The sequence below is a fragment of the Ananas comosus genome, linkage group 18 (assembly GCF_001540865.1).
Source record: "Ananas comosus cultivar F153 linkage group 18, ASM154086v1, whole genome shotgun sequence".
Lineage (NCBI taxonomy): Eukaryota > Viridiplantae > Streptophyta > Magnoliopsida > Poales > Bromeliaceae > Ananas > Ananas comosus.
Window position 1 is genome coordinate 5,016,562 of NC_033638.1, and position 124,956 is coordinate 5,141,517.

Genomic DNA, 124,956 nt, shown 5'->3' on the forward strand with positions numbered 1-124,956 from the left:
TTGGGTAGGTCCCTAATTGGAAATGGAAATCGACACGGTTTGAGAATGAACAATCACTACTAGACAGGTTTAGTAGTTGGATTACATTTACATGCATATAGCCTAGGGTTGAGACATGTAGTATACTTGACCGTTACCTATTTCATCACAGTATACTTGGTTGCCATGATAGAGCTTATACAACATGTATGAATAAAGGGTTGTAACAGTAAACTATTGCCATTGGTTATTTTTCCTTAAGATAGAATAGATGTACAACATTTTTGACATCGTGCTTATGAGGGATATAGTAGTATAGCATTTTACTTATGCTCTCTCTTTCAGCAGTTTATTACATGCTCCTTTTTATTGCTTATTGCTATTACGTTACTTACCCTTGTTTTTGGGGCCTAGTGGAGCGGGAGCTGAGGTCAGTAATTGCCCACTGGGAACTATAAATTATAGTTCTCACACCCTCTTTTTCTCGATGTTTTTCAGAGCCTTCCGCGCAGGGTGAGGCCAGGGATCGCGGGAAGGGAGTTGCTTCGAGCTAGCTTCCTTCGAGGACGAGTTGCTAGGTGGTCCACCTCTCGATTTATATTTCTTTTTGCGAGAGGTTGAGGAGTTTACCAGTGTACTAGAGACCACCATTTTTGTATTAGAGACAGATATTGTACTACTTATGGATTCTTTTGTTGTCTAGCTTTACTTCTTTACCTTGGTGTAGATATTAGAACTTTACTCGCTCTGATATCATTAGCTGCTAGTTATTTCACTTCTTCTATATGTTCTATTACTTGCTTTTACTTCCGCTTTTGTTGTAGACGCCTTATATGTGTTGACATATAGCGGGTCTGGGCACGCTACCGGGAAGGCCTCCGCCGGTCCCGGGGCGTGACAGCCGTAGTGATGCCTTACTGATAGGATTATTTTTTACTTTCAGCTTCTTTCTTTGTCGGCATTCGTCATGCTCCGACGGAGGGATTGTTGGCCTTGAAGGTCATGATTGTGTCTAAGTTTAGGAGGAGATACCTCAAACATTGATGGATTAGTTAAGTCAGTATATTCTTCTTCACTTTCATTTTCCCAATCAAAGTGGCGAGTAGAATCTCCAGGGGCAGGAATACTTGGATTTGGAGATGTTGGTTGTGATGGTAAGTCCATTTGGGAGATAAGAGAATCATTTGGAGGTATTTCAATATAAGAGTTGCTTTCACAAGCACACTTTTCTTCAGCATATTTACCTATCTATAAAATAATATTAAAGGGTGAAGCCTTAACCATTTTGCACCTTTCTCCTTAATTTGGGTTGCGGGCCCCTGCATCAACTTTTTTTTTCCCCCTCTCTCACCCTCCTCCATCATCTCCGACGACAACGTCTCTCTCGCCCTCTCTCGTCCTTTCTCGCCCTTCTCGCCCTGTCCCTCTCCCTCTCTCCTCCTTCGCCACCGACGCCGACGCCGAGGAGGTCGCTGCGGCGCCGCAGTCTCGGAGCGGAGGCGTCCTTAGCAACGTCGTCGCCGGCGCCGTGACCGTTGACGGAAAGGCGTGACAAAAAAAAATTATAGAAGAAAGAAAAAGAAAAAAATAAAGACAAAAAATTATAGCANGGTCCCCTTAGGAGGCATGAGGGACCCCAAGGCAGTGGACCTCCTCTCTTTCTCTCTCACATCTCCTTCTCTTCTCTCTCTTTCTCACACGTCTCATTCACTTCCGCTAGCCTCGATTTCTCCGTACGCCACTGCATCCTTCGCGCCGCTGAACACGTACTTGCTCTCGTCGTTCTCTGTCTCTCTCTATCACCTCCCGTTCTCTCCTTTCTCACCTTCCATACGGGTTCACCTCTTCCGCACCGCGCGGAGCGTACTTGCTCCTTTCCTAGCCCCACCCTAGGGTTGCCGTCATAGATCCATGCATTAAATGCCGCCGCGGATCTGTCCCTTCGCCGGAAATGCTCCTTCTCTCTCTTCCGATTTGCACTGTACGGGCCAATTTGCCGTTCACCTAGCCATTAAATGCCACCGTGGATTTGTACACCTTCTCGGGACGCCGCCGTAGTAGCTTCATGCAGAGCGCCACCATCCCCATCGCTACCTTCTCCACAAGCATCATCACCGACATTACCAGGCACGCCACAACCAGCTCCCTCATCGCCGGCACCGTTGCCACCCCGCTGATACGGTCCTACCGTATCGATAGGGATAAACGATCACTTCGAGGGGATCGAACCTTCTAAAGAATTGAGAAGTAGAGAGAAGAGGTAGAAAGAAGACAAGATATGAGGGAAAAGAGACAATATTGCTTGATTATTTCTTGTAATCCCGGATTACATTATATAGAGCCCATATGCTCAAATTACTCCTAATCATACTAACTTAACATAAATAAACCCATTCCCAAACATATTCCTAAATAACAAGATAATTGCCTATTCCTAACATATTCCTAATATAATAATATTTATTTCCATAATTAAAAATCCTAATCTAGAAGCGCATCACCCGCTCACCTTCCATAATTAAATATCCTAATCCATTTGTTGCTAAATTCTGTTTGCTTCTTCTCTACGGGTATTTTTAGGAAAGTAGCCTACAGTTGTAAAATAAGAAATTTCATTTCCATATATATGAATTGTGTGATCTGATGGGCCATAACAAAAGACACAGCAAGTCTTTTAGCAGCTCTTTTTTGATATCTTTGATGCTTTATATAGAAAATTCTATATTGAGTAATTAGAAAAACTTATTTTCCATCCACATTGAAGGAAAAATTGTAGATTTAAAAATTAATTAAACATTTTATAAAATATTATATATATATATATATATATATATATATATATATATATATATATATAGAGAGAGAGAGAGAGAGAGAGAGAGAGAAAGAGAGAGAGAGAGAGAGAGAGTTGGACTGGGCTACTATTAGTAGCAAAATCCCATTGTTGCTACCAGTTTTTTAGCCTTTGGATCAACTCTTTTCATTATTTCTAACCATTGGATTAAATACTATAACCCAGTGGGGACCACTCAACCCTAGGGGGGACCACTCAACTCTAACCGACTAATATCATCTTGACCCTACAATTTTTCATCCAAGGGTTAAAAACTTGATAGCAAAAAGAGCGTTTTACTATTAATAGTATTACAGCCTAATTATATATATATATATATATATATATATATATACATAGCTCAAATTAGCATCTATAGTTTTCAAAAGTAGAGACCCATTTAAAACAAAACAATTCATATAAGCAACACAATTCATATAAGCAACAGATAACTGGTCTCCATCATAATGCTAATTAACTATAGGAAGCCGGTGCATGATACTCTTATAAATGTCTGTGGATATTAGAAGAAGATTTGCATAAACTTCCTTTTTGTCATTGTTGTTGTTTGCGATAATTGGTTCTATATGGGATTTGGTTTTTGTATAAATAATGGGTATCATTTAGATGGTTTCTGGCATATGTACATTTGATGTCAAATAGCATATTTGAAGTTATGGATAGCTTTTTCTTTTTCTATTTTTTAATTTTTAATTGTAATTCACATGGCAACTTTGAAAGTAAATTGATAGCTTGGTATTATAGGTGAAGCAAATTAACATCATGTTAAAATGGTCTCAAAATTTTAATAATTTCTGCATGCTCTGCTTGCTTAGATACAATACATACACTCTTTTCGCATGTGTGCAGCTTTCTTCTTAGATGGCACATAAATTGGGTATATACCTAATGGTTGTGTATACTAATGTTGTTTGCTATATCTGTAGTAAAGAACATGGCCTCCATTTCTTAAATGCGATTTCTATGGGGTTTACATTCCCTATAGTTATATGCTTCTAGGATTTAATGCTTTTGGACATAAGCTGTTTTCATTAGTTGAATGGTGTTTGCCTAGAAAGAGGTTGAGGCTCCATCTGCTGAAGGTATGTTTTTGTGATATATACTATACTATGTTGATTTATTTGGTATTTGAGTTAGGACAATAAAAATGATATTGAAATTTTTTTTCAGATAATTGTTGTAAATTAAATTCATTACTTATTATTTTTCTTTGTTTGATGCTTTCAGTATGAGCTATTTGCAATAATTTAGAAAAAAGTTAAGGTTAGTTCTCTGAAAGGTATATATATGTTTCTGTGATAGGTCTGCATACCTTGCTATTTTATACTTACTTTATAATGCTATTGATTTTTCCCGCACTATTTTTCCCAATCCATTTACTGCCAACCTCTGATTTTTCCCACACTATTTTTCCCAATCCATTTACTGACAACCTCTGTATTAATAGGTCTTATATATCACAAGAACTATTATTTGGTGTTAGCGATCAACAAGATGTGGAAATAGTAGGGCATGGATAGATTGATGTGGAAATAAGAGGTACGTGGAATATTATAGAAACTATTATTTTCTCTCCAAATGGATAGATTGATGTGGAAATTATTCGCATGTTATAATCTTTTTTCAACTCTTGGCTTTGCAGACTTATAGAAAATCATGAACCAACTAGCAGCAACAAATAATTAGGCTACTCTACATATTAATCATGTATTTTTTGGGATCTCAACTTGAACTAATGTGATTGACTTATGGACAATTAATATATGTGTTAATCATGCATATTTTTTGGATTTGGTCTCAATAATGAGACCGCTTTGTTAAGTCTTTTCATTTGCGCTACAAAACACTATTTGGCATTTGATAATTTTAAGAAACTCTAATATATGGAATACATTTATCTCTGCAGATAATTATTTTACTGTTATTTACTAATTACTAACGTATATTTAATGTAAATCTATCGATCTGCCGCGACAGGAGCGAAGCTAGAATTTTAGTTCAGGGGGGCCAAAAATACATTAAGCAAAATATATTGATCTTCAAAAAAAATATTAATAAAGCAAACTATATATAATAAATATTCGAAATACAATAATATAAAAGAAAATTTTAAAAATTTTGCTTACCATACAAAAGTTAGAATAGTACTCGGCTCTCCTTCAATTCAGAAGATAAAAAGTTCTTATTCATATAGAAAGAATTCATAAAAATTCTAAATTTGGGATCTCTTATTGTACCTTATATTCTTAAATACTAAAAATCTAAAATCCAATAGGTTGTCATTGGAAGGCCCCAAAATATTTTAAAAAGTTTTAAAATTAGAATTTAAACATGAATAAATTATCATTATTATCATCCATATTGATTATAATCTAACAATATATGGACAACTCACAACTCAATAATTAATAATATTATAATCAAGAAGCAATTAAACAATTAACAACTCAATACTAAGCACAATTATACAAAAAAAATTAGATTGCTAAAATGCTCTTATTGAAATGAAGTACGAAGCAATCCAAAGGGGAGAGAGAGATTACGAGTCTAATTAGATTTTGTTATTTTGGGGCACTGCAGTTGAATTTGAACCGCCGTTACCGGAGGCGGACGAGGCGAGCACCAGCGACGGTCGGCACTCAGCAGTCCGGCGAGGCAGTGAGCCAGAGGAGTAGAGGCGTGGGCCGAGGAGAGAGATTGAGAGAAGAGAGCGATTGGGAGAGAGAGAGGGAGAGAGAGAGAGATGTGAGATTTACTGTTTACGTGTGGTTTGGGCGGTGGGCGTGTCAGCATGAGGAAACGCGCGGGCGGCGGGCGGCGGGTCATGAATGCTGTGGGCCTGTGCGTGGAGACATGGAGTCTTGGCCCACAAGCCAACAGGTTTTCTTAAAAAAATTTCATTTTGGTCCCCTAAGTTTGCAATATTTTTATTTTCTCAATAGCTTAATAATGGACTTTGTTGTAATTTTAAGAATGCAGGGGGCCATGGCCATTGTCGGTCCCCACATAGCTCCATCCCTGGCCGCGAAGCGCGGGTCTTAACTAGTAATACATTATGTACAAACTAGTAAATATTAGTATCAACTTTATATTCAATATTCTTTTCATATGTATCAACTTATCATAAAAACTAACCTACATAGATCTCGAAAAGAGTGTCGAAATGTGGAAAAGGCTTATTATACCATTTTTTTGCTTCATTGTTAGACTTCAATAAGAAAAATAAAATATAATTATTTTGTAGAATGATAAAAAAAATATTATATATTAATCAAAGAATATTTAACAAACCTCTAGAATAGGTTCCCAAATATCTTGCGGAGCAGAAACCATATTTGTAATGGCATTCTATCCAAAATAATTATATTTTAGAATGATAAAAAAATTATTATATATTAATCAAAGAATATTTAACAAACCTCTAGAATAGGTTCCCAAATATCTTGCGGAGCAGAAACCATATTTGTAATGGCTTTCTATCCAAAATTACTAAGCTTAATCAATGATTTCACTAATTAAAAAGCTCTTTTTAATTGTTGTTCTTGATCTTTAATTTGATCCATTTGTATTTGAGCGGTAGAAAATGTTGCATTCATTGCTTTTGAAATATTGAACCAAGCTTCTTTGGTCCAACCATTTTGGGCACAAAATCTAGGATTATTATGCTCTTTCAATAATGTTACTAAATAAATTTTTTTGCATTTCAATCCATTTTGCTCTCCTTTTATTTTTGGATCATTACTCGTATGACACTATCAAATATGTATGAAAGAAGTCAAACACACAATTTAAAAAATATAATTATGTTAAAAATGACATCAATATTTGTAGTAAATATAACAATATGAAATAAAACATATATGAAGCTAAATATCTCAAATTTATCATAAGAAAACAATTCAATATCTTAAACTGAATCAATGTATCATAACAAAAAAAATTAAACAAAAATATCACCAGTAACTACTAGAAATCGCCTAACCCTCATCAAATTTTTCTTCAAAATATGAGATTGCATCGTAGATAAATGGATATCAATAGAAAGATAATCAAAAGATAATCAAAAATTCTTTCCTATTTCAACTATAGATGCTAAGATCATAGTCATGCTTTTGTTCTTTTCTTTTATTTATGCATTATAAAATTTTTAATAAAAAACAATGGAAAAGTAGTTTAAGCCAACAATAAATTATCCAATTGCCTATCCTTTATTTAATCTTATGGTCCCCGCAATCTTTAGCTTCCTACATAGGTGGAGCCCACTTCTTCTTTTGAAACATACCCTCAATAATCCTCTTTTATACTAAGTGGGTTACATGTTTTTTTTTTTTTTGTCTCATTACTTTCTTCTTTTTTATTAATTTCATGGATGAGAGGGCATATAAAATCAAGGTATAAAAGAGGATTTTGTAAGGAAAACTAGGGCACATCCATATATGTGTAGAGAAAGAGGAGGAGAAGGAGAAGGAGGTGGAGGAGAGAGAACATACCTGCAGACATTATATAGGAATAAGGTCTACTGGGAGGGCAGTGGCGATAAGGCGACAAGGCGAAGAGGATGGGTATGGAGCGAAAACTAGAGTAGGACGTGCGAGAGGAGGAACGCGATAAGTGAGGAATTATTTTACACCACTCTAACATCTTTCTTTAATTTTCCTAATATTACTCTAAAAAATCCACATTACACAGTAATAAATTTGCCTCGTTGGGCTATCCAAACGGGTTAACTTAAAAAAAAAAACTTTCTAAAAAACAGAGTAAAGTGGCCCAAAACAAAGTATTGAGGGTTTTCCAAAAGGACCCTTAGTTTGGATTTTTTTTGCCTTTAATCCCCTTAAAAAAAAGTATTTTATAAATAGTCCTACCAAAAATATATAAGTACAAAAATAATCCTTTGCTTGTCCATGTAAATACCACGACTGACAAAAAAGGATCAGTGGATAATTTTAAATTAATACAGTAATTCATTTCTCGCATCCTGAAAAGCATTAGGTCATCTATTTTAAACTAGACATGATAATTTAATTACCTTTTTTGGATTATATCAATCACAAACTCTAACTCTGTCACGCCCCGAACCCGGTCCTATTTGGCCGGTTTGGATCCGTCGAACAGACGCTGAACGGACAGAGTCTCCCCTGTCCGCCCAAGGCTCAACAACAAGTATCAACAGAGTGTAAAATTTGCATAAGCGGAAGCATACACAATGGCTTGCACGAGGGCAAGCAATGGCCAAAGTGAAAGTACCAACTAATCAACATACAAGTAATATGATTTCTTTAAACCACACACATGCATACAACTTAAATATAATTTCTTTATATTCTTTGCATCATTTCTTTTATACATCTCATAATGTAAGGAAATGAATTCTCGAAATACGAGGATTGTACTTCATCCAGGATCGACTGTTTGTCGAGAGAATACCCATTGTGGGAATAAAAAATGTCCAAAACACAAAGAGTGCTTTGGAGTTGAGTCCGCGAGAGCAAACGGTGCAAACTGCATTTTTGGGCTGATGTTGCTCTCGGGGACCGGTCTCTGGAGGTGAGAGACCGGTTCCCTCGGCTGGGTGTAGCGAGGTTGCTTGGTGCAACCGGTCCCTGGCAGGGAGGGACCGGTTCCCGAACGTGGTCCCAGCGAGAAATGCCAAAAATTGGCTAAGTCCTGAAAATCGAGCTCTCGGGGACCGGTCTCTCAGGTGAGGACCGGTCTCCCGAGGGCCGGTCTCCTAGGGAGAGACCGGTTCCCGAACGCGTGCGCCCGAGGGAGACCCTCGGGGACCGGTCCCAAGTCGGGGAGACCAGTCCCTCCGCGCGAACTCTGCCCAGTAGGGATGTGCAGTGGATGGAAAGTTGAGGGGTTTTTATGCAAAATGGCCTTTATTAGAGTGGGCTGAGCCCTCTCTCTCTCTCACACTCTCTCATTTCACTCTCTCTCACTCTCTTTCTCTCTTGCTCTCTCTCTTTAGAAAAGAAAGGAGAAGAAGAAGAAGAGGAAGGAGAGGAAGGAAAAGAAGGAGAAGAACAAGAATGAGAAGAAGAAGGAGATCAAGAGGAAGGCCTTTGACACCTTCATCTCCCTCCCATCTTCTCTTTGGTGTAGCACAAGAGGTAGGCTCTTGAACCCTAGCTTCTAAATTTTGGAGTTTTGGGTTTTTATGCTTTGGAATAGGTCAAATGAACCCTAAGCATGCTTCTAAGTAGATCAATCCCATGAATCTAGGGATTTATTGGGTGGTTTGCTATAGGTGCAAACCTAGGGCTCCAAAATGGGGTTTTTGTGAAAGTATGAGATTAGTCTCATTTGAAGCCTTGGAAACCCTATTGTTAGGTCACGAATCGCGGGGGCGAAGTCGGTTTTGGCATTCGGCGAGCCGACGTGAAGTTCTCGGCAGAATAGGGCCGGGTTAGTGTTGATTTGGGCAAAGAAGACTAAAGCCTTTTCGCAAAGTTCGCTGAGGAGAATATCCCAAGCCTCTACATCGATTAAAGGTGGGGGGTGCCATCCCGAAGCTTTCGAACTCCTTTCTATGTCTTAGATTGCATTTAATCTCATCTCTTCATGTTGCATTGTAGGATTGCATAGTAGCTCCATTCCTTATGCTTTCTAAATGATAACCTAGTGTACTTGGAATGCTTGGTAACTTAGATAGGTGAGGATTGGGTCGGAATGTGGATCCTATGATGCGAAAGAAAAGAGATGAACCTGATCGGGGTATTGATGACATAGAAAGTAGTGTAAAGTGTTAAAGAACAAACGAGTGGCATCCAAATGTTAAATGATGACGAGTGGCATTAATGTAGTATAATGACACTAGTGGTCGATGGACCCAGGGATAGGTGGATCCCTTAGAAAATGCCTTGTGAACAATGAATTTAGAAAAACTAAATAGCATTGCATGAATGTCGGGAACAAATGATCGCGCGAGAAATGTTGACTCTAGTTGTAGAGCATCCTCACTTGGAGAGGATTTGATTGGGTTGTGGACCCTAGTGATAGTGCTCCCTCACTTGGAAAGGATTCGATTGGGTATTGACTTTAGTTGTAGAGTATCCTCACTTAGAGAGGACTTGATTGAATTATTGACCCTAGATGTAGGGCATCCTCACTTGGAGAGGATAGATCTAGCTCACAGTCTGCGTTTGGGATGGTATAGCCATCCAATCCCCACATGGAGGGGATTGTCATCGAGTACTCCGGAGTGTCGCACGACTAGGACCACTTGGAGGTCCGAACCACATGGAGGTCCGCAGACGGTCCCGGGCTTGGGTGCACATGGAGCTCCCTCCCCACTTTGGGATTGAAAGGTGAGTTATAGGTGAGCCCTAGGGCCTCGCCACAGATTGGGTAAATAAAAAGTTAAAGGTTTAAAAATGTCATTGAACATTACTATTCGAACATGGATCGAATTTGTTAGCATGGTAGCAAACCTTTATTATATGATGCATGCATTCATATTCATGATTATGGGCATAGTAGCATAGTTTTCCTACTATTGCATTTACAGCTTTCAGATACATATCTATCTATCTATCTATCTGTTGTTGCTTGTGCCCACTTGGACCTAGTGGGGAGATCGGCAGAGTCGGCGGCCGAGCCCACTGGGAACTATGGAAGATAGTTCTTACCCCACTCTATTTCCAGTGGTAGGTACAGGGTTGCCGAGAGAGGACCACGGCAAGGGCATTGCGCCCGACCAGTGAGACCGTAGTAGTATAGTAGCTTTCCTTTTTGCATTAGTTCACCTATGTATTGAGAGAGATTCATTGTAGGTGAGGATTTGGGAGAGCTATGTATTTTGAAATGAAAAATGTATTCATTTAAAGAAAAATGTTGAAACTATTGTAATAGTTTAGTACTCTCTTTATTTCACGTGTTTATCTTGTGGATCTGCTTGCTCTTTGTATTGTTGGCACTGGTTGTGCCCTTGTGAATGTGTATGTTTAGAATTTAATTTTCTGGGTAAATTCTTATACACATTCCTGTTGTTGAGCCTTGGACGGACAGGGGAGCTGCTGTCCGTTCGGTGGCCCGCCGCTGCAGCCGAACCGTGCCAAATCGGTAGTGGATTCGGGGCGGGGCGTGACACATAATATCCCAAAATGAACATAAATGCATTCTTCTCCAAAAGATAAGCTTTTACATTAAACCATAAACTCTTTTACAACCTTCATGTTTTATATTTAAGCATCTATAATCATCAAAATCCAAAAGATGATATATAAGGGTATGCAAGTAAACCAAAATGTGAAACCAACATGGGTGGTCTCTAGCTATAGCGCGATACCTTTACCGCGATCGTCCGCCGGCTCGCTCGGTCCCGGCTCTATGAAAAATGGGGTGTGAGAACTACAACAAAGTTTCCAGTGGGTTCGGCAACCGACCACGCCGACTTTCCCACTAGGTCTAAATCAGGCATAATAGAAGAATAGATAGATAGTAACCAACTAAACAAATACAGCTAATATACCTGAACAATATATAATGCTATGCTCGATAGAATACTCATGGTGAATGTAAGATCACATTTTCATTGCCCAATCTCTTGGCTAACCCGTAGGTTTCGCCCTCAACAAACTCACCAACCCAAATCCCTACTATCGGGGAGATACCCGCTACAACCCGACGGGACCGTCCTCTGGGGAGATACTCGTTACGACCCAGTGATGACTACTCCGGAGCTCATCGCCTGAGGGAGAGCTACCACCCTCGAGCAAGGACTTACAGGTGAGTATGATCCAATCCTTAACTATAAAGATGTCAAGTTCAATCCATTCCTTAACTATAAGGAAATAATGCACATATGACCCTTAACTCTAAGGTTATTATGTCATAATGCCACAATCACTTTTTTACTTGCACTCTTTATTTTCACTAGTGTCATATACACTACTTTGTTCTTGTACTCATTCACTAATGCCACACTTATTTTCTAAGTGTCAACTCTAGCATTCTTGACTCGACGATGCCACTCTCTACATTCATGTCCACACGTCACATTTGTTCTCTAAGAAAACTAAGTTCTTGTCATTTGTCATACATACATAGGATTATCAAATCTCACTTTCTTACTGGTATTTCACATACCTTCGAACTCCAATATGCAATAGAAGCTCACAAGTAATCCTATTATGCAATTATGCTCAAAACATACATATGCTCAAATATGACACTTTAGACATAAAAGGAATTTCGAGATCTTTGGTATGCACCACCCACCTTAGATAGTTGTAGGGATGCTACAATTCAATTCTCGAAATTTTTGGACTCCTAGTCTCCCGCCTGCGGCAAAACGAAGCCAAATTAGGCTTTTTACCCAATAACTTTACGCAGACCCGTCGAATCACCGAACCGAGTTCATATTCTAGTCGGAAATACCCCTAATTAGATTTCTATAAGGTCAATTTGCCTTAGAAACTTCCTAGGACAAAAGCCCCAAATTTCGTGCCCTAACAATGTCATTTGCTCAATCCTAGGTTTTGATCTCTAGAACAAACAAAAGAGAGCTTGTCCAACAACTAGAAGCTCATTTAGAACCATCTAAATCATTTCCAGGGCATATAAAGCAAACCCTAGAAATCTACCATTAGAGCACATGGAGGAAACTAGGGTTTCCATGTGTTCTAAGCTCCAACTAGGTTTCTATGCTTGAGAGAAGATCAAAACTTAGTTTTCTAGGGCATAAAACCAAACCCTAGGCCTATTCTCGCATAAACACCTCACCTTAGCCCAAAGCTCTCCAATGTCTACCTTGTAGGAGAGGTCCCAAGCCTTCAAATCCACCAAAATCTCCTCCAAAGTCTTCTTCTCCTCCTCCTCCTCCTCCTTGCTCTAGGGTGTGCTTTCTAGAGAGAGAATGAGAGAAATAAGAGGGAGAGGTGTATTTGGCTGTGGGAGAGGGAGAGAGGAGTGTTGGGGGTATTTATAAGGTGCTACAATTACCAAAAAACCCTCCACTTATCCATATTTGCAGCAGACATAAATTTGCTGTCAGGCCCAAAGTGTACCGGTACACGGTATTTTGTACCGGTATAGGGCTGCGCAAAGACCAAACCTGAGAGCAGCTCTCTCGGGTTCGTGGCATTTGTACCGGTACAAATCCATTTTGTACCGATACACTTCCAGATTTTCTCAAACCCGAGAACTACCCCCCGCTCGGCCTGCTGGTTGTACCGGTATAGCCTTGATGGTTGTACCGGTACACTTTGCCCAGACTGCAGTTTTTGTATCGTTTCGATTCTATTTCATGCCGGTCGATGCTAAAACCCTTCTAACCCTTCTTAAACTCACTTTTAACCCTTCCAACATTGTTGGAATGCTAAATGGAACTTGCCCAACTATTTATTTCGCACACTTTAGTCAATTTGGCTAAAGTTCGATATTTTCTACCGAGTTTCGATTTGTTACAAACTCCCTATCCAACGGCATGCTAATCAACTCAGGAAAAAATTATATTCATAAATTCTCATATTATAAGAATGTCCTCGCATCTTGGCGTTGTTGTAGGCATCTCCACTACAGACGCCAAATAGGCTACACTTTCTCTATTCATCAATTGTTTTGCCTTTGATGTAGAAATCGTCATGGCAAACAAGATACTCCTATAATCCCTATAAATAAACTTCTCCAAATTTGGCTCGCAAAAAATTATCGTCCTATCCTCACAGTATATAGTCGCATAATAGCAAGGGAGCCAATCCATCTCCAACACAACATCAAAGCCTACAACTCTCTTGAGACTAACAAATATGTAGGGATAATCTATGGTCCGAACTACACTGGACATAACATACAACACTCATCCACGTACAATATATGATCAGGAATCTGAACCTCCTGTGTATATGGCAATACCTCTAACTCTAGTCCATATAGTAATACAAATGCCCGACACACAAAAGAATGTGATACACCAGTATCAGATAAAAGTTAAACTCGAATGTTTTTAATCAAACTAACATACGCGACCACATAGTCGGCGGCTGATACATTCTCCACCTATGCCACATATACTTGACACTGTGCGATACTTGCTTGCTGTGCCAAAAGCTCGCACACCCTTTGCGTTTGCTACTCCTGGCACTAGGAAGACTCAGCTTGCCTCCCCATGGCACCTACCATCCTAGCCATTTGCTTCCATAGCTTCCGTATCTTACTAAAGCTAGCCTAATCTTGTTCCTGAGGCTGTGTTGGGATAGCTCTCATCGGTGCTCATGCTCACTACGCCATCTTAATCACCTGAAACAAATACACATCAATCACACTAAAAAATCGTAGTTCGACCTAATTTAGTAGAAGGGTAGAAGGATAGTGTAGAAAGATATTCCTTTTTTCCCACGACATTATGTTGTCAGCAGCACACATAATTATCAAGAAGGAAAAGACACCTCTCCTTCACACTCTTCAATCCACTCTTGAAGAGTTCACATAATCTAATTTGCTGACTTTCGATACAAATCATGTCTCTCACATCTTATGTAACATACCGAAACATCGGTAGAATATATTTGACCTTAGCCAAATTGGCCAAAGAGCCCGAAAGAAATAGTTGGACAAGTTCTATTTAATATTCCAACAATGTTGGAAGGGCTAAAGTTTAGTTCCAAGGGAGTTGAAAAGGTTTTAGCATTGCTCGGCGCGAATTGGAGTCGAAACAATGTGAGATTGAGGCTCGGGAGCATTCGGGTGTTCGGTGCGCGTTGGGCGCGAAAACAGAACCCGAAAGGCTATGTTGGACTATGGGTTAAATCCGGCATAAGCGGGGATGAAAAGATGCTTGAGACACGCTCGAAAACATGTTTTGGGAGTCTCGGTGCGATTTGAGATGAATCGGAGGCCTAACGAGCGAAAACAAGCGAAAACGGAAAAAAGCTGAAAAAAATTGGCTAAGTCCTAAAAAGGCTATATACCAGTGACAGACTAAAAGTGAACCGGTACACAGTGTAAAACCCGAAGCAGCAGCTCTCGGGTTTGGCTGTTGCGCGATTGTGTAACCGGTGACACCCCTGATGTGTACCGGTACACATTGGGTCTGACAGCAAAATAAAGACTGCTGCAAATATGGAAAAAAGGAGGGTCTAAATGCAATTGTAGCATCTTATAAAACACCCCAAACACCCTCTCTCTCTATCCCACAGCCAAATACCCCCTCCAACACATTTTTCTTCATCTCTCTCTCTAGAATCTCTCTCCCAAGGTGGGATAGAGGTGGATTTGGAGGAGAACTTGTGGATTTTGGAGCTTGGAAGGGTTTAGGTCACTCCTACAAGGTGGACATTGGAGAGCAAGTAGGCTAAGGTAAGGTTTTATGCAAGAATGATGCTAGGGCTTGGTTTTATACCCTAAATCTTTTGGGATTTGATCTTCTTGCAAGCTTAGAAATCTTGTAGAGGTCATGAACACCATGAAATCCATGGTTGCTTTAAGAGCTCTCATAGTGAAATTATAGGGTTTGTGTTAGAAGCCCTAAGAATAGGTTAGATGGTTCTAGATGAGCTTCTAGATATTGGCCAAGCTTGTTATTGCTTGCCTTAGAGATCAAAACGAGGTATTGAGCATATGGCATTGTTAGGGCACTAAAATTGGGGCTTTTGTCATAGATGAGTTTAAATGTAAGTTGACCCTATGTAAACCTAATTAAAGGTATTTCCGACGCGTTGGCAAAGTCGGTTCGGCGATTCGTCGAACCTACGCAAACATATTAAAGAAATGGACATGTTGGCTTCGTTTCCGCCTGGAGGGCCGAGACGACGTCCGAAAATCACGAGAACGGATCCGGAGCATCTTGGCATCAAGTTATAGACCTTTAATTTCCGGATTATGGATTGGTGGCCGTTTGGGTGGTCGCGCACAAGTTCGGGCCGAACCGGGCAACGAGTGCCGCGGGAGGCTGATTGCAAGTGACTACAAGCAATCGGAAAGCGATTTGAGGTGGGTTGTACTCACCGAAGCGACTAGGGCGCCTTCATGTCGAAGAAAATTTATGGTTTCATATTGATGCATATAATGGTAGCTAGTTGTAAAACCTATGAATGCATGAGTTGAATGCTATGTTAGGCTACCAAAGAATGCATATTGACATAATGTAGAATGTTAAAAGAAATACTAAATGAATGCATATAGGCATGATATAGAAATGCTAGATGAATGCATATAATTGATGCTAGTTGAATGCATAAGGAATATGGCATGTGAATGTTAGCATTATGAGATATATGCTAGATGAGGAATGCATGTCGGCAAGTTGTAGAATATGCATGTTAACATATTGTGGCTTATGTTAAGGGTAAAATGCATGTTGGCAAATTATGGAATATGCTTGATTCATAAGAGTTGAAATTAGGTCGATATCTCTAGGTGGATTAGAGAATTCGATAATGGAAAATAGAAACATGGAATACTCGATTTGGACAACTAGGATGTCAAATAGATCGAGTGGCATTGAACCTACTGTTAATAAACATAGGTTGGACATGAATGGCATTGAACCTAGTGTTAGTAAACATAGGTTGGAATCATGAGTGGCATTAAAGCTAGTGTTAGAGAACATAGGTTAGGAAATTGAACCTAGAGTCAAGCAAACCTAGGTTATGTGATAAGGGCATCGAACCTAGAGTCAATTGAATCTAGGATGGAAAGGACATTGGACCTAGATAGGTCGACACTATAGGGTTAAGACCAACCCTTGAGCTATATGAAATGGATTCCGGAATCCCAGAACTTATGGATCACACCGAGAGGGGTGTGGGGCGTGTGAGACGATTTCGCCACCTGGGGTTAAACCATTGTCGAGGCGTGTGCGACGATTTCGCCGCCGGATGGTTAAGCAGGTATGTGAATTATACCGCCGGTTGACTTGAGCCATTATCGAGGCGTGTGCGATGATTTCGCTGCCGGGTGGCTAAGTCATGGAGTGCGGTAGGCTGTGGTTGGCTGAGGTGCATGTGAGAGTTCCTTCACCTCGAGCCGGACAGAGAGCGCGGATTATCCGCATTTGATTGACTCAAGACTGAGTCGAGTGGCATAGTGTGACTAAGGTAAGAGTAACCTTAGGAAAGAATAGCTAAGAGTAAAGAATGGCTAAGAATAAATGGTGGTTAATAAGAAAGAATTGCAAGTAGTAAAGAATGGCTAACGATAAAGAATGGTAAATAATAGAGAGTAAAATCATTTAATCTACTTGCATAGTTGCATGAATTTCATATTGCATATTGTGAGGCACATTCATGTATTTAAATATTGCATAAAATACTTGTGGATATCTGTTGGACTAACATGATTGCAGTGTCTCCTTGAACCTGGTGGGTCGAGCTTTTTTCTTGGGTGGCCATACCCACTGAAAACTATGGACAATAGTTCTCTCCCCCGTATTATTTTTGGGGGTACAGGTTCACACGTGAGCGGCGCGGCGATGCGAGGAAAGGGCGTAGCTCCGTAGATAGCACCCTATCCCGAGACCAGAGATAGCAGTACCCCGAGGTGGTCTAGTTTAGGGGTTTAAAGACAAAGAACAAACTTGTATTAAGTGTTGTAATAACTAGATTGTAATTTGAAAGTTGAATGTAAAAGAGAATTGTGATGTAAAATGCATATAATGGGAATGCTTGTAATAGCATTAGCTGTTTTATATTTTTAATACTTCCTTATGCAATCTATGCTTGAATTCTGTTCCTAGTTGGAACTTCGTGAATTGTATTGATTGCGACACCTAGGACGTATAAGGGAAGCTCTGTCCGTTCGGCGGTCTGTTGGCTTGACCGAATCCGACCAAATAGGCGGGGCACGGGGCATGACAGATAAAGTGGTATCAGAGCATAAAATAGAGAATGGAAATGGTTTAGGTGAACCTAGGAGACCCTAGGATAGTGAATCATAGAGGTTAAGGCTCGTGAGAGACGAGGACTTGTGACTTGTGGCGAAAGGTTAATAGATTGGGTTGTGTCGAAACTTCTAAAATAGATGTTAGAGGTAGACTCAAGGTGTGGTTTATTCTCAACCGAGGGTGTTCATGTTGGGTGCACACAACATGAAGCCGAGTGATGAGAATGGACGCCCTTTTGTGACTTTCGCCAGATTGACTTTTGAGTCAGTATTAATTGTTTCGTGTTCGACCCAGGGTCGAGGATTAACGGAGTTGTCGTGTTTCAGGTAACGATGGCACCGCGTAGGCGATCTTCGTTCGGATTGGCGCGGGAGGGGACAAGTTGTGTCCCTGAGCAAACCGATGCGAGCAAAGACTCAGAGCTTCGTGATCAATTAGCCACACTCGTGGGAGTGATGAAGCATCAAGCTGATGTGGTGCAGCGATAGCAGGAGGTTGCCATGCGCCAGGAGGAGTGAGTAAAGAGACTCCAAGAGACGGTGGATCGACTGGTGATTCCACCAGTCACGGCTCGTCAAGTGTGGCCGGGAGTCACAGCGGAGGTATTTCTGTCGGGGTCGGGCAATCTGACTTCTAGTACTTCAGAGGTGGAGGCGGAGAAGGAGCGAGCTTTGGCAGCCCTCATGACCTTCAAAAAATTTGACCCGCCTACCTTTGATGGAGAGGACGCAGATCCGTGGATCGTGGAGATGTGGATCGACTCCATGGAGACCTTGTTTGAGGATTTGTACACTGTGGAGCGGGACAAAGTACACCTAGCCGTGCATTGTCTGAAACAGTCGGCGAAGGTGTGGTTGAAAGGTATCAAGCAGAACCGATCGCCTAGTCTCCCTCCTATGACGTGGGAGGAGTTTCAGGGATTGATATTCTCTGTCTATTTCCCCGACAGTGAAAAGCGAAGGCTTCAGGAAGGGTTCCGGAAGCTGCGGCAAGGCGACCGCTCGGTTAGGCAATACGAGCGGGAGTTCTCTCGTATTGTGAATTGTGTCCCGAACGTGGTGCGGGATGACAAGGACCAAGCTGAGTGCTTTGTGCGGGGACTTCAGCCGGATATTTTCAAGGCTGTACACAACCTTAAGTTGCTGACTTTTGCCGAAGTCTTGGATCAGGCCTTGTGGATAGAACAAGGCGAAGCATCGGTGCGAGAGGAGCGCGAGACATATTACAAGGAGAAAGGAAAAGGATGACCAATGAGTGGATCCGGTGGTCAGTCAAGTTCCCAGCAGACTTCGGTGAGTTCGCGCTCTCGATCCCGAGCTCCGGGGACCTACCGCATTCGATCCTCGGCGAGATGTGTTATATGTGGGGGTCCTCACTACCCACAGCAGTGTGAGCAGCGAGAGGGCAAGTACTTCAGGTGTGGGCAGCCGGGCCATGCGCGGGACGAGTGTCCGCGGGGTGACAGCCGGGGCCTGACACTGGCGACGGCCTTGTCTTCTCCAGGACAGCTTGCAGGTATGAATTAATTAAGCAAGCATATGCTTTTGCGTAATCTCAAGTTGATGCATTACATGCATTATCATATGGTCAGTTGCTACTATTTATACATTGTATAGTAGGGACCGAGTGGACGGGTAGAGGTAGATACCCAGGCATGCTTATGTGGTGAGTGTAGTGCCTGCTAGAGCAGGTAGAGAGCCGGATAGCACTAGCAAATTGCTAGTAGTGATTCTTGGACGAGAAATGAGACTCGTGGTAAAGAGGAAATGGTGAAGCGACTCCCAAGGCAATAATTAGTATATTGCGAGAGTTGAGCCATGATACTTGTGGATACCCGAGTAATCCGAATGTTTCGGATGTTGTTCCGGTAGATCGAATGGTGAAAGTAAAATCACGGTTGAGAGAGAGTAGCCAGTTAGTTACCGTACACAAGCACGTAGGCCTAGTAGTACCTCAGCTTGAGGTTGGAAGTTGCGCTTGTTTGATCAGCGCGCATAGGCAAGATTGCCTAATGCTGGACTTAGTGTGAAATAATATAGAGACGTACGACGCTCGAGTGTAGGTACTCGTGGAGTGTGGATCTGACTCAGCCGAGTGAGTGTGTTGGCAGTAGCACTTCAGCATTGCTAAGTGTGAAGCGGGCCAGAGATCACTCGTAGGGCTGGTGGCTCGTACTAGGTGCATAGGAGCCGATAGTGGTACATGTGGCTCGGTAGAGCATGTCGTGTAGGACGACGACGGTGGGTATTGCTTGGGGACGACCCGTGCCTGGACCATTTGTGGACTGTGGAGCCTGGGCCCTTTGGACAGGCGCAGTCAGCTGTGAGTGACAGCGGCCCGGTACCTACGTGTAGGGCAGAGTTTTGGTCGGGGCGGTAGTCCGAGCTGAGACCCGGGAGCGTGAAATGCCATATATTAGAGCATGAGATCGATGATGCACTAAGAGTGCGGTTGTGACCCAACCCGAGGATGTGACATGGTTTGGGGTCCTGGTTGCTCCTGGTTGGAGTGTATGCGAATTCCCAAATGAGAATTTCGCCCGATGAAGATTGGGTCTACGCCGGTGAGCAAGAGACGTTGTGCGTCGTTGAGACAGGTTTAGGCGGTAGGCAGGTTTAGATAGGTTTTTAGGACGTTGGATATCCAGGTAGGATACACTATCAACCTGCAATCCCCTTACCTTGATCAAACGCTAGTACTGAGGGCTTTGAAATCGAAAAACAATAAAAGACCATGTGAGAACACTAGACAATAGTCCCCAATTGGTAAAGTCGATGACAACGACGACCTACACCACTAAGTCTACTAGAGGCAATAATAGTAACTAAACTATATGAATAATAGAATATAACAAATAACTGTGCTAGGAATAACTACTACTATCATGCCTCTATGTTATTACTAAAAACTATAACTAAAATAGTACACGCATCAAATCAAGATAACTGGATAAAATAATATTTTACAACCCAATCGCTCTAACCGACTCATAAGTCCAGTGAAGTCTGCACCTGCCTTATGTCTAGCATACACCTATAGTGGTTCACTATCATGCAAGTTATTGTTTCATCATATCACTAAGCCACCCTCCAGAGTGGCACTCGAAGGGCGCGACCCCAATTGAGTATCATAGCGCATGTCACTATCAAGCTCAAATGGCTAGTAGGCTGTAACACACTGGACCTTTGCCAATTGAGGGGTTCGAGTGTTTGATCAGTGTTCCGAGTTTTTCTAGATATTCTGGAGGGTCGTTGACAGTGTTCCGACCTATGGCTCGTATCTAGGGCTGGCAAATGAGCAAGCCGGCTCGCGTTCGACTCGATATTTGGCTCGCTCGAGCTCGACTCGAAATTAAATGAGCCGAGCTTGAACAAAAAAAAGGCTCGAAATTCATTTCAAGCGGAGCTTGAGTATTACTCGGCTCGTTCGAATTAGGCTCGAAAAGGTCGAAAAGTTCGAATATATATATATATATATATATATATATGTATATATTATATATATATATATATTATATATAATAGTAGAGCTACTATGCTATCGATAAGTAGGGATATGGTGCTTTCGATTTTTGATTCTTAGATCAACCCTTTAATCATTTTTTTGAATTAATACTATTATTATCTTGTAGGGACACTCAATCTAGGGATATTATTTATATCCTAGGGGGACCGCAATCATCCCAACAATACAATTCTTAATCAAAGGGTCAAAAATTCGAAAGCATCAAATCCTCTATATTTTCGATAGCATAGTAGTTCACACTATATATATATATTATATATATATATATATATATATATATATATAAATATATATATATATATATATATATATATATATATTAATTAATATAGGCTGAGTGAATAATCTGAGTTTAGTTAAAATTGGGCCAATGTTGTTGCCCATAAAAACAAACCCAATAACAAATAAAATACAAAATTTTACTAAATTTATACATTTTTTTCTTTCTTTCTTCTTTCCAGAAGAACTCTAAATTTTCAATATGTTTCTCCTTTCTCTCTTTTTCTGTCTCTCACCCTAAGCGCCAAGCCGGAGCCCCTCCAAGTTACCAAGTAACAGCATATGTCTGTCGTTGCCTACCTTGCTATTAATTGTATCTTGAGAAAATAACAGAATATTTTTAATGTAAAAAATTATTATTCATATAAAATTTTAATTTTTGTTATATATGATTGGATAGTTTAATCAAATATTTATCTATTAAATTTATTTATTTAGACGCCGGCATAAATGAAAATGAATAATATGGAGATTGAAGGCGGAAAAAAAGACATGTGAGGCTGAAAAGATTAGATATTCAACTCATAAATTATTTTTTCATATTATAATACTATATTTTATATAATTATTTTGTACTTTGAGCTATTAGATATATTTTTGTATCAAATTATAGATAATGTTCTATACAAATTAAACTATTGATCGTATGATGTTGAGAATTTCAAGCAGCTCGTTTAGGGCTCGAGCTCGCTCGACTCGAAATTAGGCTCGCTCGAGTTCGGCTCGAATTAATTTCAATCCAAGCTTGAGCTTAAATTTAAGCTCGAAATTAATTTCAAGCCGAATTTGAGCCGAGGTCAGCTCGCTCGAGCTCGGCTCGTTTCCACCCCTACTCGTATCCCGAGAATTGAGGTATTTAAAGTAGCGCTAAGTCACCAAAGTGGAGGACTTAGGCTGCTCTCGGGTTGCACCTTGCAGGGCTATGTACTGGTACAGCCTTGATGGTTGTACCGGAACAGGTTTTGTACCGGTACACCTTGATGATTGTACCGGTACAAATGTGATTTTCAGGCAACCCGAGCCTTGGGTTTGTGTGTTCGGGGGTTTTGTACCGGTACACTTTCCCATGTACCGGTACACTTTGCCAGACTGCAATCTGGATGTTTTTGAGGGGTGATTTTGGAATTATAGCATTACTACAAATTGTAAGTTTTGGGGTGCCCAAAGATCTATCTAGATTGTATCCAATACCTAGAGAGGGGGTGAATAGGTGTAGCGGCCAAAAACCACAAATCTCGATGCAATAAAAGTAAATGCGGAAAATAAAAATCACACCGAGATTTACGTGGGAAAACTCCAACTTGGAGTAAAAAATCCACGGGACCAACACGCGAAAAAATAATTTACTAAGAGAAAAGATTACAATGTGATTACTGACTCCACGGACTCGACTTCTCTTAACCTCCTATGAATCTCGCGCAATCCTCCGGGTTGTCCACGCCCTCACGTTCGAATCCACGAACGCCTCGCACACGTCCGAATCCACGAACGCCTCGTTCCGAATCCACAAAACCACTTCGAACCCACGAAGCTTTCGATCAGAATCCACGAACCGCCTTCGATCACGCCGAATCCACGACACTGCACATGAAGAACATCATGATTATGGTGATCCTTCGCTTAGAGTATCGTAGAAAACCAGAGAAGAAAACTCCAAGCGAAGTGTAGATCAAATCGACATACTGATATCAAATTACAATCTCTCGATTTAACCTAAAAGAGGCTATTATGAAGAAAATAGGTTTTTGATGAATTCCAAGCCTCTAGGGTTTCTCAAACATGTATTTTCGTGATGCTTCATCTTTTAGAGAACCCCAATAGCTTTTTTATAGACTTTAGAATCAATTGAAGTCGGATTAGAAAGTTTTTCGGATTTTTACATAGTGTACCGGTACACTTTTAAGCTGTTACCGGTTACACGATGACGGAACAGAAAACCTGTGAAACACTGTAACCGGTGACATGTCGCTGGTTGTACCGGAATAAAATTTGTACCGGTACAGTTTCAATGCTGTACTGGTACACTTTGCAATTTCCTGAATTTTCACCGTTTCGGGTTTCGCAAAGTTCCGACGTACTTTCTAATCTAGTAAACTTTGATTTTATGATTCTAATGTCTACAACTAAGTATAAATCACCATAACATGAATTAAAACTTTACCTGAGCATCGTGATTCACGTCGTGAGTTTTTTTTCGATTTCTTCGAAGTCTTGGATTCTTCGATCTTCGATGATACGCACCTATCCTTCAAGACTCCGACTCACTTCACGAAACTTGCCAACACATAAGACTTAACACAAATAACCCCACGCCCCACTCTGTGTTCTCTGAGCTGGGAAGTAGGGAAGAGAAGGTAAGGGAGTCCTCTATCCCTCCTCTTTGATTTCCTTTGATTTATGAGGGGATTTTGAGGTTTAAACCTTCCTTTTTGCTCTCTTTTACTTCTTGGTGCAATCTACACCATTGGAGAAGCCTTGAGCTCGTGGTTGGAGCTCGTGGAAGGAGAGAACATCAACCCTAGCTGGTCTCTTGGGTCTTTGGGAGCTCTAAAGAGGTTGGTTGCTTACTCCCCCTCTCTTGATCTTGTGTTTCATGAGTTTTTGCTTGGAAACCCTAGAAATGTGAGATTAGGGTTTGATTTGGGGATTTTTGATCTAGGGTTTTTGGAGCTCAATTGATTGTATTAGAACCTTACCCTAGATGGGATTAGAAGGGTTCTAACTCCCATTTAGAGCTTGAGAGGGATTTTCTACACTATAAGTGAGTTTTGGCCCTTTTGTTGAGTTGGTTAATGTTTAACTTATGTGTTGTTCGTAACGTTCGTGTAACACTCATAGTTTAACCTATAGGGAGCTAGGAGGCTTGTGGGCACCTTCCTTTGACGAAACGAAGGGTTTCGAGAGGATTTGGTAGGTTTGGCCTCACCAAAATGGGATAAATCTCCCCTATGATAGTTTTTACTTGTCGTAAAATAAAAATGCATGCATATTCTTGTTAGATAGAATATTTTGAGAATTTTGGAATGCTTAAAATGCACATGTTATATACAATGCATATTGGACCTCTATGTAGTAGAGAGTTTTCATATTGGGCTTGGGGCCTATGGTTAGCATTCTTATATTTGGTTTGGGATCATGTTTTATTTAGTAAAAATGATGAGTACATTGCACTCTTGGGCTTAGAACTCATGCTTGGCATAGGAATGAGCTCATGTCATAAAGAGGCATTGGGCTCGACATATGTATGGACTTAGTAAGCTAATGTCATAAAGCGGCATTGAGCTTGGAATATGAATGGACTTGGCAAACCTGTTGTCATGAAGTGGCATTAGTGTTGGAACATGATTTGGACATAGTGAGGTATAATGTCATATAGAGACATCGAACTTAATGAACGGTTAAGCCTTCACTTGTGCAATTGGACATTGGACTAGACCCTTGGGGTTGCTAGTGAGTATTTCCATGTTAGAGACATGATGACGAGATCCATGAGACGATGACTATGCTTGCTTGCCATTTGTACTCATTCGCACATGCTTGTGAGGGTCGCTCCCTACAAGCCGGCACTCCGGAGTTAGCCTTTGCGATGCAGTTCGAGCGTGTGGGATTGAGACGCCTGTAGGGTCGCGTGGGACAACCTCATTCGAGCGTGGGATGATGAGCTACCATGGGCAGCTAGGTGGCGAGACGCCGGTAGGGTCGTGTGGGACAGACTCATTCTTAACGTGGAATGATAGGCTACCACAGGCAGCTAGGCAGCACAAGCTGGACTATACATGTGTAGGTCCTAAATGAGATTGAACGAGAACATTAATCAATATTATGACAATCACTACTTGATAGCATAGAGTAGTTGGACTATTGGACTTTGGGACATGTAGTATACTTCATAGTATTACTTGTTACATCATAGTATACTTGGTAGCCATGATAGAGCATAATTGTTATGTATTGGCATATTGGAATCATGTTAGAATAGATGTATACCATATTGACATCATATATACTTGTGGCATAGTAGAATAGCACTGCATTATATGCTTTCATTACCGCAGTTATTTTCAGCTATTCATATCTGCTCCCTTTTTGGGCCTAGTGGCGCACTTTGCTCAGATCAGTAATTGCCCACTGGGAACTATAAATTATAGTTCTCACGCTCCCTGTTTTATATTTTCTTTAAGAGCCTTCCACTCTGGGTGAGGCTCGGGATCGCGGGAAAGGAATCGCCTCGAGCTAGCTAGCGAGGGATTCGTCAATAGGTGGTGCACCTCTCTTTTGTTTCTTTTTGGGAGAGGTTGAGAGATTTGTATCTTTTTGTAGAGACCACCCCTTGTATGTATCTTGAGATTTATGATGTATTAACCTATGTTTTACTTTAGTGGTTTAGTTACCTTTGATTCTACTTGTTGATAGAACTTAGCTGTACACTTGCTCTGATATCTCTAGATACTCTCTATTTCTTATTCACTTATCGCTATTGTGTAGACGCCATATATGTGCTGACATATGGCGGGTCTGGGCACGCACCGGGCGGGCCTATGCCGGGTCCCGGGGCGTGACATAGGCTATAATCAAATGCGATGATCAAAAAGATCATAATAGTGTTGTCCGGGTGCCCTCTATCACTATAATCTCATGTCACACTATCTACCACTGTCCAATGGCCCCTTGGCCTTTTCTCAATTTTCAGCATAATAGTACATAGTCAACACCCACAAGCTAATCACAGATAGTGAAAAAATAACCAGGCATCTACATGTTTATAGTTCATCTCACTAATAATGCTAACTACAGGGTCTTCTCAACATGATCACCAAGTATCCAGATATGATATTTCTACAACAATACTAAAGCTATCACAAGTATATTGATCATGCAAGAAATAGACATAATAGTTAGTTCGCTTTTCTCAACAACATAGAACCCAGCCGCATAAGCTCCGAGGAAGGTAGGCAGCAGACACACTCAGCACCTCCCTCAACACAACACCAAAACTTAACAAAACCTCCAAAACCTAGCTTGTAACATACAACATCCCTCGTAAATCGTGCTGAGTTCCGTCGAAACGAGCGGAACGCGGAGTGGAACGAGTGGGTATAGGCCCTAAGTGCATTGGAGCCTATATATGGTGCAAAGGTACCCGAGAGAGTAAGATTTCAAAATCTGGCTAAATCCCAGATTTTGTGCTCTCGGGGACCAGTCCCTGAAGGAGAGACCGGTCCCCGTACGCGTAGCCTGCCAGGAAATCCTGAGGCATCCGGTCCCTGGTGGTGAGACCGGTCCTCGGGAGACCGGTCCCTGTGGGAGAGACCGGTCCCTTGCTGCGCAGCAGCTGAAAAAGCCCGAAAATCGGCTAAGTCCTGGAAAACCCCCGTTCGGGAATCGGTCCCTGGTCGGGGAGACCAGTCCCTGAAAGTGAAAAATGCCCAGTCTGGGCAGATCGATGGGAAACAAGTGGAGGGGCTTAAGTGCAATTGTTACAACACTATATATGGCCCATCCCCTCTCTCCCACAGCCATTTCTCTCATCCTCTCTCAATTTCTCTCTTTCTCTCTCTAGAACCCTTCTAGAGCTTGGAGAAGAAGAAGAAGAACTTGGAGAAGAAGGTGGATTTGGTGCTTTGGAGGTTCTAGGAGCTCTCCAACAAGAAGAACCTTGGTGGAGCTTGGACTAGAGGTAAGTTTTATAAGGTTTTTCTCTAGGGTTTGGGTTTTGGTTTGGAGAATTGGAGCTTTGTGCTCCTTAGGGGCTTTAGAGGCTCTTTTGAGCCATGAATGCCATGGTACCCGTGAGAGCTCAAGGTGCTCTCATGGTGAACCCTTGGAAGTTGTGTTAGGAGCCCTAGGGATGGTTCTAAAGGTTTAAAAATCTTAGTAGGATGCTTCTTAGATGATTCTAAGCTATTATTTGCCTAAGGTTAAGATCAATCCATAAGGGAACCCTAGATGACATTGTTAGGGCTCAAATTTGGGACTTTTGTCCTAGGATTTTTCGGGGGCAAATTGACCTCGTAGAAACCTAATTGGGGGTCAAATAAACACGTTGGACAACTCCATTTAACGTTACGAAAATATTTAAGTATAGTTCATGTATAATCGGCCTAATAGGGCACTAATTTGGTTATAGGACGTGGAGTCGGCGTTCGTAGCGTTCGGGAGTTTCGTATTCTACACCCACACGATTACTAGAGGGGGGGGTGCACGCCGGAATTGTTGGATTCCCTTCTATGTCTATTTCTCTATTCTTGAGCATATGGTTGTTTATTCCTTCTGCATATTAGGTTTAATACACATGTGAACTTTGGTTGTTTTCATTATGTTTATCTCAAGGATATTTGAAAATAGAGAGAAATGGAACCATGATGGACATGTGATGTTGAACCCTAGGAATTGCATGATAGTGGGACTTGGACTTGGCATAAGTAAACAAATGGTGACATTGACAATAGAGAGATAGATTGGCTTGGACAATTAGATGTTAAACATAGATTTAACTATAGTGACATTGTGACGAGATCGACTAGAAAGTGGCATGAAAACATAGGTAGAAAACCTATCACAAAAGTGGCAACGTGACATGTGGCTTAATATCCTCAACGTGGGGATTTGATCGATACTCATGATAAGTCTTGGCTTGAGGGAGGACGCTCCCCCTCAAGCGGTGTGTTTTCGAAAATCGACACCACAGGGAGCGAGGTCCCTGAAGACGGTCCCTCGGGTCGGTAGTGCTTGGAGCCTCCCCGGTAAAGAAAGGGATTTTGGGTTATGAGTTATTCGGGTTAACAAGTTTAACCGGTAAGATTGGGTAAGAGCCAAAGCTTAATTATGATTTGAGCATGCATGCATATTTCATTATTGCATCGAGTATATGTATCCACTGATATTCTTCTGCAGGCATGGTATTAGATGCATTAGTAATGGTTACTTTCTTTCCTTAAAATACTCATGCCTGGATAGACCTAGTGGGTAAGTCGGCGAGGTCGGATGCCGAGCCCACTGGGAACTTCGTTGCAGTTCTCACACCACTAACCCTACAGGTCCTAGTACGAGCGGGGGGGCGGAGGACCGAGGCAAGGGTATAGCGCCGTAGATAGCGGCCACCGGGTCTTTGTACATTTTGTAGTCATTCCCCTTTCTGTTATACATGTATCAACTTCTTTTGTTGACTTAGGAATGTAAAGTTGTAAACAATCACGTATTTGGTGGATGACTATATGTAAAAAGTTATGATGAATGAATGGATATGTAATAGTTTTAATTACTTGTATTTGGTTTAAATATAATCAAATATCATGTATGTTGATTACTTAGCTTAGAGCTTTCGATTCCGTTATTGCTTGCCCTCGTGCAAGCCTTGTATTATATATGCAAATCTCTTGTTGATTGCTTATTTATACATATTGTTAGTGCCTTGGGCGGACAGGGGAGGCTCTGTCCGTTCGGCGTCTGTTGACGTGACCCAAACCCGACCAAATTGGCGGGGATTGGGGCGTGACATAGCTCCTCTACAATCAAGAGTAAAAATCACTGCCATCACCAAAAATCTCAATATAACCTCAAGTTCTATTTCTATATAGTATTAAGCACTTCTCTACAGTTAGGTGATGGAAGGACTAGCTCAAATCCTCTCCTCCTCACTCTACAAGAACCTCTACTTAGCAACGTGTACCACCCAGACCATCAATAAGCTCGCAACAAGAAGAGAGGTCACCTTCTAGGCTTTTTTTTTCTTAACCGAGCTCTAATCCAAGCCAAGAAGGAAAAGAGGAAAAAAAAGAAGAAGAAAGAAACTCGAAACAACTAGGGTGAGAAAGAAAATCAGTTGGGCACCAGTGGTTTACAATTGTAGAAAAGCCCTCGAAAATCTCAAAAATTAGCCACAATACAACAACTCAAGATTCAGGTGCGTGGAACCTATTTTTGAGGGTTTGTAACCTCGTAGGCCAAGACATTCGAGTGTCAGCGGTTTGTAATTGGCTGCCCAAACTTGTCTAGTGTGCCCATACAGTTTCAAGCGCCCAAAACATGTGCTCGAAACTCCTGCTAAGTCATCTCACCGAGTCACCTGCTCACTGCTCCTGCTCACTGCTCCTGCTCGACCTACTATAGTAACTTCCAAGCATCTAGATCATGGCATGAGCAGTGACTTCCTTATCTGGATTCACCTATGATACAATTGGGCATCCGAGATCACTATCCGAACCCTCCTCTTCTCAGCTAGGCGCCCTAAACCCATTCAAGCTTCCCAAAATGCTCAAAATCACAAATCGAGTGAGTGTAACTCCCCGAGTCCATTTTTACATTTGATTCGCACCAAAATGGCTCTAACTCAGACTAGCACTCTTTAGAAGCACCGACCATCCACTCATATTGTAACCTTGCCTATTTGCAAAGATCCAGTACACTACAATACATGATCAGGAATCACGACCTTCTATACATGTGATAATACATGTATCTCTAGTCCATGCAGTGGTGCATATGTCCGACTCACAAAAGAATTTGATGCATCAGTATCAAATAATTCTCGTACTTTAATATCTTTAGTAAAAATAATACTTGTAACTGTATTATCGGCAGCTGATAATCCTCCACTTGTGCCGCATACACTTTCCTACTCAGCGCCTGTGACTTTCTCTCAGTCAGACATGGTACTGGGGCTCGATCAGTAAGGACAAATGAAGGTGGGACTCTTGGCATTTGTCATAGGGTTGAAGGAGTAGAAGCCACTGACGGTACTAGTAAAGCACCTCGGGGGCATGCTGACCATCTATACCTCGCCTGTCCACAAGAAAAACATTGGCCCTCCCAATGTGTGCACACTTGAAGTAGATAAGGCCCTTCACATATTACACATCTCTCTTGCCGATGCTGTCGAGGCCCACCTAACCTCCGATCTGCAAAATATCCATGAGCTTAAGAGCGAGATCATGAATACTTTGGCGGCCATTTCGAACTAGACTGTCCACCATAGCTTTCCACTAGCTGCTTCTTTTCCTTCCCCTTGTCCAATGCCTTTATCTCCTTCCTCATCATCGTCACCCTTCTGTCCACCCATAAGGCTATTGCTATCACCTTACCCAAGGTTTGTAGATATTGCGGCTGTACAAACTGATAAATCTTTGACTACACTCTCTGCTCAAAATCATAGGCTTTATGTCATTCATTTCACATTATAAAAGAAATACAGTTCAGGATGCGAGTGAACTCTCTCACAAACTCCAGTATAGTGTGATCCCCTTGTCGCAGATTCTTCAAATTTTTCTTCAACTTTTTTTTCACAGTGCCTGGAAATAGGCTCTAAATGATATTTCCCGGAACTCCTCCCAAGTCACTAGAGACGCACCCTTAGGTCTACTTGCCTATGCTCTCCTCCACCAATAATGGCGTCCTCTCCAAACAATGAAACACCAGATGCACTCGGTCTCTCTCTGGAATAAATAGATCCTCAAATAGCTTCTCCATGCTCCAACTCATGCCTTCACTACCTAGGGCTCCGTGTTCAATCCACTCAACCCGGGCGGGTCAAACCTCTTGATGTTTTCCAAACTCGTTCGAGCCATCTCCTGCTCTACCTTTGACAACCCCTAACAAGCCATCAACATATCCCCAGCTGGTATTAGCTAGACGAATCACTGCTACTAGTGCTTCCACCTAAATAGTCAATGGAGGCTGACATTGCTTTAGATCTCACTACACTGCACTAGCTTGCTATGCCAATAGCTCGCACAACCTCTGCATCTGCATCTCCTGGCGTCGAAAGCCTCAACCTGCCTCACCATCGCCCTAACTATCCTAGCTATCTACTTTTGCAGCTCTCATATCTTATTAGGCCTAGCCTAATCCTGCTCCTCAGATTGTGCTGGGGTAGCTCTCGTAAGTGGTTGCGCTCAATGTGCCATCCTGATCACCTAAAATAGAATAAACATTAATCACACTACAATAATGAGACTCGACCCAATCAAGCGAAAATCTAGAAGGACATCCCTTTTTCCCCGCTACATTATATTGTATGCTGCCAACACAATTATCTAAAAAGAAAAGGAACAACATCTTTTTCGATCACTCTTCAATTCATTTTTAAAGATTTCACATAACCCAATTGATCGACTTTCGTTGCAGATCACATCTCTCACGTCTTATATCCTTAGAGTCAGCTAAAAGCCCAAGATTTTCTAAGTTCTCTTGACATATTCTTAGGCTCTAATACCAACTTAGTCTGTCACGCCCCATGCTACAACGGAAGCCACCGAGTACGCCAATAGCCATATTGTATGCACGAGAAGGCACCCCGAACATATGAAGTGTCTACAACAACCTGTCCCGAAGCATATTGTATATAGGAGTATATATCTATAACCTGCACCTGAGTCTAAGTACATCTAACCAAGTATAGCAACTACTATATATACAACATCTATATAACCCAAAATGAATATATACAACACAGTTGGCTTCATCAGCCCAACATGTACAGTCTACTATACAATAAGTACATGTGGTAGTCCTCCTCTACACATGCATGACTGGTAGGAGATGCTATCTAGCTCGCAATCCCCTTGCCTCGATCAATTGACGATACTAAGAGCTCTGAAATAAATCCAACAATAAAAGGGTGTGAGAACTACAAAACAATCGTCTCCAATGGAAACGGTCGACGATAATGATGACCTATACCACTACATCTGCTAGAGGCAATAATAGTAAATGATCTGATTAAATAATAGGGTATGTACAATTGAAGTTAAGAGTAACCATCATGCCTCTACAACTATATACTGAAAAGCAGTAAATCAGATATCATATACATCAACTAGGATAACTGAATAAACTAATGCTGTATCACCCAATCGCACTAACCGACTCACATGCCTGATCAAGTCTGCCTCATGTGACCCCAACCTATAATGGTCTGTTACATGCAAGCTACTATATCATTTGTATCACTAGGTCAGTCTCCGAAGGGCTACTTGTAGGGCACAACCCCACCCCAACTGAGTATCATATCACATGTCATTGTCATGCTCAATTTGGTTTATGCAGACTGTAGTTACATGCAATCGTAAATAAGATCATAATAGTACTGTCCAGGTGCCCTCTAGCACTATCATATCATGTCTCACTGTTTATCACTCTCTATCTACCCCTTGGAAGAATTTCCAATTCCCGGATATCAAATGCCTCCAAGCATCTTTTACATATTTTTATAGTTTATCATATATCATCAGGACACAAGGAAATAATCTCATATAGTAGAAATACAGCCATTCATGTATAACTCAACATGCTAATAGTATAGTCAACTCAACAGATAGGCATCCATATCACCACTAACATCGCAACAATGTCAACTAATCATCTCTAAAATATCAGATATGCAAAATAGACGTAGAGAGTTAGACATTTTCGACAACAAGATACCAACCTGGACAACCTCCAAGGAAAGTAAGGAAAAAGGCACGCTCCAACCACCCTCCTCAACACACCAGCAGTGCAACAAGGAAACTCGAAACTCAACTCCTAATCAACAATAGAAACCTTGAGTTGTCTACTATTGTATCAAAAATCCCAACAAAAATCTCAATTTACTATTTAAGCTTATCACCTACATACCTCTACTATCAGATGAAAGAACGGCCACCACAAACTCTCCTCCTTGTTACTCCACAGCACTATTCCTTAGGTACATAGGCCTTCAACATTGAAGGAATCGTCACTTGGCCTCTCCCAACCAAGGCCTTAATCCTTGCCAAGGAAATATAAAGGAAGAAGAAAAGAAAAAAGGCTCCAATCAGCCAACATGAAAAGAGGATTAGCTGAGTACACCTAGACTATATATAGACTCGCAACAATAGCAGAAAAGCCCTTCAAGTTTTAGAAAACACCTTCAGTCCAAAAGATAGGATTTGGATGCCCGAAACCACATTCGGGTGTCTATTTCCTTAGAGTCGTAGGATTTCAGGTGTTCCCAACTTGCAATGGACCGCCTAAATCCATTGTAGTTGTGTCGACATCTCTTTTAAGGGCCTAGACTAAGCATCCGGATCCCATGCTAAGTCACCTGCTCATCGCTTGCCACTATTCATAGTCTTATCTAAAAACTTCCGAGCTGCTACAGCAACTTCGGGCATCCAAAATTTGGCATCAGCAATGACTTCACTCTTCCAAATCCATCTACAATGCAACTGGGTGTCTGGAAACATCAACCACAACTTCTGGGAACTCGATCTACCATTCAGATCGTCTAAAAATGCATTTTCAACCTCAACTCAGCACTTTTGAGTGCCCACTACACTCTCCGAGCGTACAGAACCACTGTGAAACCTCAATTTCAGCTGTTTCCCTATCCTAATTCTATTTTCGTGTCTATTTCACACCAAAACAGTTCCAACTCATTTCAGCACTCTCCAAAAGTGCTAATCATCATATCATATTGTAAACTTCCTATTTGCAAAGGTCCAATATATTACATGATACTAATCATTTCTTTAACTCCTCAAAGCTCCTTTGGCACTTCTAATTCGAAATATACTTAGTTCCTTTAGGCTCCAATTTGAACGTTTCTTTCCAAAGCTTCCAAACTTAGTTTCTCTTAAATTGGTAGAGCTATTCTTGATTCCAATAAGCCAATATTCATCAATCCAAGCTTTATCATAATTCTTAGGATTCAATTGGAGAGATAGGGTTCAATTTGAGAGATAAGGGCCAAGTTATCACAAAGTAATTTAAGTGAAGATCTATTTTGACTCTATGACTTGGGTCTCTAATGATGAAATTCTTGGGATGAGATTAAATAAATTTTCACACCTTAAGAAGTAATAATTGTTCATTAACATCATTCGACGTTATTGAACCTTCAACATCTTCTTATATGTCTTCCTTTGAATGCTCAACATTTTTAGCTGTAGATTTATTATTTAACTCCCCCACATCATTTAAGTCATCCTTTTACGAGGTCTCTCTTCTCTTAGATTCTTCAAAAATAATATGCATATTTTTCTCTATTATCAAACTCCGTCGATTATATACACGATAAGTTTTGATAGTGGAGAAATAACCCAAATATGCCTTTCGTTCGATTTGGCATCAATTTTTTTTCAATTTATATTTAGTATTCAAAATGAAACATTTGCAATCAAATAAAGTAACGAATGTTGGGAGTTCTACTATTTCATAACTCAAAAGGAGCTTTATCAAGAATTGGACTAATTAAAACTCGATTCATGATGTAGCAAGCCGTAAATATTTTTGTTAAGTCCCCCCAATCAACATAGTTCAAGCCGTCTCTTGAAGAATTCTATTTTTGCACTCACCAACCCCATTTTGTTGAGGTGTTTGTGGGGCCGCAAATTGGTATTTAATTTTCAATTCGTTGTAAAATTTTTCAAAGCTATGATTTTTGAATTCTTTATCATGATCACTTCTAATTTTAGAGACCATATAATCCTTTTCCTTTTGAACATGAAAGACAATTTTTAAAATAATTAAAAGTTTCATATTTGTCTTAAAAATAAAGTCCAAGTAAATCTTGAAAAATCATCAACAATTACAAAAATGGTAGTAATTTCCTCCCAAGTATATAACATCAATAGTTCGAAAAAAATCCATATAAGTTCCACGGCCCAGAGATAGAAACAATATTTTTAGATTTGAAAGAAAATTTTACTTTGCTTGAGCACAAGCTCTACAAACCCCATCCTTAGCTTAGTCAATTTTTGGTAAATCTTTTACAAGTATTTTATGTAAAAAAAATTTGAAACAAAATCCATACCAGCATGAGCTAGCCTTCGGTGCCAAAGCCAAAAATTATTTATTTGGGCAGAAAAACATTTTTCACCATCTTGAAAAAAATTTGTGCAAATCAACAATGTACATATTTTTTATCCTAAAGTCCCATAAAAATAATCTCATTGGAGGTTAGATTTCACCGAACTAAATGGAAAGGAGGAGAAAAAAAAGAAAAAGAAAAAGAAATTGTAATATTGGCAAGCAGGCACAATCACCTCAAAACAAGATTCAAGACCCTCTAAGAAGGCTATTATTAATTTAAGGTGAACAGATACTCACAGTGATCAAAATATAAAAACAAATACACATAATCATCAACACAGACTTCAACTCTAGGTAGAAGCAATCGTAAACAATGTGAGCTGACGAGATTTCGGTGCTGGTCCGTAGCACCGAAAGTTCGACCTAATTACAGCTCCTTTTCTTGTTTTCCCACCCATTTTCACCGATCATAATGTAAGGACTAGCGGTCGAAGCCCAAGTAGTCGAAGAAAAAAGTGCTTTCTGGTCAAGCGCTTGCTAGTTCGCTAGACTGTGACTGGGGGCTTGTAGTCGAGCATTTCTCTTATATTCAATCGAACAGAAGGCCCCATTGACGAGCATATGTGCGCGCTTTTCCAGTACACTCCCTTAGCACCGGATGGTTTATTTGTTTCTACTGATCGCTGCAGCATCACAGAACATATGACGAGAGAAGAAAATGAGTTTTAAGCATCATGTTACAGTGACATTGGGCTTAATTGGAAGGAAGATTATAGGGCACGTACAACTGCGGCCATCAAGTTTATGATAAGATCCTCCTCAGAGAAGTTGACCTTCCCGAAAGGTAGGTGAACAATCCCAGTCTTATCGACTCGGTATTCAACTTTGCCTTTCTTAAAATCTTGGATAGCCTGAAAAGATTGAAGTCCCACATCAACGGTTGGATGCATAAGCATAATGTTAGTACAGTAGTATGCGAGAGGAAATATAACTATCTAATGTAGTTACCAAAAAGTTATGGATAAATTAGTTTAATAAGATATTGGTCAAGCCCCTTGAATCTTTATTGGTTGGAATAGAGTCTATTGTGAAATAATTGTGGTTAAAATAGAAATTGATTGTTAATATGGGGAAATCTTCATAATTAATATTCTTATCAAAACATAGATCATTATTCAAAGAAATGGTACTTCTCAGGGTTAGAAGAGAACACTAGCATTCTTATCATGCAGCTCATTTGCTGTTAAGCCCAACATCTGTCAGACTTTCAGAAGCTTATTTACGTGAGCAGCTTTCCAATGGAAAATAATATGAATAATAATAATAATTATCCAAACAATAGCAAAGACAGAGTGGAGATGACTGCAATTGCCAAATACCGAAAAAGAAGAACAGTAAAATAAAGAACCAGCTGTACATAGAGTATATGCCCCCCACCTGAGATAGATCTGTGGTAACAGTACCGGCTTTAGGGTTTGGCATGAGTCCACGTGGCCCTAGAAGCTTCCCCAAACTTGCAACCTGGAAAAATATAAGACATGCAGTATATAATACCCAAGACGGGAAAGCAACATAAATGACAAACCCACATACGATGCATTGGCGAAGTAAGAAATACTGGGAACCAAATCAAGCTTCCGGAAAAAAATTAATTGCTAAATGGACTCATAAGTGTATGGTATTTGTCAAGGTACACTGTAACTTGATCTAAGGCCATATCAAGAACTTTAAATGGTCAGATGCATTAAATCTTTCATACATTGGATTCAGAAGGCCACTTTTCTAATAATTGTTAATAATTTCCAAATAACGTCCCTATGAGATACTGCAAAATCCAAAAATTTTATCTGGTGGAAATGTTCGATGCAATCTCCCTTTAACTACCATAGAAATTTGCAAGTTTTATCTCAACTACTATAGGAAGCCGTTAAAAGATATCAGACCTGAGGAGCAAGGCTGAAACATTTCCATTTTAGCAATTCACACAATTTTAAGTTCCAGTAGCAAACAAAGTTAATGAATGTCATATCATAAACTATGGAACTGACTTTCCATATATACAACTCCTATCAAATTCAAAAAAATGCTTATAAAATCTTTAACTAGTTAAAACAGTGTAAGCACATATTTAGCCTTTGTAACTGTTATACTTCAGATATATGGTGGTTACTGGTTTGGAAGTTTGTTGGGGTTGAATCAGTAGAATGCAGCACAACTATCCAAGAAACAAAATGATGATTAAAATATTAGACATATATACACTAAAGGCAACCAAATGAACTTCAACAAGTCAACAACACACAGCTTAAAATACGTTGGCAAGAGTGAGATCTAGGAATTTAAGATGAATGAAACTTCAAAGTTATTTAGAGGAGAGACTATCTAGTGTTGTAAAGATTAAACATCACATTATCATTATGTACCAAACACAGAGGTGCAGAGAGATTATCTAGTGTTGTAAGGATTAAAGATCACATTATCATTAAGTACCAAATACAGAGATGCGCAGCGGATTAAGCCATTTGATCATAACATAGAATTTTTTTCCCTTACCTTGGGCATCATATCTGGAGAAGCAATTAATTTGTCAAATTCCATAAATCCACCCTTCAGTTGTTCTATCAGGTCTTCTCCACCAACAATATCAGCTCCTGCATTTTTTGCTTCATCAATCTTTTCACCTGAAATGTTCAAAAAGAAAGAACAATCAGATTACAGCTACTGCAGAGCGTAACAAGTTTTGAAAAATCAGAAACATGGCAAATATCAAAACAAAGATATATAAGAATAAATTGCAAATTCATGAGGTTGCTGAAATTTACTGACAATTATAAAATTACAGTATAAATACAGATTCTCACTAAAGGTGTCGATAAGAACTAATTATAAATGTTCAAAGCATAGTACAAAGACAAGCATTGGATAAGTCATAATTTAGACTGTTAGATGTTGGCATATTTAAGCGATCTTTCATCTAAATTCATAGTAATAGATTCCTCTCTTTTAATTTGTCGTGATCCTTGGCCTATGGAATTATCGATGAGACAACAAGGTACAATTTGTCCTAGTACTCATCCATGAACACGTGCCACTGGCACATTGGCATGCATTTTTTAATTAAATTTTCATTAAAATTTAGCTTTCTAGAGTGTTTTAATATCTACACTTGCTATAAAAATGGCTCAAGTGTTACATATCAGAAATTTAGTAAGAATAGAGTCATAAACATCTTAATAACTAAAAAATTATTCTACATATATTATAAAGATACATGTATGATAACAAAACCAAGTCATAACTGAATAAAAAATTACAAGAAAACACTATAATGGGTAGATTTAGTAGATCTAAAATGATAAAGGAAATATAGGAAAATTTTCAGTATTTTTCCATTAAAAGTTGGTCTCATTATACAATGGAACTCATTAATTGCTCCAAACATTAGTAGATTTACAAGATCTACATATTTCAAGTAAACCATTTAAAACTTTTCACCTCAAAAAGAATTACAAAGGCCCCAAAGAACATAAAAAAAAGAAAAAGAAAAAAATTGCCACATGCTCGCGGCACAGCAATCCTTGATGATGCCCATGTGACACCATATGAAGGGATGATAACAAGTGGCCACATTTTGGAGTTGAAATTCTTGTATTCAGATAAACAATTTAAGTTCTTGTACAGGTTTACAAGGGTTATGAAATTGCTTGATGGTCTTATCTGGCTCTAGGCTGAAGGGCAAGGGCATAGGGCAAAAGTGATAAGGAATAATTCAGGATTTTATAATTTAGAGTTCTAACAATGCTTAAAGCTAGCTGTCATTTATGAATAGATATTAAAAGGAAGCAGAAGCTTTTATTAAATACAGAAAAACAGAAGAAAAGGGAATAGATAAGGAAGAAGGTAGAAGGAAAAGAAGATATTAAATGAAAGACCTACCCCTGGATGTAGAAATAACACAGAAGGAGGTTAAGACCTCCATTCCAGCATCACCAACACATCTATTCACACCTCATGCTTGAAGAAGAATACGAGATAGAAATCTTATACTAAATTCACCAAATTCATCTACACGAGTAAAACTTTATAGAGATCGGTCACTATTATAAACAAAAAAATTTTGTTGTCTCGACCAAAATAGTCATGGTTGCTGCCATATAAAAACAGAATAATACTTCATTCCAACAAGCGACCTACAAATAACATACCAACAGAACAAGTAGAATAATTGAACTAGTTTGATACTAGGCAGGCAATATAAGAAAAACACATAATTCACCAAGCACCCTAAATCCCAATCTGGCTCAAAAAAGAGTAAGTGAACTAGGTTGACATCACATCTACCACTAGCTAGAGTGCAAACAACTCATCAAAGCTTCGTAGTCCAATGGTTTCGGCCTCCTTGTAATCCTGACTTGCTCTGGCATCAAATGATTCTACTGCAAAGAATCTTGTCTCTTGTCCTTCGATCTCTTGGGATCACTTTGAACTTGAAAGAATACAATAAACAAAAATTTGAAAGCTTTTATTTAAGAAACATAACAAAGATCGGGATAAGAAAAAGTATTTTCTGGCTTTCATCACATGGAAAATTTTGTTTAATATTGTTACGGCAGGAGAAATTATTGCCTGGACATGCGCACTACATCATCTATAGCTGCAACACCACTTCATTTCATCTCCTCTGTAATCTCTGCCGGTTAGGGCCCAACTGGTATTAAGGGCTACCAAACGCTATTGGACCAAAAGGAGTTAGAGGGAAAGCATACAGAGGAATGCTTCTCCATTTGCAGGCAGGGAATAAGGTAAAAATTTGTATTGAATATCATCATCTTGCTACAGGATTAAAGAATATGAGTCGTTGATTGTTCAATTGAAGAATGTGCGGTAAGACAACGTGGTTGATTTATGCATAAACGTGGTAACTAGTTGCTTTGTATTCCAAAGCCGTGCATATATAGAGGAGATTCTATACATGTTGACAAATTCTTTTGCATGTGGCAAGTCAGTTTACACCCAGGCTAGTTTTTCCGCGCACACTGGTTTTCAAGGGAAAAAAAAAACAATGCCTTTCAGGGAAAAACTCTTTCCAACTTAGGACCGAGGCATGGCACTTTCACCCATATCAATTATATTTATATAGTCAAGGGATCAATCTAGTAATTGATGATGACAATTACCAATATAATCGACCTACGCACTCAATGTACTACTAGCAACGAGAGATAAATGTTCAGACTTTAGAATTATGACTTGGGCATATTGAAATATTTCTAATATTACATGTTAATTATTAGTCTTATATTAGCCTTTACACACTTTCATTAATTGCATATGACTATTTCAATTTGAACGGGATAAGAGATACACTTTGGATCAAGTTTATATGTATTGCAAGCCTTAAAACATCCTAAAAAGCTAACATTACTTGGGGAAAAAAAAAATCTGTGCCAATCCCTGCCAGCGTGCCACCAGCACAGGGGCTGTGCTAGTGGCACAGAATCCTTGATTAGGATTATTATATGGATTCGAGGCCTATAAATAAGAGGTCTTGCCTCTTTTGTATTAAACGGTCAATTTGATTAAAGAAGAGTAAAATTTCCTAATGACTTCTAGCTTAGTTGAAGGTAGAAGAAGAGACCTATCTTTCCTTTGGAGTGAGGAAGCATTCACTACAAAGCGTTAAGCCCAAATTTCAGCAGTTTTTCTAAGGCCCAAAAGCTGCTAACAGTAACAATATCATTAAATACCTGTAAAAGGTCTGCCATATGGATAACAAAAATGATGATATGTCAACAACTAATAAAAAAACAAAATATAAAAACAACAGAGCATAGAAGTCAAGTTCATAAGACATGAAATCATATGGATCAAATAATTAGATAAAGGAAGAAATTGCGTATTCAGAATAGCAGCCAACATTATCAACAGAACATGTCTCCAAAACTCTTCTTTGCAATATAACATGTGAAATGGTGAAAATGTGCCGTCTCATCCACGTTAACTCCGTTAAAAGATCTTCCAATCATAATAATAATAATCTTTATTCTATGCTGACATCAATCTCAGGTGGGATTTTACTATCCTTCCATCATTCGAAATTGAAAACAGAGAATTGAAAGTACATGTTTCACCAAACAATTTCAGAATATCTTCTACAAATTAAGGAAGGCTTCTTGAAACGAAAAATAACGAACAAATAATAAAAAAAACTAAAAGCATATTACAAAATGGTCACTATCCTTGAATGAGTAACTATACCAGAGTTATCACCGGAAGTAAGCAGCAACAACTGTTACAAAATAGTGTTTCTAGAGAGAATTTAAAGCCTCAATAAAACAACAAAATGTTGAAAAACTTCTACCAATCAGATAGTTAACTAACGAACAAGAAACCACGTCATAACATTTGCTATCACAGATAGGCAAAGAAGCATAGCCATGGATTAAAAGAAAACAACAATTTAAATAGCACCATTGTTTAGTTACCCGCCTTGAGTAAGAACGGCCACTTTAACAGTCTGCCCTGTTCCTTTTGGCAAATTCACCTGCAACCATCTCAGCATTATATCGAATCTGCTAGACACGTCAAACTTTTGTGAACAAACAGTAAACCATTCTCCTCGATCGCATACCGTGGCCCTCAACTGCTGGTCATTGTACTTGGGATCGATGTTGAGCCGGAAATGGGCCTCTGCGGACTCCACAAACTTGGTGCTGGCTGTCTGCTTCAGCAGTCCGACGGCCGTGGGCACGTCGTACTCCTTCTTGTTCTCCCTCAGCTTCTGTATCTCCAAGAACCTCTTCGATCGCGTCTGCTCACCAGAACAAACTCAATTACCCGAAACTACTTCACCAATTCCTCTACATATTACAAGATATCCATAAATCCAGAAAGCGGAGAAATTACTGGCTACCTGCATACAACTAATGCGCCACACTAAACATTTGACGATCATTGTTTTAAAATCAAATTTTAATTTGGTAGATATCCGTAATCAACAATATTTAAATGACGTAAGTACAAAAAAATCATATATTTCAAAAACCTATTACCGAAGCATCAAGCAGCCTCAAAAATCAACAGCATGAAAAAAAAAAGAAATTATATTGTTCGATTCACAAGAAACAAGTTTTGAAAATTTATAAATTTTGGTACATAGGTCTTCCGAATGTCATAGAATACCTCTAATAAATTAAATTCCGATTTTGAGGCCTTTATGGTAGACTTTTTAGTTTTAAGGGTGATATGAATAGTGTACCGGATGCACGCAATAATTTCTATTGAAATAGTGCAGAAAGAGAAGAGTGTGAGGAAGAGCAAGCATTTAAGTGCCCATCGAAACAAGCCATACTTACTGTGTGCAGTATCGTGCCAACAAGATATCGGCATGATACAGTTCCGTGTCAATGACAAAAAATCTAGAATGCACCGGGTATATTGCTGATGTGGCATCCCAACCAATAAAATTGTCCCCCTTAGATTGATACGTCCCATTGTTAATAAAAAAATAGTTTGTTGTACTTTTCTCTTAAATAGAGAAATATGATTCGCTGATGATGTGGTTTAAGTGTGATATAATAAACTTTCTTGTGTCGCTCAAAATTCTGTTTTTTAAAAAACCAGTAAGTAATTTTCTCAATAAAATTCAACAGACTTGATAAAAATATATAACAAGCGATTAGAATATTTTGTTGTTAAAAAAAGTAAATATTTTATACAATTATGTCGACAGCACATATATATAATTTTTGTGATCGGCATGCGGCACGCACCGTGCCGGTAAGTTTTCAACACGATCCACGCCACGGCACTTAAATTTTTGAAGAGAGTGAGAAAGCAAGTACTCTGTCTCTCTTGAGAGGCAAGGCGGCCTTTCCCGTCTTGGGTTTCGGAGGGGCTGCAGCGGTGGCGATGTCAGAGGCGGCGGCGGCGTCGTCGTCGTCCTCCGCGAGGTCGGTCTCGGCGGCAGCGTCGGCGACGGCGGCAGCGGCCGCAGCCCGAGCGGGAAAGGGGTAGGCGGGCCTCCTAGCGGCGATGGGGAGGCAGAAGTTGGGGCGGCGGAGGGTGCGCAGAGGCGACGAATGGTAGCAGCAGCAGGACGAGGAGGAGGAGGAGGAGAAGCGGAGGGAGAGGGGATGGTAGGAGGCGGGTTTGGTGGGGGCGGCGAAAGGCGTGGCGGGAGCGGAGCGGACGCTGGCAGTGGCGGTGGCGGTGGCGGTGGCGACAGCCATCGTCGAGGGAGCTCGGAGTGAGGGAGGGGATAAGAAGTACTAACAAGCGGTAAGAAGAGGCTATTGGGGTATAATCGGTACGTGCAGGGGCATCGGATAAGAACAAAGAAGACGTTGGCACGGTTCCTCCAGTCTTGAAAGTCTGACTCGTGCGCGTGGGTGGCGATTTAGACCGCGGCCCTACCTAGTTGGGTTTCGAATCTTTTGATGGTGGTATGCTCACAATTCAGCTCGCCATTCACAAGCCAGACCTTATTCGATTTAAAATAAACTCAAAATCAATTAGCCTGTTTAATAAATAAGTCGAATACGAATTGAATTTTTCGAATTTCGAGTTGAACGTGAGTTGGTATCACATAGATCATTTTCGGCTCAATAATAAAAGAGATTTGGAAAAAAACTACCACGTCTGAAAAAAAAAATTGTGCTGATGATGACGATGAAAATATTATTTTATAAAAAATTTTAAGTTGAAAATGAAACAAAAAAAAATAAAAATAAAAAATAGATAGTAAAAAATTAAAAAAAAGAAAGAAGTAAAAGAGCGGCTAGGATTTCACTAGGATGAAAAATACGTAGACCCCTCATCTATAAGTTCTATTAAAATTGATTTCTCAACTTCAAGAGTTCAAATTTTTTTCATTTACTATCGGATATTTTACCGGATTCGGGTCTGGATATGGTTCGGGTCAGGTATGAAATATCAGATATTTTGGACAGCTTTACTCGATATCTCGTATATATATAAAGAGAATTGAGCTAGAATACTTTTAATAGCAATAATGATTAGCATCAAGTTATTTGTGTTAAACTTTATAAAAATTAAGATAGTACATTCTGCCATGATTTCAATTTCTATACCCGGATTGTAAATGGCGATCCTTGCTTGTGGTTCGTCATCGTTCACGATCAGCAAATGAGCAGGACGTTTCGAATTTAATTCTCTTATCCCTAGATATAGAGCCGTCATAGAGGGTTAGACCGGGACTCCCATATGTTACATATATATATATATATATATATATATATATATATATATATATATATATATATATATATATATATATATANAACGTATCCAGATACATCCTAACCGTTAGATCTACCATACCTGCATAGATCGATTTGAATATATCGACTGTATCTTTATAGATCACCTTAAATAAATCGCATGGGCCACATCCAACATTCTCCCACTTGGTCTAGTGATATATTTATTACCATATATATATATATATATAACTTAATGTAAGGATGTTAAATTACGTCCGTCCATCAAGACCGTATCCAGATACATCCTAACCGTTAGATCTACCATACCTGCATAGATCGATTTGAATATATGGACTGTATCTTTATAGATCACCTTAAATAAATCGCATGGGCCACATCCAACATTCTCCCACTTGGTCTAGTGATATATTTATTACCATATAGGCGATACAAAATTTTGTTAGGTACCAACTAAATTATACAGTTAAAATCTCCCACTCAACTAAGGAATCACAATTCTTTGATCATAGCGGTTATGTCCCAATAGATGAACACTCCATTCCATGTATCAAAGGTACGTATTCCTTAATCAAATAACTTTTATGAACTACAACCGTATGAACTTGTTATAAGTTCAACTCAGAGTCCCACTTTAGTGCACAATAATATTTTAATGTACAAAAGATAACTTTATGCGTATAGGTGCAAAAATCAAAATACGTTCTTACTCAAATAAGAATAGTTTTTAAAGTCTTATACAAGAAGAAACACTTAAACTGTAAATGGACTCTAGATATCCATACGATGAACATAATCTTTGAACTTGTTTGCTGGCAATGCTTTAGTCATAGGATTAGCAATCATTATTTCGGTCCCAATGTGTTGGATATCCACCTTTTCCTTGTCGTATTCTTTCACAGCAAGATACTTTGTATCGATATATTTGCGGCGATCTGTAATTCAACTATTCTTGGTAAAGAATACTGCAATAGAGTTGTCACAATAAATATTAATTGGCCTTGAGATAGAGTCGACAACTTTTAACCCTAAGATAAAAATTTTTCAGCCATAAAATTTGTGACGAAGCCTCATAATAAGCGATGAACTCTACTTCCATAGTGGATGTAGCAACTATATGTTGCTTAGTACTCCTCCAAGATATAGAACCTTGAGCAAGAAAAAAAATATATCCTGACGTGAACTTTCTAGAATCCACATTGTTATGAAATGTATGCATCAAAAATAAATTTTATTTATAAAATATGATCCAATCATATTTACTTTAATATCATAACATTTATGATATTAGTATATATATGTAACAAGATCATCTCGTGTGACACACAAAAATTATTATTCTAATCTAATAAGAAAAAGGGTTCGAACTTCAACCTTTGCTGATTACCGAAATTATTTCATGGTTGTTATGGATCTAAACTTCTGGTTCTTTAAGCCGCACAAATATTCGGCCTCTATGTGTATCCACACAAGACTGTTACGGGATCTGTGCTTCACACAATCACAGTGTAACCTCGAAACTCCTTTTGTGATCTCTTGTGTCAATATGGAGAAAAATTAATCCTCAAAATTATGCTAACAATTTTAAGAGAATTAACTATAGTGACCAATTAATATAGGAGAACCACTCTTTTATGATTAAAATAGAACTCTATATAATTGAAAAACTTTTTCTCTTTGTTTTATATTCTACTTCAAATCACCTATGATTTTTCATCATTGGGAGATGCTTTTATTTATAGGTGGGGCAAAAAGACGAGGTAGAGGTGGAGAACCATTCTCATAATGAAACTTTTATTTCACTACAATTGATAATGCATCTCTTTGTTTGGAGAAGAGAGAAAGAAACGAGAGAATGAAATTTGCATCACAAATAAGAGGAGAGTTAACTCCTCTCATTTAATATATATGGAGACGAAGAGAGGAAAAGAAAAAGAACGTTTTCTTTTCTTCTTCATTAATAGTACAATTATTATGCATGTTGTTATTCTCTTTCTTTTTTCCTTACTCGTCTTCACCTCCCAACAAATTAATATGAGGATTAATTAAAGAGAGAGTTGTCACCTCATAAATTGTTGCAACTATTGCACGTAAGCCCTCGTACTAAATCAAATTTAGTATTAGGTCACTCTACACAAATTTCATCTTTTGTAATTAGAGTTTTTGCTAACCACCTTAGCAAAGAAATCTGTACTTTGCTACTTTAGCAAAATAGTCTCTATTAATTCTCCAAACACTAGATCACACGCAACCTTTATTGTGTGTGACTAGGGATGTCAATGGGTATGGATACCCGAAATTTTATCCGAACCCGAATGAAACTGATATATCCGATGGATATGGATATGGATTCGGATATGGATATAAAAAATAGAAACCCGACGGATATGGATTCGGATATGGATTAATTTTGATTGTACCCGACCCGAACCCGAATTTATTTTGTATTATATATAATATATATATATTATATATATATATATATATATATATATATATATATATATATTTTTAATTTGATGTTATATTTGAATTTGTATTTTAAAATTTTAGATTTAATATAATATATTTTGAAATATTGAAAAGGAAATAATTGTTTCGGGTTCAAATTTTCGGGTTCGGGTTCGGATTCGGGTTTCGGATTTTTGGTCGAGTTCGGGTTTGGATATGGATTTTTAAAATCCGTCGGGTTCGGGTTCGGGTTCGGGTTCGGGTCTCGGGTTCGGAGTCAGGTTCGGGTTCGGGTTTTTAAAAATCCGCCCAGAATCAGACCCATTGACATCTCTATGTGTGACCACATAGATTCAATTCTACCTGGTAGTGAGATGTGACACTAAACTCTTTTAATGTCACCATCAGAATTCTTCTCGACGAAGCAAAATATTTTTGGCTCTCCTAACTGAGTGTGATTTACTATCTTAATTACTCTCATGGGTCCTACAATCCACGAATGACACTTAACAGTATATCGCGGCAATCCAAGTAAAATTAATAATAGACAGAACCTCCAGGTGTAGTTACCATGTGATAAAATCCTTCTATTACTAATCCCGATAGAGCTGAGGTTATGGATTACTCGTCAAACCCCATAACTCAATCATATGTCTAATCTGATTAGCAACTAATATGGAAACTTCTTTCCATAAAATCATACTTTCTTGGTCAAGGACTTGTAAAACAGATAGCATAGGACAATTACCTCTTTACCAAGGGTGATAGATTCCATCTTGACACACACCTACCTCCACGTATGACCAAATACAACCAAGATGTGTTGCCTTAACCCATGATTAGTGTAACACACTGAACTTTAGCAAATTGCAAGGTTCGAGTGTTTGATCTGTATTCCGAGCTTTTTCGGGTATTTCGGAGGGTCGTTGACTGTGTTCCGATCTAAGACTCGCACCCCGAGGAGTGAGGGTGAAAACTTAGCACTAAAATCTCAAAATTTCAGATTTTGGGCTGCTCTCAGGTTGACTTTGTAGGGCAGGGTACCGGTACTGCATCGGCTTGACACCGGTACTGCATCGCGATGGTATCGGTACGCAGTGCATTTTCTCGCTTACCCGAAGCTCGGGTTTGCGCATGCTGCTGCCTGGTACCGGTACTCTTGCCCGCGTACCGGTACGCAGTGTTGCGTGCAGTCTGCATGTTTTTGAGGGTTCTCTTTGCAATTGTTGCAACACTTTATATACCCCACACTCTTTGGCTGGGGTCTCTTGTGCTGCAACCAGAGATGAGAAGAGGTAGGGTTCCTCTACTATTTTTCTTGGATTTTCCTCTCTCTTTTGCTATGGACTTGAGGTTTGATCTCTCCACTTGCTTCCTTTTTGCATCTTGGTGGCCTTTCCACCATTGGAGAAACTTTAGAGCTTGGATTGGAGCCGTTTGGAGGAAAGATTTCTAACCCTAACTCACTCCTAGCTTGGTTTGGAGCTTCAAGAGAAGTTAGAAGCTTTAACCTTCCCTTTGATCCACCTTTTAGTGGAATTTTTGAGATGAAAACCTAGTTTTGTAAAAACTAGGGTTTTGCTTCGAGCTTTTCATTTGGAAGCTTTTGGGTTGGAATTGATGGGTGTAGAACACCCTTATAGGTTGGATTTGAAGCTTTCTGGCTTTGATTTGGGCTTTGATCAAGTTCTTCTTGACCCAAGGTATTTTTACACTTTTGTATGTGTAATTTTCGAAATAGTCGTTTTATAGCTTTTTAACCCTTTAGAATTTCTCTTAGGGTGCTAGGAGATTAGGGGACAACTTCGTTCGAAAGAACGAAAGGGTTCGAAGTACTTCCGGTAGGTTTGACCTTACAGAAATGGGTGAACTCCCCCTACGTCTTTCTTTTGGTGTTAAGACATAAATAGATGTTTTTTCATGCTCATTATGACATGCTAGAATTTATGAGAATATAATATATACATGTTATGTATAGTGAAATTTATGCTCTAGGTGGTAGAGACATACATGTGGATTTGGGCACTAAATGACAATAGTTGAGGTTTTCTCTCTTATGCAACCATTGAAAGTATGTTAGAATATGAATAATGTTATACCCCGTTGGGGGGTACCTAGTGAATGAATTGAAAAGTAGCATTATTTACATGATGACGATAGTACACTTGTTATGGACAAGGTGATTGAAAATTAGCATTACTTGCATGATATCATTATACTTGTAGTAGACAAAGTAGTAGTGACATTAAGACATAGGACATGATAAGGTCATCATGGAGCTAAACTTGATATATTTAGCCTATATAGTTGGACAACTAGAACTTAGCATGTGATACGGTAACTTGATGCATTAAATTAGAAGAACGACTAGTATTTGCCATTGTAACATTACAATTAATCTAGGGTTCGATAATTATATTCCATGCTTTAGACATGAGAAAAATGAGAGTGTATAGCCCTTAGGGCGAACCCTAATAGAGATGACTGCACGTAATACTAGTGGAATCTAAATAATTGCATCATAACATTTCTACTCTATGTAGTGAGGATGTTAGTGGAAAGACATGTGCATAACATGCATTGTGATAATTGTGAACATTTCATAGTTCTCTTGCATGTGGCATTGGTACATGTTTCTTGTGAAAATTTGTTGTAACTACATGTCATGAACCTTGTTGTAGATTTGAGTAAAATATTGAACTATTCTAGGTAGGATATTGTCATATGAACTATGCATGCCTTAGGCAATATATGTGTGGGTAGTGACATACCACCCAAGTTGTTGTAAACATGACATGAATGATCTAGAATCCAACCATTGAGTCGATGAGTGACAATTCCATGTTTTAAACATGATGATTGAGTATCCCAAATTGTGGACCCTGTGCTATGATCACGCTTGCTTGCCCTTGTGCTCATTCGCACATGCTTGTGAGAGTCGCTCCTTATAAGCCGGCACTCTGAAGTTTAGCCTTGCGACGATAGATCGCCCGTGCTGGATTGGGCAGCGTCGAAGTGGGATGTCGTGGGCGGAGTCTCTTTTCTTGCGGGAAAAATGATGACCCATGGGGCCACTAAGGCATGGCACGAGCCGGGATGTTACCACGTGTACGTTCCTTATAAATTGGGTATTATGGCTTAACTTGACAATGTACATCTTCGTAGTTGATGTATACATAGTAGATGTTCATACATGTGGTTTGCTACCTTATACTACTAATTGATGCATACTTAGTAGTTAGATATTTTGTGGAACATTATGACATTGGTAACGTTAGTGGTAGTAAACCTATATTCTTGTGGACTAGTATGTATGCATGACTAGAATAACAATGAAAAACATAATTTACCCTATGTAGCATTATGGACATTATGAATATGCATGTAAATGGACATTGGCATACATTTGACTAGGCATGTTAATCAACATTGACATATAGTTGATCAAGTGAAAGTAGAACATCATATACATGATAATTAAGCTTGTAGTAGAGGCATGACTATGATTAATCTTGTTTAATTACTTGCTTTTCATATATTTGCTTAATTAATTCCATTATAGCATGCCTATGTTAGCTTAGTGGTGTATTTCGCTGAGGTCGGCGACTTGCCCACTGGGAACTATTGTTTAATAGTTCTCACGCCCTCTGTTTTGTTGTTTGTTTCAGAGCCATCCGCATCAGAAGTGGTTAGGGATAGTGGCAAGAGGTTAGCGACTAGTTAGAGCCCCTACGGAGTTATTTTAGAGGGACCCGACAATGTCTTTCATTTTGTACTTTGTGGAAAGATATATTATATATTTTGGTTTAGAAATTATGTTAGACTTTTGAATTTAGTTGTATACATTTTGTGTATATTGTGGACCTCTTTATGCTATAACATTAGTAATTTTATATTACTCGCTCTGAGAGCCTTGTTAGGACTTCATCTTGTTCATTTCTAGTTTTTGGTAGACGCCTTGTGTGCACTGTGATTGTTTGGTGTACACGACAGGTCAGTGCACACACCGGGCAGGCTTCCGCTGGGTCCCGAGACGTGACAATTAGAGTATAAGTATTTACACAGTCAAACTACAATAACCCACACGTAAGATAACCGTGGTGCCTCTGGTCAAAGGATCACTCACACTACTACAGCATGAAACAATTCACTGACGAGCGAGTAGACATCCATGTGATTGTTTATAGTTGGTCACGCTCAGTGAAATTGTTCTCCAACATTCACCTGTATGCTTACTCTAGTGTTACCACACTAATAATTTGAGACTCATCATCTCATAAGGGAAGTACAGCATTCACTGATCTATCCGGATTTACCACCGCCCTCGTGATAATTCTATGATCAGGAGCATTTAAGAATTAATTACAGAAAATATGTCTCAAATTTCTAACTTCTTAAAAATTTAATTCTTCTACTATTAATTCTATGGACGATTCATAAATATGCATTTGGCAATAATATGAATGAAGAATGTCAGATTTAATCATAAAAGAAAAGTACACTGATATTAACCCTATACGTTATGACAAAGATTGGCTTATAGGGCATATAACTAACACACATATCAAGCAAAATCAGAGTCTGAATATCCAACCACCTCAAGATGGTCAGAATGCCTACAGGTGAGCATATAATCCTTTGTTCCTTATAAATATTGTCTGCCACCACGAACGAACCGGCCCTGCCGTAGGCTTTCCTCCGGCGAGTGGTCGTCCATGATAGAGATTTTATTTTGAAATCAGGATTATAAGTTCATGGCTTCCAACAGACCCAAGAATTTGCTATTAATTATCCCATACTTTCGGTATTAAGGAACCCTTGATTAAGAAACCAAATTTAATACCGACGATTGAAAGAGACCGTAGTATAAGCAAAGAACAACTACTGCTCTACTTCTAGACAGGAACGAAAATATGAACTAGTAGAGCAAGTGTAAAGCGAAGTCATAAAGTGTCATGCTCATCATGAAACAAGTAGTAAGTAGTGAGGAAAAAGTGGAGAGATATCACCGAGTGTGTACCACAGTACCGATTTCGGATAGAAGTACCCACATGTGTCCGTCGCTGTAGCTAGCTCCTGTGAGACGAGGGATGTCGACCGGACCTATGATAGGTCCATCGAGTCAGGATCTAATCCACGTGACTCAAACACAATGCTCACAAACCTAAAACCTGTTGCACCCTGATCCTCTTAGCCCAATGATGATGAAGCTTCCCTGAGTTAAGCTGAGTGGAGATGATGGGTCTTTAGCTCACTATTGATCGATGAGCTCCATTGTTGGGAATTTGAGTAAAGTACTTGGAGAAAAGAGAGATAGATCTGAGGGAGAAGCCGAAGAGGAAGGAGAAGAGGAAGAAGATAGAGAATAGAAATTTGTAGAAGCAATTGGTAATTCCATTCATAACCGTTTCCATGGTCCTTACCCTATTTATAGGAGTCATACAGGGACTATTATGTAATTGACTACAAAGAACAGTAGTAAAATGAAATGTTGTAACTAATAGGGACCGGTCGGTCTCCACAATCCACTGGGCTCGAAGCTGGATCTGAGATGGATGGCTCGTGGAAGCCCACGAGCAACCCTCAGCCCCGCTTCTCATCTTAGCGGATTGTGGTTCCGCAACCCGACCTGTTATTCGAATCTATCGACTGCTTAGTACGGCCTATCTTACTCAGCTTCGTCCTCCGAAAGCTCCGCCATTACAAAACCACCCACGGAATCGGTTTTCCAAATTTGATTCCCGAAACTCGCTGAGAAAATCGAAAACATGTCGGGATGCCCCTGAGACCCACGAAACATTATGAAATGCACTAACTCACACTAGGAGTCAACCGCTATCCCGAAACACACCTATTTGGATGCCCGAACAGTAAACATAAGTCTCCAAGTTAACTCGGTCGTCTCCGATAGACTGCTCACTAACGGGCTTCCGGAAGTGTCCACTTTGGCACCGAAAGCCTCCGCCGCTCTCCAGTCACCTCCAAACACACGAGGGATCCATGGCGGCCAGCCAACGACGCTAGGCGATGATTTTCGGGGAAAACACAAAGTCAAAAACTCACCGCAACGCGAAACCATGTTCTACCGACGATTTCGCTGAAAAATGCGTTGAAACCCTACTTCTGCTCGCACAGAGGCTTCGAAAACTGGAGGACAAGTCCAGAGGGTTACAAATAGTGACCACACGCTGCTCGAGGCAGCCTACAAAGCCCTATTTACAAAAAGGCCCCTAAGGGACCAACTAATTGCAACTTTATATAAAAAAAAAAGCAATGTTTAGGGCCGTTATCGAAAACAGCACACTTTTAAGACGAAGTGGAGGGCACTGACTAACAGGTCTCGGTGTTTTGGACACCGTGCTCATTGACCGAATTATGCACGACAGCCGAGGAGCGTTGTGGAGCCTTGTCAAGTTCAGTGCACAAAGAGCTTCGGGAGCAGGAGTGCTGAATCTCAACGACGGAGCGTCGACGACAGCAACGAAGGTGGGCACAACGTTCAGCAAGTCGAGGGGTTCGCCGTGCTTGCCTTCGAAAAGATCAGGGAGCGCCCGACTGCCGAGAACAGCGAGAGGCCCATATTTGAGCCCTAGCTCAAGGGGCTGGAGCTGAGGGCTCTCTGACCGGCTGCCGGCGACCTGCCAGCACGCACTCCGGCTAAGGTCGGCGGCGAAAGGGGAGGGGAGCACGGTGCTCCCCTTGGCCGGCGGTGGGGAGCAGCGGCGGCGGCGGATGGAGAAGCTCAGTCAGCACAGATCTCGGCCGAACTGAGGAGAGCCAAGCGCCGACGGTGGCCGGGGGAGGCCGGGGTCATCGACGGCAGACCTCCAAAGGCCGGGGCAATCTGTAGCGGCGATGGCAACAAATTTGTGGAGATAATCTCCTTTTTGCCCCAGTTGGCCGAGGAGATCCCGTGGCTGCGGCCGCGCCAGTAGAGTACGGGGACACCGAGGGAGTTGGCCGGAGCACAAAGGCAAAGTGGGAGGTCAAGGAAGGGTGGCTTGGGTCTTTCTCTGTGCTTGAGCTCTAAGAATAGAAAAAGAAGGGGAGGGAGAGAGGGAAATATGAGAGAGAAAGAAAGAGAGAGAGTTGAAAAGGGGTTCTCGATGGTCGGCAGTGGTCTTCGATAGGGTGGCAGCGCGCAGCCCACGGGTTGAGAAGTAAGGAGGTTGGCTGTGGTGGAGGTGGAGCAAAAGAGGCTAGGGTTTAGAGAGGGAGATGAGAAAAACCCTAAATGGGTTTAAGTCCTCACGTGGCATTTTTGCACAAAAGCCGAAAAAACTTCAAATTCCTAGCCAAACCCTTCACAGCACACATAAAACGCAGAACGGCACCCCCATGTGCGATTTCGTGCAATTCGAAGCATAAAATGTTGGGGGATTTTCCAGAATTCGAATTTTCCCAATTTGAACCCTTCTCGGTTATCGTGCAAGTACAGTAAATTCGTCCATCAGATTTATGAATTGAACGGACTACGACAGCGCGTTCAGCACTTTCGGACCTTCGAGATCATGTTTTCGTTTCACGTGATTTGGTTGCGGATTCGTGAAGATCCGATCATCCTAACCACACATTTCTTAATCCAAGGGCTAAAAAACTAATAGCACCAACAGCTTCGTACTATTAATAGTATTTCAACCTAGTTCTATATATATATATATATATATATATATAGAGAGAGAGAGAGAGAGAGAGAGAGAGAGAGAGAGAGATATATATATATATATATATATATATATATATATAAAAATAAAGAGAGAGAGAGAGAAAGAGTCCGGCTACTATACTCTTATGAGTACGATCGCCTTCGTACTCATAAGTCGTTTTCGATGATAGAGCTTCCAAATCGACGATCCATACAGTTAAACATTCTCTAGAGCATTTAAAACTTCTAGAAATCAAATTTCATAATTTTTCAACATCATTTACCTTACGATCAAAAGTTCACAAAATTGACAATTTTTAACGGTCGGTATGGGATACTTGCTAGTTTAACGGTGCAAAAGAATCGGAATAGGTTGAATTTTTGATAGAAAATTCTATTCACTACCTAGATAAAGATCAATAACTCCGATCTATCCGATCATCCAGTTTAGGATGTCGTCCGATATATCCGATCATCCATTCTTTTCTAGAAGTTTCAAATACTCTAGATCATATTTAACAGAATGGATCATCCATTTGCAAGCTCTAACATGGAAAACAACTTCTGAGTACGAAGGGCCAAACACTCATTAAGAGTATTTAGTAGCCCCATATATTATATATATATATATATAATATATATATATATATATATATATATATATATATATATATATATAATATATATATTATATATATATATATATACTATTATATTATATATATATATATTTGATTTGAAATTCGAATTCAAATTCAAATTTTGAATTCCTCAAATTACAAATATCCCAGATATTATATGATCCTCTAGAGTTAAGTGGATGGTTGGTTGAATAGTATGATCTAACGGGTAGAAATGATTAAAGGGATAGTATCAAGCGCTTGGTGCTATCAAGTTTTTTGTCGTTAAATCTACCCCTTTGAACATTTCCACATGTTGGATCATACTATTCAACCAACCACCATTCAACCAGCCACCCAGTCAATTCTAGGGGACCATTATCATCCTAACTGGAGACAACTATCATCCTAACCGTACATTCCTTCGTTCAAGGGCCGAGAAAACCTAATAGCACAAAGCAGTGGGTACTAATAATAGTATAGTAACCTAATTATATATATAATATAGGGAAAACTTTAAAAAAACCCCCCGTGGTTTCGTATTTTCTCATTTCTCCCCCATGTGGTTTAAAATGTATCAATTTGCCTCCCCCGTGGTTTCTTTTTTCTCTTTTTCTTATCAATTTCATTTTTTTTTTCTTAAATTAGTGATAAAGTTAAAATTAAAGGATACTAAAGTGAATATTTGATAAATCTAGATGGATATCTGAAATTTTTTATATATAATTTAATGAAATATTAACGAAAAAGCTACCGAAAAGATAAAAACGAAACTACAAGGGGGCAATTTGATACATTTTAAANTTTGAAGTTTTTCCTATAATATATATTTATATATTTTCATTATATGTATATAGAGTTTAGGTTATTGGGCATATTTGCTGGCCGACAAAACCAAACTAGTAAAATTCTACTCTAATTACTCTCTCTCTCTCTCTCTCTCTCTCTCTCTCTCGCAGAGGCACTTCCCTTAAATTTTTTTTAATATTATAGTATCATATTTTATGCATTCATTTTGTACGTTAAAATATTAGACTTTTTTGTATCAAATTTTAGATAAGATTTTATAAAAATTAAACTATAAATTGTATGATGTTAAGAATTTCAGGCTTGTTTAGGATTCGAGCTCGCTCGACTTGAAATTAGGCTCGCTCGAGCTCGGCTCAAATTAATTTCAAGTCGAGCTTAAACCTAAATTATGCTCGATATTAATTTCAAGTCAAATTTTAGCTGAATAAGCTCGTGTTTCCACTCCCTAATCATGACTGCAGCTCTCTTCTTTTTTCTTTTTTTTTCCTTCCTTCTTTATATTTTGGGAGCAGTGAGAGTCGGCGGAAAGAAAGAAAGAGTCCAATGTGTGCGCAAGAGAGAGATGGGGATGGGACTAACAAAGATAGAGAGAGGGCGTGTAATTCCAGCTGTTGAAGCTCAGTAAATTTCTTTCTTTCTTTTTTTTTTTTTTCTGCCCTACTTATGTTTAAATTATGGATTTTTTTTACAAATGGCCCCTGAAAAAATTTTATTTTAAAAATAGTCATGTCAAAATTTAATTTGCAAAAAGATCCTAACACTGCCACACAGGCGCCACGTCAATGCCACGCGAGCAGAGCTGGAGCCAATGTGTTAAGTTGAACACGGTGAACCATTCACCGTGTTCAAACACGGTGAATGATTCATTGTGTTTCATATTTATATTCTTTTTCTTCTTTTTTAGGAATGTCAACGGGTCGGATTTGGATCGAGTTTTAAAAAATTCGAATCCGAATCCGAAAATCAAATTAAAACTCGAACCCGAATCCGAACCCAGCGGGTTTTAAAAATCCATATCCATATAACTTTAATATATGGATATGGGTATGAATTTTTAAAACCCGCCGGGCTCGGATTCGTGCACGGATTTTAATTTGATTTTCGAATTCGATTTCGAATTTTTAAAAATCCGATCCAAACCCGACCCGTTGACATCCCTAAAAGAGAAGAAAAGAAATATAAATATGAAACACGGTGAATCATTCAATAATTGACTTTAATATCAACTATAATAGTCCTGCTTTTCTCAGAGTCGCCCATTCTAAAATTACTCTTGCTCTAATATGCTTAACCTTTTTAAGCCCTCGGGCCTAACTACCGCCCAAAATATATCTTATATCTTATATGTAATTCTACATCTGGATTAAAAAATTTAGCCATATTATATCTTATATATAAAAGACTATTCCAAATCCTAGGTGTGTCATAGCAACTTACAGGTCGCTAAGCTTGTCATTGATAACAATTAAAGGCAAACATAAAAGGCAGCACCCACCCTAGCAATTTACCACAGAGACTGTTAACCAAATGATCAATATGATGGAAAATTGTCAAACGGCAAACACCTCACTCATACATACTGGAAACTAGATGCACCATATTACGTACATTAACAGAAAACATGACAGAAGAGACAACAGAGAGAAATTTATAATATTAAATGACTGATATGGAAACTAAATTCGGAAACTCTTAAAACTAGAAAGGCTTAAGACCGACTTTAATATCATATTATTCAAAAGAAGTAGAGACACCACTTTTCAACAACAGTGCTCGTGTTATCTTCGCGCAAACTTCAGAATAAAAGAAGCAAATATAGCACGACATGATCCTTAAAATAAGCAGTCGAAAGACCGATGAGAACTGAATATTGAAGACAAGCTGACAAAAAAGCAACTCTTAACAAACAATACGGAGATCTTTTCTGGGATATCAACCACAAGTTCATGCACATTTTTTACACAAAGATCCATTTAAGGAAATGCTTTGCAACAGTAGAAATATGAAAAAAATAAAAATATGAGCACCCAGCAATTTTGTTTCGCATTGTGTACCACCATTAACTAGACAGTCCAAATCGTTTCAACCGAAAATGTATACAATATGAATCCTTATCAGAACAAGCCGAGCAAACTAGACACTTCAACAGCAGAAACATTTTCTTATTAACACATAAAAAGAATGCCTACTTCCTCACAAAACCATCACCCATAGGTAGAATTCAGGTCATCCAACGGCAAATGAAACCAACCGGAGGACACGACTGCATCTCATGACTATAAATAACAATAAAGGAAATCTACAAACGGAATACCAAGAAATTCATAGAATAAACAGTGGGATAAGCACCAGCACAGACAGGTAGTATTAGAAGAGATCCACCTTTCTTTTCTGCATATCCTGCTTCCACTTTGGCTGACGATAGAACGCCTCCTTAGCCATACCAAACACCGTCTGGAACTCAGTATCAGACAAGTATGCCTACAGAAACAACCCCAAAATAAAAGCAATCAGAGTTCAGTATCAGACAAGTATCCCTACAGAAACAACCCCAAATTAAAAGAAATTAATTATCGAGTCCTCCATATATTCCTTGACTGTTCAAATACCATCAACCCAAATATTTCAACATCAAAGATTAGTACTTATTTAACTGTTCATATGCATATATATTGAATAACTCAAAACCAAGCAAAAGGACAAACCTCTCTTCGCTTATAATCAATTCCACGGACAGGAGTGGTTGACTTGGCTTTCAATTGTTCATAATTGAATGTTGTTTCCCCGATATTTTCATCTATTGTTTGCTCCTGCGATACTTCAGAATCTGCTCCACTGCTCACAGAAGACGATCTGTCTCCCTCTACAGCTTCCTTATCTGCAGCAGAAAGCTCCAAGGGATCTCCCCCTTCAGAGCTAGCAGCTCCGGTCTTTGCAGTTTCTGCATCAAGTATTAAAACTTCCACCTCAGACAAATATATAGTAGCGTCTTTTTGTCTTCAGCAGATCAGTTTAAATTGCAATATGTTAAGTCCATAGAATAGCAGATTAGATATTACTCTCCAATCAACATGAGGGTTTACAGAAGAGTACAAAAGTCTGTCAGAAAGCAATCAGGAACCCATTATAAGTACATGCCTTTTCCATTTACTTGATGCATAACATTAGAAGGAAAGAGATTACGCTGCATTTGGCGCTTCATTATTTTTGAGTTTTTTAAATGATGCTAAAAGTATGTTATTGCAAGTCCCCTCGCAAAGTCACAACTGCTTTTAACATAAGAAAAAGGAGACTACTAAATTGACTTTTTTATTTTATTCTTCACATCAAAGCAGTAATCAATGTTAAAATGTTACCGAGTGACACAATTCAACATAGTAAATTAAGAACAACTCCAAATACGGCCTTTACTGTTCCCCTAAATGAACAGACTTATTTGATGAAACATCATTTCTTTGAAGATGGTACTAATTCAATGAGAGTGACATGTACCTCAAACTTTTAATGGCTAAACAATAGGACTCATATAAAGAAAAGTACATGCGATTTCTCAGAAAAGATAACAGAAGAAAGAGGGCTTTTTTTGCAAATAGCCCCCTGATAAATTTTATTTTTAAAATTGGCCCTGTCAAAATTTTATTTGCAAAAATGGCCCTGGTCCCGCCACGCAAGCGCCACGTCAGCACCACGCAGGCGGGGCTGGGCCATGTGTTTAAGTTGAACACGGTGAACCATTCACCGTGTTCAATACAAGGTTTTTGTATTGGACACGGTGAATGATTCACCGTGTCCAATACAAATATCTCCAACTTAGAACGGTGAACCATTCACCGTGTTCAATACAAGGTTTTTGTATTGGACACGGTGAATTCACCGTGTCCAATACAAATATCTCCAACTTAGCCAAAAATGACTAAGTTGTGGGTATTTGTATTGGACACGGTGAATCATTCACCGTGTTCAATTATTTGTATTGGACACGGTGAATCATTCACCGTGTCCAATACAAATACCTCGCAGTTAACCATTTTGTATTGGACACGGTGAACCATTCACCGTGTCTAATACAAAAACCTTGTATTGAACACAGTGAATGGTTCACCGTGTTCAACTTAAACACATGGCCCAGCCCCGCCTGCGTGGCGCTGATGTGGCGCTGACGTGGTGGGACCCGGGCCATTTTTGCAAATAAATTTTTGATAGGGCCAATTTAAAAAAAAAAATTAGTTAGGGGGCTATTTGCAAAAAAAGCCCGAAGAAAGATGTTGGCTTCTAGACTTGTTGCTTTATCAAACAAATAAATGAAAAAAAAAATCATTTTACCAGTGACAGTCTTCTCAGGTGAATGAGAGGATCTGCTAAAACGTGGAATGGAAGTTTCTGAAGAACCCTTTTGCTCAGCAGTTAAAACAGTTGACAATGCAGCAACTGCAGCTGCTCTCTGAGACCCTTGGCTTGGACGAGTTGGTATTGTATTTGCAAGTTTTGCTTTGGATGATGGATTGAAAGCAGATGAAAGGGCAGCCAATGCTGACGCCCTTTGAGTTGGTCCGCCATTCCCTGAGCTCTTTGACTTGTCATTAGACTGCAAGAGAAGATAATTATAATAACTAAAAAAACAATTGCAGATAACTTCATATATCCAGATATGACTGCACCTCAGTCTGAGAGCATCCATAGATGAATGCCTAACTACAACGTCTAATAATAATAGCACATTTTAATAGGGCGGAGCAGAAGTTACAGCCATAATATTATGTAAGAACCTAGTGGGAATCACAAACTTGTTACAAATCAATCATAGCGTGATTTCATTACTGACATGCAGAGATGCAGAATTTGGCTATAATGTATTCAAAAGGCTCTGAACACACTATCAGACTTCTTTTTTTGTTAACTTAATGATTGTCTTCAACCGTGACAGTGTTGCCTCAAAGCACACTGTGATTTGTTTTATAATATTTACTAGCTGCATCAATTTTTGGTACCGAAGCATCAAGAAGCGATCTAAAAAAAAAAAAATCTACTTCTGCACCTCAAAGCAAATATGTTAAACAGTAGTAAGGGAGTAGTTCTGCATAACTGTTCTCCTTATTAGAACCTCATGTAGTACATTAATGCACTACCGCAACCTACACAGCTAAAACATCAGTCCTCAAGACTCGAATATAAATTCACAAGAAAGGAAAACTAAAACTCAGAAATCGGATGACTTCTCTTAAACACATAATCAAATATCATCTAATATCAGCAATTGTATAACTAACCAGTAGTTCAGTTCATTTGGGCATGCAATTAAGTTAATTAATACTTTAAAACAAGCTGTTCAATGCAATGCAGTTGAATTCCTCAAGAAACAGTTGTCAAGTAGCACATACCTCCGACGTACGAAGAATAGTTCCAAAAAGAAGAGAGAGCCTCTTTTCGAAAGAATTTCCTTGAACCTGTCAGAAAAGGTAACAAGTTTATAATGGTGTGTGGCTCATAATATGTGCTAAATTCAGAAACGAGAACACATTAGATTACACATATTAAATACCAAAAAAAGTGCACACGTACGCTCTGCTCTTAAATTTTAAGGATGGAGAAGAACAAAGGTCACATGTATTATTATGCAGAATACAGTGCTAAAAGCACGCGCACACCCGCACACTACAAAGGATAATATACATCAATTTCAGATCTCTTTAAAAGTTTGTTGGTTGTTTCTCCACGAAATTATGAGCTGAAACTTTAGCACTCAGTCACTGTTAAATGACCCTTTTGACTAGTGGCTGCTAAAATTCATTACATACATATTAAGAAAAAAAATGCTGAAGCTATGACAGTTTATAAATAATTTATCATCATATGCCGAAATTATCATAACTATCTGTTGGGTATCTTTCACTTTGATTCAGTCATATTTTCAGATGTCATGAGGCAGTAACAGCATTAATCATCTTTCAAATGACCACACCTTCAGAAAAACTCAGTAGAGATTGAATGGAAACACGAGAAGACTACTATATGGAAGCCAGTTTACTGCCCTAACCAACATATTCTTGAACAACCCAATTTCCTGGGCTATCTTTAATACACCACACAATACTCATCTTGTGCATGCTTCATACAGATCAGTTCATTCAGCATACTAATAAATAGAATGATTAGGAAACTCACAGGAAATAGTTCAAGATATAATGACATACCACTGCCTTTGTTCCATCCCAGGAGAAGTATGTCGTGAAAAAACATGGCTCATTCCCTTCTGTGACTTTATAAAGTGGTACATCAGGGGATAACCCTTCTAAGGATGCTGCAAGCTCTATGTATCTCTGCATAACATACTTCTGATTAGATACAATCAAACAAAATATCAGAAAAGAGAATTATGTCCATGACATACCTGCCCAATATCAAATGCTATCTGTTTGTCCTTAGAGACCACTGACTGACCAACCCAAATGAAGACCTCAGCATGTGTGTCCAGTATCAACATGTCTTCTGTCAATAAATCGTCTTGAGAGAAATTGAAAACCTCATTAACCTGAAATGAGAGAGATAGAGAGAGAGAAGATGCATAGATATTATAAAACTATATATGCTGGACATGCAGAACACCAATTTACAAACAGAAAGGGAGAAGTTGCCAACCTCTAGCTTTCCTGAGGAATTCACATGAACACAAAGGCAGAAATAAAGAAAAGTAGATCAAGTATTAGATCAATTGATACAGATAGTTTATAAAACAATTGCAGTAGATGAACCAAACAGAAGGAATATAAAATTAAGATGGAGCAATTGATCCAACCATTATTAAATGAGAAGGTATACAAGTGAGGATCTCTGACAACATCGTGTGTGACCTTCTTGCTGGTAAAACTTTGCTTTCCACCAAGAGCAAACCAAAAGGCAGAACTCTCGGTTCCCTCCTTGGCATGCTTCAGTGCAGCACCTGGCTGGAGGATTAAGAAACCAGAAAGTAATCTTATTGCGTTGAGCCGAGTGTACTAATAAAAACAAAAAGGTCCAAAACAAGTATTGGGCAATGTGTGTGGTTTTAGCAAAAATATTCGAAAGGTTATTTGGATGAGCACGACCCACATACCCAACAATTGCTATTGCCATTAATCATTTGTCACTTTTATGGAAGTTAGAATTCAGAAGACCTCACGAGTAGGAATTAAGCTAAATCCTAGTCCACATTAAGTCAACATGCAGGCACACTGGACACCATATTCTTCTATTATAACTTAAATGGTTCAAGCAGGGTGCTCCAAAAATGTGAAAAACAAAGGAGAAAAAAACACATTCCACAATTAGCATTTACTTTTCAATTGCCATCGCATATGCAATACATTTGTTTCTGCATATGTCCAACCAGCTCCAACACATTTGAAGGCCACCTTGAAGACAGACTTAGAAGGAAAAGGGTACATAAAGTGTTTAGTGGGGGCTTTTTTTGCAAATAGCCCCCTGACAAATTTTATTTGCAAAAATAGCCCGTCCAAAAATTATTTGCAAAAATGGCTTTGCCCCTGCCACGCCAGCGCCACGTCAGCGCCACGCGGGCAGGGCGGGCCCAGGTGTTTAAGTTGAACACGGTGAACCATTCACCGTGTTCAATACAAAATTTTTGTATTGGACACGGTGAATGGTTCACCGTGTCCAATACAAATACCCCAACAATGAGTAAGTTGGAGGTATTTGTATTAGACACGGTGAACCATTCACCGTGTCCAATTATTTGTATTGGACACGGTAAATGGTTCACCGTGTCCAATACAAATATTTCGATCTTAACTATTTTGTATTGGACACGGTGAATCATTCACCGTGTCCAATACAAAAACTTTGTATTGAACACGGTGAATGGTTCACCGGTTGGTGTCAACTTAACATCTGGCCCAGCCCCGCCCGCGATGGCGTAACGTAGGCCGCATGCGTGCTGAGGAGGCAGCGGGCCATTTTGCCAAATAACATTTTTGAAGGCATTAAAAAAAAAAAATTATAAGGGGCTATTGTATTTGGCGCCCAAAAAAGCGCGTTAGTAGGCACGATATGTATGTATATGTCGCCATTCCTTCGCGAAGCACATGGGCAGCCATTTGTTTAGCATGAAAGCAAGCAGAACTAGCCCAATGTGCTTGCCAAGATCCATTCATCTTCATTTAAGTCATTTTTCTCTCCTAACAAGACCAACACTAATTTTTTTTGATTATAAACCTAATGTAATCCTGCTACTGTTGCATAGTGCCTAGCGATATTATATTATATATATAGAGAGCTAGCCCGCTCGGCTATCCCCTTACTCACCCCGCCCCCGGCTAGCACGGCGAGCCTCCCGTTGTTATCCAATTGTTTTCATAGATGCGTGGCTTCTAATCACGATCCAGGCTCGTGTAGACTTCATCTACACTATTAAACAGTATTTGAGAAAACTAAATTTTCAAATTTTTCGCATCATTTAACCTATCCCCCCCCAAAAAAACGAGTAGTTATAAACATGAACGGCTGAAATGAAAACTCATAAAAAACAAGTTCATAAAGACTTCAAATTTCAAATCGCGAAGTATTGGGATCTGCTATTTAGATGTTAAGCAGAACTTTATTAAAGTTTCATCTAATTTGGATACTTCTACATCCGTTGAACTTAAAAACGCATCATATGCTGACCATTTAAATTGTTAATTTGGAGACGCTGTTTGATCACTAGCCCAAAATGATGTCAGATAAAATTATGAAATTAGTTCTCCAAATACTTTTAATAGCTAGTATATCCAAGCTTAACGAGAGCCGACTCGTCATTTGAAGCCGCATCAGAAAAACAACTTGGTAGCACGGAGGCACCTCCGTTGCTACCGATAGATTATACCAGGCCTGCATATATATATATTATATTATATATATTATATATATATATATATAGAGAAGAGAGAGAGAGAGAAGAGAGAGCTGCGTCTCCTTATACTATCTATAGTACCGGCTCTGGGGTGTACTATATTCCCTGGTGTTCGTCTTAGGGTATTCAAATCAGACGAATACCACACCTAAAACTATCTTAGGGATTTAAAGTCTTTTAGAAGATAGAATTTTAGATTGTTTTTCGAGCATAGCTTAGCGTTTGATGACACAACAACTCTTCCAAAATTCCGTGAATTCCCTCGCGCCACACTGCCCCCCCCCGCCCCTCCCAATATGAGCACGTTGGAGTTTAACGACTGTAGAAGAATCTAAATTTCTCTCAAACGTTTGATAACAAATACATTAAAACATCTAGATTAAGTGTTAACATTCTGATCTTGAATATTAAAAGTCCTATACCAAATTGTTAAAAGACTTATTCAATTATCTACGTCACATTGAACATAATTTATTTATAGAGTAACGAAGTCGAAAAAAAAAAACGAAAAATTTTATTCTTAAGAACTTCATATACCCGTAGATCATACTTTAACAGTGTGCGATCTTAATATTGAACACCCTAAGAGTCGAAAACTAGACTATGAGTACCTGAGCTCCGGTACTATAGATAGATATAGTAAGCCTAATTCCATATATATATATATTATTATATAGGCTAGGCGCTACTATATCTTATGAGTTATAGAGGCACTTCGTATTCATTAAGCTTGTTTTCAATGATGAAGCTTCCGAATCGTACCATCCACTCCGTTAAATATATTATAGGTATTGAAACTTCTAGAAAATAAAATTTCGTAATTTTCAAAAATCATAATAAAGTTTCATCAAGCGGGTGTTATAAAATGACGGTCAAAATCAACACGACGTTTTTCTTAAAATAGTATTGATCGGATCCTTCAATTTAAGCTCAAAGTTATTGGCATCTTATCTATGTAGTAAATAAAATTTTCTAATCAAAAAATTCAACCGATTCTATTCTTTTACACCGTTAAACTTAGATGATCTCATAGTCGGCCGTTAAAATTGTCAATTTGCTACCTATTTGATCGTGAAGACCGTAGAATGATGTCGAAAAATTCATAAATTTGATTTCTAGACGTTTTAAATGCTACTAATACGTTTAACGTGATGGGATCGTCGATTTGGAGTCATCATCATCGAAAACAACTTAGAATTGGAAGGCGGATCTTACTCATAAGAGCTTTATAGTAGCCACTCGTATGGTATATACTATATTATGCCTACTGTATGTTTACTCCTCACAGTACTAGTATATACGGTTATATAGTATATACGTACTATCATATAGATCCGAGAGACCCGCACGCACGAGCCGACCGCTTCGACCCCTGAAGGGAGAGATGGGCCCCCCACCTTGAGCCCGCCCCCGCCCCCCCCCCGGGGCCCCCCCCTTGTGAGAAACGGACCGAGACTGAGAGAGTAGGGCTACTATACTCTTATGAGTATAGAGCCCTTTGTACACATAGGTTGTTTTGATGATAGAGCTTCCGAATCGACGATCCACTCCGTTAAATATAATCTAGAGTATTTAAATTTTGAAACTTCTAAAAACTAAATTTCATAAATTTTCGAAATCATAATAAAGTTCATCAAGCGGGCAGAAAATGAACGGTCAAAATCGAATGACGTCTTAAAAATGGATGATCCGATCCTTTAATTTAAGATCGGAGTTATTGATCTTTATCTAGGTAGTGAATAGAATTTTTTTATAAAAAATACAACTAATTTCGATTCTTTTACACCGCTAAACTAGCAACTATCTCATACCGGCCGTTAAAAATTGTCAATTTTGAGATCTTTTGATCGTAAGGTAAATGATGTCAAAAAATTATTAATTTGATTTCTAGAAATTTTAAATGCTCTAGATAATGCTTAATGGTATGGATCGTCGATTTAGAAGCTCTATCATCGAAAACGACTTATGAGTACGAAGGCGATTGTACTCATAAGAGTATAGTAGCCGGACTATATATATATATATAGAACTAGTCTAGAATATTATCAATAGCACCAAGTTATCGGTGCTATTAGATTTTCGGCCCTTGGATGAAGGAATGTCCGGTTAGGATAATGTGGGCCCCCTAGGGTTGAGTAAATTGTTGGTTGAATAGTATAATCTTACGAGTAAAAATAATCAAAGGGTTAAATCTAACGGTGGAAAACTCGGTAGCACCAAGTGCTTGGTACTTGGTGCTAACGGTGGAAAACTCTATATATATATATATATATATATATAGAGAGAGAGAGAGAGAGAGAGAGTCCGGCTATTATACTCTTATGAGTATAGACCTTTTTATACTCATAAGTTTTCGGCCGTTAGATCTACCTCTTTGACCATTTTCATCCGTTAGATCATACTATTCAACCAACCATCCACTCAACTTTAGGGGACCACTATCATCCTAACCAGGACCACTATTATTGTTAGGACATATTTAGTATTTTATGCTATATTAGGATATTGTATATTACGACATATTTAGAGTAGAATTATATGGTATGTAATCCTGGTTGTATTGTTACTATAGTAACTTCTTGTTGTTATGACATATTTAGTATTTTATACTATATTAGGATATTGTATATTACGACATGTTTAGAGTAGGATTATATGGCATGATATAGGATTATATGGTATGTAATAATGGTTGTATTGTTACTATAGTAACTTCTTGTTGTTACGACATATTTAGTATTTTATGCNTACTATAGTAACTTCTTGTTGTTACGACATATTTAGTATTTTATGCTATATTAGAATATTGTATATTACGACATATTTAGAGTAGGATTATATAGTATGATATAGAATTATATGATATGTAATCCTAGTTGTATTGTTACTATAGTAGGCATTGTTACTATAGTAGACTTATCTCTTGTACTATATAATTTCATCAATAGAACCCAAGAAGGTATGCTCTTTTACCCTTCTTTCATGGTATCAGGGCAGGAACCTTAATTTGGGGATATCGATCCATAGCCATCATCGACCACAAGTCTCGCCTTCTTTCATAGGTGCTTTTTTCTTTTGGTATTCTATCTCTTCTTATCCTTAGACTTTTATCAGCCCAATACTGCTACAGTACTGGCGCTACAGTGTTATTGCTACAGTAATTTCAGCCTCAATAGTCTGATGCAGTAATTTCAGCCTCTCTAAGTTTTTTCTTGTCTCGTTGGTGCTGCCCGCCGGTTCATCTCGGGTTCAACTCTGACTCACTTTTCCTCTTTCCACTGGATTTGTGATTACTTGATCTTTTTTTTCAGATTTGTTTGTCTCGTGGTGGATTTTTTTTTTCTCTTGGTGGTAACATGTCTTCTTCTTCGAACCTGCCAGTGGTTAACATCAAAACTCTCATACCACTTGAACTCATGAATTCCACATATCTGGTGTGGAAACAAATATTTTTTAATATTTTGGAGAGTTTTGGTGTTACTTCGCATGTGGACGGAACTGGTACAATACCGCCTTACACTATCGAAACTTCTGATAAGAAAACAAGTGCAAATCCAGAATATCAAAATAGGAAAAAGAAAGAGACCACTATACTCTCGTGGATTAATGCCACCCTTTCTCTTAGTATATTACAGATGGTCGTTTCTAGTTCTCCTAAAACTGCATAGGATACTTGGAAAACTATTGAAGCATATTTTCTTGATAAAACTGCTTCCATGGCTTTCTAAAGTCCGAATTGCTAAGCATCAAGAAAGGTTCAATGAGCACGAGCGATTATATGCAAAACATTAAATCAATTGGTGATGCTCTACAAGCGATTGGTGAAACTGAGTCAGGCCATAACTTGGTTATGACCGTTCTTCTCGGGTTACCAAAAGAATATAAGAGGTTTTGTCGGTGCCTTTAATACACATCGAAATAAGCCCACTTTTAAACAACTTCGTCCACTTCTAATGCAAGAGGAAACTGAAGTTCAACGTCGTACTAGTTTGACGACATCACCAGCCACTCTCACCATCGACGATGAAGCTCTTTATGCAAATCGTGGACGCGGAAGTCGTGGAAGTCATGGAGGTAGATAGCGCGGGGGTCGAGGACATCGCGGTAGATTCAACTCATATCCTGGTCGTGGATCTCCTGGAGCCTATTCACATTCTCAACCTAATAATTCTCAACAATCTTATACTCCGACTCATCAACCTTACATTCCAAAGTCTGGCACACAATGTCAGATCTATGGCAAGTTTAATCATTCTGCTCTTCAATGCAGACAACGCTTCAACCATTCCTTTGTTGCAGATAATCTTCCTCAAACCTTTGCTGCTATGAACCTTCATGAATCTGGTGAGGAAGTGTGGTATCCAGACACTAGAGCATCTAATCATATGACCGCAACTTCTGCTATTCTCTCAACTTCTAAACCTTATAAAGGGCATGAAAAAATTCTTGTTGGTAATGAAAATTTACTTAATATTACTCAGACAGGTGAAACTCAGTTGCATTCCTCCTCTAAATCCTTTGCTCTTAAAAATATTCTTATTGTTCCTTCTATTAAGAAAAATTTACTTTCTGTACGCCAGTTCTGTCATGATTATAATTCCCTTTTTGAATTCGACTCTTTTGGTTTTTCTGTGAAGGACAAGGAAATCGGGACGGAGCTTCTTCAATGTCCAAGTTCGGAAACATCACTTTATCCACTCTCTTCTAAAGTTGCAAGTGTCGGAAATAAGCAACAGCTAGCACTGGTCGCATCTAGGGTTAATAGTGATATTTGGCATAGACGATTAGGTCATCCTAATTTTTCTGTTCTTTCTACAATTCTTAAAAATAATAAAATTGTCTCAGACTCTACTTTAAAATTATTTGTTTGCAATGCTTATAATATGGGAAAACATGTTAAACTTTCGTTTAATGATTCAGAATCTCAATCTGCTTTTCCCCTTCATATTGTTCATTCGGACGTGTGGCAATCACCTGTTTCCTCACTCTCTGGCTACAAGTATTATGTTATTTTTATTAATGATTATTCTCGGTTCTCTTGGCTTTATTTTTTAAAATCAAAATATAAAGTTTTTGACAAATTTTTGAAGTTTAAAAGAATGGTTCAAAACATATTCCATAGCTCGATTAAAATTTTCCAGTCCGACAATGGCACTGAAGTTGTAAATAAGAAGTTTTCTACTCTTTGTTCACAAAATGGCATTATTCACAGATTTTCTTGTCCTTATACTCCTCAATAAAATGGTCTTGCTGAAAGGAAGCATAGGCATTTATCTAACGTTGTTAGAAGCCTATTATTTCAGCTTGCTTAGCTTCTCGATTCTGGGCTGAAGCTATTCAAACTGCCGTTTTTCTTGTGAATAGAATTCCATCGCTCACTGTTTTGCAAGGACGATCGCCATATGACATTCTGTATGGTTGTGCTTTTTCTAACTTGCAACTTGTTAGAATTTTTGGATGTTTATGTTATCCTGATGTACAGGACATTACTGCTGACAAGCTCTCTCCCCGGTCACTTGTCTTCTTGGGACTTTCTAACAAACAAAGGATCTTGTTGTCTGTATCCAAACACCGGTAAAGTCTTCATTTCTCGTCATGTTACATTTGTTGAACATGTTTTTTCTTACTCGTGTCTTTCTAAATTTTCTTCTTCCTCCTCCTCTCTTTCCAACTTGCAAATGTTTCAAAATTTTCCCTCTAATCCGCCTTTACTGGGTGAAAGTCCTTCCACTCTTGATGCGATCTCTAGCTTCACCTTCACACGTTCTCCTCCTGACAATGATTCACACACACCGATTTCACCGTCTGAGAACTTATCAATATTTCCTTCTAGCTTGAATTCTAACGCTCCACAGGCTGGTCATGAGAATGTTGCCACTGTTGTTGGTCCATCTGAACTTCGGTTCTATACCAGACGCCATGCCAGCCAGCCTGCTGCTCCTTCTCCATCCACTATTTATGCGCCACCTTCAACCGCTAGTGATGCGCCATCTTCATCCGCTACTAATGTGCCATCTTCCACCTCTGATCATCCACCTCCTCAGCCTGCTACTATCTAATCTCATTCATCCTCTGTGGTTCCATTGCCTGCCCATACACATTATATGCTCACTCACTCCATGACTAAGGATTCCACAGAATCTACCTCATTACTCACTTTTGCCCATTCTCCTTTTCCTACTGAGCCTACCTCTTTTCATGAGGTTTTTCAGGATGCAAATTGGTGTGCTGCCATGACTGAAGAATTTGATGCCTTACTGACTAATGCTACTTGGGATCTTGTTCCTCCTTCTGCTTCCGTTAATCTCATTGGTTGTGTAAGTGGGTATACAAAGTGAAGCAGAAGGCGGATGGTTCTCTTGAGCGTCTCAAGGCTCGGCTTGTTGCTCAGGGTTACAAACAACAACGAGGTATTTATTTTGATGAGACTTTTTCTTCCATTGTCAAGGCGACCACTATTCGTACTGTTCTCTCAGCGGCTCTCCTCTGGATGGTCTCTTCGACAACTTGATGTGAAGAATGCGTTTCTTCATGGCTCTCTTTGAAGAAGTTTATATGACACAACCACCAGGCTTTGTGGACCCCTCTTCCTCAACACATGTCGTCTCCGCAAGGCAATCTATGGCCTTAAGCAAGCACCTCGGGCTTGGTTTCAGCGGTTCACTTCATTTCTTTCGGAAATTGATTTTGTCGGCAATACGGCGGATCCCTCGATGTTTGTTTCTCATTCCTCTTCTGGCACTCTCATTCTTCTTTTATACGTTGATGATATTATTATCACCGACAGCTCCTGTTCTCTTTTGGAGGCTCTTCTTGCCACCTTGCAACGTGAATTTGCTATGAAGGATCTCGGACCGCTCCATTATTTCTTGGGCATTAAGGTTACTCCGTCTTCTTCCGGTCTTCATCTAACTCAACGCAAATATGCGCATCAACTACTTCAGCGCCATGACTTTCTTGATAGTAAGCTTGTTTCTAGGCCTCTCTCTCCGACCTCTCGCCTCTCGTCTCATGAGGGACGTCCCCTTGACGATCCCTATATCTATCGTCAGCTTGTTGGTGCTCTCCAGTATCTCACCTTCATGAGACCGGATATTTCGTATGCTGTCAACATTGTTGCTCAGTATTTGCAGACGCCTCGTGAACCACATATGCAAGCCGTCAAGCGTACTCTACGTTATATCCGAGGGACACTATCGTATGGTCTTCCACTTTCTCGATGTGTCAATTCTTCTCTTGTGGCTTTTGCAAATGCTGATTGGGCTGGTTGTCCGGATACATGTCGCTCTACTTCTAAGTATTGCATCTTTCTTGGGCCCAATCTTATCTCCTCGTCCGCTAAGAAATAGCCCACCATTTCTCGCTCCAGTTCTGAAGCGGAGTATCGTGCTGTGGCAAATACGCTTGCTGAGACGGTTTGGCTTCGATGTTTACTCCATGACCTTGGTGTTTTCTTATGGCGCTCCATCCGCATCTATTGTGATAATCTCAGCACGACTTATCTTGCGGCTAATCCGATTCTCCATGCTTGGACAAAGCATATTGAGCTCAACCATCAATTCCTACGTGAGAAAGTCCAGTCTGGTGATTTGGACTTGGTGCTCATCTCTTCTGATAAGCAACTTGCTGATATTTTCACCAAGCCTTTGTCACCTTCTCGTTTTTCGGTGTTGCGGCTCAATCTTCGCATCCGCCCACTGGATGCTTACCTTGCGGGGAAATGTTACGATATATTAAGTATTTTATGCTATATTAGGATATTGTATATTGCGACATATTTAGAGTAGGATTATATGGTATGATATAAGATTATATGGTATGTAATCCTGGTTGTATTATTACTAAAGTAGGCATTGTTACTGTAGTAAGCTTATCTCTTGTACTATATAATTTCATCAATAGAACCCAAGAGGATATGCTCTTTTACCCTTCTTTCAATTATCTTAACCGCACACCCTTCACCCAATGGCCAAAAATTTATGAATACAAAAGGGTCTATACTCATAAGGGTATAATAACCCTAGCATATATATATATATATATATATATATATATATATATATAGAGAGAGAGAGAGAGAGAGAGAGAGCTAGGCTGGTATACTATCGGCCTCGCTGCTACCAAGTTGTTTTCAATGATGCAGCGTCCAAATCGACAATCGGCTCCGTTAGACTTGATCTACACTATTAAAAGTATTTGGAAACTAAATTTCATAATTTTTCGACATCATTTGGCTAGTGATCAAAAGGTCTCAAAATTGACAATTTTAATGGTAGATGTGATGCGTTTGTGAATTTAACGGTGNACCGTTAAACTCCAAACTCGTCATAATAGCCATTGAAAATTGACAATTTTGAAATATTTTGATCATAAAGTAAACGATGTCGAAAAAATATAAAATTTTATTTCTAAAAACTTTAAATACCCTAGATCAGTTTTAACGGTGTGGATCGTTGATTTGAATGCCCGAAGATCGAAAACAACACTATAGTACGGGAGCTCCCGTACTATATATATATATATATATATCGTAGGTCTTCCGTACTTTCGAAAGTATAGAGACTTCTATACTTGTAAGTTGTTTTCGATAATAGGATATCCGATTTGACTATCGGCTTCATTAAGAATAATTTATGTTATTGGAACTATCTAGAAACCATATTTTATAATTTTTCGACATTATTTATCAAACGATCACAGGGTCTCAAAAATGACTATTTTAATGGTCGATGTGGTACGTTTTTAAGTTTAACAGTATAGAATTATCCAAATTATATAAAAATTTAATAGAAAATTCTACTTAACATCAAAAGTCAGAACAATACTTCCGATTTGAAATTTGAGTTCTTTATCACTATTTTTATGAGATTTTTATTTTCAGCCATTCATTGTGAGGCTACCCATTCACTAGGCAAAAAAAGTCAAAAAATTATGAAATTTAGTTTTTAAATAGTTCCAATAGTATAAATTATGTCTAACAAAACCGGTCGTCAAATCAAATATTCTATCATCGAAAATAATTTACAAACACGAAGGTATTCGTATTTTTGAAAGTATAGGAGTATATATATATATATATATATATATATATATATATATATATATATCATGCTAACAAATTGACGCTAAACAGGTGAAACTATTTATACCTTTAAAAATTCTGCAACTTTTGTAGCCCACTGCTGCTGCTCAAAGGTACTTGAACTACCATGCCATGTAAATAATGAATTCCCAGATTGTAATACAAAACAATCGTTGGAATTTAAAGATGTGGCCACCTGGAAAAATAAATTAGAGTTGAGGAAGCCATCTGGTAGTAGTAAATAGAAAACAGTCTCAGGAACATCAACTTCACAATTATTCATCAGTAAGAAAAAGAAAGATCATTTATATACGACCTAGCATAGAACCATCTAAGCGAATTAGAGAACAAAGGAAGAACTGATGATATCACATAACATGGATTGCTCGCTTAAAAAAATTGGAATGGCCATAGTTGGCTTAGAATCAGACTTTAAACCATGAATCTAAAACTTCCTCTTTTTCAAGTTCAAAATGAGTAGACAGTATAATACGACATGACACGGCAAATATCAACAAAAATAAAGAGATAATACATATATGAACTATGAAGCTAAATGGATATAGAGAATAGAACCAACTTAAAAGACAACAGACAATGTACCTCTAATTGGTATAACATAATGCTTACTTAGAAACCTGTGACCATAATAATGACCAAGTTCAAAGAGAAATCAGCTACTATTACAAATCCGAATACCATAAGCAAAAGCAATCGAAAAGACACAACTGGTCAATTTAATGGATATGTAGGAGATATGTTGTTAAAGACTATAAATCAAATTATTAATTAAAGATAAGTGAAAAATATGTGCTGAATAAGAACTAAAATCTATAATAAATTCAGTAAGTACGAAAATATAATTAGTCCAAAAATATACGGCAACTAAGAAAAATAGACAGAAGAATCAAGAAGGAGAAAGTCTAAGAAACATTTAGATGATGCAAAACATTGTGACATTGTAAAGATCGTTTCAACTTTCACAAAACTTAACATATACAACATGTTCGGTATGAAATATGACTACTAAAACAAATTTATAATAATTAAATATAAAATTTAAAAGGTTAAATTATATGACTAGCTAACATAAACACCTATGCCAAATCTATTTAAACATAGTTAAATGTCTGTTAATGGGTATTGCTTGTGCACCCATTACACGGCAGCCAAGCCATATCCTGATTTGACCTATGTAGCATTGCATCTGCATATGTGGATGTACGTACGATCCATGGACTGATTTTTAAAACGTTGAGAGCTTTTCTATTTTGCTCTTAATGTTATCGAACATTCGATTTACACTACTTGCAGCTTAAATAGCTTAAACCATCAAACAGGAAATGACTGTTCAATCTTTCAACTGTTTATTAAGCTACCACCGCCGCCCACTAATTCATTCATCTTTTCCCGTGAAGGCAATGTATAGTGCACATTACAAATAAGAAACACATAAATTATTAGAAGGTTTCTGACTTGGCAGGGGAACAGTAGGATAGCTTATGAATGTATACCGCATCAACTTGAATTGCTTTATTGTTGTGGACAGATGTGCCTGATACTTGAATTAGTGCAATGCCATCAGGAGTATAAGTTTCATCATTCAAGTTCTTTTCTGCAATGGACTTCTTGTATCCAGAGCTGACTCCACCCTAGATATTATGCAAAACATTAGGATAAAAAGCTCGGTGCCTTCAGGGTGACAAATCAAGGACGTTTAAGCTCCAAATCATTACAGAAAAACTACTTTTTTTCGATAGACCCTTAGTACCTTCAACACAACCATGGGTTGGAAGAGTGCAATAAACTGCGGTGGCTCCTTCCCTTGATAAATGCGGCCCTGCAGAAAACATATAGCTAGCTAACTGCTGTCTTGCGTATCTTCTAAAAGTAGAGAAGGAAGAAGAATTGAAAACTACCTGAACAGGTCTTCCTTTTAAGGAATTCCACATTGTATTAGCCAATCGAGTAGCCATCGCTTGATCTTCCTGTAAGAAAACATTGTCGTATAAGTAAAAATATTGACAACTACCTACCACATTATGTTACCAGTGCAATTGTTATTATTTTGTTGATAAACATGAGAGCAATTAAATTTCAGAGAAGATAGGTTATTGAATTGGAAAAACCTTCTAAAGGTGTACTAGAAAACATGCAAGACAAAAACAAGAATAGGAGACGGGTTTACGAGGCCAAGAAGGCAATTCATAGGTACAAACATCTAAAATCAGGGAAGTTAAGTTATCACCATAAAATCTAGGTTGTTGGCTATTTATTTACATCGTTATATAGCTATAAAATCAGTTGCGAGCTGAAAATTGGAAGGATCTAGAGATTAGTGATAGGTTCATCACCCTGATGAGTTTGTATTATTCTATTAAATAACCTTTTTCATCTAAAGATAAGTTAATCAATCGATTGCCTATAAATGCTAATTTGAGTCAAATTCTGTTCAAAGGGGTTTTAATTTGGTTATAGAGCACCAACAACAGCCCTATGGCATGCCGAGCGGTGCCATTTGGAGCCATTGTGGGTTTCAAACATTAGATCTAAGTGCCAAAGCAATGCACGCCTGGCCACATAATGTTCCTTGTCGAGCCACAGAATACCTCTATTTAGGTGTTCTGAAACTTCATCTTCGAGCCATGATGGTTTATTTCTCTTAAATATGGCTGAGAAACTAGAATGAACAAATTTTGCCATCTACTTTGATATAGAAAAGAATATGGACTACTTTGATATAGAAAACGTAAGAATACAGACTTCCTCTGCTCCTTATTTCTTCTTTTTATATTTGTGTGTTGCTCATGCTAGTATAATGCCAATCAAAGCTTACAATCTCTTCTCCTTGTAGAATACCTTTCTTTTAAAACGTCATGAGTCCAAGCTATTAGATGACTAAACATGAGAGATCACGCTCCTCCATTTAGCACCTCAACTGTCTTCAAAGGCATTCACGTCTGATTAAGCATTTACGCAGAAGATTTCATAAGTTTATTCTTTGTAAGTTCATTGAATGCATTTTCAGTGACTCTTAGGGATGGTGAATTTCATAAAATTCACACAGAGATAGTCATCAATATAACAAACTAACCAAGGATAGAAGTAACGTGGCATGGGGGCATGCCGCTGTTTGCCTGGCACGATATGTGACACTCTTCCGTGTCGACATGTGGCACGCTTGCATGCCGATAGATACGCATGACCACCTAATGGCACGCTTTGGCACGGGCATATTTTAGTTTATTTTATCCCAATAAGCTCTTATAATATTATTTTGAAAGATTTAGCCTAATAATTATGACTATTAGCTATATATAGCTTACTATACTCACCAATTAACATACTGTAAGCTTTTTTATAGTGTAAATTGCACTGTTACCCCCTGAACTTTTGGCAAAATTTCACTTTACCCCTCGAACTTCTAAAATGGACATCTAACCCCCTAAACTCTAATATTTCGTTCATATTACCCCTTCCGTCAGTTTTTCGTCAAGTTTCGTTAATCGAAAACTGACGGAAAGGGTAAAACGAATGAAATATTAGAGTTTAGGGTGTTAGATGTCTATTTTAGGAGTTTGGGGGGTTAAGTAAAACTCGCCAAAAGTTCAGGAGGTAATAGTGCAATTTACTCCGTAGGGGACTCTTGACTATAAATTATTTTATTATAATATGTTACTTATGGATTGACTACTAATCCTTAAGTTAGTGATCATGCTTGATTTTGAATTTATATATATTTTTTATTCTAAAATAAATCATACCATAATTTATCCTACATTTTATTGTAATAAAATAAAAAGTGAAAGAAATGAATTAGAGTGGCTTAAAGAGAAAAAAAGAGCGATGCTAACTACCTACGATGCTCGAACACTCTACTATTCTGGTGTACTCGCTAATATGGTTGATTTACAATAGGTGCCCTCACTCGGATATAGAGATTTTAATTCTCAGTTAATTTTCTGTAGTACTCGTTTGTCCCTTTTATCTTTAGAAGCATTGTTCTATAAAATACACTTAAATAAAATTTTTGTACTTCATTTCAGCTAATTAGAAATTTTTAATATAAAAATATAAATATAATTTATAATAAAAATTTGGGTAAATTATATTGTTACCCCCCTTAACTTTTGGCGAGTTTCACCTAATCCCCCAGACTCCTAAAATAGGCATCTAACACCCTAAACTCTAATATTTCATTTGTTTTACCCCTTCCATCAGTTTTCGGTTAATAAAGCTTGACGGAAAACTTACAGAAGGGGTAACATGAACGAAATATTAGAGTTTAGGGAGTTAGATGTCCATTTTAGAAGTTCGAGGGGTAAAGTGAAACTTCGCCAAAAGTTCAGGGGGTAACAATGCAATTTACCCCTTTTTTATATATAAAGTACAACTATAGCTTATAGAGAATAGAAATTAAAATACAATAATAAAATCCACAAGTACAATAATTATATAAATTTACATCTTTACAGAGAGATGACTACTTGGTCATAAAAATTTGTTAGATCTATCCATGAAAATTTATATAATTATTGTACTTGTGGATTTTATTATTGTATTTTAATTTCTATTCTCTATAAGCTATAGTTGTACTNAAATCCACAAGTACAATAATTATATAAATTTACATCTTTACAGAGAGATGACTACTTGGTCATAAAAATTTGTTAGATCTATCCATGAAAATTTAGCAATAAATTATATGACAAATAAATTAAATAAATTTGAGTATCAATTGATTTAATTTAGCTTTTAATTTTATCAATATTTTCAATCTTCTAACTTCGAAAATAAAATTTTACATTAATGTGCCTCAAAATTTGGTTATCGAGTTCGATTTTATGCCTTGATTCGTCGAAAGCTTCGTGGTACGGCAAATTTTGGATAAATAATTTGGTAAATTGCATTGTTACCCCCTGAACTTTTGGCGAAGTTTCACTTTACCCCTCGAACTCCTAAAATGGACATCTAACACCCTAAACTCTAATATTTCATTCATGTTGCCCCTTCTGTCAGTTTTCCGTCAAGTTCCGTTAATCAAAAACTAACGGAAAGGGTAAAACGAATGAAATATTAGAGTTTAGGGTGTTAGATGTCTATATTAGGAGTTTGGGGGTTAAGTGAAACTCGCCAAAAGTTCAGGAGGTAGTAGTGCAATCTACCCTAATATGTTACTTATGGATTGACTACTAACTCTCAAGTTAGTGATCATGCTTGATTTTGAATTTATATATATTTTTTATCTTAAAATAAATTATACCATAATTTATCCTACATTTTATTGTAATAAAATAAAAGCGAAAGAAATGAATTAGAGTGGTTTAATGATAAGAAAAGAGCGATACTAACTACGATGCTCGAGCACTCCACTGTCCTGATGTACTCGCTAATATGGTTGATTTACAATAGGTGTCCTCACTCGGATATAGAGATTTGAATTCTCAGTTAATTTTCTGTAGCACTCGTTTGTCCCTTTTATCTTTAGAAGCATTGTTCTAGAAAATGCACTTATTTCCTATGAAACTTTGCAATGTAATTTTATTGTAGCCTAAAATAAAATTTTTGTACTTCATTTCAGCCAATTAGAAATTTTTAATATAAAAATATAAAATAATATTTTATAATACTTTAGAACAATGCTTTTAAAGATAAAAGGGACAAACGAGTACTATAAAAAATTAACTGAGAATTTAAATCTCTATATCCGAGTGAGGACACCTATTGTAAATCAACCATATTAGCGAGTACACGAGGACAGTAGAGTGTTCGAGCATCGTAGGTAGTTAGTATCGCTATTATCTTATCTTTAAGCCACTCTAATTCATTTCTTTTGCTTTTATTTTATTACAATAAAATGTAGGATAAATTATGATATGATTTATTTTAGTATAAAAAATATATATAAATTCAAAATCAAGTATGATCACTAACTTGAGGGTTAGTAGTCACTCCATAAGTAACATATTATAATAAAATAATTTATAGTCAAGAGTCCTACAAGGTAAATTGCACTGCTACTGTAAGGACTCGAAACTGTGGAACGTGGAACTGGACTTCAATCCAAATTGGTCAAATCGAGTTCGGGGTGCTTCGGAAAAGCCGAAGGCATCAAGAAGGTCAAAAGTGCATTGGAGAAGGCCTCCGGGAGCGAGTTGTGAAGATTCTGCAAAGTGTAGGATTTTTGCTCTCGGGGACCGGTCCCTGGTGGGAAAGACCGGTCCCCGTAGCTTGGAAAATGTGGCAGAAGGCTCTGCGCACAAAACTTGCTCTCGGAGACCGGTCCCTGGCGGGAGAGACCGGTCCCCGTAGGTATGCAAATTGAACAAGGAGCTGTCCTGCGAGAGTGTGCTCTCAGGGACCGGTCCCTTATTGGAGAGACCGGTCCCCGTAAGCGTGGAAAAGGGGCAAGGGTCCTTTTCTGTAAATAAGTCACTCTCTGGGACCGGTCCCTCTTAGAGAGACCGGTCCCCGTAGCCCGAAAATGTCCAGGCTAGGCTGTGCATGTGTGTATATGATGAAGTTAAGGGGCTAAAGTGCAAAATGGCCATTAGTGAGGCTATATGAGCATGTGGCTCTCTCTCTTTCCCTCATTTTCACCCAACCTAAACCTAAAACCTTTCTCTCTCTCTCTAGGATCTCTTCTCTCTCTCTCTCTCAAGGTGGAAGGAGAAGTAGGAGTTAGAGGAAAGCTTGGAAGAGTGAAGTTCTCTTCTTCGTCTTCTTCCTCAAGTGGAGAAGGAGCATCTTGAGGTAAGCTCTTGAGCTTGTTAATGGTATATATCTAGGGTTTGGGCGTTTGAACTCTAGAATAGTTTGGATTGGACCCTAGGGTGCCTATGTGTTGTAAGATGCAAGAATCTAGAGTTATTGCGGCACGTTTGCGCCGTAGTTGCGAGCTAGGGCTCCGTGAGGGTTTTTGTGAAAAGTTAGGGTTTGATCTCGATTGACCCTATGTAAATGTAATTGTTAGGCCTACGATTCCATCGGCGCAGTCGGTTTGCTGATCCGCCGAGCGAGCGCGGAGTTATTGGCAAAAAGGACCTTCCGACATTCGTTTCCGCCTGGAGGGCCGAGGCGGAGTCCGTAAATCGCGGGATCGGATTCCGAGTACCGTAACAAGAAACCGAAGACCTTTAATTTCCAAATCGCAAATCGAAGGTCGTTCGGTGGTCGCGCGAATTGGGTCGAGCCGAGCGGCGTGCGCCGCAGGAGGCCGATTGCGAGTGACGACGAGCAATCGGAATGCTATAAAAGGTGGGTGGTGTCCATCCCGAAGCAGTTGAGCTGCTCCTTATGTCTAAGTATTATTGTTGATTTATTGCATATTGATAGGATGCATGATAGGGTATGAATGGGCGCAATTCCTTTACTTGCATGTCTTTGATAGTATAGCGAGGTGAGCTTGACACTAGTGTTAGAATGCATGTGTAAAGGTGAATTGTGACATAGAAACCCTAGTGTAAATGACAATGTGAACTTGTGTTAATTGGACAAGAGTCGATGAACGAGTGGCATCTAAATAGCATGAAAACTATCACGAGTGGCATGATGAACTAGAGTGTAGGTGAAACACTATTGCATGATAAACCTAGTGATGACTAGTTCCCAAGAGATGTTGGCCCTAGTGGATAGGGTATTCTCTGTTGACGAGGATTGGACTATACTCACATGTCTGTTTAGTGCTTGTTGGCGGTCGCTCCGCACAAGCCGTGCGCTCCGGAGTTTTGTCACACGAGGGGTGAGCCTTATGGGGCCCCGCAGACGGTCTCGGGTGAGTGAGTGTGGATCCTCACCTACGAGATGTTAGTGAGTTCGGTGAGTGAGTAGTTCTCGCCCCGAGCAAGCGGATCCTTTCCCGTGAGATTGAGATTGGGTTGTATGACAGCTACAGTAGCATGTTTTCCTTGACATAGTAGCATGACAGTGACCTCTGTACTATGTACAATTCATTCATTCATATTTGGATTGAGGCATACAGCATGATATCTGTTATTGCTTTCGTTTATACATCTATCTATCTATCTATATATGCCTGCTTAGACCTAGTGAGGAGATCGGCGGAGTCGACGGCTGAACCCACTGGGAACTATTCGTAGTTCTCACCCCACCATATTGCAGGGCCGAGTGCGAACGCTCCGAGCGAGGATCGCGGTAAGGGCTTAGTGCCCTAGAGATAGCTACAGCCTCCTTTTGCATTAGAGACACCTGAGGTATACATGAGAGTAGATCTTGTATAGGTGTGAGACAGTTTGAGAGCATGATGTATATACATTTTGGATGATAAATGTAAGTAAATAGGGATAATCAATGTTGTAAATGAATGTAATAGTTAGTAACTCTCTTTATTATCACTTATATGAATTACTTGTGGCTTGCTCTTGTTGTTAGCGCTAGTGGCGCTCCTTGTTGTATCATGTATGTTTTAGAGTTTTCTTGGGCAACTCTTGTACATGATTTGTTGATGCAGAGTCTTGGGCGGATAGGGGAGGTGCTGTCCGTCCGGCGTACTGTTCGACGTGCCCGCACCGGCCAAAGTAGCGGTCGCGGGGCATGACAGCTACTTCATGAACTTTTGGCGAGTTTCACTTAACCCCCCAAACTCCTAAAATAGACATCTAACACCCTAAACTCTAATACTTCATTCGTTTTACCCCTTCCGTCAGTTTCCGGTTAATAGAGCTTGACTGAAAACTGGCGGAACGGGTAACATAAATGAAATATTAGAGTTTAGGGTGTTAGATGTCCATTTTAGGAGTTCGAGGGGTAAAGTGAAACTTCGCCAAAAGTTCAGTGGGTAACAATGCAATTTACCCAAAAATAATTTGTGAAGAAAAGGTGGATGCCTATGGTGAAAGCGGAGGGCTCGGGCTGATAGAATCTGAAAAAGCCCACAATAGAAAAGAAAAAAAAAAAAACCCAAAATAGAAAAAAAAGAGGCATAATGCTGTGCCGCGATACCCGCTGGGGTATCGCGTTGTCTCGTGCGATACCCAGCGAGTTTCGCAACACAAGGGGTCCTGCGAGACCCCAGCTGTATAGTGCCCCTATATTGAGGGCACAATACGTGCCGTCTCTTGCCGTACGGCACAGGACAGCACTTGAAATCTTGAAACTAACTAACATCCCTATTCAAAAAACTGGTCTCATAGTTTTTCCTAGGCATTAGTAATTCTTCATACAGAATACATAAATCTTAGGCCTTTGACAACACGACCAATATTTATCCCTTTTTTTCTTTAAAATTTTCAAAATACTATCTTAGAATGTATGACATAAAAAAAACTAGTTTTCAGCAGTGTTTGAAAAGGCGCGAGGCACAGAGAGGAGCAAGACTTTCCTGAAGCCTAGGCACGAGGCGCACTGCGAGGCGCGCCTCAAGAAGGCGAGGCACGTGCCTCAAGAAGGCGAGGCGCACATTTACTAAGCCTAGTTTGATTTGATGTTCTACATTAAAAAACCCCAAAATAACCATCAAAAAGTAAAGAAAACACATGCATATAGTTTAATTTGATGTTCTTGCTGACGCTGCAGCTGTTTTCACTGCAGCTGCTTCTTGTTTTCCTGCTATCGCTACTCCTGGTTGCTTGTTCTAGCCACCACTGATTTGTTGCCGCTACTTCCTGCTACTAGCACAGTTGTTGTTGGATGCTCGACAGGAGAGGATGTAGGAAAACAAGAGATGGAGAGGAGAGGGCGAGCAGCTGATTCTTTTTGTTTTAGGGGTTTTTTTGGATTTCTTTCAAGATTTTTTAAGTATCTTATCAGGTTTAAAGTATAAGATGCAAATTCAAAACCCAACAATCCGAAATCTTGAAATTTTTTTGGATTTCTTTTAATATTTTCTAAGTATCTTATCGAGTTAAAGTATAATATGCAAATTCAAAATCCAACAACTAGAAAACTATAAAAATCCCTGAAAACTTAAATATTGCAAGGCACGCACCCTCACGCCTTGCCTGGGGCCGGCGCCTCGCGCCAAGATGCCGAGGCGCGCGCCTCAAGCGCACCTTTTCAAACAGTGGTTTTCAGCTAACCTTGTTTCACATATTGATAAATGTCTAATCACAGCTCAAAAGCAGTCACAACATACTCTACAACAACCATCTATGTACAATAGGAAAAATTCATTTTTCAACTCACTTTTCATCTTATAACGGAAATAACGCCATCAGAGACTAACAGGAAACTCCAAATATTTTACTAACATATTGGAAATTGCAATTATATAACTAACCAGAGTTTAAGATGAGATATCATCCAATTTATGATTACTTGAATGCTATCTTTTTCCCACCCAACAGGTTAAGAAGTATTCTTCTTTCTTTTCACTAGAATGATATGTATAGAGAATAATGTAACAGTCTCCACTATAAAATTTACCAATCTCATCCTTTGGAAATTGCAATTATATAACTAAGCAGAGTTTAGGATGAGATATCATCCAATTTATGATTACCTGAATGCTATCTTTTCCCATCCAACAGGTTAAGAAGTATTCTTCTTTCTTTTCACCAGAATGATATGTATAGAGAACAATGTAACAGTCTCCACTATAAAATTTACCAATCTCATCCTTTGGAAGTGGAGTCTTCGCACTGCCATTAATGCGCCAAACCTGAAAGATTGCATGATTAAAATTTTGAAACAATTTATATAAGTAACCTTCTGAGGATTTATGATACAGATATTATTTATACAGATTAAAGTAGTCCAAGACAAAACCTCAAGTTTTCCATTGCCCTCAAGCAAAGGAGGAACTTCCTCATTTACAGGTGAGCCTTTTGCCGTCCCCTTAACATCAACACCCTGCTGCTTTAATAAAGCTGAAAAAAAAAAAAAAAATCAAACACAAGTTAAAAAAATATCAAAAAAAAGAATTTGGTTACGACCAAGGATTTAAGCGCCGTGGCACGGCGTCATGCCGGAAACTTGCCGGCACAGTACGGCACGGTGCGTGCCGGCCCCTGCCGATGCATGCCAGTCACAAAAAATTCATGTGTGCCGACACATAATAGCATGAAATATTTATTTTCTTTAGCAACAAAATATTCTAACTGTTTATTATATATTTTTATCAAATCTTTTGAACTTTATTGAGAAAATTACTTATTAATTTAAATAATAGAGGGTTTTGAGTTGTGTCATCGGCATGGGGGCTGTATCGTGCCGATATCTTGTTGGCACGATATGATACGATTAATACGGCTCGTGCCGATGGGCACTTAAATCCTCGGTTGCAACATAAATGAAGTATCAACTACCTGCTACTTTTCCTCTGCCTTCTTCTCCACCAGAGTTTCCTGGTGTAGTACCCATTGGCCATGATTCAAATTTTGACTTGAAGGAGTGAGTTTCATAACCTTGAATCACTTGAGTTATTCGTGTTGACTTTGGTCTATTTTGATTAGCAATAAACTCCTATAAGAAGAATCCAATGAGTACAAAAAAATAATGTCTCATCATTATATTAGATAGACTAAAGTTTACCTCAGCAGCTTTGCTAGCAGCTTTTCTATCCTCCACTTGTGTTACACGGCCTACCCACACAAAAACCTCAGCTCCACAATCCAGTAAATAGCACTTGTTGTTCTCCAAAAGAGCTTTAGAAAGGGTGTTTTCTTCCAAGTTCAGTTGACCATCATTAATACTGCAAGGAGAAAATACACTATGTGAGATACTAATTGGGTATAATTGAAGTTTAAGACTGAAAGTAAAATGTCATGTCTAGCACTGTTTGCTGGAATCTGATAATGTAAAGACTAGTTTCCACTTATGCATGTTTGAAGTTTCTACTTAACGCACATACAGCCTGATCTAAATTTAGCATGTCCTTTAATTACAAATTGAGCTTGTGACAAAAAAGTTTAGTAATGATAAAATTCAAATATGATAAAACAAGGTAAATCTGCAACAAACTGATATAGAAAAGGTCAGCAAGATATGCCGGGAGATTCATCTTATATCAGCCTCCGCATAGTGGAGCATAAGGGAAGGTGAAAACACTTTGCATCTTTTCAATCATTATAGTTGAGCCAATTATCTTTGCAATTCACTGCAGTCTTATCCTTTTTCATTTAAGTTCATCAGTTGAATTGGACAACCATATGAGAAGCACAAAAATCAAATACACAGCAGTTAGATGATAATACATGGATATCTCTGTCCAACTCAAACCAGAGTTGTTATATTAAATGAGATCAAATGCACATCTGAGCAAAAATTACCAGAGCCATCTTGCTTAGCACAGGACTTCAAGACAGGACTTCAAGACAAATTGTAGATACTGATAACATTGATCTGGAAAATACAGTCTGGATCAAGGATCAGTTCTTAGATATCCCAGCCTGGCAAGAGTTTCTGGCTTGACCAGGCCCAACCCAATCTGACCGTCTTTTTGAACTAGGCTCAGGCTTAAATAGCTACGTAAGTTCCAACTCCAGCGCAACCGACTTTAATCTGGCTAAAACGTGCACCGGCGAGGCCTAGACTTTGCTCAGTTGTAATCAAATCACACAAACCCCACCAGTTTCTCTCACAATTACCAGCAATCTGGTTCATGTTGAACCAACTGGCAAACTTTATGAGCAATTTATAGAAAAGTTAAAAGTCTTATGCAGATGAAAAGTAAAAGCATCAAATTATTATTAATATCTCTAATCATATACATATTTGATGCATATGAAAACTAGAATACCTATAAAGTTTCGCAGGAGTTGTTTCCATAACAACATCATCTTCCCCAATAGCTTTCTTGCCAATTGGCGCAAAGCCGCCGAAAAGAACCCAGAACTCACCTGAATCTGACTCCGCTACGAGTTTTCCATCCTCTGACATTATTGGTTCAATATAAATAAATAAACTGAAAATTCAGATTTTCTTAACAACAAGAGAAGAAAATAAATTTTCAGACAAGTTGCCGCTCTCACCAATGATTGCAACATCACATGTTCCCTCATGGTACTTCTCCTTTAAATACTGTATTACTTCTAATGCTTTAGCTCTTTCTTGGATATTGGAGTTAGCACCATTGAATTGGTATATTTTCTTTTCAGTGTCTAAAATAAACACATCATCATGATTGAGTGATGAGCGAGCAAATGGAACCTGCAAAAGCAACATTTATATCACCACTCAATAAACAGCCCTGACATGAATAATAAACCATAGAGCTAACACACACACACACACACACACACACACACACACAGAGAGGTCTTAGCACCTGCTTCATTCTAACAACTCGCTTCCCTTTACAAACATATAATCGTGGTTCAAACTTCTCCTCCTCCAGCTTTTTGAATCCGGAAGCAAAGCCCCCCTCCAAAGGAATAATACATGGCTTGAAGTATGAAAGAAATTTGTCAGATTCATGGCCTTGAACTTCCCTGTGCTGGACTGCACGGCCTCCAAGAACGGCATCAAGTTCAACTGTCTTGATTGCTGCAGTTCCACCTTCATCCTGTGACAAACGATAGAAGTCAACAAAACAGTTACATACAAAATTTCTTGGTTTAAAGAAAGTACATCAGTCATACTTGACTTGAATCTTTTCCAATCCAGAAGTGAATGTCATATAAGTAGGCACCACCTTTGCCTGAAGTTGTCTGCAAAAGATGGAGGGAAGAATTAAAACACTAGAAAACCAGACCAAAATTAAAAAAACAAAATAAGGAAAAAAATGTAAGGCGATCCCATCAATTACAGGATAGAACGCCAACCTTATCTTTTTTATTGACACCCCATCAACTTCAGCAGTGTTGATTTTGAATATCATTCCATCAGCTGAATTAGTTAACTGCTAGACATTAACTTCTAACAGACTTCACAATTCTATCAGCTGAAGAGGGGACAGAACCATTAACTTTAATGGACCCTGATTCCCTGATTCAATAAACTTAAAAACTCGAATCAGAATGTTCAACTGAGTGGGTGCCACTAAAAAGGGGCAAAACCAAAAGAAGTTGAGTTGTTTATTTCAGAATGACCTGAGTTGATGGGATCCCCACATATTTTTTATCAAAACAGCTAATATGAAAACAAAAAATCACCTGCAAAACAATATACGAGTCTCCTGAGTAGAATTTACCATAATCTGACTTTGCTAAAGGCACTGGTTGAAAGTTTTCAATCCGCCAAATCTCCAGCCCTCTACGTGAGGTTAAGGTGAATATAATAGGACATTAAAAAGAAAGAGCACTATGTAGAAGACCAATAGAACCACTTTACACGTCAGTGCAGAAGACCAGTTTGAAATTTTTGACAAGTAAAAATATTTTCAGATAACTAACTATAACACCATGGTGAATGTTTTATCAGTCTATACAAAGGATACACTCTCTGTCCAGCTCCCTGAAATGCAGGATCCAGATTTTTTGCAGAACTTGCCATCACACAATATCCTTATGTAGAAACCCGTTCAGTAAACTGGGCCAATATAAAGACGCCTTCTTCGAAGCACAATGTCGAGCCAATTCCAAACTAGATAGGCACCATATGCTGAAGAAAGAAACCTCGTAACATCAAGTAAGTATATATTATTTCCCTATGGTTATGCACTAAATCTGGACCTACTAATCACAACCACAAAGTATTTACAGAATAAGAAATCGGAGATAATTCAAACTTTCAAAGAATATCAGAAAGCATTATGCAAGAATACAATTAAAAGAATTTGGAAGCTAATCCCTTTTGTGGCATATAAGTATTGATGCTCGGACAAGATCCCAAATTTTTTTACTTCATCCCCAAGCACTTTTGCAGGATCTATCATAATGAGTTAGGAGAACTTGGTACAAGAAACTGGGGATATGATTGTACAAAACTAACATCCTTGTCTTCAACCAAGAAACCAAGAAAATTCTCACTTTTCTCCACTTCCCCACTAAAGCTGAGACTACCTTCTTAATATCTGCAGATATAGCAAACTAAAGAAGAGCTATATGAACTAGTTTAGGCCAAATAAGAAAATGGAAAGTAACGCAGACACTGAGCCACCAATATCTTAAAGATATCTAAGTATGGGAACTATACCATGCCGACTTCTAGTCAACGAGCCATGTGCTGGCCCATGCAAGAAGATATGGCCATCCTTGATCATTGCATTGCTAGCAATTTCGAGTAGGATGTTTCATATAGGCTATGCAAAAGTTAATTAAGTCTGCTACTCCACCCTATTCCCTCTGCACAGTGGTCCTTCACTTTTTAAGATTATGTTTGCATTTCCTATGAGCAGCATAAAATCTTGAAAAGTAGCTTCATATTAATATCATGTCATAAACATTTTCAAATCAACTAGCATTACATTCTAGACTTCATGTAGAGAAAATGAAGTCTCGGAAACCATATAGTTCCATCAGTCAAATTTCCAGAGAACTGATCATCAGACTCCAATCTAGAGGCTTCTCATCTCTGCAATCCATTTTGATACCATATGTACCAATATGTCAAGTATCCCGAAATTTTCCTCATATACTCCAACATCTGCTGTTGGGAATTCCTTCTTAGCAGTATACTGCCTGACCGCATAGCGAACTTGTCTAAAATAATCTTGTTTGATTATAGTTTTTCATCAGACCATTAGTGTAAACATTTCCTTCACGAAGAGTATTTCACTAGTTTGCATTCCCATTACTCAAACTATTATATAAAGTCTGATACAAAGAGAGTCGATCTCAATCATGTTAGTTAGAACTTAGAAAAACTGAAAGGGCTTAAAATGTCATTTATCAGCCTCAGTATCCCATGAAAGCAATGAACGGCAATGTTGACAAATCTTTTTGGTCTATTTACAAACATTCTCAACATTTAACAGCCAAAAACCAAAATTTAATCTTTTATGTCAATGCCAATAAAATTCAGAAGCTCAATGTTTATCTTAAGAAAGAAAATATCGATTCCTGACATAAGTAACTTTCCTGCCACAGGCATTAGCTTCTCACTCTCAAGTTCTCTTCTTGAAAAACACCGTCGCGTCAGGTTCAATAAGATACAAGGCCTTATCACTTTACATTGTACATTTTACGCGAATGTGAAGACAGTTCGTCCTAATTAAAGTGATACCGGCGAATAACAACCTATCACTGCACCTCTTTCATGATCTTGGACCGAATACACGATCCCCAGAAATCTGAGAGATCAACAACAATTGTAGGCAGTTTAAATGGTTGAAATCCTAAAAATATTATCATTGGGACTTCCTCACTAGCATACTTGGTGCGTGGGATCAGTGCAAAAAGAGTTCCTTTTTTTTATAAAAATAAATTAAGAACAACCTAGAAAGCCACAATTTATAACGAAAAAGACAGTGAACAAGCGACATATTACAAGATCGCGAGAAAGTGATCGCGAGAACGTAGCGACACTTCAAACTACAAGTGACATAAAATCATTAAAAATAGACAATAATCAACCAAAAAATGTCGGGAGAGACGACCAAACAAGCAAAAAGGCCGGAGATTGAGATGATTCCGATGCGCACCCACAAGAAAAAAAAAGAAAAAAAGAAAAAGAACCACTGATCCTCACTCAGATCAAAAGGTGCACAACCCTAAATAGATCGAATCGAAGCGAAAGAACGATAAAACAACATCAAATCCACTATAAATCGCAAGGACCACAAGGAACCTGGGAAAATTCGTCACAAAATTCGCTTTAACAACAACGGAATCGAAGGATAGGAATCGGAATCGATCCGAGATAGGGTACCTGAGATTGAGAAGAAGAGGAGGAGGATCTGCGGGCAGATCGAAGGCGGAAGTGGGAACCAACTCGATCGAGGTGGCGAAAAAGGTGCGTGATACCGGAGGTTATGATTGTCCCCTCCCTTTCTCTCTCTTTCTCGTGCCCCGTTCGCTCGCGAATAGATCTAATCTTTTTTTTTTTTTTTATTACTATTTATAGCGGCATCAGAGTGAAAGAAGGGTAAAATTAGTGGATAGTGCCTTGACTATTCCAATATCGCCATTTGCGTGCCTTTCTCGTTTATTTATTTTATTTAAAAATAAACTTAACTAGAAATATAAATTAATTAGGATTCGAACTTGGGACCTCGAATACCAACTGTCAAGCTCTTTGCCACTTGCGCTAGGAATAATCGGTTGCTATACAAATTTGTTGGTGTGATATTTATTAGAATACCGTCTGTCTGAATATATAAAAAGAAAGGATAGTTATCAATATATTTTTCAAAACTCTGGAAATATCTTTTTTATATTTTTAATATATCCGTCATATATTTTTCCATTATTTAAAAATATTCTCGCAGTTACCACCCGTTAAGTTATATCGGATTAAATGTATATCATAGTTAAAAAAAATTAAAATACTTTTTTTACTCTTAACTTCAGGACAAATAAAAAAAAATTAATGGCGATAGAAGGGTATAATTGAAAAGACAAAATAATAATTTTATAAAAATAATAATTATTGCTAACAGTTTATTAACATAATTTAACTCTAAAAATATATTTGAAATAACTTGAAATGTAATGAGATTTTTTTAATATTAACCTTTTATAAAAAGATATTTTTAATATTAACTTTTTTTTAATATTAAAAATAAAAAATTAAAACTCTTAAAGCAACAAAAGTAAAATCTACACTATTCATAAAGTGTGTAATAGCATTTTCTTTTAGAGCTATCACAACTCTAAAAAAAGTTCAAAATAGTTAAAAGTAACCAAATTTCGTCAAATGTACGGACACACTTTGCACCGTCTCCTTTGCTTTCAAAGTTGTGACATATTTGGATACTGTTTAGGACACAATTGCGATAATTGCAAGAGCTCTCGTCTTTATAAAGAAAATAACTAACTTTTTTATGATGCAATTCTTTGAAAAAACTACAACATGATATCATACTATTCATAAATTGATATTGTATTTTTCGTCCTTCAAGTATGGCAATCTAATATATTTATACTTTTCAATTCATTATTTTCTCGTTTACCTGGCGGATAAAATAAGCAAATATCTATGTTAAAAAGAACTTTTATCCATGTATCAAATTTTATGAGTAAATTATTCAACGGAATAGATAAAAGGCCAATTTGCATAAAAAATCCACTAATTTTGGGCTTTTGCAAAAGTGAACAACTTTTTTGGATTTTGCAGATTCGGACATAAATTTCAGCAAACTTACCAAAATACCCTTATTACTTTTTCTCTCTCCTCTTTCTTTTTCTCTCGTTCTTTTTTTCCTCTATCCGAAGAAGGCAGCGGAGGCGAAGGCGGAGGCGGAAACAGTCCGCCTCGCCTCCGCCCCGCACGCCCTCGCCCTTGCACTCCAGCCCTTATCGCCTCCGACCCTGCTGAGGCTGCGTCGCCACCCTTTTTCTCCACTAGGGCACGGCGACGTCGAGACGCAGGCTCTTCTCCTCCACCGTGCGTCGGAACGCCGAGACGTCGTCGGAGGCGGCGAGATCGCCTCCGACGACGTCACGATGGTTACGATAGAAAGTAAGAGAGGTGGTGACAAAAAAAAATTATAGAAAAAAATAAAAATAAAAAAAATAAAAAAAATTTATTTTTTTCCTACAGAAAAGATCAAAACATATGGGAGAAGAAAGAAAATGATGAAATCGCACTCTTAAAAAAAATTACACTGTTTTAAAAAAAATTGCACTGTTTTAATGAAAATTGCACTATTTCATATAAAAATTACACCTTTAGCCAATATGCACCATTTAGAAAAAATTTGCATTATTTCATTTCTTTCTTTTCTTTTCTCTCTCTTCTTCTTCTTCTTCTCCTTTTGCGGGAGCAGCACCACCCTTCTTCTTTTTCTTCCTGCAGGAGCCACCCTGCAGGAGGCACCTCCCTGTCACTGCGCCGCGCCGGAGGACGCCGCAGCAGCGACGCGGCGCATGATGTTCGACGCCGCCCAAAAAAAAAAAAAAGGAAAGGAAAGAAAATGAATAGTTGGTTAGTAACCGGTGATGATGTCGGCGCCGCCGCTGATGAATTGGAGACGCTGTGTATGACGACGTCGGCGGGAGTCGCACGGGGGAGACCACCATGGGCGTGAAGGGTGTTGTCACCAGGACCACCACCAGCTTCACCCCTTTCCCTCGCGATCTCGCAGCCGCGACACGTCCGCACCGCCAGCGTGGGGGTTCGACATCGTCTCCACGTAGATCACCTTTCCATATATATAAAACAGCTCTTAATTAATTTTCCAAGCTTAAACTATCAGAGAAAACGATGCAATAATATACAATGCTCTATTGATATATATAATATATATAATATATATATATATATATATATATATATATATATATATATAAAATGAGTTGATGACCTTGGTGTCACCCTCGTGGACGGCGGCACGGATGGCGTGGGTGTCATTGGCGTCGACGAAGGTGGCGCGGATGTCGCAGGCGCGGGAGAGGAGGGCGTGGGTGCCGCCGTAGAGGTACTTGGAGGCGACGACGTGGCCACCGGTGTTGACGAGCTGGAGCAGGACGGCGGCGATGGCGGACATGCCGGAGGCGGTGCAGTAGGCGGCCTCGGTGCCCTCGAGCGCGGCCATCAGCCGGCCCAGGTTGAGCACGATGCGGGGGCTATTCGCGCTGTGCCTGGCGAAGGAGAACAGCGCACGTGCGATCCTGGCTGGGGCGGCGGTCGCGCTCATGCGCCTTGTCGCCGCCGCGGCTTCCTTGGCGGCGACGGCGGCGGGGGAGGTGCTCCTGCAGGGTGGGTGCTGCTCCTGCAGGAAGAAGAAGAAGAAGGGTGGGTGCTGCTCCGGCAGGAGAAAGAAGAAGAAGAAGAAGAATAGAAGAGGAAAAAAAAGAAAGAAATGAAATAGTGCAAAATTTTTCTAAATGGTGCAATATTAGCCTAAAGAGTATAAAGTTATTTTAAAAGAGTGTAATTTTTATATGAAATAGTATAATTTTTATTAAAAAAGTGCAATATTTTTTTAAAACAGTGTAATTTTTTTTTAAGAGTGCAATTTTATCATCTTCTTTCTTCTCCTATATTTTTTGATCTTTTCTGTAAGAAAAAAATAATTTTTTTTTATTATTCTTATTTTTTTCTATAATTTTTTGTTTATCACCACCTGTCCTTTGCCTTTTATCGCAACTATCGCGACGTCGTCGGAGGTGATCTCGCCGCCTCCGACGACGTCTCGGCGTTCCAACAAGCGGTGGAGGAGAAAAGCCTGCGTCTCGACGTCGCCGTGCTCTAGTGTAGAAGAAGGGTGGCGACGCGGCCTAAGCAGGGTCAGAGGCGAGGAGGGCTGGAGTGCATAGGCGAGGGTGTGCAAGGCGGAGGCGAGGCAGAGGCGAGGCGGGCTGTTTCCGCCTCCGCCTCCGCCTCCGCCTCTGCTGCCTTCTTCGGAGAGAGAAAAAAAAAAGAACAAGAGAAAAAGAAAGAGGAGAGAGAAAAAGTAATAAGGGTATTTTGGTTAGTTTGCTGAAATTTCGGTCCGAATCTGTAAAATCCAAAAAAATGGTCCACTTTTGCAAAAGCCCAAAATTAGTGGATTTTTTTATGCAAATTGGCCTAAATAAAATAGTCATTCTTAAAATATTAGTAATATTTATGAAAGTTTTGTGACTTAGTAAAACTAAGAATAATACTACCTGCATGCCTCTAAGTAAAGTATAATTGAAATACAATACCAGCTAATTAAGGGGGGAAAAAAAATGCTAATAGTATTTTTATTATAGAATATAGAGTTGAGCTGAAATACTATCGGTAGCAAACGGACTCTATTGCCACCCATTTGTTTTCGATGATGGAGCCTCCAAATCGACGATTGGCACCGTTGAACATAATCTATACCACTTGAAGTATCTAGAAATCAAATTTAATACTTTTTCGATATTATTTTCTTATCCATCGAGTTGATACAAAAATGAATGGCTGAAAATAAATATTCTTTAAAAAATGATGATAGGAGTCTTGTAGTCAAGATCAAGAGTATAGATCTTATTTTAAATAGTTTAAAAAATTTTCTAACAAAAATTTAATTGATTTGGATATCTTTACGCCGTTAAACGAGAAAACGCCTCATATCGACCATTAAAATTATAAATTTTGAAACCCTTTGATCATTAGGCAAATGATGTCGAAAAGATTTAAAATTTGATTTCTAAACATTTCAAGTGGTATAGATCATGTTCAACGATGCCGATCGTCGATTTGGAGGCTCTATCATCGAAAACAAATGGGTGACAACGGAACCGTTTGCTATTGATAGTATTCTAGCTCAACTTATAGAATATATACATTTTATTCTTCATCGTCAACAATTTAAAATCTTCTTAAAATTTTTATTATTAAAAATTTAATAATGTAAGTGAATAAATATTAATATTTAAGAGGCTAGGGTGTGGTTGGGTGAAAAATATAAATACGCAATTGTAATTTGGGATTAGTACGTACGGGGAGTTATCCATACATTTTAATGCATTGTTTGTAGGATGGACAGAAGTGGAGTTTCGTACGGGTAAAATAAAGCGAAAAAATTATTTTACATACAAAAAACATTTTTTCATTTGTTGTATTTTTTTTTTTTTTGTAAAAGTATTTTTTATGAATTTGAAAAAAAAAATTAAAGCTTTCATTCTTCGTTATTTCTGACAAAAAGCGAAAATTAAAGCTACATAAATTTTCTTTCTATTTAATTTTTGATCAATTTACATAAAACATTCACTAGTTTTGCTCTTTTTCAAACGTGGACCACCTTTTTTTGATTTTGTAGATTCGGGGCGAATTTTTAGTAAACTGACCAAAATACTCTTATACTTTTTTCTCTCTCTTTTTTTTTTTTTTTGTGGCGTTCATTTTTTTTTTCTCGCCGAAGAAGGCGACGNTTTTTTTTTTCTCGTCGAAGAAGGCGGTGGAGACAGAGGCGGAGGCGGAGGCGGAAACGACCCACCTTGCCTCTGCCCCTCACGCCCACACCCTCGTCCGTGCACCCCCCCGCCCTCCTCGCCTCTGACTCTGCCGAGGCCGCGTCACGACCCTTTTTTTTTTTCTCTTCGACCCTCCTCCACTGCTTCTGCGACCCTCCGAGACAATAATGAGGACGGTAACGCATCCTCTTCCTTCGCCTTTGCCCTCCACCTCCACTGCAGCAGATTTTCTACCCGCCAAACAAACTCGCCATCCCTACTGCCATTGCCGGCGAGAAAGAGGAAATACTTCTCGGGGCTGAGAAGTTCGCCTGCGAGGGAAGGGACACGCGGCCCACCTACCTACCCCAGAGGGCGGCGGCGAGCGCGGCCTTGACAGTGTCGGAGGCGAGGAGGGCGAGAAATGCATGGGAGAATCTCTGGATTAGCACTTTTGTTTGTTAAAAAAAAAAAAAAACAAAACTAAAAGGCCAAAAACCAGAGAATAATAAAGAAAATCAGAGAAGAAGAAATAAGAAGATGAATTTGCACTGTTAAGATTAAATTGCACTGTTTTAAAAGAACGTTGCACTATAATGGACGTAAGTTGCACTCTTTCAAATATAAACTCACCCTTTAAGATGAAAGTTACACTTTTTAAACGAAAGTTGCGCTTTTTGAGAGATATTTATACTGTTTTTTTTCTTGTTGCACTCTATAAGAGGAGATATTTACACTCTTTTTATTTTTGTTGCACTATTTCTCGTGTTAATTTAAATATCAACACATAAAAGAAAAAATAGTGCAACAAAAGGAGAAATAGTATAATAAGAGAAGAAATAGTGTAAATATCTCTTCTTAAAGAATACAACAAGAGGAGAAACAGTGTAAATATCTCTCAAAGAGTGCAACTTTCATTTAAAGAGTGTAACTTTCATCTTAAATGACAGTTTACATTTAAAAGAATGCAACTTACATCCATAATAGTGCAACATTTTTTTTAAAATAGTGCAATTTAATCTTAACAGTGCAAATTCATCTTCTTCTTCCTTCTTCTCTGATTTTCTATATTATTATTTAGTTTTTGGACTTTTAGTTTTTTCTTTTTGTTTTAAATAAACAAAAGTACTAATATAGAGATGCTCCCGTGCATTTCTCGCCCTTCTTGCCTCCGACATCGTCGAGGTCATGCTCGTTGTCGCTCTCTTGGGTAGGCGGGTTGGCCGCATGGCCCCTCTCTCGCCGGCGTGCTTCTCAACGTTGAGAAGTGCCTTCTCTTTATCGTCGATGGCGGTGGTGGGAACGTCAGAAGTGGGTTTTGTTGGTGCAAAATCTGCTACAGTGGAGGTGTAGGGCGAAGACGGAGGAAAAGGACGGGTTACCGTCCTCGTTATCGTCGCGGAGGGCCGCGGAGGCGGTGGAGGAGGGTCGGAGAGAAAAAAAAAAGGGTCGCAACGCGGCCTTGACGGGGTCGGAGGCGAGTAGGGCGAGGGTGAGGGTGAGGGTGAGGGCGTGAGGTGCAGAGACGATCGGGCCGTTTTCGCCTTCGCTTCCGTCGCCTTCTTCGGCGAGGAAAAAAAAGAACGCGAGAAAAAAAAAGGAGAGAGAAAAAGGTATAAGGGTATTTTGGTCTGTTTACTAAAAGTTCGGTCCGAATCTACAAAATCGAAAAAAATAGCCCAATTTTGCAAAAGCGCAAAACTAGTGGATTTTTTATGCAAATTGGCTTGAATTTTTTCTAGTGAATCAAACAAATAATTTTTTTCTTTCAACCAAATAAATATTAATAAAAAATTATTTTTTTTCTATAAATCAAACATTTCGTTTTACATAGAACCAAACGGGCCCTAACTTATTGGGAGAAATAATTTCCTTTTCTCTCTTTTTTTTTTTTTTCTCCTTAAGGAGAGAAATAAAAAAATAACAAAGAATACTAAAACGCAAGAAAGCAATAGGAAAATTCTTCTCCGCGGGTCCAACGGCGAGCCGTCGGGATCCGCTACAAAGCTCGGGCCGACCCACGCGGCCGGACGGACGGACCGACCGACCGACCAACCGACCGACCGTTCGATTCCAACCTCTCGATAGTTATTCCCTCGATCGGCTGCTACGTATCGAACGCCGCACACGGCACCAGACAATCGGGGCCGTCCACGTGTCCTCCGTCTCTGATCGTTCTGGGCTTTTTCCTGGTTCGCATTTAATTAGAGCCGGAGAAAATAATAAATTAAGATGAAAGGCATGCACGGTGGGCCAGTAGAGGGGGATTTGTTGATTAGAAAATTCTTTTGCCAATTTCGTGTACACGAAAGAAGGTGATAGGGTCTTCCGAGCTGGAGTTGGGAGACTCGGGCATGTGACGAGGCCCACCGCCTCGCGAATGGGGCCCACTTGGGTCTCTTGGCTATGGGATCTGAGTGGACGCCGGTGCGAATCTTATGGGCCGTTTGGTTGCATGTAGTTGTAACTGCACGGCAGTTATAATTACATGTCAATATAAATTTGATATTTGGTTTGATATATTTAACTCCAACTGCTGCAATAGAAAGTACAGGAAGAGATCCAACTACAATAGTTGGAACTATGTCCGTTCCAACTGCAACAGTTGAAGAGAGTAAATTTAAACAAAAGGTAATCTTACCTTTTTAAACATTTTTTAGACAAAAAGTAATTTTTTTACATTGGAGGTAATCTCACCATCATATATATAAAATAATAAAATTTTAAAAATTATTTCTCATGCTGCATGCATCCAAACAAATTATTTCTAATTGCAGTACTTTCTAATACATCCAACTAAATATGATCCATGTAATTATAACTGCTGCATTTTTCAACTGCATGCATCTCCAACTGCATTGTATTTGTAATTACATCAAACCAAACGGCTCCTTAGATCCGATAAGTTGGTGAACGCTAATATCTCATTTAATCTAAACTCTAGTATGACACTATACTGATAGTAATGTAGCGTCTTTGGCGTTTGGAACGACGAATCTCTAAATCCAACCTAACTCAAGTATAGTGATATTGGAGTTTTCCTGAAATATAGATATTTTTTCTTTGCTTACAATTTGAGAATTAAATTAAATTCAAGCACTTCTTTTATTTGTTTTGGTGTAATTTGATACTAGCGTAATTAGTTTTTTGAGTTCTGTTTTTTGCTTTGATGTAAGTAAATAAATTCCGTTACATTCGAAATATAATAGTAAATTTTTTCCACAAAATTCAACATATTAAATAATTAAACTTTTTATTATTATTTAAATGTAATTTTAATTCATTGTAAAACAAGTAGAGTTTAGATTTTTAATATTTAATTAATCTTTTTAAAGGAGATTGAGTGTGATGGAATTCAAGTTCGGCACTCTAGAAGAGAAAATAAAAAAGAGTAGATGAAGTGAAGGTTTGACGTAACTTTAGTTATATTATTTTTTTTGACTTACACCAAAATAAATACCGAAAATGATAGAACTTTAATTTCATTTATCCACTTACTCCAAACCAAACGCTCTAAAGACGTCTAAATTGGCCGTAAAACTCCGTTACACAGAGTTGGATAAGGGAGGAAAAAGGAAAAAAAAAAAAGACGACGTTGGATAAAGGCCGGTGGATTTTGTTACGAGAGACTGGAAGGTGAAGGAGCTTATCTTAGGATACAAAAAAAATTATTTCGTATCCAAAGAAATTTCCAATCCAAACCTTTTTGGTGGGATTCAATATTCACTGTGTACTGAGATTATTTGACATGGATGGAGCTCATGATTCCAATTTTTAATTAATGTATTACTCTCATCTTATTATATTTAACCCAACCGAGTACTCGTAAATATGAGATGAGTTTTAAAGAAACTATACTCATTAACAAACTTAGATCCGCATCCTAATCCAATAAGTTGTAACCACTATTTAGGACAGTTGGTAGGTACCAAACTTTCGGATATTTTAACTTTGAGTTCTATTGCCAGTTTGTAAAGAAAGTATTTATTCGTAAGATCTATGAACATCTTCGAATTTTTTTTTAAGAAAAAAGCAAATTATACATGACTATATAATTGGGATGTGAATTTCGAGGCCCAATATTTAAGTAGCGTTGATGTATCGGTGTGTTTAATATGGCGCTGGCTGCTAGCTTTTCAGGAAGTGAAAAAAAGGAAAAAAAGAAAGGAAATCATGGTGGCTTCCAACATTATGTTCAAATCGCAACTTTATAAACATGAATAGTATTTGTTGATGAGAGATAGGTAGTACGTTACCCGCTTCGTTTATTTTATTTAGAAATAAATTTAGCTGAAAATGTGAATCAACTAGGATTCGAACTTGGGACATCGGGTATCAACCACCAAGTTTTTTGCCACTTGCTCTAAGGATAGTCAGTGTCTAATACAGAACTTCAACATATCAAGCTGGTCTTATTAAAGAAAGATGCCAATCTATAATCCTATATGGATGCTCATTTAACACCTCTTGGGCTTTTCGTTTTTGGCAACAGTTATCTAAGATTCCAGGAAAAGTATTTGGCAAATTTAAAAATAGATTAGTATAGTAACCTGCGCGATGCCCCAGATAAATAATAGAAAAAAAATTAAAAAATATTGAAGAGTAAGAAGAAAGTAGTTTGGAAAATAAAAATTCAAGTGTGTTTTATTTTTTTGATAGGGAAACGTATGAATTGAACAAACCAATATGGCTATTGGAAATCGATAACCGCCCAGAATCAACATTCAAAAAAAAAAATCTACAAAGGTCATATCAAGATGGAGATAATAATATTGCGATGATGACGATGATGGCGATGAGAATTTGATAAAAATTTGTAGAATTTTGCATCCTTTTAGGCATGGAATGATCAAAAGTTACGGATCAAAATTGCCACATCAATTATGAAATAAAAAATAACCTCTAAATTAATCAAAACAATACATATAAATCAAATCCTTGAATGATACAATCACCATATCAAAAATAATGCAAATAAATTAAATTCTAAATGAATACGTAGTAAGAATTCGAGATTAAAATAAAGAAAAGAAAAATTAGGTTTAGGAATTTCAAACCTACCCCTCGAACCGTTCATTATTGCTTTCCAATTAGCTTCCTCTATTGAAAAAATCGTTCGATTACCTTCTTTTTCTATAAATCCGAAGAGATCGACATTGATAGAAGCCTTATAAATACTCTTTTGATTCGGAGGGGGGGGTTCGGGTCGAGTCGGATTGGCACGGATTAGAGCTTAGAAAACTTCCTTACTCTTCCCTAATCTCTAGATCTGAAAGTAGTAACTATTCATCTTCTTCTTTTTTAATTTTGCGTGCTAGGAATTGTTTGTGAGAGAAGAAAGGACTAATTTTGAAGAGAAAACATATAAATTAAAAAGCACATTGATTACATGTCATTGAATAGAGAGGAGGGGAGGAGAAAAGCAAAGAGTAAAAATCAATTCATAAAAAATAATTTTGAAGAGGAAACGAATAAATTAAAAAGCATATTGATTATGTGTCATTGAATAGAGAGGAGGAGAGTGAAAAAATCAAGAGTAAAAATCAATTCCAAAAAAAGGTTAGTGAGAGTGGAGAAAAACTTGTAACGTGGCAAAATTATTGGGAATTTATATAGAGTAATAGATATTTTACTAAGGTGAGAAGAACAAATGATTCTTAAATGTCTCAAAACGTACGATTCTTTTAACAACCCCACTGTAAAATCCTTTTATTATAGGACTAATTTTATACAGGTTCCTGCAAATATAGTGAATTGCAAATATATCCTTACAAAGTTTAACTTTCATATAGGACATGTTTGTTTCATCGAAACTGAGCTTTAGATTGAAGTAGATTTTGGGTTGAAGTGGAGTTCGATAAAAATTATTTTTTTTTCGCTGTTTGTTTGGTAGTTATGGAAGTGAAGTTTTATTTGTTTGCTGTTTGTTTGGTGGGAAATGTATGATGTAAAACTAAAATTTATATATAAATAATAAATATTTTAATAAATAAAAATAATATAATTATATTTTTATATAATTAAAATTTAATTTAAAAAATATTATGTCACGCCCCGGATAGCACTTTTCCCGGGCACGCTAATAGATCTGCCGTATACAAGAAATTTTTCCTGTATACGAAGCAATCACAGTATCTGTAAACAAACAATGCTACAAACAGTAGCGTAGAGCTGTAAAGAACTAAGCAGGTAGAACCAAAAAGAAAGCATCTCAAATGTATACATACTATACAAAGTACAAACCACTCGCTCCAGCGAGTTCAGTATCAGTATGTACATAATATCGAAAAATAAAACTCTACTACCTGCAGCTGGGGATCCTCTAGCACGGCGACTCGTCAGGTAGGGCTCTAACTCGCGACACCCTTCTCTCGATCGATCTCAGAAACTGCAGCCGCCGGAACGGAAGGCTCTGCAAAACACAGGGAGCAACTGGGCGTGAGAACTACTGTAAAAACAAGTAGTCCTCAGTGGGTACCGCCCTCAACATCATCGGCTTACCCACTAAGACTACAGTAGGAAACAAGGCTGGAAAGTAAAGCTGGAAAGAAATCTACAGCTATATGCCACTACACTATCCTACTGTATCTAATATGCACTTGACCCAATCGCATTTCAAACTGATTCACCACAAATCTCATTTGAGCTGTCCAAACGGACCCACTCTGCCTGTAATCAGCTATGCCGTACACCACCCCGCAAGTGGCCGGCACATAACTATTTAACAAAAACTGCGACACCGATCGCACTGAAACATCATTCCGGAATGGCTCTCGTGGGCGCGACCCAACGAGGTTACTGTCAATCTCAGGCTGCCCTCACAGGCTAAGTCAAGCAATAGGTCTCACTGAACCACTAACCACTATCTACATGCCCTCGGCACAATCAAATCTCAAAATGATCAAATCCGGGTCCACCGTCAACCACGACGGCACCCACTAGTCCAGAACAGTCTAAACATGACTATAAAATAAACTCGGCATCCCAGCACGAGTGTAACAGTAAACTAAACTACCTGGGGTACTCACAACCCGAATACAACAACTGTATAAAAATACAACGGCCCCTAAAGCTAAATCAGGTAATTCAACATATGCCAGGTTCCGAACGCTGGTTTTCTCCTATGTTTTATCCAAGTCCCACATGTATGATTAATAACAACTAATAACATGCTCCCAATTCAGTTTATATATCTAAAACATACCTACTCATGAATTTGAGCTAAACAATAACAACTTGTAATATTAATGATACATATCGATGAACAATATTATAGAAGTAGGATTCCGATGATAAACCCACCTCGTATGCTAAATCCAACGCGGGACGATGCCGAGAACGGCGAAACCACGCCCTCGCCCGGACTCCTCGCGATGCTACGACTGCAACCGTATCCTCGAACGGCTCCGCGGCGCGATGTCGACGTTGGATCCGAGCTCCACGGCTACTCCCCCAAGCTCCACCTCGTGTGGTTCTCTACTTCACACTAAAGAGAGAAGCAAAAACTAACTTAATTAGCCACCCTCAACCAGATAAGCATGCATGGGGGAGTGCACGTGGCATCCATAGCCATGCACACTTAATCTAGGTACTAATATATATATACATCCTCCCCCACTAAAAAAAGTTTCGTCCTCGAAACTTAAAACATACCTCAAGACGGAGTATCGAACAATTCGGGATAGGACTCCCTCATCACCGTCTCTGGCTCCCAAGTCGCCTCCCGCTCCTCGTGATTGCTCCACTGCACTTTTACATACGGGATGACCCGGTTGCGCAATTCTTTCGTCTCACGAGCAAGAATCCGCATCGGTCGCTCCTCGTATCTCAGGTCCTCGCCAATCTCTAGTGGAGTGAAGTCAATCACGTGAGAAGGATCGAAAACATATCTCCTCAACGCCGAGACGTGGAACACATCATGAATNTTAATTGTACAAACTAAATAAAGAAAATATTAAAACTTAACTAATCAATTTTTATCATATTTTAAATATGTCAACTGAATAAAAAAATAATTAGTAACATAATTAAATATATTTAAATATAATTATCTTTACCTAATATATTATTTTATTATTTTCTTCAACTCTCTTCACCGTAATTGATTTTGGCCCATGATAGGCCGAAGTCAATTATACCGTTTGAGGTTAATTCGAATTTTGACCGTAATTTTTTTTATGGCGAATTAAACAACGAAAATGATCGTTTAGGGCAAAAACGACTTCCCTCCTCTTCATTCTCTCCCGGCCAATTCCATCCAAACAAACATGCCTATATTGTCTCTACAAAAATTCTAATATTTTCAAATATATATCTCTCTGGTTTGTTACCGTTAAAGCACTATCTATTTTATAAGTGAAATAACTTTTTTGCCATCACAAATATATCCTTCAAAAATTTTCAACTGTTAATTGAAGAAATTTTTCAAGATTAATTCATCTCATTAACTAACTAGGGTTAAGTATTTAATCTATTGTTAACTAAATTTTTCTAACAGATTCTAACGGTAAAAATATATTTGAAAATATCAAAATTTTTATAGGAAACAATATATAAAAGTTAAAATTTATAGAAATATATTTGTAATTCATTATAACTTAATAATCCTGAGCTTCCGAGCCCGGCTACCAAGGTGCATTAATGCCTGCACGATAGAAATCATTGTGTACACCCAGTGCGTATGTGTATCTCATGGTGTTTTATAATATGGACCGAGGAGTTAGTCTACTATAAAACTCATCAATATGAGACTGATTTATTTATGAGCTCAAACAGTGACACTTTCTCTATCATTCAAGTTTTATGACCATTTAATATCGCGCATGATTTTAAGAGATTGATCATCAAATCAAATATGAGGTATAATGCATGAACTCTATATATATGTATACACCTGGTGCAAGTAATTAATGATTTCTCCATCACACAGCAGGGTAACCAATATATAGTTCGAGCTGTAGTGGTGGGGCCAACATCAAGGACCCAGTAGTCCAGTACTCCATCTTCTTGAAATGAGAAGGTGCATGAAAAGGAACAGTAGCGCACTGGCTCACTTCGGCGAGGGTGCTCGAGGCGGGCCGATCGAATAGTTTTCAAGTCCTCCTCTCTGTCCCCTTTTCCAAAAGCTCTCTAAAGCAGCAGGATTCCCCCAACAAGCCACGTGCGACCTAGGCGGTCTGCAAAGGCCGAGAAAGTTTTCTTTGCAATAGCTACTTCACGAGTTCGGTTGGACAAAAGGCACACTGATGAGATTTATTTATTTCTTTTTAAGAAGAAGATAGTACATTATTTCTTTTATTTATTTAATAAATAAATTAAATACTAATTTTTTCTAACGTAAGTCATGAAAAAGAGTTTGGTGGTTGATACATAAGGCTTTATATTCGAATCCTAGTTGATTTATATTTTTATTTAAATTTATTTCTAGAAGAAATGAATGAAATGTGTAGCATGCTGACGATTTCGAAAAATATTAAAAACAATGGAACAACAAAAAAAAGACTTAAACAAAAACAAAAATAAAAATAAAAAACCAAAAGAATAATTAATGATAATTATACTCCTCGCTCAAATCAAGTCAATAAAGTTGATGTAAAATTCAGTTCATTCTTTATCCATATTCCGGATTCGTCTAACAGACAATAAGGGGTCATAATATTGGTTCCTAAAAATTATATTATTTCTTTTCTGCCATATCATCCACCAATAAACTGCGACCATGGTTAGATCTCTCGCTGCTTCCCCCTTGGCGGCGGTTCCCTTGCAGAAGTTTTTAGACACCTCCTGACCTTCGTCCAAATCTCGGGATGTGTCTATATTCTAGAATGTTGAACATAAAAAATTTGCTGATTACGCATCCGATAAACAGATGATCAACAGTCTCTATTTCGTTGTCGTACATCACACACTGATAAGTTACTCGTGAAGACTTATTATTGCAGTGCATTTTAAAATTTCTAGCTATTTGGATCATAATCCTTGATTAGTTATAAAAGGTGGATTTGTTGGAAAATCTTTCTAATCTTTTATTAAAATATTCTTTAAAAATAATTTAAAACTTTAATTTTAGTTTTCAGAAAAATTTTGAAAAGAAATTAAATAAAAAGACTGTAAAGAAAAGAATTAAAAAAGGCCTATGGATTAAGGCGTACAGAGCATTGTCTTAGAACCGAAATTGCTCTTCCATGTGCGAGGCTTCCCTTCAGATCTAGCAAAATATGAGAAAACTCGTCGAAAATCGGCGTAAAAGATCAATTGCAAGAAAGCAGGCTTCCCTTCAGATCTAGCAAAATATGAGAAAACTCGCTGAAAATCGGCGCAAAAGATTAATTGCGAGAAAACAGGAAAAGAATAAGGTTTTGCTCTTAGATATGCCTAGGTTCCGGTTGAACTCACACAACCTCCTCCAATAAATAAATATATTACGGCACGAGCGTTTAAATGAGAGTATAACTCTTATTTTCTCCCAAGTAACTAGCTTGAGAATAAAAGAATATATAAATACTAACAACACTCTTTTAGTTTCCAATGTGGGGCTAAATCTCACATATAAAAACTTTAGTTGGCCTCCCAAGCAAGGCCCGTTAAATATTGGATTGCCCAAGAGGCCTAAAAAGTTTTAAATCACCAAAAATCCAATAAAATTCAATAGGGTACAAAAATAGCAATAACACAGTTAGAATTGATCATGAAGTAGTTTTTTAGTACGTTTATCAGAACCATCTTCTATTTAAGATTAGCTTAACTGCATAGTACCAAACCAAATTTTATCTAGTTTGTCAATAGGCATCTTAACTTTAAGTAAAAAATTAATTAGAGGCATCTGAAATTTAATTCATTCCGTTGTCTTACATCTCTTTTCATCAATTTCTAAATGCAGATGTTAGCGAAAACCTGTGAAGCCCCTCATATTATACCCAAGTCAGAAATTGCCCCCCCAATTTTTATTCTTTTGATTTAGACCTCTATACTGTCAATTTGTTTTAGTTATACCCTTTCGCCGGTTAAAAAAAATTTGCAAATTTTTGTTTTTGTATTGTCACTACATAAGAGCCACAAGAGCTAGGAAAGTGATGGAGATCTAGAGTAATAACGACAACAACGAAAACTGGATGAGCTATTGCCTACGACAATGGTGGTGAGGAATAGATTTAAACAAAGAGTGAGTTCCTTCTTTTGGTATGTGACAACAACATTGTCTTAAAGAAACGTCTCAATGATCTTGTTAGTTTAGGTAGGTTTTCTGTAATCATCGATTGTTAAAGGTGTACTTGGATTGATGAAAAGTACCAAAAAATTATTTTCAGTTTGAATAGTAACTTTTGATCTCTTTGTGTTTGCTGTAAAGTATTTTCCTGGTAAAATACTTTTACAAATTTGAGGGAAAATAGGGCTTTTCGTTTACCGCTAACTTTTGGTGGAAAATAAAAATTAAGGATCCGTTTGGATGTACTATAAAACGTAGCATAGTTAAACTTATATTATACCTAAAAAAAAAAAAAAAAATCTTATGAGCTATTTGGGAGCCTAAAAGGAGAATCAATTTTTTAAAGTATAGTTAAGCTATCCCCTAAAAAAGGGAATAAAATGATAATCAATTCCAACCTAATGAAAAAAAATTTTACCATTCTTTAGCTCCACCCCCGCGTCAAATTTTAAATTTTAAATCTTAAATTTCAGATATCGATTTTAAATTTAAATTTCAAAATGTCATAATTTAAAATTTACATTTTAAATTTCAAAATTTTAAAAATTAAACACTAAAATAAATTTCTGTAATATATGAAAACCTTGAGTTGCGATGCTAACTTTGATCTAGGGGATCAAAGTGAGGATTGAGCTAGTTGGACATCTTCCCCAAGTGATTGTGGACGCGTGAGAATGAATTCTGGAGATAAATAAGTGTTCCGGCGCAAATTGGGCGCGAAACGAAAAGTAAAGAGAAGTTTCTGATTTCCGACGCTAACTTTGATTAAAAGAATTAAAGTGAGGCGTGAGGATAAATTGTGGTATCTCCGAATCAATTGTGAAGTTTTGGAAAAGCCAAGGGTGTGTTTTCAAAGGGTTTTGAAGTGCTCAGTGCGAAGTGGTAGTGCAAAAAGGAGAAATTGCTGCCATGTAATGGAATTGGAGCTGATTGTATTGCTAATTCGGCTCAAAGAATGTCAAAATGAAAAGGAATTGCTTCCAAATTAAATTGGTAGCTTGTGAAGGTCCCTTGGTATATTTTGAAAGTGTTTGGGTGAAATCGGAGTGAAGACAGAAAATTTAGAATTTTCTGTAAAGGACGGGACTGAGAAATTAGCAGAAAATGCACAGTGTCAGAAAATTATGAAAATTGGCAGAGATGTCAAGAACATTTTTATGAGGCTAGATTTAAAGTTTCAGATTATTCTGACACCCGTAGAGAGAAAAATTGAATCCGAAAGCTATCGGATAAAGATTTCAGTTCGGTACCGTTCGCGGTGACCAAATGGGGTCGGAACTGAAATGTTAAAATTTCTTTGGACTTGTTAAGTAAAACTGAATATGCCTGTCAAATTTGAGCTCAATCGGACTTTCGGAAGGGCCTGCGAAAGGTATTTGATCCGTGTCGCTAAATGGTATTAAGTCGAGGGGTATTATGGTAAATTGGACAAGTTAGTGGAATTCCACTAACCTGCCAGGGGTCCCCCCTCCATCGTTATTCCCCCTCCATTCCCCTTCATTCCATACGTATGAGAGAGAGAGAGGGAAAGGAAGAGCAAAGGAGAAAAGAAGAGAAAAGAAGAAGAAGAAGAAGAAAAGAGGTAGAAGTTCTCTCTCTCCCTTTCACCCCTCTCCCTGCTGCTAAACTGGTAGTAGCAGCAGCAGCTCAGCTTAGTAGCACCAGCAGCAGCAACTGCTGGAACAGCAGTAGTAGCAGCAGCTGCTGGAGCAGCAGCAGCAGCTAGTAGTAGCAGTAGCAATAGTAACAGCTGCAGCAGTAGCTAGTAGTAGTAGCAGCAGTAGTAACAGCTGCAGCAGCAGCTAGTAGTAGCAGCAGCAGTAGCACCAGCAGCAGCAGCTGCTGGAGCAGCAGCTCAGCCAGCAGCCAGTAGCAGCCAGCAGCAGCACCAGCAGCAGCTCAGCAGGAGCAGCAGCAGCTCAGCAGGAGCAGCTGCAGGAGTCAACAGCAGCAGCAGCAGCTAAAGCAGCAGCTGCAGCAGTCAACAGCAGCAGTAGCAGCAGCTTGCACAGCAGCAGCAGCAGCAGCAGCCAGCCAGCAGCAGCAGCCCTGCCAGCAGTAGTGCAGCATCAGCAGCAGCTCAGCTGCAGGGGAAGCAAGAAAGAAAGAAAGAAAAGAAAAGGAAGAAAGCAAGAAAGAAAAGAAGGAAAGAAAGAAAGAAAGAAATAAAGAAAGAATAAGAAGAAAAATGAAAGAAAGAAAATGAGATAGAGAGAAAGATGGAATTGAATTATTTGGGCAGATTTTTGTAATCCTTTATTAGGGATTGATGTGAGACCTCTAAACTAATTGTTTTGAGGTTCTTGGGCTAGTAAAGAGTTGAATTACTCTATGTAAATTGTGAAATTTCATAGAAACAAGTTTCTATAGAAACTGACCTCGATAATGCACTTTTGCAGGATTGAAGTCCTAACGTGAAATTGACCGCGCACAAACCTAATTGAGGGTAAAACAAACGCGTTGGCAAAGTCGGTTCGGCAATCCATCGAGCCTACGCGAAGATATCGCCAAAAGAATATTTTCAGCTACAATTGTCGGGAGCGCGGGTCGCGATTCTCGGGAAAGTGCGAGAAGCGGATTTCTCACATTCCAGTATCAAGTAAAGGTGGGTTGTGCTTACCGAAGTGATTAGGTCACTTCCATGCCAAAGTAAAGTATGGTTTCACTTGACGCATATATAAGTATGATTGTCGACATATGAATATTAATGCTAAATGACCTCTAAGAGTATCATATGAATATGAATGCATGACTTGTGAATGCTAGAGACATGAGAATAGATATATGTGAATGTATTATNTAATCAGATGATGAACATGCTAGAGGCATATGAATATATTGTAGATCATGCTAGATACATATAATTGTCGATATATGAACGTGAAAGCTAGATGCATGGTTATGCTAAATTCATAGGAGCAAACATATGATATATGAATGTTGAACCTGTAAATGCCAAGGGCATGTAAACTGAATATGAATTGTGAATATAGATGCTAAAGCCTACATAATTATTGCCACATAAAAGTGGAAGTTTGATGCTTATGTCTAAACATATATGAAAGTGAATGTACTTTAGTTCAAACTATATGAATGTCGATAATTCTAGTTGATTAGAAATCTCGATGGTAATAAGATAAGGGAGAATATGTAAACTATGAACCTCATGTTAAATCCCTAAGAATTGGGTATAAATCGACAACTCCAATTGAGTAGAAATCTGGACGGTAACAAAGTAAATGAAAAGATGCAAATTATAATCCTAGGCGTGGATAACTAGGATAATGAATAGATCGAGTGGCATGAACCTAGTGTTATTCAACATAGGTTAGACATGAAATAAACCTAGTGTTATTGAACATAGGTCGGACATTAACCTAGGGTCATTGGACGTGGGTCAAGTAAGTAAACCTAGAGTTGAGATCTAGGAGAAAGAATATAAAACCTAGTGTAAATGAACCTAGGTTATGAGGTAAAGAAATACTCAGTAAAAATAAACTAAGTTATGAATTATAGTGGTAATACGACCACTAGAAAGTGAATGGTATAGACCTAGAAAGGTCGTCGACATAGGCTAAAAGAGTAAACCCTTAAGTTGTAAAAGTGGATTCCGGAATCCCTAGGAATGTGTTGTTGGCAAAAATAGAATCAGAACTACGGGATCGACGGTTCTCCTCTCCCGGTAGTGATTCAACGGGATCGACGATTCTCCTCTCCCGGTGTGAGCTCAACGGGTTTGACGGTTCTCCTTGCCCGTTAAGCTTGAGCGACTTACGGTCACGGGGATCGATGGTTCTCCTCTCCCTGTGATGGACCTATTGTCGCGTGGACTTAAGGCTGAGGTGCTTGTGAGACGTCCTTCACCTCGAGCCTGACTTGACGCGGTACTCCGCGGTTGATTGACTCAAGACCGAGTCGAGTGGCTAGATGGCTAAGGTAAAGTAACCTTAGGAAAGAATCGCCAGTGAGCACAATAAGAATAGAGAATAAAGAATAAAGAATAGCTAATGAACGTGAATAGCTAATAAAGAAAGGAATACTATTGAGTAAAGAATGGTTGATAATATAAAGTAGAATCAAAAGATTCACTTATGATAGTACATTCTTGCATGATTTACATATTGCATATCGCGAGGCATACATGTTTTAATTTCTGCATAAATTATTATGATTATTTGTTGGACTAACATGTTACAGTGCCTCCTTTGGACCTGGTGGGTCGAGCTCTTCCCTTGGGTGGCCGTACCCACTGGGAACTATTTTATATAGTTCTCACCCCCGTGTTGTTTTTGGGGGTACAGGTTCGCACGTGAGCGGCGCGGCGGCGCGAGGACAGGGCGTAGCTCCGTAGATAGCCCCCTACCACCGAGACCAGAGATAGCGGTACCCTGAAGCAGTCTAGCTCAGAGTTCAGAATAAAAGAAACAAACTTGTATCAAATTTGTATAAGTTGTAATAACTTAAAGGTATTCGAAATTTTCTAAATGTAAAATTTTGAGATGAATGCTTGTAATAGCATAGTTAGCATTTTATGTTTTTGATACTTATGCAATCTATGTTTGAATGCTGTTCCTGGTTGGGACCTCTTCTACTGCATCGTATGGATTGTGACGCCTAGGACGTACAGGAAAAGCTCTGTCCGTTCGGCGGTCTGTCGGCGTGCCCGAATCTGACTAAATTGGCGGAGCTCGGGGGGTGACAATTTCAGTTTTTAAATTTGAATTTAAAATTTTAAATTTCAAATTTTGGATTTTAGATTTTAGATTTTAGATTTCAGATTTCAAATTTAAATTTTCAAATTTTTAATTTTAAAATTTACATTCGCAATTTTAAATTTGAATTTTGAAATCTAAAATTTCAAATTTTAAATTTAAAAATTTTAAATTTTAATTTAATTATAAATTTCTAAATTTTAGCTTTAAATTTTAAATTTCAAATTTTAATTTTTAAAATTTAACTTTGAATTTTAATTTTAAATTATAATTTTTTAAATTTAAATTTAAATTTTTAAATTTCAAAATTTTAAATGTTAAGTTTAAAGTTTTAACTTTCAATTTTGAAATTTTAAAATTTTCATTTTTAAATTTCAAATTTAACTTTTAAAATTTTAGATTTTAAAACTAAAAATTTTAATTGTTTGAGATCTTCGAGATCTTGTGGAATTGTATAATCTGTATCGAACTGTAGAATTTTTTATAGTTACAGAATCTTTTATTTCGTGCAGATCAAAACCACATGATATAAACACCATTAAATTTCTTAGGACCTAAGGTGGACTTGGCCCAACTTGAGCTTATTGGAATCGTACTTTCGGCCCAATTTTTGATGTTTTGCACATACAAGGCCAAACTGCGTTATGTCACCAGATGCAATAATAACTCTACGGTTCTACCAGCCGACTTGAATGCGGAAGCCCAAAAATTGTAGCTTCTGCGTTAGAATTAATCGAACTAACTTACAGCGCATATCGTTTGGTTCGGAAATAAGCAAAAAATTGCTATTCTAGAAATAAGTATAAATTAAGGTATAAGTGGGGATTAGATTAATTTTGCGTTTGGATGAAAATTGAGTTGTTCCTGAGAATAAAAAAAATAGCGTTTAGTTAGATAAGATAGAATAAGAATTAAAATGGATAGTTATAAATAAAAAATAATGATATTATTCCATTCTTTATATTAGAATTAGAATTTTTATATTTTATATTTATATTTTATAATTTAAAATATAAACTTTTAAATTTTAAAAATCAAAATTAAATTTTAAAATTTTAAAATCTCAAATTTATAATTTTAAAAAATTAAAAAACATAATAATAATTTTAAATTCAAAGATTTAAAATATCAAAAATTAAATTTAAAATTTAAATTTTGGAATTTAAATTATAAATTTAATTTTGAGATTACAAATTTTAAATTTTGAAAATTTAAATTTTAACTTTTTAAATTTAAATTTTTTAAAATAAGAATATGGGGCGGAACAATTAAAAAAATAATTTATTATAATAAATTTATAAATTTGATAAAAAAATTTTTTAGTAAATTTATATGTTATAAATTTTTTTAAAATTCTACTTAAACATAAATTTCATAAAAATAATTTATTATAATATTTAAATATAAATAATATGTATTAAGTACAATTAATAATTTTATAATAAAAATAATGTATTATAATATATAATATATTATATTTATATGATTTATTTTTAATTTAATTTATAATTTTAATTAAGCTTGAAATTAAGCATTGTAAGGACTATTCCACCAAAATGGTGAAATAGTAAATCTCAAGCTATTCCGGGATAACCGGGAATAATAAGGTTTGACCGGAATAAAATATTCCAGCAAAAAGTCATCCCGTTTGGCGGAATAGCAAGGATAACTTTCGTTATCCCCGCTTATCCTCTGAACCAAACGGTAAATGCTGAGCAGGCCCTTCGAATTTTTTTATTAATATACTTAGGCTTAGTTTGGTATCGAGACCCATCTAATTTTTTTAGATAAAATAGGTAAAAATATATAGGGATATACTTCTGCGTTCTCCGGTGGGACCGTAGAAAATATATCGTAATCGACTCATCGCGATATGTGGAATATAATATTACGTACGGAAACAAACATGATATTTTTCTCACCGCACGTAACGCAATCTCATCGCAATCCTAAATGAAGCTTTAGAAAAATACTATAATTATAAAATAGTTCTCTAAAAATATCATATACAAAATTAGGTCTATACAGTGAATAAATTACAACTTTCTAAATGTGGTAAATCATTCACCGCTTTTTTCAAAGAATTAAACTATTTTTAGTATTTAATACTATACATCTTTTGAAGTTTCGATGTAAAAAATACATCAATTAGGGTAAAAGTGGTGAATAATTCATCGCTTTTAGAATGCGGTAAATGATTCACCGTTTTTATCAGTCTATTTTTACAAATAAAAATTTTGAATATCTATTTTTATATTTAATAGCCCAAAAACTCTAGGCCTATCCCTTTCCTATGTGTCTGCAGTACAGAACAATTTATCAACATTTTATAATATATAATAAATATTTTGGTCATTTCAACATTCTGTGATACTATACAATACTTTGATAAGATATTTACCGTAAAGTTTTCTCTAAAGAGCTGCTTGATTCCACATAAAATTATGAAAAATAAATTTTGATCAAATTTTTTTTGGTGAAAAATAAATTTTACACTCTTTAATATTTTATTTGTAGGAAAAAAAAATAAAAAAAAGATAAATAAATCATACTATATTTATCATTATTATTATCAAAATTATATTATATAATAAATTGAGAAGCATATAATATAATATATATCATAGTATTTGTATATTATAAATATATAATAAAAAGATAAATATATATAATAATTTTTTATCCCCTCTCTCTCATATATATATATATATATATATTATTATAATAACACACCACGTAGAGAGAGGAGAAAATATATATACAGGAATAATTTATAGATGCCCCTCTAGAAACTATAATTTCATCAATACCCTTCCAAAATTAATAATATCACAAATACCCTCCAAAATGTGAAAATTATCATAAATACCCTCCTCTAGTTAAGATTCATTAAAGCCATTTGAACGGAGTTAAATTTTTTTAAAATACTTTTTTAGCCCTTTATCTCTTTTTAATAGTAGAATACTAATAGGTATTTCAAAAATAATTTTTGTAAAATCTAAATTTGAGTATTTAATATATTAAATAGTTAATTAAATTATTAATATATATTAATTAATAAAAAATATATAAAAATTGTATTTAAATATAGTATGTTTTATCTGATTTTGGTTTGTTCTTGTTTTGGGTTTCGGTTCAGATTCGGTTTAAATATAGACCAAAACTATATAACTGAATTTACATAACGACGGGATTTTATTTTTTGGTATCTATAACTAAAACTATCCCTATTCAGCATTGATTAAACTTATCCCATTTTAAATCGAGTTTAGATAAATTCGTATTTATATCAATTCACTTCCTAATTATAATAGTAATTTTGAAATAATTATAGATATTTTATTTTTCCTATTTAAAAATAAATCACATAAATTGTTTTGTCGATTGAAATAAAAGAGAGTTTTGTTCAAAGCTAAAATATTTATATTTCAAGTTTTGTTAATACCTTAATGCAGATAAAATTATGCGAGAATAATTTGATTCAAAAAATTTTTAAGTTTTCAAGATGAAAGAACAGATCGTATTTCTTAACATATATTTCTATTTAAATTTTATATATATAGTTATTTATTTTGATAAAAAAATAATAGCCATTAATTTGTAAAAATCCATCACAAAAACTAAAAAATTCTTTATTTTTTTTTATACACTGAGAATTTAGGTTTTTTTATAAAGAAAATAGTAATGGGGTATGCAACTAAAATGAAATGTGAGGAGCTGTATTCCTCAAAAATGCATATAGTTGAGGGGGTTTCACCATTTTTAGTTAAAAGTATTTGAGGGTAAATAAGTCAATTAAAATTAACCCATCTTTACCATGTAATAACTATAGTACAATAACGTAACTAACAGTAGGGTATTAATGATTAATTTTTTGTTTATAGGGGTATTGGTGATATTTAACTTTATAGGGCATCTATGATATTTTAACTTTGGAGGGTATCCATGAATTTGCCCCTATACATATATACACACATATATCCAACGAGAGGAGAGAGAGAGAGATTGAGAAGAGAGCGAGAGAGAGAGAGAGTTGAGTGAGTAGGTCCAGCACGTGTCATGATCACTATACCTCTGTGGATCGCGATGCTTTTTAATGCACGTGAGCGGCGTTTTCTTCTTCAAGTTCTCGTTTGCACAAAGATGAACGAAAATAAAAGTTGAGTTTTTCTTTAAATTCGTAAATTAATTTTTTCTTTTACATCAAAACAATTGAACATCTGAAAAAACTTTCAAGCCTGAAAAATTTTTGAAATATTATCATTGTCTAGGCCTCTTAACAAAATAAAATTTCCTATCTGACTCTTTTTTGAAAAATATTTTCAATCTAGCCTCATTTTTATAGATTAGGAAAAATGATAAGTTAATAATTTTTATATAGATTAATATGTTAAGTGGGTGGAGATTATCTTTTTTTTTCTCTTATTTTAAATTAAGTGAATATAATGTGATTTTATATATGAACACTTTTAAATTATATTGACTTATATAATCAAATTAAGTACTAGTAGTACTAATAAAAAATTATAATTTAGAAATATTATTATTTATTATTATTAATAAATAAATTTTTTATTAAGTGTTTATATATAAATCACATTACATTCACTTAATTTAAAAGGAGAGAGAAAAAAAAGATAATCTTCACCCACTTAACATATTAATCTACATAAAAATTATTAACTTATCATTTTTTTCCTAATCTATAAAAATAAGGTTAGATTGAGAATATTTTTCAAAAGCAGGTTAGATAGGAAATTTTTTTTTGTAAAGATAGAGGCTAGACAAGTAAATGAATCTTCAGCTGCTTTCAATTGAAACAAAACACACCCTAATCTACAACACTTTGAAAAGAACTAATCCAAACACTCTATAATGTTTTTTCTACCACACAATTTTATATTGTTAGAAAATAACCGGCACATCAGAAAAAACACGCAGCGGAAAATAATTTTGTATTTTTAAAATTTTTCGGAAGCTAAATACATATCACATATGAAAACCGAAAACCAATAAATCAAACCGTTGCCGGCGGATCATTCTCATGTTACTATGCAAAAATTTAATCTAAACAAAAACTCTTTATGTTTAGAAATCTTACCGTGGACCAGTTAAGGTCTCTTGATCTACTGTACGTTTGAAACTGAATATGACGAACAGAGATTCCGATTAGCCGTGCACATGCCCGGCCTCTACGCGTATCCACACGGAATCGGCGCATACCCAATCGATCTTCGTCTCACGAACCGGATGAGTCACGGACCATCTGGACGGTGCTAGCAATCACTTCATGATCTTTCAGTCGATGAAGAATAGAGAAGTTGATCGGAAAGAAACACGCGCGCAGAAGAGAGATCGGAGAGAGATCGATTTCTATATGTATATAGATCAATAGCTATCATGGATCCAATTAAATCAAATCTAGTAAAAAATCTTATCTTATAAGATATTATGAATATTTAATTATTCTTTAATCCAATTAGAGATAAATATTAATCTCTCCAATATTTAATTAGATCTTATCTAATTTTGATCTTATCCAATAAGATTACTCACTAATATTTAAATCTCATTTAAATATCTTTTATGATTAAATATTATCTACTAATCTAATTAGAGATAAATTTAAATCTTGCGCATAATTCTCTAACTGATTCTGAGATCCTAACTAATTAGGACTATCAGTTATAACCGAATCGAATAATTAAATCTAATTTAATTAAGCAGCTTCCTTTTATTTTCTTCGCTTATACTAAACTCTTTAGTGAACGACTCTCATCCAAACGATTCGGGTGTACACAATTCCTAATGTGTGTGACCGCATAGGTTCATTACCATTCGACAGTGGAGCTCAACATCAAACTCTTTGATATTTAATTAGAACTCTTCTAATCGATAAATAAGAACAATTCAATTCGAATCATTCATATTCTCTCACTGTCCGTGAGTGACACCTAGCAGTATATCACGGCAATCCAGAATGGTGATGAAGAATGAACCTTTCCGCTTACAGTTACCATGTGATTAATTCCTTCCAACATACAATGTCCCAATCGAACTAAGGTCATGGTTACTCGCCAAACCTTATCATTCGACCATATGACTAGACTATCTGAAATCAACTCAATATGGCAACACGGTTGGAAACTCTTTCCACATACCATGTACCCTGGCCAGGGGTTTTCCGAGTCGAGTTTGATAGACTGCATAGGACATTCTCCCTCGTCATTGAGAGTGTTGGATCCCTTATTGCGCATTCACATGCCTCCTCGCATAAATCACTACAGTCAATCAGTACCGAACATAAACACGTGTCTAGAGTCTAAGTATTAGTACTGTCAAACGGTAACAATTTATACGTGAAGCAACTATGATGCCTCAGGTCCAAGGAGTACTTCACACAACTGTAGCAATGAACTTGTCACTGGCGAGAATAGAACCATATGACTGTTCAACTAAATAGTTACGCTCAGTGTACTTGTTCTCTAACAAGCACCTATATGCTTGTTCTAGTGTCCCTACATTAGTGACTTGAGATTCGTCACCTCAATTAGAAACATAGCATATACCGGCCTATCCGGAATATCACCGTCCCTGTAATATTCCTCTGGCTAGGAGCATTTAAAGAGTCTCGTACAGAAAAATACATATCTCAAATTTCTAACTCTTAGGAATATATTTTTTCAAACAAAGACTCTATGGACGATTCATGACAATATTGAATTGCTATACCATATACATGAATAGAATATGTAACACACTAGACCTTTGCAAATTGCGAGGTTCGAGTGATTGGCCGTGTTCTGAGCTTTTCCAGATTTTCTGGTAGGTCGTTGACTGTGTTCCGACCTACGGCACGTGTCCCGAGAAGTGTGGTACAAAGCCTTGCACCAAAACTCGAAAAAACGGGATTTGGTTGACTCTCGGATTGAGTCCTGGCAGGCTTGTACCGGTACAAGGTTGTGCTTGTACCGGTACAAGGTTGATGGATGTACCGGTACAGCCATCGGAGCTTGTACCGGTACAGAGCCGCAGAGCCCAGCAACCCGAGCCTCGGGTTTGGATTTCGTGGACCTTATACCGGTACAAGAGCCCGTGTACCGGTACAAGGGGGCTGATTTCGTGCAGTTTGAACTGCAGGGGGCTTTTTGCGATTGTGGACTTCTTATTAGTACCCCCCACGCCCTAGGGGTCTTCTTCTGAGCTTGGGACCAGCAAGAGGAGAGGTAAGGGAGCCCTCTTTGATTTCCTTTTGATCTATTTGGATTTTGGTAGGATTTTAAGAGATTAAACCTCTCTTTTGCTTCTTTTGCTTGATTGGAGGCTTTTCCACCTTTGGGGCTTTGTTTTGGAGCTTTGTTGAGGGAAGAACTTGGGACTTAGAGCATTTAGAGCTTGATTTAAAGCTTCCAAGAGGTAATCCACTTGTTCTCTTCCTCTAAAATAGAGTTTTATTGAGAATTTTGTGATGAAACCCTAGATTGGAGATTTAGGGCTTATTTTGGGCATTTTGATTTTAGGGCTTTTGGAGCTTGATTGATTGGATTAGAACCTTCCTCTAGGATAGATTGGAAGGATTCTAGCTCCCCTTTGGAGCTTAGGAGAGGATTTCTTCTTGTGAGGTGAGTTTTGGCCTTTTGCCTTCTAGTTAATGCTTTGAGCTATTCGCTCTTCGTTTCTTTGGGTGCCCCATTTTTGTATGTTCGTAGGGTACTAGGAAGCTTGTGGAAACCTCCGTTCGGTCGAATACGAAAGTTTTGATTTTGTGGGTTTGACTAGCCTATTGTAATTGAGAAATTCTCATATCTCTTGTTTACTGCCTTTATAAATGATTAATTCTTGCATTTGCCATGCAAATACATTTATTGTGATTTAGGATGCTTAACATGCTGACTTGGTGTGAATGATTTTGAACCTTCTATATAGTAAGAACAACATGCGTGAACTAGCATATGATCGGCATCCTATCAGATTTAGCACATGTTTTCTATTGTAAAATGAGAGTGGATTCACGGCATTTACCACCTAATTTAATTGAGGCATCGAGAGATAACATGATTGCCATAAAGTGCAACCGAATTGGGAATATCACTGTGAATTAGAGAGCTAATGTCATCAAGCGTCATTGAGGCTTCAGGACATGTGGTGACTAGTGGATGAGGCCATTGAGGATTGAATATATGTTGAACATCAAATTTCTAAGTGTCATCAGGAGGCAATCTAGCCGTAGCAAATGTTGAAACTTCATATTGTGACTGTAAACTAGTATCTTCGGAGCTAGGACTAGTACATGTTAAGTACATGAGATTGGATCTTGAGACTCTGTACTATGCTTGCTTGCCATTTGTGGCTCCTTGCACTATGTTTGTGAGTGGTCGCTCTCCCTAACAAGCCGGCACTCTAGAGTTAGCTCTACGCGACCTACTTTCGACCGTGCGTAGTGCGAGAAGACCTACGGTCGGGAAGGCTATAGACCATTCCTAGAGTGGGAATGTGTGGGCTACCACCGACAACTTAGGCGCACAAGCTGGATTACAATATGTACGGACCTATAATATATAATTGTTTGATGAATACATTTGTAATCCCGGGAAGTAATCCACCTACTAGACGATAGGTTTAGTAGTTGAATTACATTTATCATGCTTTCTACATAGTGTTGAACATTAGTATACTTGATAGATCTTTTATTGCATCAACAGATACTTGGTGCCATGACACGAACTTTATGCATCATGTATTGATAAAGTGTTAGTGACATTCAACTATTACCATTGACTATCTATTATGATATTTCGTAGAATGTAGCACGCATGACATCGTGTATACTTGAGCTTTAGTAATTTAGCATTTTAATTGTGCTTTCATATCGCAGTCATTATTCGCTATTATTATTGTACTTCGCTTTAACTTTGGGGCCTAGTGGTGCATAGAGCTGAGGTCAGTAATTCTGCCACGGAACTATAAATTATAGTTCTCCACCTAGCGCCCTCTTTTTCTCGATATTTTCAAGCCTCCGCGTAGGGTGAGGCTCAGGGATCGCGGTGAAGGAGTTGCTAGCGAAGCTAGCTTCCTTACGAGAACTGAGTTGTTAGGTGGTCTAACTTCTCGATGATTTACTTTTGGTGCCGAGAGTTTGAGGGCTTTCCAGTGTATACGAGACCACCATTTTTGTACTAGAAGACAGATATTGTACTACATTATCGGTTTTTTTATTGACTCTAACTCTTATTTCTTTACTTTGTGTAGATGATAGAACTTACTTGCTCTGATATCATTAGTTGTAGTTAGTTCATCTTTATTTGTTCTATCTCCTGCTTTACTTCCGCTTTTATTGTAGACGCCTTATATGTGTAGATATATGGCGGGTCTGGGCACGCTACCGGGAGGGCCTTCTCCGGTCCCGGGGCGTGACAGAATATCTGCCCTCCTATTATAAATTATAAATAATTAATACATAAATACCCTTAAGCTAGTGTCACCATATTGGCTTTTGGGCATATAACTAACATATATCTCCCGTGGCACGTTAAAATAGCACCATATCAAACAACTTGACCATACTAGTATTAAAGCTGCATGAAATTGCGGTCATAATGTAAGGGTCAGGGTCCGTTTATTTTGGTATAAATAGAGGAATGAAACTCAAGTTCCATCACTTTCGTCATTTATTTTAGTATAAGTCAAAAATATAATATAACTCAAGTTACGTTAGATCTTCACTTCACCTATTCTCGATTTTCTTTTCTAGTTAAAGTGCCGAACTCGACTTCTGCCACACTCAATCTTCTCTAAAAAATTTATTTATTTTTTTTGAGAGATAGGTAGCATGCTATCCGCTTCGTTTATTTCTTTTAGAAATAAAATTAGCTGGAAATGCGAATCAACTAGACTTAGCTAGAAATGTGAATAAACTAGGATTCGATCTTGGGATCTCGGGTACCAACCACCAAGCCCTTTGCCACTTAGACCAAGGACGGTTGATCTCTAAAAAATTTATTAAATAGTAAAACCTAAACTCTACTTCCTTTATAATGGGTTAGAATTACCTTATTTATAATAAATTATTATTATCTTTAAATAATAATGAAAAATTTAATTATATAATAGGTTAAATTTTATAGCGATAAGTTTACCACTATATTTAGGAGATAACGTGATTTATTTACTTATATCAAAACAAATAATGAAACTCAAAAAACTAATTTCACTAGCATCAAGTTACATCAAAACAAACAGAAGAAATAATTGAATTTAACTTTCAAATTGTACGAGTTATGTCAAAACAAACAACAAAAAAATAATTGCACTTCAGGAAAACTCAAACATCATTGCACTTAAGTTACGTTGGATTTACGAATTCGTCAATCCAAATGCCCCCTAAGCCAAAAACAATTAACACGGTCTATCATAACAAACCAACATGTGTGGATGGAGCTTAGCATTGAAAACAGATAAGATATTATCCAATAATATTCATATCTATTCGGTATTATTCATATCTAGATAGAAAATGTTCAAATCCAGTCAGATATGGATGTGAATATAATTTTAGAAAGTCAAAATTATCCGGATATCGAAAAAAACGAATACGGGTACAAATATACAATACCCCAATATCTCATTCTCCTCATTCTCTTATCCCAATATCCCAATATCTCTGTTGTGGCTCGAACAGAACTTTCGAAATGTTGACCAAGTCAAGCTATTGACCGGGTCAATTGCATCTTCAGACTTGTGGATCGGTTTTTGAATTGACTCTCGAGTGCGTCAAAATCAAGCTATTCAGTTGAGAAGGGATTGGCTCAACCATGTTCTCTCTCAATGTGTAAAATGAACCGAATTCAAGGAATAGGAACTAATTCGGCTGAAACTAGAGCCGAACTAATTTATTTCATTTCATTAATATATGAAAATTATAGGAACTGTAGATCACTAGGACTTTGATTAGAGAAAAATTAAGGACTAATCTCTAAAACTGGAAGCTACTCCTAAGAAAACAGAATATACTGGAAATGAAGGGTTACAGACTACTACGAAAGTTGTAGATACTGGAATTAGAAGGAGAATTTAAAAGTAGCAGTCTTGTGTTCGGAAAAAGATTGTGTTAGAGAAAAGATTCTTATCACAGGCAACCTTTCACTATTTACAGCACTCTTGCCAGCTCTTCGTTACCTTGTGGTTACCGGACAGTTCGCATAGTGGGGTAGTGCTCTGGTGTCACGCCGCGGGGCCGATTTTAAAAACCTTTTGAAAACAGAGTTGCGGAAAGCGTGCCATTTTTTTTTTTTCAACCTGGCCCACGTGACGTACAGACCCGCCACAAATACAAAGTTCCTCTGTCCACTCGGGCAGAGTCTCCTTTGTATTTGCACGGCGTACCAACGGATACAACAGGATCTCAACCACAACCTACATTTACCAATCAACAACCAAAGCATGATATGCATTTCCATACAGCTAACAATCCTTAGAATGATGCATGCCTCTAAGCACATCTTAGGCGCTGGATGATGCAATGCACAATACAACAACCATCCTATTTAAAAGTGCTCCCCACACAGAAGCTTTTATTTTTGAACTCTAATTCATTCATCATGAAAAATCATTATAGAGAGAGGATGGTTTCGACTGGACTTGATGAGGTGACGACGAGGGTCGGTGTCGAAATATAACACTCTCGGAATCCGAGATTCGTAAATTATTCCGAACTTTAATGTGAGTTGCGGCTATCTGTGTTTGCTGCCAAGACTCAAATTGGAAAGTTGTTTGTGGGGCAAGCAGTGACTCGTGACACGAGTCGTTGAGTTCGGAGGCACTAGTGTTTCCCGGGACGCGTCCCGGTTGATTTCTGGACTTCCGGTGAGTTACGATTTATCGGTGTTGGGAAAACCGATACGGGGATCCGTGTTAGGGGTTTGTGAGTGCTCAGTGCTTTGTTTAGTGATGAATACTCGGACTTTGGTGATCTTCTTTAGGTTCCGGCGACTTGTGTCGTACCCAGGTGTTCCGAGTGCGACATGTACAGTCGTGCTTCGAGCTGGTAGTCGTGAGAGGCGGTTCACCGCCTTCTCACTGGTTTATTTCTATTCCAGTAATTAGCTCTAACATGTCAGTTGTCTGGTTATCGTTTGTTTATCGTATTTCGTGACCTGCATTGGTTATGATTGATAGGACATTAGAGCAAGTTGCATTTTATATTTCAATGTATCTCTGTGGACCTGTCTAGCAACACATCGACTTCTCCTGTCGTGTGTTCCATTGGTTGGATCAGGTTTCGGCGTTGTACCCTAGCTTTATTTTAAAAATTGGTGCATTGTACGCGCCGTCCGTTGTTGCCTTCGGCCTAGGCACCCGCTTTAGCCGGGTTATGTGTTTGTTTGAGCATATCCAGCATGAGCTTAGTCACAAGGCACTCTGGGTAACTTCTATGACACCTGGGTCTCCGGAGGTCGGTTTGGCCACGATCGGCAGGTGTACTTAGCCGGATAGGTCGTCCTGCGGCGTATTGGATCCACTCGTGCAGTTAGTGCCGAAGGCAGCGGCTTGAGTCTGGCGTACAATACAGCAGGGTAGATCGATTCGCGTAACATGTTTCTATTCAGTACTTTGAGGCATTCCTTTTTGCATTGTTATCTAATACAGTAGCAGGTTTGTTTGTATTGCTGTCTTATTTATCTGTTTTGTTAGCTACTGTAGACTTTCATATCAGCATTATATTTGTTTTATATCTAGTCTCCATTTGATTTTGCGGTGATGTACGCTTGCCTTCGTGGTCTGTCGCGACCCACTGAGAAAACCAATGGTTGTCGTTGCTCACCCCCATTCCCCTTGCCCCAAAAGGTTGACATAAGACGAGAGTTGGATTTGGGCTCGAACGAGTAGGACTCTCGCTTAATCTGGTTTAGCGATCGCGGCACACTGGGTGTATTCTGTCCCGGCCTTATGTAGTCATTTAAATAAAATGGTTCATTTAGATGTTTGAATGTTGATTTTCATTATGTCATGATAAATATCTATATTGCTTTAAATGGAAGTTGTTTCTGCATATGCATGAGAATTATGGATGTCTTATTATGCAGATTGGAGTTTTAGATACTGTGTTTTGGATCCTTTGTTTCAGATTGGATTTTATACGCTTTGTGGATTTCTGAACTACCTACGAGGTACTGGTTTTCAAATAGTAGTTCCGTGTGGGAAATAGTTTTAGAGAGAGAGTTTCACA

General features: G+C 38.0%; 2 protein-coding genes across 3 annotated transcripts; both read right to left on the bottom strand.

Moving 5' to 3' along the window:
* Nucleotides 35,420-43,548, bottom strand: LOC109723994 (50S ribosomal protein L1, chloroplastic). Its single transcript, XM_020252561.1, has 7 exons — nt 43,076-43,548; nt 41,863-42,042; nt 41,721-41,775; nt 37,785-37,912; nt 36,669-36,752; nt 36,017-36,142; nt 35,420-35,914 (listed from the first exon to the last, which is right to left on the bottom strand). Exons 1-7 carry the CDS (start codon nt 43,460-43,462, stop codon nt 35,777-35,779), a joined length of 1,098 nt encoding a protein of 365 aa, XP_020108150.1. The 5' UTR covers nt 43,463-43,548; the 3' UTR covers nt 35,420-35,776.
* Nucleotides 58,001-90,841, bottom strand: LOC109723872 (villin-2). 2 transcript variants are annotated; one of them, XM_020252364.1, is made up of 23 exons: nt 90,673-90,841; nt 88,301-88,464; nt 88,017-88,116; nt 87,504-87,572; nt 87,191-87,427; nt 86,895-87,072; nt 86,663-86,795; nt 85,456-85,615; nt 85,230-85,386; nt 84,691-84,791; nt 84,425-84,583; nt 75,885-75,953; nt 75,737-75,805; nt 75,480-75,617; nt 74,033-74,161; nt 62,793-62,940; nt 62,636-62,646; nt 62,388-62,528; nt 62,191-62,316; nt 61,378-61,443; nt 60,323-60,584; nt 58,705-58,940; nt 58,001-58,480 (listed from the first exon to the last, which is right to left on the bottom strand). In XM_020252364.1, exons 2-23 carry the CDS (start codon nt 88,354-88,356, stop codon nt 58,367-58,369), a joined length of 2,859 nt encoding a protein of 952 aa, XP_020107953.1. In that variant the 5' UTR covers nt 88,357-88,464; nt 90,673-90,841; the 3' UTR covers nt 58,001-58,366. The 2 variants fall into 2 exon arrangements, with proteins under 2 accessions (XP_020107953.1, XP_020107954.1); XM_020252365.1 differs by having other exon boundaries at nt 88,301-88,478.

Bases quoted from the DNA above. Each gene is read 5' to 3' on its own strand.
- LOC109723872 (XM_020252364.1), bottom strand. From the start codon at position 88,356: ATGGCAAGTTCTGCAAAAAATCTGGATCCTGCATTTCAGGGAGCTGGA. The intron at 84,792-85,229 runs GTAGTTGATACT...TTTTTTTTTCAG, and splicing joins AGGCAGAGGAAAAGTAGCAG to CTTTATTAAAGCAGCAGGGT. The intron at 84,584-84,690 runs GTTTTGTCTTGG...GCAATCTTTCAG, and splicing joins AGGGCAATGGAAAACTTGAG to GTTTGGCGCATTAATGGCAG.
- LOC109723994 (XM_020252561.1), bottom strand. From the start codon at position 43,462: ATGGCTGTCGCCACCGCCACCGCCACCGCCACTGCCAGCGTCCGCTCC. The intron at 41,776-41,862 runs GTATGCGATCGA...AGATGGTTGCAG, and splicing joins ACCAGCAGTTGAGGGCCACG to GTGAATTTGCCAAAAGGAAC. The intron at 35,915-36,016 runs GTACGTGCCCTA...GTGATGCTGCAG, and splicing joins TAAACTTGATGGCCGCAGTT to CGATCAGTAGAAACAAATAA.